A 144,179-nucleotide genomic window follows, 5' to 3' on the forward strand; every position below is an offset into this window, starting at 1 on the left:
TTTATCTGGTTGTTTACTGCTACTCACGCCTTAACTTTATGACACATCACAAATTTCAGGGTGATGTTATAGCACTGAGAATAGCCTGCGAGTGTGAGCGCAATGCCCAATGTATGGATAGTAAAAAACATTTAGAACCCACATTTCCCATTACTTCATTTGAACTTCTTTGACATTTTCGCTAAAAATAAAAAACAAAATAAAGGGACAGGAATTCCTCTGGCTGCGATCTGTGTGCGTGTGTCACTCACTCCCAACCTGATTATCACGTCTGATGGAATTATCATATTTACAATGAGACCTTTCTATTATAGCGCCCGGCCATTGTGCGTCAGATAGCTCCAGCGGCTGATGAAATACAGGAACACGGGCAGTAAATGTCAGAGCAAATTTGACGGACAGGGAGGTAAAAGCTGAGATAGATTCCTGACAAAATCAAATCAAAGTAGAGGGATTGGGATCGGAAGCATCCCTTTGTGTTCTCCCATTAAACTTCAGTGGTTCAGAAGAGTCGGTTCTTTTCCTCTCTTTTTAAAACAACACTTTAAAATCAGTTCTTCAAATCTAATTACACGTGTTAATGAGACTGATGCGTTCAGTAGGAAATGGAAGTTTAAAGTGTGGCCCAGCACTTTCTCAGTTGTCTCTTCACCAGGAAGACTCGGGGAGTATTTAGCAGGCGGCGCTCTGGTTTGGACCTTTTCTTGGCTCCGTGCCTCATGAGTGTAATTTGGATGAGTGCAGCTCGCTTGCCTTTGGGCTCATTAACAACAATATAAACAGTAATTACTGTGATCGCCTAATTAATTCATTTAAAAATGCTGCACGGCATAAAAGGCACGAGCAAATCACTTCTGGAGATAACGATTTTACGGAATCATTGTTGACACAATTAGCAATTTCATGTTCCAAAATATAGCTGAAATAATTAAAAAGTGTGTTTTTTTTTTTGTCCTATTCCACACGTTTGTGCATCTATTATCCAGATAGTTTCTGTGTTTCTTTCCCTTTCACTGCTCTTCTCTGATCCTGCCTCTGTGCAGCTCCGGCAGCTCTGCAGTCCTGATAAATGTAATCCTCCCCTCTGGACACGTTCTTTTGTTTTTAGGCCATTTCTACGCCCCCCTCTGATCACCAAGCTTTCCCTCATAATAGAATTCTCTGCCTCCATTCGGTGGCTTTTTGTTAGACTAAAGAATCATCTTCGAGCCCCTCAATTGTCCCTCGACTCGGCCTGCATTATTGTCCGGTTAATTGTGATTAACAGTAATTAAGATTGAGCCGGACAGAAAGTGGATTTCGCTGGGGCTCCGGGACAAAAGGAGCAGCGGATGATGAAATCCCTACTTTCCTATTCGTCCTCGCCACGCCCTCATTCGACGAAGATTGACTTCCAGAACATCATTTCAGTGAACGCCAACAATGGGCAGCAGATACGTTTTATGATAACTCGTTGTTATTGTTTCTACATGATGAAGAAAATGAGCTCATTAATGATGGGGGGGAAATTTGAGGCGTACAGATTTCTTCTGTTTTTAAATTCTTGCTATTCTTAAATGTTTTAGACATTCAGCTTGGAAACATTAAATTTAAGATCAAACAGAGACGACCTGAGCAAATACAAAATGTAGTTTCCAAGTCATGAATAATTTATTCAGAGGAAAAAAAAGAAAAAAAAACGATACAAAACAGCATGGCTTTGTGTGAAAATATAATTGCCCCCTTGTTAAACCATGTTTTTTGTTCCGTTTCCCTTGCCACACCAGAGCCAGATTTCTTGTTGTCCATTAAAATCAAGAGACACCTTAAATACAACCTGTCTGACAACATGAAGTAGGCTCAAGTATTTCACGAAGAAGCAACCCATGCCTCGATCTAAAGAAATCAGATGAATGGAAGAGAAATAAAGTCAGCGACATCTATCAGTCTGGGAAAGGTTACAAAGCTGTTCAGAAGGTTTTCAAGAGAACCATGCTGTGAGTCCTCATCAACCAATGGAGAAAACAAGAAACAAGGGGAAGTGTGCGGCCAACCAAATGAGCTCATTTACGACTCAACCAGGAGGCCAGAAAAAACATCTAAAGCACTGCAGACCTCTCTTGCCTCAGTGTCGACATAAAAGTGAAGACAGAATAAATATTAAAATATTTACTTGATATTTTTCTATTACCCGTCAATGTCTGCAAACATTTTTCTTACACTTCTGTAGTTCTAAACTAAATTCTACCATTTGAGCATCCATGCACACAGTGAGCAGAAGGTGTGAATGCTTTATGTTCAGGGTATAGTCCTCTGACCCTTTAACACCCCCATTAGTAATCCTGTGAAATTTATCACCACGTGTGGCATCCCTTCCTGTTGATTACCTCTCTGCTCATTAAAGCGAGAGCAGATCTATGGACCAATCTGGATGATGTACATAGAAATGAGGGAGACACATCACTGTGCCTATACATCTGTACACTCATAAAACTATCTGCTAGAACTTCACAAAAAGATTTTATTTAACAATTCCCACGTATTTTGACTTGAGTAAAATTTTAATAAGTAGAAAACCTGGAGTTAAAAAAACACTGATAGTAAAGAAACGAGTTAGGTATAGTTTTAAATGTACCTTACTAAACAAATTTAATTTGTGTTGTAATTAACATTAAATCAGGATCATACTGAGACTGTAGTGGCAATTTTTGTTGCATTCGCTGGATTTAATGTGAAAATTTGATTCTTGTTTTTTATTGAGAGTTAACATTTTAAAAATCCCCACATGTAATGTAAAAGGAAATGCAACCAAAAAGTCACTTATTATATGTTTATTTACTTCCTGTTAGCAACATACTTGCTGGGGCACCATGTCATACCTCTGGTCTGACAACAAAACCATGTTTGATTAATCTCAAGGTAAGCAATTTTTTTTTTCTTTATCAAACTGTTGTCTCTGAGTACATTTTTACAACCGTCTATATGGGGATATTATCTAATTTGATAAATGAACTTGTTTGCTGTGTTTTCACCAAATTAACACATTTATTTCTCACACATCTACAAACTATTAGGGTAGCAAATTAAGAAAAAAAATCTTATTAGCATTATTATTTTTTTAATTTTAACTAGATGGTTCATTTTGAGAATTTCTTCAAGCAGACAGCCATTGGGTTTTTAACAGCAACACCATAATATTTTGTGATAAGGAACATGACCTTGTTGGCTGACTAAAGAACTGTTAGAAGTCAGTTAAAGAAATTTTTTAATAAAACCAGTGGAAATGCTAAAAAAAAAAAAAAGTGTTCACAATTTCATGCCAATATCTAGAAAAAAATAATAAAGTTGTGCAAATTTTGTAATCACTATTCCATTTTGAATCACAACCTTTTACATGTTTTAATATAAATAAGGGACATAAATTGCTGAAAATATTGCAACAATCCTAATATTTAACCTACACAATGTCCACCAATGCCCTTTCAATGCAACCATTTATTTTGGCATTCAACTGATTTGACAGTTTTACCCAATAAAACCATCCCTGAAATAATTACTGTCTTTTTAAATCTATTCTAACAAGATAATATTGTAAATTGTGTAAATATTATCCTTAAGAACCACAGTTTAGATGTAGCATTCATTAGCATTCACTACCCGAGGGTTAAGAAGCTCATCTGGATAGTAAGTTTGACTCCAGCACAAACGCTGTCACCAAACTATAAATCTGGACATGAGCTTTCGTTTTTGCTCCAACGCAGAAAATGTCTCAATGATAAATCTTACAAAAGTTCTTAACAATAAAGCTGATCTACCGATGTTCCACGTCAACCTCGCTGTTTTCAGCTAGACATCAAACGCGATGAATGAGAAGAACAGTTGGTCAAGCTGTCATCTTCAAGGTTGATTAATTAGTTAAAAGTAGTTCATTAATCAGCATTACATTTACAAACCAACATGTTTGATCAAAACTCTAATTGGTCCTTTTTTTAGTGAGTTTCCCTTGTGTTAAAAGTGAATGATTATTGACAGTTATATTTTTAACACCTTACAGATAAACTTTACTCTGTTTTAATATTGTTGCTTTTAGTTTTAGTTTTAGTTTTTGGATGGATTTTCTTTTGTTGTTTCTGCTTTAGGCTAACTCCTTTTTTTATTCAGTGTTCTATTCATTAAATTGTAAAATTGATACAGTTTGATGTATTAGGCATGTTTCGACTAATTGCTCTGAACCTAAGTATTCGGATCAGCCTTTGAATTGGATCAAACGTGCTTTATGTTTATCGGACAGATTGCAACTGAAATTAATTGTCAATGTTTTGAGATTTGAATCTCGCCATTTTGGGTTTTCTATCAAAGGGGCCATGTTTATTAATTTATTTTTGCCTTGGTGCTATGTAAATAGACTCAATTTAATTGCATTACTTTTAGGTCCAGTTGGTCATACACCTGTTATGCACATTGTTTTCCTTTGGTTCATTTATTACAAACATGTAGGAAATAAAGGCTTGATGACAATTTAAAGGCCTAGAAAAAAACATCTAATCTATTCATTTCATTTATAATTGGATTCATATAAAGAGCATATTAACATGTGCCAAACAATCTTTATCCAGAACAATTTTAGTCAGTATATAAATAAACATCATAAATGAAAAAATATATGCCTGAATAACTAAATAAAAACATCGGGAAGGAATTAATTATAATAACCTGAAATGTGTTAATATTTCTGTTCAGTATGCAAATCCACTGCTTTTTATATGCCCACATATGATATTCATATTTAATTTTTACCATAAAAACTCTCCCTGATACTAGAAGCCTAAACTGTCCAAACTATATTTTTCAGCTCTTCTCGTGAAATGTCAATGAGATTTATTCTTAAAAAATAAAGTGCAGATCCTCACTGTGTGGTTGATTCATCTCTGTCAAACAGATCACAGAGGAAATTAAACAGTAAGAAGAGAAATGTGTCTGGAAGCAAATTATTTCAACTTTAAGGACAACAGAGTATGTTGTTAGTCTAACCTTTAAACTTCCGCTATATTATTATGATGATGATCATTTTTATTATTTAAATTTTGGGGTGTTATTAATGAGAAGAATTCACATAAAAGTCTTTAAAATGAATTGTTATATATATTTTAAAAAGGCCCATTAGAAAGCTCATACCTCCTTTCTCCTGTTCCTGAAAGCAACATCAGTGGCAACTTTGTTGTTTAAAGCTTAAGATTTATCCATTTAAAGAAAAAGGAACGGATTATTTTGCCTAATATTGAAACTATTGCATACCTGTTCATCGTCTTCCTCTTACTGTAAAGTTGCTCAAAATGCTAGGAAGAGGAAATCAGGTTCTGCAAAGAAAAAAAAATGCAAATAGCGAGGAGTTCTTATTTTTGTGATTAAATTTAAGAGCGAGAAATTAAAATTTTACATGATACTCCATCGCCACCTGGTGGGGCTGCAAAGGCAGACACCAAAGGTGTGTTCCCATATAAACACATCATGAGCACTGATAAAACTGAGAAAAAAAACATGTTATGAAGACAGATCCATAATAGGAAACCAAAACATGTCCATGAAGGTCTGTGCTTGTTTTGTGGAATTTTGCGGCTCAATAACTAAAAAAGCCAGTTGTTTAGAAAACATTTCACTTTGGTTTCTGTCAGGAGCAAAATCACATCTAATGTTGTATCACTATTTGGTGTTTTGGTGTAATGTGAGACCAACATTGTCTCCAAATAAGAACACACAAGGTGTCTTCTGAAAACTTCAATAAATGCTTTATATTTTCATCTGAGGGGCAGAGCTTCGGCATTCTATATATGTACAGCCTCGGGTGTTCTAAACTCAATAGAGCTGCATTTTATTGTGACCAGGACTGAACTGGACTCATTTCACTATATTTGAATCTACCTTTATGACTGGATTACACTGGATTGAATTGATTACACATTCACTGGCCACTTATTAGGTACATCTTGTTTAAACCATGTTGAATCCCTGTTTGCTTTCAGAGTTACTCTGATTCATCATGGCATAGCAACAACTGGGTGCTGGAAACATTCCTCAGAGACTGTGGTCCATATTTAAATAAAGAATGATGCTGTAGCTGCAGATTTGTTACTGTTTCATCCCATACCAAAAGTGCATTATTGAACTGGCATCTAGTGACTCTGGAGTCACGCTACAGTGAACTCATTGGCACGTTCAAGAAACCTGAGGATTTGAGGAATGGCCAATCCTGCTTGATTTAGTCATCACTAAACTGCTGCACTGTGGACGTAACTTCTTCATATTTCCCTCCCCTCAGGTCAAGAGTCTGGGTGTCATCCTCGACAGCACCCTCTCCTTCGCCTCCCATGTCAGTAATATCACACAGTCAGCCTACTTCCATCTGCGAAATATTGATCATCTACGTCCTTCTCTTACTCCTCACACCACTGCTGTTCTGGTCTACGGTTTGGTCATCTCTCATTTAGATTACTGTAATTCTCTTCTATTTGGCCTTCCACAGAAAACCCTTCATTAATTACAACTGGTTCAAAACTCAGCTGCCCGTATCACCACACGGACCCCCTCAATCCATCATATCACACCTGTTCTACAGCAGCTTCCATGGCTTCCCATCCCATATCGCATCAACTACAAAGTACTTCTTACCTTCAAAGTTGTCCACAGCCTCTCCTCTCCATATCTTTTGGACCTCCTCCCCATTGCTACTCCTGGCCATACCCTCAGATCATCTTCTTCTATTCATTTCACTGTCCCACCTGCCTGTCTTGTTACTATGGGGAGCAGAGCATCCAGCCGCTTTGCTCCCCAGCTCTGGAACTCACTCCCACCTGATCTCCGTAACACAGATTCATTACCATATTTCAAATCCAAACTCAAAACTCATCTGTTTAAAGATAATAATATTTATTATCTTTATCTGTCACTTTATACATTTTGTATTAAATAATGCTGTATATTCTTCAGTGATGGTATTAAGGCGTTGGTAGTTTGTACCTGTAATACCATATCGGTTGGTTTTGCTGTTCCTTTTATATCTCTCTTTGCAGGTGAAGAAGCAGACTCAGAGAATGTTATCTTGCTCTCTCACTTTCCTCTCCTCTTTCTTTCACCTTTTCTCCCTTTTAGTATTTTGTCTCATCTGTTTCTCTCCTTTTTTCCTCTTCTGCCTTCCCATTTCAGTATCCATTGAACATGATATAGCTCCAGCATAAATTCTAATAAAGCTTCATGCATATATAATACAAGCGGAGAACTGTGGCGAAAGCAGTAAGGCTCCACTTGTGAAAGTAAAATCTGTTGGGCTCTTTTTCGCATTCAGACAACAATTCTTAATGCCGCATTGACAGACAAGACACACACACACACACCATAAAAAATAATCTGTTTAAAGTAGCCTACACACTGTGATTGCAACTTAACTGTTTTATTTTGTACGTATTTTTACTGTGTATTTTAATATTGTGTCTGTTTTTATGGTAAACTATTTAAGGTGACCTTGAGTGTCAAGAAAAGCCCCTGCAAATAAAATATATTATTATTATTATTATTATTATTATTATTATTATTATTATTATTATTATTATTATTATTATTATTATTATTATTAAGACATGGTCAGCAACAACAATCAGGAAGGCTTTATACAATGCTCAGTCTGTACAAAGATCCCAAGGTGTGCCGATAAAATCTTTCCGTGTAAATTGTTGTTTCCTGTTCTTAGCTGATAGAGATGTTCCTATGCACAACATTGTTCAAAAGAGTGGTTATTTAAGCACCTCTTCAATAAACACAACTGTTACTCACTGGATCTTGTTCAGAACATTATCTATAAAAGTTCAAAGTCACTGAAATCCTCTTGCTCCCTTACTGTGATGCTGGTTTGTAAGTGGTGTTTGCCACACGTAGAGGCCAAAATGTTGATGCAGTGTGATTGGATGATTCATTTTCATGTAAGATGTTTAATCAATGTAGTGCATCATTAATTTGGCAAATTTTACCTTTTTACAATTGTTTCCCTATGGGGAACTAAAAATATTATCTCAATATTTTAGGCTGAATGCTGATATATGATATTCATCTCAATGTGTTTCCTTTTCATAAAGTAATTGTAAAAAGGGATCTCTGAATGAAAGTTTTATCCCAAAGGTCTCACAGGCACATTTTCATATTTGAAAATGCATATTTTAAAAATAGGAATAACCCACTGCAATACATAAAAGCATGATTCTAACACTACATAGACCATCTCGACATAAACGATATAGTCACATCTTATAACTGTTTTTAAAAAATCTCGATATTTCAAAATTCTCTATATATTGTCCAGCCCTAACACCGTACACAAATTAACTCTCTCTATTCTGCATTGTTAATCATTACTGTTCTTAAGGGAGGTTTTATTTTCTTAAAACCCTTTTTGTCATAAAATAAAATACAAGACAATAAAATAAAAAATACAATAAAGTTAACATAATTTTTTGAGATGATGTTTCTTAAACGTCCACTAGGTGGCAACCGAGTATTACTCTAGAAACAACACGGATAACAAGAGCAAAGCCCGTAGAGGTCTCACTCTGTTGTTTTTCTGAATACCAGAAATTACATGAGGACCTGAGTTTTAAATATATAAAAAAGGGATGGAATTTAAATGTAAAAAATCGAGCTGTAAATAAATAAATAAAAAACTGTGGAGATTTTACACCCTGCAATATCGCCAATGCTTCAAACAAACACAGCCGATCGGACCGGAAGAAGAACCAGTTTTTCCTCACTAGCAGAACATCTTCTCTACGGTGCGGTGGCTGGATCACTAACTTCCAAAACACTGACACTTGTGGACACATGTGGTCACATCGGTCTGCAGAGAGACACAGAGCCGCCGGTGGAAGAAGATTTGTTCTCCTGGGGGTAAGTCACCAGCAGGAAGCTGCTTTGATCCACGGTCCAGACGGGATTCTGTTCTCTCTAATGACTTTGCAAAACGAAGTAAACGAGTTCTTACTCAGCTCGCTGTAGATAAGACCTCTCCTAACATTTTCGTAGCTGGTTCTGCAGGATCTTGTTTTTGTGCAGCATTTACGGTCTATAAAAGCAAATAACATTCATTATGAGCGACGTTGGTCCTAAAACCGGCAGCACCTTAGCTTGCTAGGCTAATTGGAGCTTTCTGGTTACAAACGCACCTTTAGCCTCCGACTGGAGGATGAGTTGCTGGTCCTCTGGACGCTGTTCCACTGTTATTACACTAGCCATGCTGCAACAGGTGCTTTTACTGTGGGGTTCCTGCTGCCCCAAGCCCAGGCACACAGCATGGACTTTTAACCCTGTTGAAAGTTCAGAAGATCTTTGGCTGAGAGTCTACTCCAGCTCACAAGGCTGGAAAGATGCACTTCCACCACGATGGTGATCCATCCAGCAACACAAACACGTCTGCTTATGAGGTGGTTACAGGGATAATGCTAATCCCCACTTTATGTTTCATTTCTGAAAGAGCTAATCTGCTTGGATAAAACCTTTTTGTTCATCTCTAGGAGAAACAGTGAACGTCACCCCATCTTTAATCAGCATTGTCCAAAACGTTCCCTAAAGTTGATTGATTGACTGACTGACTGACTGACTGACTGACTGACTGACTGACTGACTGACTGACTGACTGGATTGATTCAATACCCTGCAGAACCTCCTTTAGCAGCAATAACTTATTAGATACTCGGTAGTGTTTTTTTTTCCATATTGTGGGGTTCCGATTGTACCAAAAATAAGCAGATGTAATATGTCTAGATGTTGTGTTGTTGTTGCATATGTGTTGTCTGCATATGTAGAAGTTGCACATGTATTTGTTGTATATGTCTATGTTGCACATGTCTATGTTGCACTTGTCTATGTTGCACATGTAGATGTTGCATATGTCTATGTTGCACATGTAGATGTTGCATATGTCTATGTTGCACATGTCTATGTTATATATATCTATGTTGCACATGTAGCCGTTGCATATGTCTATGTTGCACATGTAGATGTTGCATATGTCTAGGTTGCACATGTCTATCTGCTATTGTGTTGTTAAGTCACTGTGATCTTGCCAGTTCGTGTGCAGTAAACTAACCTACACCTTGCAGTTGTTTTATGATGTTGTTGCCACCTGTTGTTGGTTCATGTAATTGTCTGCACGTCTGTAGATTGCGTCATTGGTTAATGTCATTGCTCTCAGGGAGCAGGGAGACCCCAGAGCCTCTGATTAAAAAAGGGTGGCATTTTGACCATTTTAAACATCAAAATACAATATTATTGTGGCCTATTATTTAAGTGCACCCTTTTTATAAATTATGGGTTGCATTTTGTTAGAGTCCTCCAAGGATAATTATGTATTGTCAATTGATAATATAAATAACTTTCATGAAACTGCACTGTTAGCGTCCATTGGCTTATTACGCCCCCTAGTGTCTGAAAAAAGTTTTGGTTGAGCTACGATTAAAACAACCCGGCGATCCAGACAGTAGATACCATGTAAAGCACTTTGAATCCTGCCAGTGCGAGCACACATTTATTCACGGGCCATTGGCGGACCCCTTTGGTTTTATTTTAAAGTTATAAGCCTATAAATGTACCCCCCCCCCCCCCCCCCCCATTATTATCCCGAAGCGATTTGCGCCAGGCCCCCTCCTTCCTCCTTTGCTGTCCTAATTAATGCCTGAAGTAAATACCACGAGATTCGTGGAAATCTAAGCATTTTGGAGCTATTGATAATGAAAAAACAACATTTTTGTATCTTTTTTTAAACAAACACTTAGACAAAAGAAAATGTACTTCCACTGTTTGTGATGGCGAGGGGAACAGGCAACAAGGACCTACGACATGAACCAACGACAAGGACCAACAGCATATACCAACAGCTGAGAGCAATGACCTTAACCAAGTTACAGACGTGCAGACAATTACATGAACCAACAACAGGGGGCAACAGCATCATAAAACAACTGCAAGGTGTAGGTTAGTTTACTGCACATGAACTGGCAAGATCACAGTGACTTAACAACACAATAGCAGATAGACATGTGCAACATCTACATGTGCAACATAGACATATGCAACATAGACATATGCAACATAGACATGTGCAACATACACATGTGCAACATAGACATTTACAACATAGACATGTGCAACATAGACATTTACAACATAGACAAGTGCAACATAGACAAATGCTACATCTACATATACAACAAATACATGTGCAACTTCTACTTATGCAGACAACACATATGCAACAACAACACAACATCTAGACATATTACATCTGCTTATTTTTGGTACAATCGGAACCCCATACTATATGACTATATCATTCTCTCACTTCATTGCAGTTTAATTTGGACAACTTCACGAGGTACACCTTGCTAGTAGATCCCATTTTTTTCTTCAGAACGCCCCTAAATCCTCAGACTCAACAAGATGCTGGAACCAGTTCTCTTAAGATTTTGGTCCATTTCTCTCAGTAGCTGCAGATTTCTTGGCTGCACATTCATGTTACAAATATCCCGTTCCACCGTATCCCTAAAGTGCTCCATTAGATTGAGATATGGTGTCTGTGTAGGCCATATGGAGTCCCATGAGACCCCCCTGGCGTGATCCAGATCCCAGATTAAAACGATTGAAGCTATTTTACAAGCATGTTTCACAGCTTGTATTTAATTGCACTTTGAATTGAACTCCTACACAAAATGCTTGAAATAAAAGGAAGTTTTTAAAATAACATCTTTCTTTTTTTTTGTGAAATGAAAAGGTGGAAAAAAATCAATTAATTGGATTTGGTATAATAAAATCTGAGATTTTATTTTTAAGTCATATTGCCCAGCCCTAGCCTGTCTTCATGTGGACAGGGCCCCAGCCCCAATGACTGCAAGGTGCCCAGGTCTTGTGATCGGAAAGCAAGGCCAAATTTTTACCTCTCCAAAATCATGTTGAACACTTGTTCTGGGGAGCTTCTGCTGACATGTAGCCTCTTTTTTCTACACATGGCGATTTGCATTACAGCCAATAATCTCTACTTTGGTCCCATCTGTTCAAAGGAAATTCAGCAGAAGTCTTGTGAATCATTTAGGTGCAGCATTACAACCCTACGTTGTGCTGCCATATTCTTTTTATGAGAGAACAGACTTTTTCCTGGCAACTCTTGGAAACAAGCCACACTTGTTCTGTACGGTCTTGTCATGAAGTTGAACATTTACAACAGTAATCTGAGATTGATCTCAAATTTTTTTTTTAAGATTCTTTGAGCTTTTGACTTTCTAAAATGAAGATGAATCTGTTGCGACGTCCACCAAAGGAAATATTGGCAGCTATCTTAAATTGTTCCCACATAACTTTGTTTATGATGAATTTCAAACTATGTTGCCATATATACTCTTCCCAGATTGACAGACAACAAACCAGTGCATATCTAAAGTCAGTGCTGCTGATGTATTTCAAACTTTGCATTTTGTAAACACACTACTGTCAGGTTTAGACCAGCAAACTGCCAATGCACATGTTCCTATTGAGAAGGTCACATTTGGTGATGATCAGCTAACTGGGTGCAATTGATTAGCGGCGCCTACATACTCTCCTACTGAAACCCCATGGAAGCTGCGGGGCTGCACTTAGTTTTCCTCTTTATATGCACAGAAGAAAAGAGCAGAAAACAGAGCGGTAGGAGAGGATGTTTGATAAAATTAGAAACCGCATCATCATATTAGTTTGTCCACCAGAGAGCACTGACATGGCAGCTTTATAAGAGTGCAACGTCCCTCTCACTATGTAGCTTTAGCACATTGCAGCTAAGAAAATATAACAAATATTGTCTAATCAGTTTATTTATTAATTACTGCAATATTTGGTCCCATAGATACAAGTTCTTCATGTCAATATTATATCTGACCTGTTGGATGGACTTAAAAGAAAAAAGTTTGTTCTTTAGTCATCTTATACTGTATGTATTTATATATCTCTTTTAATTTCTTTCTCTGTTGTTTTTGTCTGTCACCATCTTTCTCTCTCTATCTTTTTTAATCTTTTTTCTGTCTCACTCCACCTTTCAATCTTTAGCTGTTGGTGTGTGTCAGGGACAGGGCAAGAACCCCTTTGGCTGTTTTGTATACTTGTTATTGATCATCACGAAATTCGGTGGATTAAAAAAACCAAGATATTCTTGCCTTTTGTCAATTTTGCTGCTTCAAAGGTTGCGACATATTTCTCTGCGTGCTCTCTGTCTGCTGGCTGGAGTGTGTTTTCACCTGCATGCCAGCACATGTGACTCGCCGTGTGTCTGCATTGGCGACACCGAAGGTTGAAAATAGCGGAGCAGCACAGCAATTGCTCATAATTTGATCTGCTGTTATCTATATATGGTAAAATGGTAAATGGTCCAATGACTCCAAAGCGCTTCACGCTACAGTCAACCATTCACACCGACATTCACACCTTGACGGTGGTGAGCTTGGTTAGTAGCCACAGCTGCTCTGGGGCAGACTGACAGGAGCAAGGCTCCTGTCAGTCTGAGATAAATAGCTGATACATTTAATTACACTAACTGTGAACATGTACAATTACAGTATAACATGCCCGTGATCTTCTTGGGAGAGCAGGCAGCGTCGTTGGTGTGGTGGGGTGCCCCCCTTGAATAATGGTAGGAGAAACGTTGATTTGTTTAAAGCTTATAAAAAATTATTAGGGACATTTTGATGAAAAAAAGAGTGTTAAAGGCAGGTTATCATCATACAATATCCTGCAATAGTATCGCAACTAATTTTTTTCCTGATATGGCGTAACCCTAGAATGCAGTTGTGCCATACTCTTGGTATACTGTTTTAAATGCCCCTAAAACCTTCTCCCTGACCTGTCCGCTGTCTTCCTTGGTCTTCAAGGTGCCGTTTGTTCACTGAATGTTCTTTAACAAATCTCTGAATTCTTCACAGAACAGCTTGGTTTATACTGAGATTACATCCAACACAGTGTCTTCAGAAGGGAATAGGACATTTCTTAACTGACACCAAATTGCTACATGTAGAACAGCCCTATGCGCATGCGCCGCAGTCATATTAGTCGTACAAACAAAGAGCGTTGAAACTTGAATAGTTTACTTTTCAGTCAAATAATGAACAGATCTGTCCTGAATATTGCCTCAACAGACATTTTATGGCAACTACAAAAAGCTGATGCGTTGGTATCTGCCGCAGTGACTTGCGATATAATGATCGTGACCATATGAAGGGAGTTTTCCAAAACCCTGAAGGATTGGTGAGAAATGTCAGTGTTGGATATAAGCTTGTAACTGAGAGGACTTTACTATGGAATCTGACCAAAGACACCAATGTACCCTTGGTGGTAAAGAGCCAGCACTTGAATGTCCAACCTGATACCAGAGACTGCAATGTCTGTCTGTGCAGGTAGGCTGTGTTTATCTGCTGTTTTCTCAGGGGAATGAAAACATTATACAATCTAATAAATAAAACTTCATAGTATACTTGTATTTTTTTTATTTGTAAAAACATTTGAAAGGCCTGTATTCCTCTCATGCCACTCCACAGTTGCTTGCTACTTTGTTTTAGTCTGTCTGTCAAATAACGTCCAAATAAACTACATAGAAGTTTGTGGTTGGAACATGCCAAAATGTAAAGAACTGTAATGCACTTTAATATGACATAAAATAATCCATTTAAATTACAAGCTTATGCCTTTTATATTTTTGATTTTTAATATTGTCATTACAATTACAGTGATAGAAAAGGATAGTATAACATACAAGTTTTACTTCTAAAAACTTGTGCTGATGTGATGGCATAAATGTTTGGTTTATAAGCAGGAAATCTTTGCCTATTGTAATGTTCTAAGTATTTTAAACATGTATTATTATTTTAAACATTTCTGAAACATGTATCTTTTTCTGTAGATTCTTTCTCATGTTTACACAGGTTTTATGAGTGCTTTTAATACTGGCAGCACTACAACGGCACACAGGAACATAATGATATGGTAAACAATAAATTCCTCCCTGCAGTTTTACACTATATTGTATCCTGGTAGACCAGTTTCACATGTCCTCACTAGGCCTTGAAACCAGCTGAATACTACCACAGATGAGCAACACTGTGTAAGATTTACTTCCATAATGGTGCGCTAGATTAATTACAAATGACTAGAGAAGCAGATTCAGGAAGAGCAGTGTGGTTTTCGTCCTGGCCGTGGAACACTGGACCAGCTCTACACCCTCAGCAGGATCCTGGAGGGGGCATGGGAGTTTGCCCAACCAGTCTACATGTGTTTTGTGGATCTGGAGAAGGCATTCGACCGTGTCCCTCGGAGGGTCCTGTTGGGGGTCCTCCGGGAGTATGGAGTACCAGGTCCTTTAATAAGGGCTGTCATATCAGGTCTCTGTATGACCGGTGTCAGAGTCTGGTCCGCATTGCCGGCAGTAAGTCGGACTCGTTTCCGGTGAGAGTTGGACTCCGCCAAGGTTGCCCTTTGTCACCGATTCTGTTCATAACTTTTATGGACAGAATTTCTAGGCGCAGCCAAGGTGTTGAGGGGATCCGTTTTGGTGGCCTTAGGATTGCGTCTCTGCTATTCGCGGATGACGTGGTTCTATTGGCTTCCTCAGGGCGTGATCTACAGCTCTCACTGGAGTTTGAAGGGGTTGGTATGAGGATCAGTGCCTCCAAATCCGAGACCATGATCTTGAGCCGGAAAGGGTAGAGTGCCTTCTCCGGGTTGTACAGCCTATAGTGGAGGAGTTTAAGTATCTTGGGGTCTTGTTCACGAATGAGGGGAAGATGGAGCGGGAGATCGACAGGTGGATTGGTGCGGCGTCTGCTGTGAAGCGGGCGCTGTACCGATCCGTTGTGGTGAAGAGAGAGCTGAGCCAAAAGGTGAAGCTCTTGATTTACCGGTCGATCTATGTTCCTACCCTCATCTATGGTCACGAGCTTTGGGTTGTGACCGAAAGAATGAGATCCCGGATACAATGAATGAAGGTCTGTACTGCTTGCTAAGTTATTTTAACCTGCTGGACTCTGAATGCAACCCGAAAAATTCTTCTATCTCCTAGGTACCAGCACAGGCAAACCTGCGTGATATTTATACCCATCTCAGAGTCTTACTCACTCCATAAAGATGTTTTTAATCAGAGAGGTAAAAGGTTATTTTATAATTGTTTCACAACAGTTACATCCAGCAGGTAAACACGCCCATACCAACACACCTCGGCTCTCTGCAGCCCAATCTCTAGTTTTCCTGTTTCTGTCTGAATATGTGCTAAAAACACATCTGTAAAATGAACTGCACCCAAAAACAACCTAACTTAAAGAAACAGTAAGAGTGCAACTTAGCAATAAAGTCTAATACGGATCATTACAATACATTTTGTTTATTAATTAAATTGACAGTTTTGGATTTTAATCTTTACAAAGGAAATGTTTATTTACACGTCTTTATGGTGTGGGGGAAAAACACCGTCAGACCACCATTACAGTTTTCAGCTCGCGCACCCCCTAGTGGCAGCTCGCGCACCCCCAGGGTGCACGCACCACACTTTGGGAATCCCAGCTCTATGTGATAGAGTATTGTGCTATAAAATCTACATATTAATTTCAGTTTGGTTGTAGGGTAACTAGCTGCATGCCTGATATGCTAAAATATAACCGTCTTAACATTTTCTTCATATACAAAATTAAATATTTGAAATAAACAGCCATACATTAAGCCTTATGAAAATGAAGGTCACTTATTCTGAATTCCACATTTATGTAGTATTGTCACAAAAATGTGACATGTCTTCAATAAATGCTGCATCGTCTTAGTACCTATGTACAAGACACCCAGCTCAGTGCTGTACATATGTGTTGCCACTGAAACCCATGATTAAGTCTTTAGCGTTCCTTACCACTTCTTTGATGCCTTAGAGAGGTACCAGTACCACTCAGACTTGCCAAGTTAGGTATAAAAAAAATTTAATTAGAGAAGTAAAGCTGCACTGTGCTATTACACTGCACAGAGTTGGTTAGAAAAACCCAGAAAAGCAGACACTTTCAGCCTTAAGCAGAATTGGACCACCAAATGTTTCCTGCAATAAGTAATTACTAAACTGCAGGATTAACAATATAGCATCACTTACAAGTTGGCTCGGTGTGTTTTTTCTAAAGCTCATTTTCCTTATCTCACATCGCCTCAGTGTGGGAAACACTTTCAACATTTGTCCTCCAGTTTTCCCAGGATAGATAGCCGGGATTGTTTGCATTCTTCATTGAAACCAAGGATGCAGCTATGCTGCAGCTCTCGGCTCCCACAAGAATATTTGTGAGTCTAATTACTGGCATTTTTTATTAATATTATTTAGCATGTCAGCATTTGTTGGCATGCTCCTTTTAATGTTAACATTACTGTTTGGAAGAATTTGGGCAACAAATTTGTAAGATATCCCAAATAAAAACCAAAGCACTGACACTTGTGGACACGTGGTTACATCGGTTCACAGAGAGACACAGAGCCGCCGGTGGAAGAAGAGGGACACATTTATTCTCCTGGGAGTAAGTCACAAGCAGGGAGCTGCTTTGATCCAGGGTGCAGACGGGATTCTGTTCTCTCTAATGACTTTGCAAAACGAAGTAAACGAGTTCTTACTCATCTCGCTGTAGATAAGACCTCCCCTAACATTTTCATAGCTGGTTCTGCAGGATCTTGTTTTTGTGCAGCATTTACGGTCTATAAAAGCAAATAACATTAATTATGAGTGACGTTGGTCCTAAAACCGGCAGCACCTTAGCTTGCTAGGCTAATTGGAGCTTTCTGGTTAGAAACGCACCTTTAGCTTCCGACTTGAGGATGAGTTGCTGGTCCCCTGGACACTGTTCCACTGTTATTACACTAGCCATGCTGTAACAGGTGCTTTTACTGTGGGGTTCCTGCTGCTTCAAGCCCAGACACACAGCATGGACTTTTAACCCTATTGAAAGTTCAGAAGATCTTTGGCTGAGTGTGAGATACACCTTGCTAGTAGATCCAATTTTTCCTTCAGAACATCCCTAAATCCTCAGATTCAGTTGCTTGGATAGTTGCATGTCCAGCTCCTTGCCTCTGTCCTGGTTCATGGTGGCTCTCTGTGCTGGTTCTGTCTGGAGAGCATGGGTCTGCATGGTTCGGGCAGGCTGGCTGACTATGTTGTTTTTTTGTTGTTACTTTTTCTTTCCCCAGGGGGTGTGGGGCTGGGGTTTTGGTTTCGTTTTTGCGGTTGGCTCACAGGCCAACCATATAACAGGGGGATGGCCAATGGGGGTGGGGGGGGTGGGGGATTTTGTAGGACTCACCCCTGGTGGCTTCCTCTGCCCCAATTCGCATTTAGACATTAAGGGTTCTGGGTGGTGCATGGTGGGGTGTGCTTACGCTAGCTGCCTTCCGGAAGCGGGGGGATGCACTGGGCACTCCCCTTTGGGTCTCCCAGTTTTAAATGCACTTGGGAACAACATACAGCGACATTTCAGCAGGCGGAGGCAGGCTCGGGTCTTTCTCACGCCCCTGTTCTCTGATTGCCATTTGGAGTTTAGGGCCTGAGGGAGGAGCGGGCAACCTAGTTGGGGGCTGGGCTGAGGATGGGCGTTGGGTCCTGGAGGTCGACTGGGGCTGGCCCTTCTACCCTCCCTTGGAATATGGGGGTAGGGTTTATGTATGTAGGGGTAGGGTGTGGTGGAGGCAGCGCCTCAGGGTTTGTGGGGTGGGGCTCTGGTTAGCTGGCATGTTCAGTTTATGTTGGCCTCATCTCCGGGTGGATTGGCTCAGCCATCTAGGCTGAGATAAGGGTGGGGGGTAAGGGCCAGAGTATGGACTGGGTAGGCCGCATTGTGGTCACTGTTGGGTTGGATGGAGGCCCCCCATCATGATGATAAGGTTCACCTCATCATCAGGATGGTTGAACCCCATCCTGGTGTGGATGGGGTTGATACCCCTCTGGTGTGCTTGTACCTGGACCTGGGAGTATAGGATGTGTGTGATGAGTGCGAGTGTGTGTACTGCATCTCTTTTCTTGTGGGTAAGAGTGTATGCATGTGGGAGCACTAGGGTGGGAATGTGTGAATGTGTCTTTGGTTCCTCACAACCACTACTGAGCATTTTGCTTTTGAATAAACCTTACATACACAAGTGCACTATCCCAAACACCTACAGGTGCTTCCAGATTCACTTCTATACAGAAAATCTCTATCAATTAGCTTTAGCTGTCACTTTATACATCTCGTATTAAATAATACAAGATGCTGTTCTTTTTATATCTCTCTTTGCAGATGTAGAAGCAGACTCTGAAGGTGTTCTTGTTCTCTCCTTTTCCTCTCTTCTATTTTAGTCACCTTTTCTCCCTTTTAGCATGTTGTCTCATCTTTTTCTCTTCTTTTTTCTCTTCTACTTTCCCGTTTATGTGTCCACTGAACATGAAATAGTCCCAGAAGAAAATCTAATAAAGCTTTTTACATATATACATCAAGCGGAGCACTATGGCAAAAGCAGTAATGCTCCACTTCTGAAACTAAAATCTGTTGGGCTTTCATTGGCATTAAGACGTCAATTCTTAATGCTACATATCCAGACAGGACAAAAAGGAATTAAAAAACACACAGAACAACATATAATAGAAATTCAAAGACAACTCTGTTCACAGAACTTCTGTTCTGAACAAAGTTACTCCTTACACTAACATGCCCACTTAAGTCTATATCTAAATTCAATTGAGAGGCTGTGGCATTATGTTGTATCTTCAGCATCCTTCAGCTTGGTCTACAAAATCGCTTCAAAACAGAAGAAAAGGATGAGGAGCCAGATTATTTTCCCAAACTATGTATCTAATCCCCATTTTTCATTTTTACCTTTTAAAATCCTCACCTCAGATCTTGTTTAGTTTCATTTTACTTTATCTTTTTTTAAGTTACTTTTATTCCCTCCATTGGCAATGCGACTCATTTGTTAGTACACTTAATCAAAAACTTTGAGTTTTGCAGTTGCTTGTCTGCTTAAGTCCTTCCACCAGTCCCCACATATCAAAGGTGTTAAACCGTTGTTAAAAAACTTTTAAACAATGACAAAAAAAAATTAGAAGAAATTAAAAATTTAGGGTTATTTTGTTTAAAAGCAGATGGAAGAAAGTGGCAGAAAGACCCCAACCAATTAGCACCATATTAAATGCTAATCTACAGACAGATACAGGACAAACCCTGAAAGTCTGTGACCTTAAGATCAGTCTTACACTACTTGGGTTAAGCAGCAGAACAATGTTCCAAAGCACACCAGCATGTCCTTAACTAGTTGTCAGTGATTGTATTCACTATTATTTTAGTTTACATAGTTATAGCATGCACTATCTGGTAAGCAATGAGAATACTCATAATGTTGAATTTAATACCACAATAGCTGCATGTAATCAAAACAAGAATCCTTAAACAGTTTATATCTTCCATTTTACTATTTTGTGTTAATCGGCCTTAGGCGCAAAGGAGTCAGATATTTAAGACCTACTGAAATCCCCAGTATTCTGTATTGTAACAGAAAACAAGATGTAAAGTGTAAAACAGATTAGCATTAGTTGGAGTTTTTGTCAGTGGGAGCAACAGGTGCAGCCTCTGAACAATCATATCAGTGTCAGATGCAACTCTTCAGAAAGAGTAAAGGAGTTGTTCCCAGACTCCATTTTTAGAAAGCAATAAAAACAAAACTTTATAAAAAAAATTTTTTTACTGAGAATCTTTAAGAAAGGTAGCATGAAAGGAATGGAGGGCCTATGTGGCATAATGTGTGTGACAATAAGCTTTCAGATTGCAGATGACTGCTTGCTGACTCCTGGTCTTATGATTGGTCTGATACTGTTTATGACCTGTGAATAGTCATGTTAATGCACTGCCAGTCTGTCATATGTTAGATCATAGATGGCCTCTAACATGAGGACAGATTTGTGTACAAAGGCTGTATTGTGTTGTAGGATTCTCGGATTTTCAACACAGTCCTTTCTGTTTATGATTAAAGTGGTCAGACTCAGAGTATTTTTCTCCACTCTAGTTTTTCATTCATTGTATTCAAAATGTTTTCATAAGGTAGTACAGAACTATCTCAAGCAATAATCAACCTAAACAGATTTTTTTGTTTAAAAGTTGAAGTTTTAAACTGGAGAGAGAGGTTAAAGCCATTGTTTGAGAACATGTGTTCGTCTTTATGGTGCTGCACTTTACATTGTGATGGTGTTGGCACCCACAAGCTCCACAACTTTCTTTGGAGCGTAGACTTATCGTTTGCTAATCACTGTGCCGTGTGTGGGCTGTACAAATGTGGCTCTTCTTTGGATCCATATGGTTCAGGTCTGACGCTCTGAAGTAGTTTCATCGCGTTTACTTTGAGAATTTCTCTTTGATTTACCACTTCATCCTTTACTGCACCCATCTGTTGAATGCTTGAAAGCAACATTGCTCAGTGACTCTTCCAAATGTCAGCTGTACTCACCAGCTGGCTATAATAACCAAAGTCAGTGTGTATATTTGTTTTTCTCTGTCAGTCCTAACATGCTTCGTTAACATTTGATTACAATTCTGAATACGACCGTTAATGTCTAACAATATGATAGGATAAGCTCCACAGGCAGGTTCCCTTCAGTGTTTTATTCAGTAAAATCTGCAATACATTTTAGTTTTAATTGATACATAGTAAAAAGATTTTAATGTACTATTACTCTGATAAATCCCCCCAAAATACTTGCTTTTTTTGGATTTGTGACTCTTGGAGATACAGTAGTTTTCACCATGTATTCATGCAAATTATGTTTTTCAGCCTGATGTTTCTACTAGGTATTGTGAATCCTGGTTCACTGCAGATCTATGTTAGAGAACCAACGTTCATGTTAAAGGATAATTTAGAACAACCTTCACTAATTTAGAACAACCTTTGGTCTGCGTTAAACCCACTCAAAATGGAAACAAAACATTATTTGAGGAAATAAAATTTGCTAAAAAAAAGTCAATAACCTTTAGGACACTTGATTTAATTAATATTATTATTTCTCCAGGAAATAATTAGGCCCGACTTGATAACCTAGGAGGCTAGGGGGTGCTGTAGCAGACGACCGGTCATCGCTTAATGAGCTAATCCTAAAGTTACACATAACACCATTAAATCGACATTAATGTTCCCTATTAATCCTGCAATAACGCTTGTAGCACTACCGAACAATGGCAGAGCTAAACGAGACAAACATTATGTTTAAAAACAAACAGTAGTTAAGTTTAACTAGGGTATTAGCAGTAAGTGGTCCTGGAGGCTAATAGCGCTATGCTAGCAGACATTTGGCGCTAATTTAAAAAGAGTTTTAAGCTCTATTTGGTCCTCTGCCTCCGTGCAATCAAGCCAACTCGCTGCACCTGTGCTCCCCTGCCATAGTGTAATCAACGTCAATCTACTCACCTGTTTCCTTGCCTTCTTATACTGGGCTTTCATCATCAGCTGGTGCAATCCTTTGAAAGACTAGCGTGAGTGGATGCCCAGCGTTCCTTGCCTGAGTCATAATCAAGCTCTAGTTCCTGGATTCCCTTGTCTCACATTGCCCTCGTTCAAACACCTCATCAGCATCTGTTTTTCTATTAAGCACATCGGATCAGTCTGCCTCTCTGCTATCAAGCCTGCTTTACTTGCAAATAATTATGTGTAACTCTCTGCGTCGCTGTCACACCTGAATTTCTAGTTAATTAGGCAATATTCTCAGCACCAATTTTAAAACAAGCGAATTATTAATTTCAAAATAAACTCCGGCACTCAAGTCACACATTAAAGTTAAATAAACCTATCCTGTCATGTAGCTTCACTTTAATGTCAACCATTAATCTCAGTCATAAATGAACACTGAAATAAACCTAATAATAATAACTGTCAGATATCATTCGATGTAAGTCATCGAATGGGGTGTGAAACAGGATAGAGGCAACCTTTTCATTAAACTTTGTGTTTGAGGTGGAGATGATGAATATTTTTGTTTTTCAGTAGATGGATAGACTACTCATTATCTTGGGTAAATGTTTGTCATGATAAATGTAATATTTGTTTGTAATGCAAAGCTACTTTCACAATGTGAAGCATAATCAACAACTTGTTATTTAATTGAAAAGTATTCCAGTTATAATGTGATACCGTAGATTTATTTATTTATTGCAATAATAGTCTTTATTCACAGTAACCATACAAGAAATACTAAGGAGATAGTGAAGATCAGAAGACTGAGGCAACCCTTGGTCAGAAGACAAACCCTGATCGACTGTGTAAAGGAATAATAGCCTCTGTGTATAGGGTGCCTGCGCTACTACATTGTCATGTACCGCTTTAAAATCTGTGGGGTTTTTTTTAATTAGGACAAGATGGGGAAGGGCTTGTCTAGGTAGTGGTCTTTTTCAAACCATTCCAAACTAGAACTGGGTCATGAGCTGAGAAGCTGTTCAAACCACAGGCTTAGAGGTTTTTAATTTGTGCCGATAGTTTGAAATGAGATGAAGCGGATAGTGATCAGAAAGTCCCAAAGGGGCCCTTGTGACAGCAGGATATGCATCTCTTAAAGGGGAAGTCCGGTCAACAAGGAAAAATCAGTGGCTCATTAGCTATAACTACAACAAATATGTTTGTGGTCATTTAATGAATTTTAATCAATAAGAAAATAAAAGCATACATTGTCGTCTGGATCACTGTGTATGGGGGTGGCCATTACTGCCCAAATATGGGCAGTAATGGCCGCCTAACATCACATCCTGTGACGTCTTTGTGCTGTGAGGCACTGCGCTTTACCAGCTAAATCAATAGGAGCTGTTGTACACAGAGAGAGCTGAGCCAAAAGGCGAAGCTCTCGATTTACCGGTCGATCTACGTTCCTACCCTCATCTATGGTCACAAGCTTTGGGTCGTGACCGAAAGAACGAGATCCCTGATACAAGCGGCTGAAATGAGTTTTCTCCGTAGTGTGTCTGCGCTCTCCCTTAGAGATAGGGTGAGGAGCTCAGTCATCCGGGAAGGACTCAGAGTAGAGCCGCTGCTCCTCCACGTCGAGAGGAGCCAGTTGAGGTGGCTCGGGCATCTGGTCAGGATGCCTCCTGGACGCCTCCCTGGTGAGGTGTTCCGGGCACGTCCCACCGGGAGGAGACCCAGGGGAAGACCCAGGACACGCTGGAGGGACTATGTCTCCCGGCTGGCCTGGGAACGCCTTGGGATTCCCCGGAGGAGCTGGCCCAAGTGACTGGGGAGAGGGACGTCTGGGCCTCCCTACTGAAGCTGCTACCCCCGCGACCCGACCCCGGATAAGCGGAAGACGATGGATGGATGGATGGATGGATGGATGGATGGATGGATGGATGGATGTATGGATGGATGGCTTGTAAATTTCCTGAGTTGTGGGTTGGAGTTTTTTTTGGGCTTGTTTCTGAAAGTGAAGTCGATTGTTTAGGGTCTAAATTAAGTGACGCCGAAATATCCCTCCGCCTCATAACGCACTGCGGCTCCTCCTGACAGCAGCAGAGAGAAAACTCAGAAAGAGCCACTCTGCCCGTATTTTCTGCAGTTCACGGTTGCAATAACTGATGATAACTGCTGAAAGTAGATTAGGCGGTGCAGATCACCATTTTGAGCAGAGATTGGTTCTAAAGATGAGTTTTATACTCATCTTCTAACATTGCAGAACCCAACCCATAAACCGTACTTTAATGCTTATTTGTTGTCTTTTTATGTCCCTAAAATGTAAAATTAGTATTAATTTAAATTTAAACGCTTAATACCATGGGTTAAAAAATTTAAATGCTTAATACCAGGGGTTAAAAAAATATTTTGGCATGAAAACGGGTATTTATTTACAAGGGGACAGATAGGGCATTGGGACTTGCTCTACAGCCGATACCGCACAGTGACATCACAAACTGGGAGGAGGCAGTACTGTTCTTCACCAAGAAGGGGGCCCCCATAAAAGGACCTTCAAATGAAAATTACTCTTAATTAAAAAAGCTTATCATTTATTGAACAGTATGTAATAATTTTATATTTAAAGTACTTTCAGCAGTTTGAATTCTGCTTTTGACCGGACTTCTCCTTTAAAGCTGTGGTGACAGCAGTAGTGTGTGTTTATCCCTGGTGGGAAACTCCATATTCTGACTGTATTTTGGAAGTTCATTGTAGAGGTATGCACTAATAAAATCCCCCAAAACAATGATGAGTTGTTTTTTCTCTACATCCGCCATCAGCTCAGTAAGTTGTTTTTCAGGCTCCACTTGAGGACTACTTCAATTCAATTCAATTCAATTTTATTTATATAGCGCCAAATCATGAAACATGTCATCTCAAGGCACTTTACAAAGTCAAGTTCAATCATATTATACAGATTGGGTCAGATTATACAGATTGGTCAAAAATGTCCTATATAAGGAAACCAGTTGATTGCACCAAAGTCCCGACAAGCAGCATTCACTCCTGGGGAACCGTAGAGCCACAGGAAGAGTCATCTGCATTGTACATGGCTTTGCTGCAATCCCTCATACTGAGCAAGCATGAAGCGACAGTGGGAAGAAAAACCACCCATTAACGGGAAGGAAAAACCTCCGGCAGAACCGGGCTCAGTATGAACGGTCATCTGCCTCGACCGACTGGGGTTACAGAAGACAGAACAGAGACACAACAAGAGAAACAAAAAAGCACAGAAGCACACATTGATCTAGTAATCTGTTCTACATTAGATGGTAGTAGCGGGTGAGCCGTCTTCTCTGGATGATGTCACAGTTAACAGAACGCCAGACCAGGTGTACCTACTATGAAGAGAAAAGAGAGAGAACAGAAAGTTAAAGCAGAAATGACAACACATAATGCATAATTGAAGAACAGTAGAACTCAATAGAGTGAGAAAATTAGATCCTGATATACTCCAGTAGCCTAAGCCTATAGCAGTAAAACTATAAAGGTAGCTGAGAGTAACATGAGCCACTAGTTATAATTTTTGTCAAAAAGAAAAGTTTTAAGCCTAGTCTTAAAAGTAGACAGGGTGTCTGCCTCACGGACCAAAACTGGGAGTTGGTTCCACAGGAGTGGAGCCTGATAGCTAAAGGATCTGCCTCCCATTCTACTTTTAGAGACTCTAGGAACCACCAGCAGACCTGCAGTCTGAGAGCGAAGTGCTCTGTTAGGAACATACGGGGTAATCAGAGCTCTGATATATGATGGAGTTTGATTATTAAGGGCTTTATACGTTAGAAGAAGAATTTTAAATTCTATTCTTGATTTAACAGGAAGCCAATGAAGGGAAGCTAAAATTGGAGAAATATGATCCCTCTTGTTGATTTTCATCAGAACTCTTGCTGCAGCATTTTGGATCAGCTGAAGGCTTTGAACTGCATTTTGTGGACTTCCTGATAGTAAAGAATTACAATAGTCCAGCCTTGAAGTAACAAATGCATGGACCAGTTTTTCAGCATCACTCCTAGACAGAATGTTTCTAATTTTGGCGATATTCCGGAGGTGAAAAAAGGAAACTCTGGAAACCTGTTTAATATGGGATTTAAATGACATGTCTTGGTCAAAAATAACACCAAGATTTTTTACTTTATTACCAGAGGCCAGGTTAATGCCACCCAGATTAAGTGATTGGTTAACAAGTTTATTTTTTGAGGACTCTGGCCCAAAGATTAAAACTTCGGTCTTGTCAGAATTTAGATGCAGGAAATTTAAAGTCATCCAGCTTTTGATGTCATCAAGACATGACTGCAGTCGAAGTAATTGATTGGATTCATCAGGATTTATTTACTTGTCTTGTGTAACAGTATAACATCATTACACCAACCTTAATTTAAAGCAGATCCCAGCTGCTCTCTACTTCCACGTGTCCCATCACTTTGTTTTTGTATCATGTAAAATCCAACAAAAACACATAAAATTCAAGGATTGTAATTTGAAAAAAAAAAAAATAGTATGAATACATTTCCAAAACAATGACATTTTCCAAAACTTAATTTACTAAAACCCCTGGTCTTATGGAAGTGAACAAAGAGAATCCTCCATTTGACCGATTCATTATTATTATTTATTTTTTAATCTGTTGTTCCAGTCCATCCAGTATGCAAAAAAGGAGAAGTAAGATGAGACATTCTCGAAATGACAGGTTTGTAAGGGGGACTATAATGAGTGGGATCCAAAAGACAACAGCCGTAAGTAAGGGATGAGGATAGATTGGGGGGGTGGGTAGGGGTGTTAACCATAGCGAATATGGAAGCCAACACGTTGCAGCCGCAGCCCAGTTTTCTTGAGCAGATGAGCGAATGAGCAGGCAAGCGTGTCTCGTCCAGACACCCACACCGCCCGGGCATGTGTCCAAAGAGATTATAAAGACATTGTTACGTATTTCTCTGTTCGCCTCTCAGTGCATTATGTTGTTTCTAACACCATTTTCAGATACATCCAAGGAGGAGGCTTTACATGAGCTTTGAAAAAGACTCCTTCCCACTCACCATTACTATATAGCTACCACATTTACGTCATCCCGTTAAAAGCGCAGTGACAGATTATTTTAATGTGTCCGCCAGGGTCAGCTGATGTTGAGTTTGATATTTATTGAAGTAGGCAGGTTACTTAACTGATAATGGCAGAGCTCACATTGTACCAGTCAGTTTGTTCAAAACATCATTAGGGAATGTTTCAGAGATTGAGTGTGTGAGTTAGCTACTCTGACAACAGCATGAAGCATGTATGTAAAATAATGGAATCTTTTGCGTGACAGCTGCCCAGGCTGGCAGAAGGAATTTGCTTTGTGGTCAGCAATTTGTTTTTCATTTTCATCAAATGCACAACTCATGTCTAATTTACATGTCTGGTGTCATTTTTCCGCATAGCAATCTTAAATGTTTAGTGATGTTAGAGCATTGCAGACCATATAATTTTTTTTACAAGGAAGGAATAGAAAGCGAGCATTTTCAAGAGACGTTACTCAGAGAAGAGGAGCAAAACTCCATGACAGTGACATTCAGTCAAGCTGGTACGTGCTCAATGAGTTTAATCCCTGGAATTACATAATCGTTTGCTAAACTGAGGTTCTATGCTGTTTGGTTTTTCTTTTAGTTATCTTGCTAATTCAATAGTTTTAGAGGCCAATTTAATCAATGTACATACCCAGATTCTGTGCTCATGCAACGTAGCTAAAGGTCCCTCATATAATGAATTAACATGCATTGCAATTTTTTTTATTTTTGTGAATTATCGTGTTGCAGCTTTCACACCTGATTCTGCAGCTCTCGTTTACCTCCACCATGCACAGAACATGTTGCCATGGTGCCAGCGAACGGCTGTGGTTTCCCTGGTGTGACATTTTGTTCAAAGACAACATGGGCTCTCCAAACTCTGTGTTTGTCAGTGTCTGAGTGCACTTATTTCCTTTATGTCTTGCTCTCTCTGCTGTGCTCAGACTGAAGCCATGTGTCTCCCCAGGCAATCACACCTCTTCTTTGGAGGCTTATAAAAACTGAAAAACAACTTAGTGTGATTTTTACAATAACTGAAATGGATCAAATTAGAAAGTAGGGAAAGGGCCACTGTAGATAGCTGGTTTTGGCTTTGTTAAATAGCTTTGAGATGATGTAATGGCAATAAGTCCAAAACAAAGCTGGCTTTCATCATGGATTTTTAGGTCTAATTTTAGTTGCTGTGTAGCACTTTTTTTTTCTCTGTGTAATTTTGTTGTTGAGCCAAAAGTTGTGTTCCATGTATGGTCATGAGATGAGCCAAGTCCTACAGCAATAATGTTTGTTTTAGTCACAAATGGTGTGTGAAATTTGGTCAAGCCTAGGACAGCCTGGTGTCTATATTTGTACATTCAGTTTTCATTTGAAATAGTTCTGTTTTGACTCATGGGACTATAAAAACTTAGTTCACCTAAACTAGCTCTTACAAAACCAGAGGAACAGTATTTAATGCATCAGTGCATTAAAGCAATCATTGTTGTAATGTGTTTTGTTCTGCGCATTTGGTGTTTTTCTCTAGCTGCATACTGCCAGGTGCTGTGTAACCTTCAGAAGAAAGGATTGACAAGGATTGGAATGCATCTTCTCTGAAATTTATCAATATAAGCTCTCATTACAAAATCAACTTGGGCAATATAAATATTATTGGCTATAATTAATGGCAAGGTGTTGTATTCCCATAGTAATAGTAATGGCAACCTATTATATTTCCGAGTGCCATTCATTCACTTTCTCACCACAGTATATTTGGTCAATCAAACAGACCTTAATGTTCCTGCTCCTGGTGTGTGTTGAAGGTTTTTATGTGTTATTTTGTGAGCACATTAATGAGAAAATTGAGAGGAGGGAAATTGGGATAATGGTCATGTTTATTACAATCAACACTGACAAAGCAATGGTTCACATTCATGTTGCATATTTACCAAACCTGCAGTGTTTTGTTTAATAGTTTAACACAAACCAGAGCCAGTGGTTGTCTCATTATCATAAGTTTTGATTTACAGACTGAAAAATACCCCCTTTGTATTCTTTGAAACCTACAAATGGTATTTTGATCTACATGCAGAACAGTGTTCTCCTGGACTAAATAAGTTCATCTAAAAGTAATGCCATCTGCCAGTAATCGGACCACCCAGGAGAGATGGTCGTGCTAGATGTAAATGGGGTATAATGCCCCTTTTCCACCTTTTGGCCTGGCGCTACTTAGTTTCACTCGCTTTGCAAGCATAGTCTTTTTTCGACGGGGATGGCTTTCTTCGTCCCTGCTCAGTAGGACCGTGTAGAACAGAGTAGTGGCAAAATGTGACATGAACACACTGCTGTCGCTGATTGGCCAAGGGCGAGGGAAAACAAGAAGTTTTTCTCAGAGGAAGTCAAGGGAAAAGTTAAAATTCAAAACATATATTTTAAGTGCAGCCCTGGCCATTTTGTGCTGTTGCTTAGTAACCTATTTTTAGATACAGAACACCCAAAAACTAAAATCAACTCAACACTCTATTCAACCAACTTTTTACCAAAACTGGACATTTCTAAAAAAAAATATATAAAATAGAACCTGTGCTCTCTGAACTCTTTGAAGGGGGCGGAGCTTGGTGACAGAGCGCTCATGGGTCTGCGTTTGTGATTGGTTGGGAGGATGTAATATTAACCTACATGGCTAGAATGCATGAGAAATGAAAACTGTTATTCTATTGAACTTTTTACCGACCCTTATTTTGCTGTCATCGATATACGTATATCAATCAATATCTATTGTTATTGAATTATTGTCCAGTCCTAAGTTAAACTGAAGAGTGATGACATTAATATAAAGGGCCACCATTAGTGGGTCAAACTGAAATATAACTTTACTATTTACAAACAATGAACCATGCCTGAAGGAAACAAAAGAGAAGAAAAGGGACAGTCAACTTTCTAAACGCTGTATTTAATAACCTAAATCTGATCCGTGATTCAGCAAAGCGTTATCTCATTTTACACACACTGAACCAAACACAAAACTTAATAGCTTTCAAAGTTGCTTGTGGCCCTTAATTGAAGCACTGTGTGCAGGAAGAGGGAGAAGGCCGGGAGCAGTTGACCACCGCTGCAGCAGCTGCAGACAGCAGCTCCTCTCTGGATCTAACCTAAAGAACACTCTGCCAAATTAGCGTAGCACAAATATCCCATATTCAACCAATGAAAATAATTTCACTGCAGTCAAAATTCTGCGGCTTTGCGCTTTAATGTCCTTATTGTCGGTCCCACTATGGCCGAGGCAAAAACTTCCTCATAAAGCCCCACATTTTAACTTTGAAATGCAAGCTTTGGAGCAGATCAGACAGTCTTGTCTCCGCTCTCGGCTTCTGTCATCCCCCCATACCACTGTGGTCCCATACAGGGCAGGCAGAAAGAAGCTGGGCCTTATTTATTAGTTCAGGCTGATCTGTGAGTCAGAGATTTATCCAGGTGGATTATTTTATCCATAAAAAGTATTCAATACATTTTTACCTAGACAACAATACAAACGTTATTTGTCTGTTCTTGTTTTATTTATATTTTTATTTAGAATGATTTATGTATGTTTAATTCTTTGGCATTTCTCGCAGATTTCTTTAATGTGTTAATGTAACACAGTAATGCTTAACAGCGGCACAAAACTTACTCCCAGCAGTGGGGCTAAAGACACCCCCAGGAGGCGTTCGCAGGCTTCTGGCTTTACCGGGTCTGTGGAAAGCCGACACGAGTTGAGTAGAGCGCAGCAAAGCGGAGTAGAGAGGGCGGAGTAGGTTAGGGCCAGTGGAAAAGGGGCTTAGGACGCAGGGTCAGTAAGAGGGTGTCAGCACTGATTTACCATTATAAAGTAGTGACACAATTCAGTCTCTTTAGTTGAAGCTAACTTTTCATTAAAATCAAAAGCTGGCACATTGAGCTCGACCAAAGGACACATAGACTCTGCTTTTAAGTGTATCTTTCTACTAATTCATATTCTGACTGGAATATTCTGACTGAGGGGGCAACACTAAATCCTGGGTATAACACTGTCCAACACTAACACATAATCCTCTGTCTCACCCTGATCACATTTACAGGTCAAGCATTCTTTTTTCTGTTGTGTCATTTCATTCAAGAGTAGAAATGTAACAGAAAAACAGTTAAAGCGGCTGACAAATGTAAAGTTTCCTATTTTGTAAAAAGGTATGTGGTGGCTCCTTCCTATGTTGGATGGTCTACAGTGTTACTGTCCTGTTGTCTTTGGTCATTGTTGTTTCCCATGATACTGCATTGAGCCAGAGGAAACCCAGTGTGATTTCCACTCAGTTCCCAGGCTCCCAGATCTCTCCAAACATACGTTGTTACACACACACACACACACACACACACACACACACACACACACACACACACACACACACACACACACACACACACACACACACTCGTAAATCAGAAACAAATATGTCTCTGTGTATGTGTCTGTTTATGTTACTAACATTAAAAGAGACAAATGGCTTGATCATCCTTTGCTCTTTGATACCCATATGTTCTCTCTTAGCCATTACTCCACACAGAGGCATGCTAGTCACTTAGAGGAGCTCTCAGGTGCTGCTTGTCCACTACATGAGACAAGGGCACACTGACACTCCCACGTGAAGTCACTTGGATCAGCGGCCCCCAACCTTTTTTGTGCTGCAGACTTTTTATATCAGACAATATTTTCACAGACCGGACTTTAAGGTGTGGACACATACAACAAAATAAAATGGTACGACCAGAAAAAAGACGGGTATTTTCTAAGTATAATAACAAGCATGACTCCACTGTGCACTCATTTGCAACTTCATTAGCAGTGTCTTTGTTACGTCGCGCCAGCAGCTTAACTTGAGCAACATCCTCTCTGTTCCCTAACGCTCTCTGGTTTCTATGGTAATGTTCAAACGCGCCTTCAAAACAAGATACTCTAAAAAAATAAATAATACAGTGGCAGGTGCATGAAAAATACAACTCAGTATAAAGCTGAATCAGTGGGATCTCAGAGTTGTTATCTCGAACATACTTTTAGGGCCGCCGTCATTTGTGATCTTCTTACGTAGACATGCTGGATTCCCGAGATTTGTTACCAAATGGGTCTCGGATCGATTCTTTGCCTCGTGAGTGGGAGTCACCTATTGCGACAAATCCATATTTTAAGTAGGAGTACTCGTGTTGTCTGTTAAATTAAGCCTTCTTTTTCTTTGAAGTATGAAGGCTCCCACATACTTGTACAGACATCCGTGCTCAGTCCGCCATGAGTATGTGCAAATGCCGGGGGACGCGCAGAGCTCAATTTTTTTCAACAGAGTCACACTAAACTCCTCGGCGGGAAGAAGTCTTCTCATTGAACTGTTTAATATGTGACACCGAGCGGATACACTGAACTGCTCCAAGCAGGCAACCACAAGGACCGCAGTGTCGCAGCCCTTCTCTGTGCCGCAATGACAGGTGTGCAGTGTAATCCGTCACAGGCAATGTAGGTAACAGGTACGCTCGACTATGAAGGGTAAAATGTCTGCACGGCCGGCTCACAGTATGCACACAGTGTGGCCGAGTATATGGGAGCCTTTAGGCTCTTCTCCTTGCTCCTCACTGGACCTTTTACCTTTTGCAAAGAAACTCTCCAAAGATGTTTGTATTTTACATCTTTTGCTAGCTTGTGCATTTAGTTTTTGCTGTAAGATGCCATGTGACCAACACATGATACGTTATCATACGAGAATCCTGCCATTTTTCAAAATAAAACTGTCAGGGTTTTGTTTACCGATGAACTCAGGACGCACACACGGGACTAAAAGTTTGAGTTTTTATTGAAGGAAGTATGCTGGGTGGTGAGTGATGAAGACCGGAGGTTCAGGACTTCAGAAGGTCAGGGATGAATGTGATGGCAGGAGCTGACGACTATCCAGGCAGCCGGGAATGCTCAGAACTGCTCGGCTAGCAGCCCCAGTAGCCACAGCAGGTTAGCAGTTCGTTTGCAGACACCAGGACACAGAGCTGAGCTTCTCGAGGGCGGCTAGTCAGGTTAGCAGAACTTGAGAGACACCAGGACACAGAGCTGAGCTTCTCCAAGGCGGCTAGTCAGGTTAGCAGAACTTGAGAGACACCAGGGCACAGAGCTGAGCTTCTCCAGGGTGGCTAGTCAGGTTAGCAGAACTTAGGAGACACCAGGGCACAGAGCTGAGCTTCTCCAGGGCGGCTAGTCAGGTTAGCAGAACGTAGGAGACACACCAGAGCACAGGGCAGAGCCTTTCCAGGATGGCTAGTCCAGTTATCAGTTCTCTGGAGACACCAGGACACAGAGCAGAACTTCTCCAGGGACAAACAGCAAAGTAAGAGTCTAAAGAAAACTGGCAGGACTAACCTTAAACAAGAAAAACAAATCTTCCAAAGAACTATAAGGGGGTTTCTAACAACCCCTGGTAAACCAAACAAAGGGCGTCTAACAGATGTTGGTAAACCAAACAAAGGGCATCTAACAGATGTTGGCAGGCGAACATCGCCACAAGGCAAAAACGGGCATGACAGACGAACATTGTCACAAGGCAAAAACGGGCATGACAGGCGAACATCGCCACAAGGCAAAAACGGGCAGAACAGGCGAACATCGCCACAAGGCAAAAACGGGCAGAACAGGCGAACATCGCCACAAGGCAGAACAGGCGCACAACAGCGCCAGAGGCAAGAAACGGGCGCACGACAGCGCCAGAGGCAAGAAACGGGCGCACGACAGCGCCAGAGGCAAGAAACGGGCGCACGACAGCGCCAGAGGGAAGGAACGGGCGCACGACAGCGCCAGAGGGAAGGAACGGGCGCACGACAGCGCCAGAGGGAAGGAACGGGCGCACGACAGCGCCAAAGGGAAGGAACGGGCGCACGACAGCGCCACAGGGAAGGAACGGGCGTACTTAACGCCAAAGGGAAGGAACAAGCGTACTTAACGCCAAAGGGAAGGAACAAGCGTACTTAACGCCAAAGGGAAGGAACAAGCGTACTTAACGCCAAAGGGAAACCCGCCGGGGCGTGAGGGGAAACGCCGGGGCTTGGGGAAGAGAACGTCGAGACGTGAAGGAAGCAGGAACATCTAAAACGCCTAGGAACAAGAACGGAGGGCGTACTTACATGCCGGGGAACCAAGAACAAAAAGGGCGCCCTAACACGCCGGGGAACCAAGAACAAAAAGGGCGTCCTAATACGCCGGGGAACCAAGAACAAAGGGCGTCCAAACACGCCGGGGAACCGAGAACAAAGGGCGTCCTAACACGCCGGGGAACCGAGAGGTCTAAATTCAAGAAAACCGAAGAACCAGAAGGCCAAAAACTTAAGGAAGCTCTAACTAGCCAAAGCTAAGGAGCGTGAAACAGCTCATAATCAGGGGTCAGAAGTCTAAGCAAGCGCTAGGAACTAAGGAGTGCTGGAACCTAAGGAGCGCTGGGACCAAAATAAAGAATCAAAGCCAAGAACCAGAAAATAAAGGCAAGACAAGAAAACTAGGTCGTGAACAGGCACACTAATGTGAAAAGCTGAGAACTAAAGCTATAATGAGAAAGCAAAGCAAAGCTAGAAAACTAAGGCAAAATCTAGAACCCTAAAACAGAGCAGGAAAAAAGCCAAAACAGAGACTAAGAACTCTAAGAAAACAAAAAAAAACCTAAATAATTCCAAACTGAGAAATTCTAAATCACTCAAAACTAAGCCGAGCTTAACAAAATAAAACAGAAAGCACTGGCCTTAAGGGCGCAGGCAAAAACGGCTGCTAAGCAAAAAAGAAAAAGTCTTCGTGGAGGTCGTCCTGGACGAGGCAGGCGGCGGAGCAGCATCGCCCGACTAAACCCTCGAGGAGGGCGGCCCCGACGAGGCAAAGTCAAGCGGCCCGGAGACCGCGGTCGGCGGCTCCGGCCGAACAGAAAAGTCAGAGACGGGCGCCGTGGTGGACGGCCCCGACGAGGCAGAGTCGAGCGGCTCGAAGTCCGTAGTCTGCGGCTCCGGCCAAACAGAAAAGTCAGAGGCGGGCTCCGTGGTGAACGGCCCCGACGAGGCAGAGTCGAGGGGCTCGAAGTCCGCAGTCTGCGGCTCCGGCCGAACAGAAAAGTCAGAGGCGGTGCCAAGCAACAGGTCTCGGCGGAAACCGAGGCCAGAGGCGGGTCCTCCTGGACCTCCTCACGAGGCTTGGGCGGAGGCAGGTCCTCCTGGACCTCCTCACGTGGCTTGGGCGGAGGCAGGTCCTCCCGGACCTCCTCACGAGGCTTGGGCGGAGGCAGGTCCTCCTGGACCTCCTCACGGGACTTGGGCGGAGGCAGGTCCTCCCGGACCTCCTCACGAGGCTTGGGCGGAGGCAGGTCCTCCTGGACCTCCTCACGGGACTTGGACAGAGGCAAAGCGGCTTCCTCGGAGACCTCGGGCTCATCCTCGTCGGCCGGCGGATCTATTTTCTTGGCGGCCGGCAGAGCGGAGCCTTCAGTGGTCGGCAGAGCAGATCCTTCAGCGGCTCGCAGAGCGGAGTTTTCTGGTGAAGGCGGAACCATCTCCTCGGCTACTTCAGGCAGTGACGGGCAACAGGCTTCGGAGGGCGGCGGCGCCGGGCTACAGGCTTCAGAGAGCGGCGCCGGGCTACAGGCTTCGGAGGGCGGCGCCGGGCTACAGGCTTCGGAGGGCGGCGCCGGGCTACAGGCTTCGGAGGGCGGCAGGGTTGGAGGCAGAAGCGCGTCCTTGACGGACCTTCCGTGCCGGTGGTTCTGCCGTCCTTGCCGGAAAGAGCCAGATGAGGAATCCGGGGCAGTCTTGGAGGTAGCCGCTGGCCAGATGGGCAGAAGGTCGTCTCGGTCACCGTAGAAGAAATCCCACAGCTGGCTCTCCTTGATGCGTGGAGCTCCGCTAGGTGGAACGATGAGCCTCACTCGAGGGGCCAGCTGCGAGTCATGGAGGTGACCGAGACGACGAGAGGCTGAGTGGCTTCTCTTCCTGGGTTCTGGGGTAGCCGTAACAACGCCCACGTAAACCACCTGGGGAGTGGAGTCGGTCTGGACGGGTGGCGCAGGGTCCCGGGCGGAAGCCATCTTGGCATACCTCTCCCTCATCTGGCGTTCGCACATCTCCACATATGCGAGGATGTCCGGGTCGTCAACTCCTGCAGGTAAGTCCCGCATGGCGCCTGAGTTCACCTTTTGACTGGGCCGTACTGTCAGGGTTTTGTTTACCGATGAACTCAGGACGCACACACGGGACTAAAAGTTTGAGTTTTTATTGAAGGAAGTATGCTGGGTGGTGAGTGATGAAGACCGGAGGTTCAGGACTTCAGAAGGTCAGGGATGAATGTGATGGCAGGAGCTGACGACTATCCAGGCAGCCGGGAATGCTCAGAACTGCTCGGCTAGCAGCCCCAGGAGCAACAGCAGGTTAGCAGTTCGTTTGCAGACACCAGGACACAGAGCTGAGCTTCTCGAGGGCGGCTAGTCAGGTTAGCAGAACTTGAGAGACACCAGGACACAGAGCTGAGCTTCTCCAGGGTGGCTAGTCAGGTTAGCAGAACTTGAGAGACACCAGGGCACAGAGCTGAGCTTCTCCAGGGCGGCTAGTCAGGTTAGCAGAACTTAGGAGACACCAGGGCACAGAGCTGAGCTTCTCCAGGGCAGCTAGTCAGGTTAGCAGAACGTAGGAGACACACCAGAGCACAGAGCAGAGCCTTTCCAGGATGGCTAGTCCAGTTATCAGTTCTCTGGAGACACCAGGACACAGAGCAGAACTTCTCCAGGGACAAACAGCAAAGTAAGAGTCTAAAGAAAACTGGCAGGACTAACCTTAAACAAGAAAAACAAATCTTCCAAGGCAAAAACAGGGACTGGCATGGAAAGGTGTGGAATGATGACGGCCCAGTGCTGAACTGAAGGCAGAGGGAGGTTTAAATAGAGCACTTCACAGGTGGAACAAGGGTCTGGCTAATTGACTGGTAAATTGTTAACAGGTGTGACTGACTGCTGAGGGGGTGAAGTGAAAATGACATAAAATAACTGATGACAATGAAAACTAACAATAAATAAAGTCAAACCTAACCCACATGAGATGAAAAATGAAAATAACAGAAAAATGAAGTCAAACCAGAACTCAACCATGACACTACCCCCCCCCCCCCCCCCCCCCCCCCTCAAGGCCGGTCTCCGGACGGCCTAAAAAGAAAAGAAAAAGAAAAAAAAAAAAAAACTAAACAGTGACCGAGCCAGGGTGGGCGGAGGGAAGGCAGGATGGAGGGCTAGGGTCAAAACCAAAATGATCTAACCTGGGTGGGTGGAGGGAAGGTAGGATGGTGGGCTAAAATCAAACCAAAACTACCCACTAGGGTGAACTATAAGGGGGTTTCTAACAACCCCTGGTAAACCAAACAAAGGGCGTCTAACAGATGTTGGTAAACCAAACAAAGGGCATCTAACAGACCACCACGGCGGCCGAGAAAACCTTTGTTCGACCTGAAATGACTCATTTAATCATCCAAAATGGTATGGAACACATTAACTAACTGAAAAATGTTGCATAGTATGCCTTTAAGATTAGTCTTAAAAGTAGACAGGGTGTCTGCCTCACGGACCAAAACTGGGAGTTGGTTCCACAGGAGAGGAGCCTGATAGCTAAAGGATCTGCCTCCCATTCTTGTCAGGGGCAGTCCTGATTAGATGTGTTTCTTGTATTACTTGTTTTACCTATTCTTTTCACTTCCTGTTTTATTTTGTATTTATTTCCTGAACTTGTTTTAGGCAGCTTCACTTCCTCCCTGCAATCAGGATCTGCCACAGCCTAATGTCAATCACCTGGTGTTTGTGCTCCTCTTTTGTTTGTTAGACTATTTAATACTTACTGATGCAGCTTCCCTTTGCCAGTTCGTCTTTGTTCTTTGAGCCTAGCGTTCCAGCCTTTTGTCTACTTAGCTTTCTAGTGTTTTTTGACCTCAGCCTGAATTTGGACCTGTCTTTGCCTCTGTTTTGGATTACTCTGCTTCTGCTGGATTTTTTGGTGTTTGACCCTGGACTGAATTAAAGGAACTTTGAGTTTGAACCCACTGTGTCAGGTCTTGCATTTGAGTCCTCTGTTCCTGAGCCATACGACAATTCTACTTTTCGAGACTCTAGGAACCACCAGTAAACCTGCAGACTAGCAGAGGAGATCAGAAAAACCTGTCCCATAAAACTCTCCCAACAAAACTAAAAAAATTATTTTGTGGTGTTTATAACTTTCTGGGAAATTAATAGATTGTTCAAATTGCTGAAAGTTTAAAAGGGATGTTGCATACCAAGTAAATCCAGAGAAGTTTACCCTCTTTAAGCAAAAAGCAAACTCGTTGTTTGGGGTTATTATTTCAATTATTCCAATACAAAAAAGTTGATTTTCTTTGGAAAAAGAAAATGGCTTTTAATGTGGCTTAAGTATAAGAAATAACAAGGATTTTTCTTTGTTTCAGAATTAAGTTTAAAATGTTAGCATTGTTCTGTTGTTAGTACAGAATGATAAAGTCATAAGATACGATTGGCGAAATGAAAACTGAAAACTTTAGTGGGCTAATTCTGGATCCTGAGACAGAGGACCTGGCTCTGAATCCCAGTTTCATCAGGAAGAGCCTCCATTGTGCGAAGTCTGTGTGGAAGTTGTAATGACTTGCTGTTGCAACCCCAGAGTAAGGGAGCAGTTGAAAAGACTTGCAGAGGCAAAAATAATGTTGAAATAATTGCAGATCACCTTGTGTCAAATCAGAATACTGCATGCTGGAAAAGCATTGTATTGAACCCACATGCCATGCAATAAGTCAATGCACATGATCAGGATGAATTGAGCTGCGCTGGACTGATGAGGTCTTAAAAATTCTTTTTGTTTAGGCATACTTTGATGCAGTTCTCTTCACCCTACAGCAGCCATTATACAGGGAGTTCATTGGTCATTAAATGGATCACCAGATATGTTAGCTTCAGGTGTATTTGAATGTTGAGTTGATTGCAGTTTCAAAGACAAACACAGGGAACGTTGATGTGACAGCTGAAATGATCTCAGTCTCAAACTTTCATCAGTACAACTCTGTTGATCTTTTCTGTAACATATTAAAGTTTTACGTTGGGGTTTCCTCTGTTCTGTACTAAAGCAGTGTCTGCTCACACTATTCAAAACTTTCTCAAGCACTTGTTTTTAGTCGCTACATTGAAGTGTTAGAATAGCTGGGACCCACATTGTGGATTTAATGCACCACTAGCAGAACACGTCAGTAAATGTATTTCATAGTGTAGTATCATGCATATTGAGCTCTTGCTATAAAATCAATCTAAACACCTGAATTTAATGAGGCATTGAGAAGGGGCACAAAACTGCTTTCTGAGTCACAGCTCACTGAGTGAGCAAAGCTAATTCAGGTGAGAAGCAGGTGTTACACACTGAGAACTGAGAGTCTGCAGAGATTTTTAGCTTCATTAAAAAAAGATTATTTGCAGATCTGGTTAGTATGACGATGCAGGCACATTGTTTCTTAAGACTGTCCACATGCTTTATTTTCCAGTGTAAGATTGGCCAAATTTCTAATTATATCTTTACCAATTTTCATATTCTACACTGGAACGTTTTTCCAAATCAAAAAGGGTCATTCTGACTTACCAGAAAGCTCTAAGAAAATAGAAGTAGCTGCCATGATCTGCTTCAGCTACATCTGTCCAACCTGACTACCCCTGGATATAGTTCCAAACATGCGGGGACAATGGCTCTATTTCTGTATGGTCATTATCGATGCAGGTGTAGGAGTGTGTTTGCGTGTGTTTGCCAGCTCTATATTTATTTGGCTAACACAGAGCAGGGGACCACAGAGTGACTCATAGGCCAGGCGATGATGCATCTCTTCTTGCTCCTGATTCTCAACCTGCTGCTCTCTGATAAGACAGTCACTGAGACTGTGGGCTCTGGTTAATCCTCTTGCTGCATCCAGCCAGCCATCTGTCAAATGAAAAAATAAACGAAAATGGGAAGAGACAGACTGGTCATCAATCCCGTCTTTTGCCTTCTGTTTCTGGTTACTGAATCTCTGGGGAAAGAGTGGGCTGTAATGTTGTTGAATAACTCTTTAAGACAGTTTGCGGTTATAGCAAAGTATTGATTATTATCCCAATTTCTTCTTTCTTCACAGCCTATCTTGTTAACTATTAATATGATACATCAAAATGTTATGTAAATAATATTCTTCACCCAACTGTGGATTCACATTAAAGGCTAAATCATCCACATTTGATATAGTTGCTGAATTTAGCTGTCAGCAGACTAGTTACACTGTTTAGTTTGTCCTAAGCAGAAACCCCATTAATGAAATCCAACGTTGGCTTTAGTCTATGTAACAAGATCTCAAGACACGTGCTGCCTCATAATTAAAATGGCACACTACTTTTTCTCATCAAAGTAAAGTCTGTCTGGCGAAGCCCTATCTGGTGGTACGATCTTATCCCAAACTCCAGGTGTGAAGGTTGTATCCACGTTTGAACCTCTTATTTTGAATCAAGACAGGAAGTTGTTCTTGAGTGTTAAGAGGAAAATAAAAAAGCAAAAAAATGCTTTTGTAACATTTGTTGCGTAGGTTTTGACAACCTTTACAAACTGTTAGCAACTAGCAATGCTAAGGTTAACATCTGTTTGGTAATTTCGTGTCTATTGTAAGGCTACGTTCACACTGCAGGTTTTGATGCTCAATTCCGATTTTTTGCCGAAATGAGACTTATTTTTTGAGGTTACCGTTCGTACTACTATTGAACCCGACTTTCAAGACTGCAAAGCAGCCCGCATTCGCAGATAACAGAAGGAGACGTCACAGAGCAGCGCACTGTTTACGGAAGTTATGGTGAATGTAATTGTTTCAAGAAGTGTTCAATAAAGTTTAGTACACAAAAAAAAAAAAACTAGAAAAGAACGTGGATACAGGCCGGCATCTCTTGTTGTTAATATTAGAAAGCTGTTGTGCTTTTGGGGGCCGACAATATTAAGACCACATCATAGCTAGACGAAGTAAGGTAGGAAGAAAGCAGCACAGCTATTAACAACGGTCGTTTATAAAGCACTGACTGCTACTGCTGTGTGTGGATGTGTAGTGAGAGCCAGGAGAGTGATGTAAAAGACAGATAAAATGCAACTTGACCATTCAGACTGTGGACGGCTTGAAAAATATCCGTTACGTCTCCCAAGCAGTACCACATATGGAAGTGGCACAAATCAGATTTTTTGGGGGGTGAAAAGATTGAATTGGGACGTTGAAACGTTCACGTTCCCTGCAGTGTGAACTTAGCCTAAGATACTTCACAGTTTTTTATGAGGCCTTTGTTTAATCCTCACTGGTTCAAAATCCAAAATAGTTCAACTAAATTTACTTGGAGTGGATAATTCTACACTAATTGGAAATCCTTTAAAATGCAGTTTGGGATTTGTGAAACCTTTGTTGTGTTTGTAAAAACACAGAAAGTCAGCGTGTTCAATGTTTTCTTTTTTAGCTTTAGTGCCAACTTGAAATAAGACAAGCTGCAATATATAAACTAGACAAAGCTGCATTATTCTACACTTATTACATATTCTTTAAAAATGTTTTATAGATTTGTTAAACCATTATTCTATTTGTAAATACAAGGAAATGTGATTCTAAAAAAAAACATTTTATTAATTCAGCAAAGGGCAACTTATAGAGGAACAACATTAACCTAAAGCAGGAATAACAATAAAGGTCCAGTACAATGAGAAACAGTGATGCTTATTATTTTAAAGAACATGTTACTGGGTATACAAAAAAGGGTATACAAAAAAGTCATTAAAGTCATTAAAGTACACAGGTTGTAATAACATTGGGTAGTTAATGTTGAAGGGGCCATTTTAAACAATATACCAGAGAGGACTTGAAGCACCAGACACCTGTTTTTTTGCGTCATGTTTCTGTCCTGTTGCTACACATCAGCACAGAAACGATGGCACAGATCCTGCCAAGAGGGGAAGCGTTCTGACATTTCTGCTGGTTGTCAACGTCCCCAAACTTGTTACATTTAACACGTGGTAAGATTTAGGAGTGACCAGATGAAGCTCAGAATTGACTCGTTTTTGCATGTTTATATTAGACGTGTTTTGTCAAAGAGGCTGCTGTTGATCTGCTTTTTTCATCCTTCCTAATGCAGTTTATTCCTGATTATCTTAAAAGGAGTCTCAGATACTGTTCTTCCGCTGAACTTCAGCAGAACGCATTTCTTTTCTTTCAGTGTGCTGTTTTTATTTAGAAATCTGTGTTATTAAAGCTCGCTATAATATTACACAATGCTGTAGCGCTCCAGGATGCTGTCGTCACTTGTGTTGGCACCCAGAGCGGTGTGTTGGATTAGCCAGTTCAGCGAGGTGCATCAGCTCGCCCACCCCTCGTACTGCTGTTACATAACACACCAGGAGGAGATTTGTCTACTCATCCCAGAGATTTGTGAATTTAACCTCTTCCACTGATGAAAGCTTCAACTTCAGCCGAGTTCAACCTGCTGCTTGTGACGCTGACCCCAGCTGCTGCAGGATAACGGACACGCAGAGCTTGGTTTTGGCATTAAGTTGGGATATATTTGCAGCCATATGGCATGTGGGAGCTGAATGAAGTTCCCAGGCTATCTGCCAAGTTTCGGCTGATTTCTGGGTTTATAACTGGCATCTACACAAAAGTGCCACACTTTTGTTTTTGTCGTGCAACACCACTCTCTTGTTTGCTTTTCCCACTGTAACTTCATACCAGCTTGCGACAGAAATACTGGAGGTGCTCCACTAGTTCCTCTTGGTGATGGGAAACCTTTCCAAATTTTGCATTTCAGCAGAAACTGTAATGTAATGAGAGACGTTGGCCTCGGGCCGTTTTTCTTTTGTTTAAGAAACCTGTTGAAGAAACGTTGTTGGTTAGACATTGAATTTTGGTTGAGTGAAGCTGCTGTCACACTGTTTTCCATCTTGCATCAATGCTGGAATAGTGAAATTCATGTGTTATTTGGGTCTAAATGCAAGAAAATGGAGCAGATGTTGTGGAACGTCAAGTCCAGTCCCAACTTGGAAGGAGTTTTGATGAGCTCTCTTTCTGAATAACGTGTCGGTATTGGGATCAAGGTTCTCACTTTCACAGCGTCCTGCTGCATCAGGAATATGTACTTTTTACCTTTGTCATCTCATCACTGTCTGGGTTTGCCATTTTCTGTCATATTTAAGGATCAGTTGGCCATCTCGGAATGAAAATTCAATGCTTTGTGAGTGCCCCCTAGAGGTCAGATGATTGTTTGGCAAGTTAATCATAAAGTTTGTCATGTTTCACTTTCAATTTCAAGTATCCAGTATGTTGAGGTGAGTGATCTGTTTGCATAGCATAGCCTGAGATTAAGTCATGTAACGGATCATCGCCGCAATATCCGAGACACAATTGGATCAATGCTTTAGCAGTGGCCCGCATGTGCGCCGTGTAAGAGCTGTGGCGCTCATGCAATGGAAATTTTCAATATATTCAAAAGATCTTTGACAGCCTGGCTTACGCGGCGATCAAGTTGTATCAGCTTTTTCCTTTGCCAACAAGCTTGTAGAAAACTAAAAGTACTTTATAACCTACCAGCCTAATTGAAATTGTAAGGCATAAGATGGAGCCAGTTGGGAGAAAAGCAAAACATGCCCTGGCTTCTTTACAGCTAGTGGTCCTAAACCAGCAGTGTCCAACACAAAACTGCTAAACCAGTATACATGCTTACATGTGAAGTAAGTGACCAAGATTGGTCCAGTGAGTTTATTTTGGTAAGTGTTTACTTAGAATTTCAGCTTGCCCAGACTTAATCAGAAAAGCTGTTTACATGGCAGTCGCTTATTTGGATTAAGGTCTAATTGAGTTTATATCAGGATACTGATGTGCATAACAAGTGCAAACTTGAAGGTTTACCTTCCATGGAGAGGAGGCAGGTTTGCCGACGGTGAACAGAGAACGGGATTTGGTTAAGGTGGATGCCGGCAGATGCTATGGATCTCTGGTGGTTGCAGAGTTTCATCAAAAATAACTTCAGAACAAAAAGAAAAACCCTGTTTTTGCTAACTTGAGTGCTTACACAAAAGTGTGTGTGTGTGTCTGTCTCTCAGTTGATTATTTTGCCGCTCAGATCTTGTTGCCCAGTTGTTGCCTTTCCATCCCCGATGGCTGATTATCCAGTTTATGATTTGTTGCATTCTAATCCTTGAAATCCAGATGTAGAGAATATAATCCCGGATTTCTACTACAAATGTTACTTTTTTATTTCAATCTGAGTGCCTTACATTAATCTAGTGTGACAGAAAAAAAAAGTCTTGCAACACACCAAGCACAGTTTTCATTCCTGATTTGGCTGTATTGGCTATTTTTAATACATCCTTTGTTTCAGTCTTTTTTTTTTTTTTTATTCCTTCATCTGATTTTAGTAACATGACAAACAAAAGTTATTTAGGTTTCCACACTCAGCCATTGTGTATCTGATGTTTTTCTTAGTATCCAAAGGAAGAAATTCCTATGGGTTTTACCTTGGAAGGAGAAGCTGTTTTCACTTCCGCCCTTGCTGTTGCTTCCTGAGCGTTTTGAGGAAGGAATTCCTTCTTGTGCCTGTTACCCACCCTACATCCTAAACACATACAAACACTAAAACACATGCACACTCATAAGACTCCATAGAAATTCTTTCCAAGTATTCTAGCTTGACCATTTATATGTGTTTATTTTTCTCCAGTTTAGGAAAATAATTCTCCATCACGCTCTCACCAATAAGAAAATACACAAAATAAATTAAAAAAAAGGAATGAATGACATTGTCTCATGTCACCCTCAAATTAGGATTGTCGAAAATAATCTATCTTGATATAATTGATACAAAAAAGTGGATTATTCACAAATTGGCATCTACGTTGTTATAAACTGACCCTTTCACATTAGCACAAGTTGTCGCACTTCTTCTCACCGCAGTGCTGCACAACATAGACACTCGGTCAGCTGTACAGGCCTGCAGCCGCTCATCTCAGTGATGTTCTGCTGCTGGAAGTTTAAACTCTAACATGTCGAGAACAGCCAGAAGAATACATACCAGCATCTTTATCAATGAGACAAACACGAAAGCCTTGTTCAGAATAACTTCTCCAGACGGACCAGAGAAAAATAACAAATGCCAAACAATGTGGATGCTACATGCTAAGCTAATGCTAGGGGACTGATGTCTGATAGCAACATAAAAATATCAGTAAAACTCCTGGATCTGCAGCAGCAAAGTGGCAAACCTCCCAGACGACATAAACCAATGCTCTCTCAAATGGAAAAACAGCTTTTCCCCGACAGCTGTGAAACTATTAAATGAACTGTTATACTGCACACACACACACCTTGCTATGTATAGTTGTGAGAACCTTCCATTGATTTTTCGACTGCTTTCTATGCCCAAACCTTGAACCTGAACCTAACCCTAAACCTAAGGTCACAGGTACATACCTTAACCCCACCCTAAACTCAATTCCCACCTTAGCCATGACCCTGAGCATTAGCCCTATTAGCATTGTGTGGACCATGGAAAATGTCCTCACAATGCTAATTTTTCTACACAACTAGAACTTATTTATACTTTATTATTATTAGTATTATTTTGTCATTTTCAGTTTGTTTATTGGTTCAGGAAACAGTGCCGTTTTCTTGTACTGATGACAACAGTGTGCAATGACTAGTGAACTTCATATCTGTTTAGATTTTAGCTTCACGGACACAGAAAGTCCAATGACCGGGTTCTGTCGGTCTCAGCTCCCTCGTCAAGACACGCTTCTGTGCTGTTCTGCTGCAGTACGAAATAATGCAGGGAAATGTTCAGTTGGCTAATAAATAGTGACGAGACAGGTAGGAACTTTTAGCAACCTGCCCTGCTGCTGTACTTGACCACTAAAGGAAATATTATGCAAAATGAACAGAAAGACAGAAATTGTACCGGGCTGCTGCTGACTACATTTGCATGGTCCAGATCCTTATTTATACTGTAAAAATATGCTTTGTATGAACTAGACCCATGTGTTTGTTTTGAAACACAATTTATTTCAGTATAACATTATCCTTTATTTGTACCTCAGTAGTAAAATTTACTTGTATCAACATCAAATTAACAGGCAAATGGATGCACTCAGTTGCACACTGAAGATTAGCAATTCTTATAAAATAAAATAATTGCAAGACTGAATCAAAGGTACGTACCTCCAAAAATTATATTAACAAGTATAATATTAGCGTTTTTTGTCTACTGCTTTGCCAAACAAGGAAGTGCCACCGAAATTATATATTTCTCTAATCGAGGGCTCAATTGGCCCCAACTTCTTGGTTGTGCCCTAATAAACTAAAGTTAAATTTGTCTTATTGTTATTGGTCATATTTTTGCTCTTACGTGTAAATAACCCTCTGCCCTCAAAAAATCTTGACATGCAAATGGTATTGAGTATTTTTCTTAGTATCGGTATTGTGTTTAAGATTTTAGTATCGTGACAACCCTATCTCAAACACAACCTATATATTTAGTTGTCAGTGTTTTACCAGGAGATTCCCCAGTTTATGTTACATAAAGCTCTGTTTCTGTAGAGCTTTCACCTGTCATTGCTTATTTGATCCAATTCCAATGTATCTTTTAAAAACCATTAACAGTGTTCTATGTATTTATTGTTAGCCTTTATGCTGTGAGCGTTTATCAGTTGTTTTTTATGAAGATCAAAGCCAACATTCTACCTTGCATGAGAGAGAGCAATTGCTGTAAAACAGGGATTTGCTTGTTTAAAACAGGGACAAAATCCTTATGCTGTTAGCAATATAAATGTTAGCAGGCTTACACTATACATTACAGCTTTATCGTAATCACATTATCTCTATATACATCATCAGAATTGCAAAGATGAGCTTGGATTGCATTAGCTAGTCGTTTAGGTACCATGTGTACCAGGCTCTTTTTTTACAGTTTTTTTTGTCAGTGTTGTTTTCTAAAAGCAGCATGCTTTGTGAACTTTGTGCAGTCCTGCATACACCCCAGTAATCCCAGAACTTGAAATTTGGTCTAAATAGTAATTCATTTCTCCAGCAGATCACCTACCAGAGCATCATTTCGCTTTCTTTCATCATCGCACTTTCTGCTTTGCGCCCGTTTGTTCCAACCGCTCTCCTTTTTTATGTGGCGGATTTGCTCCTCAGCAGGATCTTTGTAATCATATTTACTGCAGCTGCCGGCGTTTTTAAATTACTTTTTCTTTCTCTGTCAATTTCCACCACTACTGGGTCTCCTTTCGCTGAACCGCCCACTCAAGCAGACATGCCGTTACTCACCCCAGTCCACTGGGGGGTTGTTTTCTCTTGGCTGGTCTAGACCCCCCCACCGCCCACACTGGGCCCCACTTTGTCCCATTCAACAGGCCGGCAGATGCTGTTGAAATGAATGGAAGCAGACGAAAGCTGTTCAAGCTCGCTGCTTGGGTGGGTGGAGGATGGTGTAAGGAGGCTCTTTGGTCATGTTTTCCCCCCACTGTGCATACCTCAGGCTCACAAAGAGACCAGGCCCCAGACGGATTATAAACAATGCAAAGCGCCAGGTTAGCTCAGGTCACAGAAAAAGTCTAAATCCATCCCTGAACGCAGACACATTTTTACAGGGAAAAAAGAGCCATCTGACTGCAGTCAATAAACGCTATTAAACTAAGCAGATTCCGGGTTTTGATCTTTTAAGCTTGTGCTTGAGCTTAACAAACGGTGGGAAGCTTAAACCACGTCTCCTCTTTCATTCCGTCCATCTTCCCCGCTGTGGGTCGCAACGTCTTACAGCAGTTGTTCTGTCTCTGAGAATCTTTGCTTGTATGTCGGAGGACCTGTTGAAATCATTGATGTGCAGTGTGCCTGTTGCCACAGCAACACGGGCTTCTCCTTTTCTGTCTTTCCCCCTCTCTCTCCTCTCTACTTTTTAAAACACCCTCCCAACACACATCCACACATTCACATACTAGAGCGAGGTCATGTGACCGCGCTGACGTCAGACCGGGGAGGCAGGCTGAGAAACGGGTTAGTTTGTGGGCTTTGAATAAACCTCCAGCTCAGACTGGGAGTCCGTCAGTTACCGTTAGCTCTGCTTCGGCCGCCGATTCGCTCCTTTTCCTTCTCCCCACGGGTGCGCTGGCCCCCTCCCTCCTCCTCTTATCGCTGTCCTCTGTTCTCGCCTGTTGCTTTTCCTCCTGCTGCTGCAAACTTAGTCTAGAGTGAGATTCCTGTGTGATGGACTGCTGAACAGCTTTTGATCCGCTACAAAGTGAGGTAAGACGCCTTGTTTTGTCTTTGCATGTGGATTAACTGTGCTTTGGGAGCCTAAGCAGCGAGCCAAAGCTGGATAAAGAAGGCGTTCGTTTACTTGTGGAGAAGGGAAGTAGTGAATTGTGAAACTGCTTTTTTTTTTTTTTTTTTTGGCCACTTTCCACATATTTAGCTGCGCCTGACATTTGTGTGGTAGCAAAAATGTTGCGTGGTGTGTGTGTGTGTGTGGGGTGGGGGGGCTTTCAGGGGGACCCTTGGTAAGAGACGCTCTCTCGCGGACTCTCTGTCGCATTCTTTCACAACAAACATAGCTGCATCTGTTTTCAAACCCCCTACAGGAAGTGAGTGCATCACAGAGGAGAGGAGGAAGGAGAAAGAGTGAGCATTACAGGGACTGTGCGGGTGTCGTGATGTGTAGCGCCACATGGCTTTTCCTCCCCGAGCGTTGCTAATGTTAGAGGCAGCAGTGTGGGCTGGGAGCCGCTGCCTCCGACTGCCAGAGAGTCGGAGGCAGCGAGGGGGGGGGGCAGAGCAGCTGCCACCTGCCCCCCTGCGATGAGGTGGGAAAGTCTCAACAAACATGCAAGGCAGTAGGAATCCTTACTGTCTCACGCTTAGTTTTGATTTTTTTCTTCTTTCAACAAAATGTTTGTTTACTTGGTATTTGAAGATAATTTTGTTGCTTAATAAGGTATCTACATCCAGCTACGCACGATGTGCCAGTATCAAGGTATGCCGAGGTCTCAAAGCTGGTTCCTACGGTTTGATGTCCTCTTTTTGATGAGATGCCGGAGAAAGCGCTGGAGTTTACCAGCCCCCCCGATTTGTTGCTGCACACGTCAGTCAGCTGGCTGAAAAGAAACTCCAACCCTTTTGCCTTGCTTACAAAGAAGACAAATTCAGCCGTTTGGAAACATTTCCCATCACAACAAATATGAACGGTGTGTGTGAAAGCTGAAGTAGAACCCTTCCCAATCAACCTTACTTGGGGGGAGGCTGTCTTCAAGCTACAGACGAGGAGCTGCGTGCACCATGTCTTTGGAAGATAGTCCAACCGATTAGCCAGATAATGTGGGCAGTGGCGGTTCTAGACCAAATTTACCAGGGGGGCCGAGGTGGGGCCAGTGTTTTTTCATAGGGGCACAGAACAAAAAAGTGAAACAATAAAATAGCAATATTTAACTGTGTAATACTATTAAGTGAGACACTTGTGGTTTTGGAACTGCAGGTTTCAGACACCTGATCTAGCAGTTGAAAATTTTGCCCCCAGCTCAATAAGGCTAAAGCTAAACGTGAAACATCTTAATTTCTCAATCCTTCTTAGAGTAAAACTGTATAGGTAAAAAATAAAATTGGTCAAAGTGACCAATCAGTTATGGTTTCTTTGCCATTGCAAATAATAATTAGAAGTTTATTTAATGTTAAGTCTTTAGTACAGGGGCCATAACAGTGGCCAGTACCATTTCTACAGGGGCATGGGCCCCTGTTGGCCCCTGTCTAGAACCGCCCCTGAATGTGGGCTTTCCATATTCTGCGCAATAGTGTTACATTATCTTACCTGCAGCTGGGAAAAATCCAAGCACATCATTTTATACGTTTAGATCTTGAATGTGCACACCTGGATACCGTGAAGCCATGTTATTTTTGCTTTAAGATATCATAGCATGAGAGTCCTCTCCCTCTGGCGGTCTGTCAGCTGAAGTAAAATTGAATTACTTGGTTTATATTCAGCTTGACAGGGGAGGACAATCTGAAGAATAAATAATTTTTACATCTTTTCCATTTTTTACCGCTCCTCTTCAGCTCCTCTGCTCAGCCGTGCCTCCCTCCTCTTACTTAATGATGTGGAGACCTGCCAGTGGCATGTAACAGCTCTCTGTGACAGAATCTAAAGTCTTAAAGCCGCAGATATCTGCCAGCCCATCTAATTAAATGTCCACTGCTGTTCAGGAGATAAAGACACAAATTAGCATTTGTTGATTACATTAGGATTTATGGCTTGGATTTGAGAGAAATGTCACGGTGACATAATACCCTACATGGTCCATTTGTTAGTGAAACGCGCCAGATTAGATAACAATCAGGCAAAAACGTAGGAGCAGCTTTAGGGAAATGGTTTCATCCTTAGAGTTTGGCAAAGAAATACAAGTAACTGAAAGCAAGGATTTTACTGAGCACTGATTGGTTCAGACTTAATCCTGTAATATATTACCAAGGCTCTGTAGATGAGAAAGTATAGTGCTGTGGAAATTTCTTCTCCTCTTGCTAATAAAAAGAAGAGGAGAAAATGTTTAAAATAATATAAATAGAATAAATAATTCTGATTGTTACGCACATTTTGATTTGAGTCAAAGAAAGTCTGAGTGAAAACAAAAAGCCATTTTTAAATGTCATTTTTTTATGGTGGGGGGAGGGGGGTGGTGAAGCCATGTAAAAGCAACATGCCAAAAGGTTTAATAAACCTAATAATAACTGGTTGTTCCAGCCGATGGCAACAACAGCTGCCATCAAGAAGTGACGATAACAGGCAATGGGTCTCCCTCTGGGAGACCTTCGCAGAATTGGTTTAATTCAGCCACATTTTAGGCTCACACCACAGCACCTTGACTTGATTCAGGTCCATGCTTGGACTAGGACGTTCCAAAACCTATGCAGAATTACCCATAATTAACCTCCTGCATCACCCAAGCGTGTGTGTGTGTGTGTGTGTGTGTGTGTGTGTGTGTGTGTGTGTGTGTGTGTGTGTGTGAGCTTCAGGTCACAATCTTATGGCTGGCTGCCCTTCTTTGGGATTTCTGGTTGTGAGTACCTAAAGCAGCCCCTGTCCGTCTGTTTGAGTGTGTATATTCTATTTCTTTTTATGAAATTGTGCATTAGTTATACGATAGATGAAGGGAGACACACATCTTGTGTGTGTGTGTGTGTGTGGGGGGGGGGGTTCATAAGATGCGATGGGCCTTTTTGTTGTTTTTTTGTCAGCATTGATTTTTTTTTTCCCCTTGGACCTCCTCCATGACTGCAGTTTTTGTTCAGTCTATTTCTTATTGTTGAATCATGAACTCTGACCTTAACTGAAGCAAGTGAGGCCCTCAGGGTTTTATTTTTTTGTTTTTGGGTTTTTGTTTACGGCCTTCTAGATGAGTCGTTGATGTTCTAGTACAGGAGTCTGCAACCTTTGCAATCCAAAGAGCCATTTTTGCCCTCAGCCCAACTAAGTAGGACTTGCAAAGAGCCGCAGATGTTGCACGACCTTTAGAAAAAGGTAACTTGTAATTTTTGTAATTAAAATACATTTCTTGTCATTTTAAGTAACCACCATATTATTTTTATTTTTAGGTATTAAATTAAAACAAAACATACAACTTTTGTTAAATGAAGATGGATAGATTTTCTTTTACTATTTGTGGAATAGTAAAAGTAGTTAAAAAATAACAGATATTTTTCAACCTGATGATGACAAAAATAGCTATAAAAAAACATTACTAGTACAATATGTGTTATTCCTGGTTCACTGCCATTCTGTGTTTTCTCTGTTCCTGGAAGTTGTTGCTTAATGAAGTCCAAAAACCTTAGAAATGCCTTTGCGACCCTTTCCAGACTGACCAATTCCAGTGTTTCTGTTTCTCATTTATTGGCTCTCTACAGATTGGGAAGAAGACATTGAAGGATTTTTTTTTATTATTTTGAATTCCATCACCAAATGCTCGTAATTCAGTGCTGGATGAGTAGCTGAAACAGCGCAACTTACCTACTGTGGGACTTTTCCTCTGCTACCATTCCCAATGTGCAGTGGTAATAATTTATTTTAAACAGTAGTTGCCTAAACTGTGCAAAACATCATTCCTGATATTATAATCTGCTTCCTCAGGGATTTAGATTAAGACCCTGGTGGCATTTTCTGATTTTATTACAATAGAGTGTTTCAAAAGGTTTTAGTCACATTTGGTCATTGTCAAAATAAAAGTACGGTTAGTTAAAGATGTTATTCAGGTTGTGCTGAATAAGACCATGGTAACATTTAATTATAAAATTTTTGACTTATTTCAGTATAAATAATCTAGTGTATGATTTTACTCGATTGCACAATAAAGTTACAAAGGCTGTGCAGTTGAATCCCACTGAAGCAGCGTAAAAAGCGCGGGTGGTGAGAAACTAAATTTTCACGGATAACTCGGCTCTACACCAGACATGGATTGGGAACTAATAGTTCAACCCATTCTAAATAAGTTCCGCGGTCCCCTACCTGTCGTTCAGAACTGACGGTTATACTTTTGGCAAAGTCACAGCTGTGCAGGGTTATCCACTTCTGATTTATGAATGGCCAGAGGAAGCTCAGAGGCTATTCACTTTGCGGCGATCGCTCCTCCTGAGTAAGCATATGGAAACAAAGGAAACAAATAAGCTTCTGTTAAAGGGAAGACAATTTCAGCAAAACCAGCACTAATGACAAACCACTTGCTGCAACCAACAGGGGTTTAGAGAACAGAGCAGACACACGAAACACAGAACCAGTTTTCCCTCTAATTGTCTAGTTATTGTGGCACTTTGCTCTGTCATACTATTGCACTGAAGCATAACAATATCAATAGCAATACTATAACAAGTTGTTATAATTTATCTTATAATAATAAAATCATGTTTTCCTTCTATTGGTTTAATCTGCCTTAAAGATTGTATTCTCTTGCAAATTGCCACTATGTAGCCGTGTTTCCATCAACGTCTTCTATGCGTATTTTGAAGTACCACATTAGAAAAGGTTGATGGATACGGAATTTCCTTATTTTCCCAAAAAGGTTTTTGCACTCGCTTGTGCACTTTGCATTGTCTTTGTACTGAAATGTGCTATACAAATAAATTTGCCTTGCCTTGCCTTGTGGTTGTTTTTGGGAAAAAGACTTTATGCACAAAACAGCAGATTGAAAAACATTTGCGGAATAAGTTCTGACGTAGTGAGGATTTACCTCACATGACTGATCAGCTGTTTCTGCTGCGGACGTCTTTCCGGATATGCAGATAACGTGCATAAAACTGCGTTTCTTTCTCTTCGTCTCCAGACTGCATGTAACATCACCAGTAATGGCTGACATGACAAAACAATTACAACTTGCCCGATAGCAAACACTCCTGAAAAAATTTTTTTTAGACGTATGGTCCATGCTAGTTTGCAACCTCTGCTTCCTGTTTATTACAGCCACGTGTAACATCAAATTCAGACAAAATTACACAGACCCTTGTTAATTAGCTCTAAACCAGTAGATGGAAACGCGTAATTCGCATTTTCTTTTTTGCAACATTTCAACAGTTTGCTCAAAATTCACATGACAGTTGGATGGAAACACTATTTAGTAAGTTTAAATGAACTTAATAACATTTGACTGTTTGTTTTCAACAGATTCTATGTTATTTTGTATGATGGCTTAAACAGGTGAAGTCTTGTCTCAGTGGGACTTGCCTGTGTAAATGGAGGTTATTAATGAATGAATGAATGAATCTAAAAGGTTATATCAGAATAAACAAGACACCCCTAAGATGCCCTGAACTGCATGCTTCAATAATACATCACAAGCCTTTCTGAGCAGACCTGATTACCCTGGTATATGTTGAGGAAGGGCATAACATTTAATGTTTCTGCACAAACTTTGTTTCTGTTTGTTTGTTTGATTTTTTTTTTCTGTTTCTTATCTCTAAAATTAAGTATTTGTTTCAATAATCTCTTGACCACTAATATCAGATTTCTTTTTCTGGAGGCAACGGGTACGTCTGCATGTATGCTGATAGAAAATATTGCAGTATCTTTAGCACTTGAGAACCTAAATTTGTTCTATAAGACTGAAAAACACATTTGTAAATGGGAATTTGCTCTTTAACTCCTTAGGAATGCTGAATCCTATATATTTTTAATTTACTGTTGCAACATGGTTGTAAACAATATATATGATATACAAAAAAGGATAATACACAGCAAAAATCTTAAAATTTCAAAAAAGGAATTAATTTATCAAGAAGAAGTGCCTTAGAAGCGCAACTTTTGCTTTGTTCCAACACAGGGGACTGAACATAGATCAAATGCTTTAGCAGACAAGTTAAGGGTCATGTTACAACACTTTGTTTTGCTATTTTCAAAACTGCCGGCATTTTTAATCTGCTCTAAAGTTAATAGGACCTGCACACACACACAGCACTCTGTGTGTGTGTGTTCCGCATTGGTTCTCAATTGATTTAGGATTGTTATGTCATGGAAAAAGTCAGGACCTATGCCTCTTAGTGTTCTAGAAGAAAAGCCCACCCACTCACGGTGTTATCTGAGCGATGCATTTATACCAACAGTGGTTTAAAAACCCTGGCCAAACAGTCTAATCCTGCAACAGACAAGCTGAGCTGACCCATATGAACCAGGCTTCGGAAACATCCTGTTTTGTGCTAAAGGGAGTCTCTTGTGGAGCTGGTGGAAAGTTAACTTGAAGGCAGTTTATGTAACTGTTGATTAATGACCACAGACAGAAAGAAACAGAAAGGAGTTGAAGTGGGAAATATACTCAGAAGTATATGAGAAGAGGCAGGCACCTGGGGAGACAGTTAGGCATTTTTCCCAGCTCCTTTCTTCCGACTCGGTTATCTGGTGTTGGTAACTGAAGCTGAAAGCTGGAGCGTTTTTCAGAAGATCTTGGCCTCTAGTCAAGTGTTTAGTGAAAGTAAAGGGTTTCTGTAGATGAAAGCTTAAATCAATTTGTGGAGAAACAGATCCTAAATGTCATTTCTTCTCATGTAGAACTTGTAACATAAAACAAAATCATAAATAATCTTGGAAACACTTTGCAGATGTGATGGTGGCTTTCCTTTTCGTGAAAACCTTTGGAAGCGTTCACACCATTTCCTGTCTCGTTCTGTATTAAGTAGCTCTGAAAATGAGTAAATGATGCACATATTGTGGAAAATCACATCCTGTCACATGTTTGGAGTAAGCTTTTGCTGTGGCCCCGTTTTGTATAGTGTGCATGTATTGGGATGAATGGTGTGAAGATTTTCCCTCATTTAAGAATAAACCGACTGTCGGGAGATAAAAGTTCAATGTTTTACGGCTCCTCCAAATGATATTTAGAAAATAAAATAAAAAGTTTAATAAATTAAATAATTTTATTATATCCTGAAGTGTGCAAAACCAATTACAAATGTGACATTTTGGGGTTTTTGTCACATGTTGCTTGAACCTAATATGGAAGCACCATGGGTCCACTAACATCTACATGCCTTCGCTGCTCCTGGTGTCAAAAGCAACATGAATATCGACAGGATGAAACACTAATGGCTTTTTTGTTTTTTCCCCCCCTGTAAAACTGTTCAATATTTACGAAGAAGAAGGAAAAAAAAAACACACGCTCTAAAGAACAGGTGAGACCGAAGACTGAAAAGCCTCTCTCCTTAATCACGCGGATGTGACATTTTCCGGTACTTCGTCTGTACTCAGCTTTAAAGGTCGAAACAAAAAGGACCAAAACACTTAAGAGACAATTATACTTTTCTGCCGAGGTGTGGTGTTTTGATTCCGCGGTTCACCCGGGTGAAGTGTGCTTACTCACTGACTGTCAAAGCACGACCCCGCTTGGATGGCTGTGTCACACATTTGGCTGAAGAGGAGATATTTCACAGACTTTTTGTTAAAAGCTTCCAAATGAAAACAACAGACATTAGAGAATGTGTGTTACTTCAGCTTTAGTATTAATGATTGGTGGTTCTAGTAAGATGCGTCAGTGTTATGACTGCCTCTCTGGCTTACGCTGCTCCCAGTGTTATCTAGTGGCTGTTAGAAGAGAAAAGCAAATGAAGGGTTGTATTGTTCATAGTTTTACAACAACTATTTAGCAACTTGAGCACAGGATTAAGAAAAAAAAGTAACATGGTTTAATATGAGGAATGTGAATAACAGATGAAACGTTTTTGGAAACTTTTTGATTTCTTTCATTATTATTTTATATGAGTATTGCATTCAAAGGTTACAAAGGACGACTGCTCACCCTTTTTTTTTCTTTGTCAATATCCTAGGGGCTTTTTCATTAAAGGTTGTAGGCCTTCACCCGTCTTTATCCCCACGGAGGTGTTCTGAAGGTTTGCCCCTTGCTAAAAGGTTAAACGTAATGTGGCTAAAAACTAGCGGCTTACATAGAAGCCTCCGTGCATTGGCTGGGGAACGCTATGGGAAACAGATGTTCTATTTTTAGTCACAGGGTGGTGTTAGGTCATACTTTTCTGTGAGCTTCTTAGAGAACTAGATGCTACTTGTTGCCTTTACCAACGTTTTCCTGCATTTACAGATGTCAGTACCAATCCTCAGACTCCGACCCACTTGGGAATGGAGGCTAAAGAGCACTCAAGGTGAAGAATCTGGTTGTTTTGAGGGGTTCTTTTGTTTGCAGTTAAAGATAAAGAGCATCTTTCAGTCAGCAAACAGATCATGAAACTATTGATTGTGTTGCATACGTGTGGACTAGATATACAGGCGTGATTAAGATTATGACACAGAACCTCACTCTGCACATGCTCGGTCTCGCTTTTTGTGCACCACAACAGCTGTTTTTATGCGTTCTTTTCACATTCGTCTCACTTCGTTCTGATTCTGTTTCAATGACCTTCGGATCCAGGCGCAAGAACATAATGACAGACAGGAAAAGGTAAAACTGTCAAAGCTACACTTCTTTGGTCATGCTATGGATCTTCTTCTCCACACTTTGATGCTGTTAATATGAACGTTATCGCCACCGACTGTTACAGCATATGTATTACAGCCAGTTTTAACACAGAGGATAATCCATATTCTAGAATGGTCATGACTGTTGCGAACAGGAGATTTAAAACTGTTTAGTGTTTCATCCTGCCATTGAAATGGCGATAGGTATCACTCCTTTGGTTTCTAAAACTGTCTGTTTTCTGTGACCGGATGTGGGATTTTATTTTTTCTAACACAAGGGAATTTCAAAGAAATTCCCTTCCTATCGGCCTTAATCATTCAATGCCTCCAGCAACAAATGCGGGAGGGCGACGCTTTAGTATACTTTAGAAAACTCTGGACTGTCGTCGTCTTCTCGTCAATGCAAGTTTAAATTGCTAGAACCGTGCAAGACAAAATTTCAGTAGTTTTGAGATACTTAATAGCTGTGGTCTACCTGGAAACCAAACATCATTTCATATCTGCAGTTAAACTTTTTTTTAATGAAATATTAAAAATATTAAATATTGTCTGTGCCGCTGAACCAAACTATAAATGGTTCTCAGATTTTTTTTGTTAAATGGCTCCCTTAAGGTAACGTGCTCTCACCATCACTCAGTGTCAGTGTGCCACTAAGGAGATGATGGAGGTTAGATAGAACCACTTAGAATTCCTCGGTGCTTGCGGAGATCTTTGGCAAGCAGGATGCATGCCTTAGGAGGCTTTTTATGCCAAAGGAGTGATGTCACTAAACTATACTTAAACAGCTTCTACTGATCGTAAGGTTACAAGTCCTCCCTCCATGGCGTGAACTAATAATAATGAGAAGATTTGTTTTCTGTTTTGAAGACAGCATGTCATGCTGGCAGCTGTTTAAAATACAGATAGAGATCCTATAAGCCCACACAGGGTTTGGATATCTTTTCCGTATGGCTTGACTAATGCTGTGTTAGGATTTTCCTCCTTGTTTATACGGCCTGTATGATTTGCATGTAGCTATCTGCGCAGTTACTTCCTTTCATGTCTTCAGTCATTCTCTATGAGCAGAAGCTCTTGAATAGCTTGACTTTAGGACAGGTCATCGAGTTTCCTTTAGCTTCTGATCGCTTTTGTCTTACGTCGGCGCACAACCGACAAGTCAACAGAAAAATAATCAGCTCATTACTAATTACCAGTCCCGCTGACTTGCCAAACTATACCAGAGATACTTTTTATACGACCGATAATAAACAGCAGGTGCCACAGTGCTGCTTTTGATGCTACTGTTGCCTTGAAGTAAGAAGGTCCTCTCGTAAATGCCCTTACACTGCAAAAATGGATCTAAAAATGAGTAAAATCTTCTTAAAATTAGTGTATTTATCCTTGATTTGAGCAGGTAAATAAGATTATCTGCCAATGGAATGAGTCTTTTGACCCCTAAAATAAGATAATTAGATATACTGCACCTGAAATAAGATGATTGAGATGAATTGTTCCTATTTTAAGTGCAAAATTCTTATTCCATTGGCAAATCATCTTATTTACCTGCTCAAATCAAGGACAAATACACAGATTTTAAGAACATTTTACTTATTTCTAGTTCCGTTTTTGCAGTGTAGGTGTGAGGGGCTGCTCCTTTTTCTACGGTGTCCTGGCATTTTTCTGACACACTGGTGTTATATTTTAGTTTAAAGGCATTTTAAAGTCCATTTACTTACGCCAGCTGCAGCAATGCATTTTTCTTTATGTAATTATTTGCACCTTAATTGGTTTAAAAGTCATCTTTTTGTTGAGGTGAAAATATGTTTCAAATGAATTTTACAAAGTTTCAACAAAGCAAAAACCCAGTCCTTTTTGTTTTCTCTCCCACTGCTGCAGTTTGCAACTGTTGCTGTATAAAAGTCCACTTATCAGGTTAGGAGCCTAGATTGACAGGCGCACCCTCTAAATCTGATTCCAGCTTGTATCAGGGGAACTAAACTATTTTTAATGGGATATTTTCATTTTCTACTTTGTGGATTGTTATTGTAGTATTAAATATTGTTACATTAGAGACAAGACTAAAATATTTCTAGATTAAATTGTGTTCAGGCTTTTCTACCTGTCTGATAAAGAAATCTAGGCTATTTGGCTGCTTTAGTTTGTCTTCTATTTAAAATAAGTTATCTTAATTCACTTCTTTAAACAATAAGGACATAAAATACCTTGCAGTCCTTATTGTTTAAAGAAATGAATATATTATCACATTATGACAGAAGTCCTACAGGATTATTGTTTCAACAGAGCCTTCCTCGTTATGAATCAGCTCATCAGCGAAATCCTTCAATGTGTTCTTTCTCAAGATGCTGTCAGGTTTGAGTTTCTGTTTAATGTCAGCAGGTTGTGCAAAGTCTCAGCTGCAGGAAGCCTTAAGAGAGATGAGAGAAACATCCTGAGCAGAAAGATGGAGTAAGGAGCTCCTTTATCAGGTTCTAATCATGGTTTCATCAGTTCTGAGCTGTGTCACCAAAGTCTTTTTCCACCACGCCCTGCTTTTCAGTTCACCTTTTTTCTGTAAAGTGTGACAAAAGGACTTGTATGTTGAATAAACACCAGTGGCCACTGAGCAAGATGCATTAGGAACAATAAACTAAGTGCAGGAGCTTAGTCATTGTTACTAATCTTTTTTTTTTTTCAATAAATAAATAAAAGCTAAGTCAATGTCATTATTATTACTTTGTAAAAGTTAAACTTTCCAGTTTAGCAGATGTTCAGTTCATGCGGACAGACTTGTAAACTGTTCTAGGGCATTTTCAACCAGGCTTTGGGTTTTCAGAAACCTCACTTTGGCTGTAGCATAATGTAAAGGTTGGTAGACCTACAAAATATATTTTAATCAGTTCTCTGCATTATTTTCCAATTTTTTTATGATTTTAATTTAAAATCCCATAAACATATTTTTTACAACACATTTCAAGCATAAATATTATTTGAGAGCTAAACTTAAAGGGTAACTCACCCCAAATACACCCAAATAGAGTTGAAATAGTGAGTGTTGTGATGCTTCTATCAAATTTAGGTTAGCAGTTTATTAGCTTGGCATTCAGTTTATTTAGCATTTATTTACCTTGTTGTAGTAGCCCACACAACACGCAACCCCTACCACCAGCAGGTTCACTGGATTGTGGAATAAGAGGAATAATGACTTATATTGTAAACTTTGTAGAGAGCCAACGTATTGATGCTAGAAGAGGAATAATGTGATCTCCCTTGGTTAGACCTGTCGACTCTCAGGCTGCATGATTCTTGATGAGCTGTAACATTTTAAAGGAATCCCTTTTAAAGGACACACGGTTAAATTGATGTCGCTGCAAGCAAGGATCAGTTTAGTTGAGTTACTTTGAGAAATATGCTTCCTGGTTTGCAGATTCTAAAACAAGTTACCTTCTAAGATGGCTACTGATTGCATAATGTTTCCCAGCATCTAACATGAATAAACCCATAACCCATTTAGGCTGTAGACTGATGATTGAGTATGTCTGCTGTTCTTTGTGACCTTTCAGGTCAGACCCTTGTGACTTGTGATGGTGCTATAAAGCCCATTTTCAAGCTTCAAATATCTTGAGAAATTCCCTTTGTCAAGTAGCCTGCAGCAGAACCTGATTATTATGTTGCTGATTATAAAAACTATTTTTAACCAACAGAAATTGTCATAATTTTGACGCATGAGGACAGTAAATTCAGGTTAGATGTCCTTTTGTTTTATACATTTAAACCGCTAATAATGCTGCTGATTGTCCCAGACCACCTTTGTATGTAACTTTTGTTACGTAAACATTCAGCGCTGTCCCTCTGCAGTCTAAGCCCATGATTTAGGCCCCAGATCAGAAACCAAACCTGGTTTTTCCCCCTATGCAGGTCCAGAGTTCTGATAAACTTCTGTCAACAACAATTTCAGGAGTCTAGGTCTGAAGTTTACCTAAAGCAACATTTCTTGGTGATCTTTCATAGCATAGCCTCATTTTCCTGTAGCAAAAATAGCTTTTCCTGATTGCAGCAGGCTTTTAATGGTTTGAATATTTATAACTGAATTAATATACAGGAGATGTTACATTGTTGTTGTTGTTTTTACTTGTGGGGTTAATTTAGTTGTCTTTTTTTTTCCTTTTGTTCAGTTTCCTTACAGCTTTACATATTCATCCTCAAGACCGTTGGATTCACAGTTGACAAACAAAATGAATCCAAATTGTCTTTAGCTTAGCATGATGTCTTTGTGTTAAATCCAGGAGTGATGGATAGGATTCATGTGAATCTAGACCTTCTATCAGCTGGTATGACTGTAAACCTTGCTTCTGGTGTTGTACATAATGCATTATGTTCGGTTGTTATTATCCTAAGAATGAAAGGCTACGGTTTTAATAGTTTTCATAATAACATTTCTGACTGTTTATATTACTGTTTAAACTCTGAATACCATTGAAATCATACAAGATAATCTGTAACTAAATAGAGACCATCTGAGACAGTCAGCTGGAGACACAAGAAGAAGGCAGTTCAATTCAATTCAAAAATACTTTATTGATCCCAAAAGGAAATGAAAGCTCAGCGAGGGTTTTTCACCTATCAATGACCACAAAGTGATAGATATCTCTCTGCCTTGACCATAATAACTGCACAAAAAGAGCAAAGATGTATTTCCCCACAGCATTTAAAAGGAATCGACCCGGTTTCTCTTCTTTTAGCTGCCCAGTGGCTGATGCTGAACAAAGTAACTTTTAGCTGGAGTCTTAAGAGAGTCTTTTTAACTTGTTACCATTTTGTCAGATTTGTTCAGGACCACCTAAATAAGAAGCCAACACTGTATAGCTGAAGCAGTTCAATAAGCAGCTTTATTTTCACCAGGGCTGCCTGGACTGCACTAAATGTCAGGTAATTATTTAAGTACTATGCATTTGGGTTCTTTTGCCTGTAATATATTCGGTGACACCTGCGGTCCACTAAGCAGACATCGCCCATAAGCAGCTTTTTATATAAAACCTTAGCGTTGAGATGGAAATAATGAATTTATTTATTTATAGTAGCTTGATTGACTCCTCACTATCTAGGGTCTTATGTTTGCTCTTAACCCAAAGCAGGAAGGAAGTAACACTTTTTAATTGTGTTTATTTAGCACAGGTCATGTCGTCATGGCAATTTTGGCCTGCGTGATTGCATATCACATGTTTTCCAGATACCATGCAGGCCTAATTTCTACCACAGCGTCAATCAATGCAGCAGACAAACCAAGACACAACCTTCACATTAAGAGCCTGTAGTCTATATGCAGTGCTCTGGATTTTTATTAACATAGAGTAAAGCTGATAACTAAAAACACTAAAAACCCAGCTGGCTGCAGACTGTTTTTGTCTGTCTCATCCTTTAATAAATCATTTAGAAAATTTGTTTCCTCTGTTGATCGCTGCCAGTCAGACGTTACGCAGTGACATATTTGTTCAGTGTTCAGCACTTCTTGGGCGCCTTGTAAATATCTTCATCTTTTGTTCAAATCTCTCTAGTTGTTTTCACCGGATTAATATTGCGGTCTTGAAACATGTAATCCTTATTGCAAATCTAGGAATTGGTCATAGTTATGATTCTATGTTCATTCATATCAACATAGCTTATTGTTGATTTATTTATTATATGAATTTATTCTATTAGATTTAGCTTCATTTACACAGGTAAAGCCTGCTGAGACATTCAGATTTCATGTAATAAACCTTGTTTGATGAGAGCAATGATACTTTTAGCTTCATTGTAGCACATTTTAATAATGTGATAGTTCTGATTGGTGATACTAAGTTTTCATATTGTTACATATCTGTGTTGGCATTAGAGAGACGTTTCCTTTCAGATCAGCCTGGTTTACTGTGGCAACTATTATGAACGGCTGTGTGAAAAAAACAGCAGTCCTTGTCCGCTATAATCATCTTTACTGGTGTGTTCAAAACAGCTGGTGAAAGTGAACAGAAACATCCACGTTTCACATTGTTTCCATCTCCACCGGGTATTTAGCGTTATCTGTCAGACATAGAGGAGAGCCTGCGGCTGCAAAACCTAATCCCAGACATTTTTTTCCCTCTACCTGCTGATTCGTCTAAAGCCTTCCTCAAGTGCTGCCTAGGCCCGCCAAATGAGAGTAGAAATATAACATTTGCATCACAGAATTGCTGTTTTTTGATTTGATGACACCATCTCTGCCAAATCTCTGCACTTCCAATGGTATTTGATCATAACGACAAGCTTTTAGGACAATTACCACCTTGTTACGCAGTATATAACGGACATGCCTCCACAGCGGGCCAGACTGGCTTTTGCTGTCACAACGCGGTACTCAGTGCTTAGTGCCTCCACAGCATTTCCTGGCCTCTCAGGCGGGACACACCGAGTTCCTGTCCGAAAAGAACGACTCTGCTCAGATTGGCTTTTCTCCGTCCAGAAACATCACTCTTACAGGAGCACTTGATGTGAGCAGCAAAGGCCATTCCTATTCTATCTTTAGAGATAATTATATTTACATGAAACAGTGGCAGGATGTTATCTGACTTAGCACAACACAGGAAATGACTCCTAACGCTTTACTGGTCGGCGTAACTATCTGAGCAGTTTTTCTGGGTTCATCCTGACCGCTGACCCTCACTGTGATGTCACTGGGATGTTCTTTTAGTTATTTTCCATGATGTTGTTTCCTGTTTCTATATTTTTCCCTTGACCACAGGAAGCACAAGCTTGATGCTAACCCCAGGGGCGTTTATCAATCAGAAATATCTCCAAGCTGCTGGGCCTCATTTTCTCTTTCCGTTCCTCCCTCTTTCTTACCGCTCGTCTCTTGTTATGTTACACACTGCTAGATATGATACTCCTCGCCATTATTCCTTCGACAAGCAGATCATTTCCAGCTGCTCCCTATAGTTGCTCTGCAAATATTTTATCAGGTTTTATTTAGCTTCGCAGGATTTTACAACCATCCCAACTATTTATTATTTTTTATTTTAGGGTGAGTTTGAGTTCAGGATGTTTTCTGCTAAGTGGGAGTGCTTTCTCATGAACATAAGTCATCATTGGTATCTCACTGAGCAGCTCAGATATAAAGATTTGAAATTATGGAAAATGTTTTCACTTCTTTTTTCTGTTTCTTTCCTTGTTCATCAAGGGGGAAGAATGATTTGTTTCACTAAGTTGCAACTTTCTGCTGCTTGCAACCATGTGCTACAATCTATTTAGGTGCCGTTGGAAGGCAGTGAGGCCTGGTAGTTGGCACTGGCAGCTAGGAGGTCCCAGGATGCAGTTGCATTTTTTAGATTGATGCCTCAGAACTGGCAAAGCAGTACACATGCAGTGGATGGAGTTTCATCTACAAGACAGCAAACCATCGAATCCCTTAAACATAATCGCTACAATTTCTTCGAGGCCTTTGTCTTTCCTATGTTTTTTGTCGGGAGGGAGGAACTTCTCATCCAACCAATTAGGCTGGTCTAGTGTTCAAATACCAGGCAGACAGAGCTCCCCACCAGGGGAACACAGACAGGGAGCATAACAAAACGGACACCATCTCAGTAGCATCCAAGGGTCACATTCTGCCAGACAAAGAGGAGCAGAAGAAAATGTCCAGTGAAGGCATGTAGTTAGGACTCATTACAGAAAAATGGCACAGAACTAGAATCTGTGCTATAGTCCTGAACTCCAGCTTTTGCATAAAAGCGCACAGGTGTATTATTGGAGGTACATTCAAAAAAAAAAAAATGTCATTGTATTTAGTATTCATCCATATTTAAGTATGGACAAACATTTATGCCAAAACATACTCAGAGACATTTGGGCAATGATCCTGTTAGCCAATGCAGGGCAACGTGGTCTCACAAACCTTTGTATTTTCTCAAAAACATTGACACAGCGGTGTCTTGAGCTTTGGGACTTTGGTTTTGTGTTTTGCTTTACTTTTAGATTACATGTGTTTATATTCTGCTCCCTTGCTTCCTGTCTGTTACGGTGCGTTCACACCAAACGCGATTTCAGCGACAAAGCTGCCACTTTTGCGCGCTGTCGCTCGGCTGACATATCGCCAGCAGTTCCCACAGAAATACAGCAGTACAATGGAGCTATCTAGTGACGCTTTCACTTCCCTGTCACTCCAGTTTCCTCACTCACTCTTCTCCAGGCTCCGTCCATTCTGGACTTGACTTGATAGTAATAATTGGTTGAGTTATACAACTCAGACCAACTGCAGACCACCACTATCAGCTTGTCTTGCTTGTTGAATGAAAGCTGCTTCGTCTCCGCTGCAGTCCTTCACTCCACATCACAGACACATCCAGCTCCTGATTGGTTGTCGCGGTGTGACAGGACATAAAAGTTCCGATTTTTCTACTCCAGCGACCTTCGCTTCACATTTATGGCAGGCGTGGCTTCATTGTAATCTGCAAAATGGCACTTATTGCATCTCTAGAAATGCGTCTGTTGACTCCCTTTGCGTCGCATCACATCGCTCCTATGTTGCACCTGTACATAGGGATATCATGTAGATATGTCGCTCAGGCCGCCACATTCGCATTCGATGTAAAGTAGGGCTGGACGATAAAGAAAAAAAAAGCATATTGATAAAGTAGAAATCGTATTGATCGATATCGATAATTATAAACAAATTAAAAACATATATTTTAAGTGTAGCCCTGGGCATTTTATGCTGTTGTTTCACAGCCTATTTTTAGACAAAGAACACACAAACACTGAATTCAAACTCCACCCTTTATTCAACCAACTTTTTACCAAAACTTAACGTTTTTAAAAAAGAAAAAGTAACACGTGCTCTCTGAACTCTTTGAAGTAGGCGGAGCTTGGTTCCTGGGTCTGTGTTGTGATTGGTTGGGAGGATGTAATATTAACCTACATGGCTAGAATGCAAAAGGAAGGAAAACAGTTTTTCTATTGAACTTTTTAATTACCCTTTTTTCTATCATCGATATATGTCTATCGATCGATATATATTGTTATTGAATTATCACCCACCCCTGATGTAAACGCACCTTTAGGGTGTACTTGTTGCTGCTAAGGGTAGGTTCACGAGGCAATCACTTTTTCTCTTAAGGCCATGTAGGTTTGTTTTATTTCCTTTTTATGATAAAAAATTCTTAATTCAAAACTTGGACTATGTGTTTACTTGTGTTGTCTTTGACAACATTAAACATATTTAAATTTGTTGTTGTTCTGAAACACTCAAGTGTGACAAACATGCAATAAATAAGTATTAAGGAAAGGGACAAACACTTCTTCACACCACTGTAGCTGTGCCTCTATTTCCATTACCGCTGACCTGCAAGGGAAACGGTACGACAAATAAAGATGTAATGTGGAGGCGGTAAATGAAGCGTGATAAATTTTGGGACTCCTAACTATGGCGGTGCATGAAAACTAAAAAAAGTCACGAGCATCAGTGCACCCAGTCCAAAAAGTTAGCACGGAGGCCTTTGTGGTACTACATCAGCCTTGTTTCACCAAATACTTTCCCAAAATGCTTCACTGAATAACATATTTCCATGCTCATCATTGTTTAATGCATCTTACATGTTTAATAGGGGATAAATATAGACTGCGAGCCGGCTTGTCAGGCACATATGCTCTCTGTCTGTGAGGCCCAGCTCAGATGAGCTTGTGCTTGAACTTGGCAGAGTTTCTGCACACAGTTGATGTATGGCTTCCTCCTGGTGTAATAGAGTTTCATGTTACATGTGCAGATGTAGCAGTAGGCTGTTTGCTGTAACCATCGTTTTCCCCAGCACTCCTTTGACTGTGGGGCTACATTGATGAAAATGGCATGACAAGCCTTTCTTGCGTAGTGTATGATGATTCTGAACGTTTGTCATGATTTCATGTGCTGTGCCGTCTGCAGACACCCCGGATTTTTCTTTAGGCACTGATGATGTCCCGTTCCATTTACCTTTAGACAATTTTTGAGCTAATTGATGATTCCACAACACGTCCTTTCATGAAAAGAGAAAGCCTCGCATGAAAAATCTGCCAAAGCATTGCTTTGTGCAACTTCCAGAAACCAGTTCATTAAGAAATTTAAATGTCAAGTCTTTTGTATACTCTGGTCTTTTTAATAATGATTCCAAAGCAATTATATTTCGAGTGAAGGCTGTTTCTTGTGGATTAGAATTTTTTTCTTGACTTTCTGTAAACAAGGTTTGTCTTTGAATAAGATCGGCTCAAGCCTGAGTGGATAATCTGCTGTTGTTTAATATTTATCTGTAAACTCTAGAGATATTTCACGCTGTTGGACACAGACAGACTGCATAAGCCTTAAGTTAAGTATTAAATGGACTTGGAAAAACTTTGCCATCTAGGTGTCTCAGCAGTTCGCTCTTTTTCCCCTGAATCAATAAGCACTTCATGTGGTTGCCTTCTCTACCTCCTTCTATCAAGTCGGTTACTATAGCAACCTAATGAGGGCTAAGGAGGCCATTTAAAAGTGTTAGGGCTGAAAATACCCACTGTGGGCAGCATCAAGCTAACCAACCAGCAAGCGGTGACAATCGATGTGACAAGAGTTCAAACGCGGTCTGCGTCAGGTTCGCTGCTGATTTCAAGGAAACGAACTCGTGCGCTCACATGTGGTTTTCTTCTGCAAGAAGAGGACTGCCTGTGAGCGTAAAGAGGGAAGGAACAAAGGTTGGGATCCTGGAAAGTTTGGCTTCGGTCCAACTCATACAAACTCATCCACCCCCTTTTTCTGTCACCCTGGTTCCAGCTTCTGTCTGGATGCTCGCCAGCATCTGTCTCAGTGGTTTCCCCCGATGCCAGAGCCCCGTCAGGAAGTTGGGATGGGAGAGGTTTCTAAATTTGCGATTGTCTTTGAAGCTGAGGAATGTTGCAGAATGGGTATTGGTTGAGACTTGTCACTGAAGCTTTAAAGTGTCTTTTTTTCCATAGGTGCTTGCTCCTTTGTTGCTAATCAGCCAAAGCAAAAGGAACAGCTTGAGCGACTCATTTTCACTCAGTAGTATGATTTGTCATTCATCAACTGGGACTGGATGAGAGGGAACAGACCCTGTAGGATGCAGGTAGAGACGTAATCCTTTCACTAGTACTTTTATTATTTCCACTGTCATGTTTCCCTTTCTCTCTCCTCCCCCTCTGTTGCCCTATCTTTTAGGGTACTAAGGCTTAAGAAAAAAAACTTTGCTCATGTTTGTCCTCCATTTGCTAATCTGTAAAACTTCTTTCTCATCTACTCTCTTTCATGCACATCCAGTTGCATATCTCCGTTTTCTGACTCATGATGTGTGAAGGTTGTTTTAAGCACATTTTAGTTTATAAATAAACTACAAGCTGATCACTTTAAGAGAACGTCTGTTCTTGATCTCTGTGGATTTTCAGTTGGTCCGGCTCTACATTTTGTACATGAGCTCTCAGTATGTTGAGCTGAATGAAACCAGATGGTGTTTAATAAAATGTATTTTTATAGGTACAAGATATACTTCCATATTGAAGCACTGCTACCTAATTTAAACCTTTGATCATAGGTTCTGTATCATAGCTGCAGGACATATAAATCCTTACTGCATCTGTGTGATTTGGGCTGGATCCGTCTGTTCTGTCTGATGGGATTAAGGCACAGCTGGAATCAAGAACCTGTAGCTGGAGGCTCTTTGAATCCAACTATGAGGATCCAGGAAGTTCAGCCCAAGGTTGGATGGGTACCACAGGGTCTACAGCCAGGACAGAGGGCTTAGTTTGAATCTGCAGCCTTTCTTACAGATTAAATAATGTTATACAAATAGTTTGTAGTGTGAATGAGCATTTCATGTAAAAAATATTATTGGAATTCACAAGACAACATACCTCTTGATATAGAAAGACAAAACAAAGCAGGGATTACCACTGTTGCCTCACAGTAAAGAAGGTCGGATGGATGGATGGATGGATGGATGGATGGATGGATGGATGGATGGATGGATGGATGGATGGATGGATGGATGGATGGATGGATGGATGGCTGTCTTACATTGAATCAAGTAATTATGAGGTGATGGTGACAACTAAAGGTTTAAGACACAGTAAAGAAAATGCCGACATAAACAAGAATAAATCACGATTATCTTAATAAGGGATCATTTGAGCAGTTAATGGTTTTAGAGGTGGAGCGAATCTCCAACAGTCAAAACAGGTTGAAATGAAGATTCAAAAACAGAGGTTACCACCTCACTAAACGCATAGTGTCTGCGGCTCAGACATCTCCCGCTGGAACAGGCAGGTGCAAAACATGTTTTGGAGTCTCCAGCACCAAAAAATGAGGAAGCATGTTCATGGATTCATAATCAAACACAATTTCTTCAACTTTGTGAAAACTTCCAATATTGTTGAATTGTATCTGGTCTTGTAGAGAAAGTATTTCTGTCTGACATAAACAGTAAGTGGATGAATTTTAAATTAAATACTCTGCTCTCGAAGTGCATTCTGGGGTTAGACTTGTACACTGACACTGTTCTGACTGCTTCAGTTGCAATAAATTTGACAAAAGAGCTTTGAATGTGTTTTTTAATGACCCGTTGACACAAAGACCCAAAATCCAAAGACCGTGATCTTGTATTTGCAGCAGTGCATTAGAATCCATTGGGCCTTGAAGTTTATTTATTACCGTGATCTTGTGGTAGTAGCAGTCATTTACATCAAGTTTGTCACTATAAACTAGACTATGGGTCACCTACCTGGGGCTCTGGAACAACGTGGCTCTTGGCACATGTTTCCAGAGCGACATTGTCTATCAATAACTTAAATAATATAGAACTCAACAGTGTTTGTAAATGTAAATTAGTGGAAATGCATTACCTAATTTGTGTTTTGATGCAGTATCTTAAAATAAATATTATATAATATATAAAAAATATTCACAACGGAATGACAATAATGTACAAAGAATGATGGGCCCTTCTAATTTTAAAATGGATTTTAAAATGGATTCTGAGTCTTTTTGTAAGCATTTGCTGTACTTGTTTTAGGAGCTAAATGAATAGAAATTAGAATATTTTAACCACAATACGGTATTTTTACATTTTATGGTCTTGTAGGTTTTACAACTAAGGGAAAAAAATGTCTGATTGAAAAGTGGCTCTTTGGATTGTAAAGGTTGCTGACCCCTGAACGTGATGCTTATGTATCAAACCATCTGCATTTGATATGGTTTATTTTGGACATTGAAATGACTATTTAAAAATTCACTTTTCAGTTGTCCTACAGATCACAGTTGTGGTGGCAGCCACAGACATTTCTTAAATGTTCTATCTATAGTGGGATTGTAGGCTTATAAATACCACATACAGTATATTATTTTACCAGTCTTACCCGCTGAGATTCTTTTTCCTATTCTGTTCCTTTTGCAGCTTGAATTTCAGTCGTCTTTTGGCCTTTGCAACAGCTGCTTTACATCCATGTACTGAGTACTTTGCACCAAAGTTCGCAGCGTTCTTGTTTAGAACGAAGTACTTCCATTTGACGGTGACTCATTGACTTGGAAGAGACCGGGATCAGTCTTGAAACACATCCTGTCTGTGTGTGACATCACTGTTTTTATTTGAACTTCATAGTGAGCAATTCAGCACTGATAGCAAACAGCGTTGATTGTACGTGATTGGCTGCTTCTCATCTTTAATTTTTATACCAGTGGATCACATCTGTCTACTTGTTTCTCACCTGAAATTCCTACACCCACGTAGCTAACCACACGTATGCACGCACGCACACACATACACACACACACAAACACACACACATGCACGAACACACACACAGACTGCACAGGCAGTGATTGTGCTGCCGTATTATAAAAAAAGTTGCGTGTGTTTGTGCATATGCCCCCATTCGAATGTTCATGCAGAGCTCTCAGCCAGAAAGCTTATCAATGGCTGTGAGATTTTGCCAAATGTTGCTATGGTAACTGCACAGAGCGAGAGAGACAGAGAGAGAGAGAGAGAGAGACTGTCATGTGTAGGCAGAATTAAATCAGATGATAAAGAGTATGGAAGATGTAAGCAGGAGTGCAAGAGAGCAATGAGGCATTGATGAATGGTACAGAGAGAGGGAAAAAAAGCAAAACGATTTGTTGAGATCTAGGAGGGCATTTCCAGAGCAGGAACACGTAAAAACAAAGACATGATTAAGGAACACAAGAGGCATGTATGAGATACACATTATGTTTGACATGTATTGTCTGTAATTTTACCTCTCCCAGTCCTTATGGTTCTGTACTTTTAGTTCATCGGACTCATCTTTGTGATATTCATACAGCATTATCACAATCTCAGCCTTTCATCTTAGAGAGACCCTTGGGGTTTACGTAAAACCCAAGTGTCTCTGCGGAGGAAGTGACTGAAAAGTATCTGCTGCTAAACTGATGGGTTAGATTGTTAAGATGAAAATCTGAATCCAAGCCAGGCAGGGCTTGTGTTCCTATTTAAATCAGATAACTCTGTGATTTAAATGTTTCATTCGATTTAAGCTGGTGCTACTGCTTTAAAGAAGGACCTGGGGTAATTGTAAAATGTGTTTTGTTCCATTGTATACCGATGAAATAGATTTTTGCACAAACTTGATCTTGCTTTCAAACATTTGACCTGTTGTACAAATGTCTTTATTGTCTGACCGATGGGGTATGCTATGAAGACTATGACTTTGTTCTGAATTATACAATACAGTTCAGTTTACTTATACCATGCCAATTCTCAGTAAATGTTGTCTCAAAGCATATACAGTGAAGTGATCTATTCTGCAATTATTAAATTGCACGTTAACAAGCACTCCCTTAGCCAAAGCTAATTTAGTGTAGACTTTGCCTTTAAATCTTCATTTCTGGGTGTAATTATCTTTCACACATTACTTCGTAGTGGCTACATCTGTTAAGCTTTCGGATCTTGTTTTAGTAAATACTATTGATGGAGATGAGAAAGGTCACTCTTTCAGGAAAGACTTTAAATCGTATTTCATTATCCAACATAAATAATGACTAAAGGAGTAAAACTAAAATAATGAATAACCTTAAAAATAATGAAACAGTAACCCTGTAAAATAAATGTTGGTGTCTGGTTTTTGACTTTAAACAGAGTTGTTTCAGCTCCTGGAGTAGATCACCTCTGGTGGGGAAAAGGGATTTGATTTCTGGATTTGTAACTCTGCTCATTTACAACAAAAGAGAATGATTTCAGATGCTTATGGTAGTTTCAATTTTACATGGAGAAACAAAATATCAATGAAAAACCCGTCCTTAAAACCGTTAAAAATTGATTTGCATGTCATCTCATAGCACTATGCAAAAAGAAAGGCCCCCCCTATGATCTTAGACCCTGTTTATACAACATAGAGCCATTAAAAACAGGATTGTTGTTCCATTTCAGTCAACACATGATAATGTTTTAATTACGATCTTTGTGCACAAGACATTAGTAGAAACGTTACAAACTGTGTAATGCTGGGCAAAATGACGTCGGTTATTGTCAGAAATGTTCGGTTTATCACCCAGGCCTACCTAACATTCATACTGTTAGACTCTGGGAGGACGTACAGGCAGAGAACTCGTGCTTACACAGGGAGGACATGCAAACTCTATGCAGAAAGACCCCAGGCCCGTGTTTTGAATCCAGGACCTTCTTGCTGCATGGAAATGCACCAATGCAGGCCCAAGATAATACATACATTCCAATTTGATCCTATTTATCAGAAAGTGCAGTCAAGTTTTTATTCAGACTGGTTTAAAGTTTTTCTATCCAAGGAAACCCAGCAGATTGCATCGGGTCACCGCCTTACCGCATTCTCTCTTCCTGGATGAGCATGTAGCCACAGTAGACAGTCGTTCTACTGTGTTGTTGACTTTGCAGCAATCCCTCGTCTTGAGCATTCATGTAGCGACAGTGGACTGTCACATGGATTGTGGTATGGCCTTTGCAGCAATGCCTCATACTGAGCATGCATGTTTGAAAATATTTCCAGTTGCAAAAAAACAACAACATTTTATTGACTTTTATTGAAAGAGCTTGTAAAAGCATCATTGCAACTGCTAAGGTGAATCCAGCACTTCACAGCGTGCGTCAGCCTTAAAGGACGTAGAATCACGTCCCGCCACTCAGCATTGCATGTTCGTTTTAATGTCAGCTCCTGTCAGTCTTTTAGATACAGCACACATCTGAGAGACAAGTCCTGCTTTAAACACACACACACCCTGACATCACCACCACCAACCAGCAGCATACGTACACAGACAAAACAGGTCGTTCTAGCTTAACTACCCTATTATTTTACTAAGCTAACTGCTTAGATTGTGGTGTATTTGTGGTACGCTGACAGCTCAAACACTTAACCATCTCATGTTTTTCCAGGTTAAATATCTAACTCTGAGGTTTGAAAGTTTGACTATTGAGGACAAATGGAGCGCAACATTAGCTTGTCTCACTGAACCACGGTGCTTAAAAAAAAAAGAAACCTCAAAGCTGCAACAAGCCCCGTAGACTCCATTATTCTAGAAAACAACAGCCAGCTAACCACTCTGGACATATATTTATATCGGAACAAAATAGTGCTGCTTACATTCGTTGGCACGTAACACAAACTGGGCCAGAGTAAATTTCTGCGAGATTCATTGCGGGTTCTGACCACAATTCAGATTTTAAATAAATAAATATATATATATATATATATATATATATATATATATATATATATATATATATATATACATATATATATATATATATATATATATATAGAGAGAGAGAGAGAGAGAGAGAATATTTCAACAAATACTGAAATATTCATAAAAGAGTCTTATATTATTGTTAAGATTTTTTAAATTTTAAGAATATTAAATCTTCAAATTTCTATTTGAAGATTTAATATTCCATTTTATACAATATGACGGTAACTGTTTTTTGGAGGGGTTTTTGCTTTCATAATTAAATGTTCAAAGATTCAGATATAAATGTTTATAAACATTTTAGAAATGTATGGAGAATTATTATGTGGTAGTTTCGACTTAACGACAAAGTGCATGTTTGGAATCCTAACCTACAGCAATGCAGGCTTAGAGGTGCACCGGATCTCATGGCTTTCATGGCAAAATGTTTATTTCAATCATTGGAGTAGATCACCGCCACAGTACAATGAGACTTGACGTAGACTTGCACCTCAGTGACAAGACCTGGCTTGAACTTGGAAAAATTACTTGGTAACATCTCCATTTCTTGACAGCAAGAAATTATTATTATCATATAGACCAATTTGGACATCTTCAATATTCCGGCTAAAAGAAGAGGATTGCGATTTTATGGCGCACTACCCTGTCCAATGGCCACTTAATGCTGTGAAATGATCTTGAATACTTAACAGAAAAACAACTTCAAACATAATGTTTCCACCCCTGTCCTTGACTGGGTTCTTTGGGTCATACTTAGCATTCATGGGTCAAAACCTGCATCTCATCACAGTACTTTCTTCCAAGCCTTCTGTGAGTCATTTCAGCAGTAATTTAGGCCTGAGGACAAACAGTGCAGAATTGGAATCCTAATGGACAGCCATGAAGTGTGTAGCAGATGTTATGGATTTGATGAGAAAATGTTTATTTCAGAAATTAGAGACCTGAGATTTGACTTGGATTTAGGGCAAAATACTTCACTATTGATTTGGATTTGGAATCATTTGCTTGTACATATCTCTGCTTGTAGCACACAAAAAAGCAGATAAAAAAATACGAAAGACAGACCTACAAGTGTCTCACTGTAAAGTTTTTTTTTTTTTTTGCGTAGCCAAAGAAACAACATGGCAGAGCAGCAAGGTACAATCATATACAGTGTTGAAATGCTTCATTTCTGACGAGGTAAATGACAGTCAGACTGGGATGCAGGATTTCTGCCTCAGCCATGAAGTGAATCTGCAGAGCTGGAGACCCTTTTCTTGAAAGGATTTTGATGAAAAAGGGCATAAAACATGTTGATTATTTACACCATAATATTATTAGAAAAATTATTACAAGACTTATAAACAAGCACAAAGATTAGTCATTGATTACTTCATTTTGAGTTTAGTTAAGGTGGCTCACCTTGGTTGAACCTTGCTATGACTTGTGTGTGGCTGTTTCTATCATCACCTATGACTCTCATATTTTCTCACAAAGTCAGATTGCAGCAGCCACTGAAGCAAAGGGGTGTGAATGAGTACTTGAGCGCAGTCGTTTTCATTTCCTATGGTTTCTGGGTGCAACCTTTAATTCACTGTGCTTTTGTGGACACAAGTGACTCATTTCCTCAGACTTTGAGAAGGCCCAGGAATGGTTTCAAGCAGATTGCATACAATCTTTAACATTTAGATGTCTGCAAAATAAAGAGGTCCGTTATTAAGCGTGTCACGTTCTGACTCTCCTAATTGCAAGCATGAACGTATATTGTACAGAAAGCTACAAGCATTATGGGAGTGCAATCTCTTTAAGACCAGGCACTTCCTGTTTATGTTAGCAGAGGGGAAAAAGGACTCATGTCATCGCCAGCATGCCTCTAGTCACTATTATCGCAAAAGAACAACTTTCTGTCTGTCCGTCTCTGTTGTCTCTCGTTACATGTCAAACTCGGCTGTGGTCACCAAAAAGCAAATATGACAAAATATAGATTTAAAACGTTTTCATGGACGTGTTAACTGCTTGGAAATTTTTGGCCACGATGTAACTGTAAAGCTCACTTGATAATGAAACAGTGTACAGTTTCTAGCGGGAGAAGTTATTTTGATAGACGGTACTTAATGAGGTTTGCTCCTTGAGATGTACGGCTGTAATATTCAGCTGATCCTGTAATATCTGCTCTCTCAACCTGTAGAAACTTAATAGGGCATCCCACTAGACCCCTTAGTAATGCATTGTCGCTTCGTTCCCAGTTAAATTGTTTTTGTGGGAAAGAAACAGATGAGACAAAATTCTGAAAGGGAGAAAAGGTGAAAGAGAAAGAGGAGAGGATAGTGATAGAGCAATGCAACATACTCTGTCTGCTTCTTCACCTGCAAAGAGAGATATAAAAAGAACAGCAAAACCAACTGATAAAGTATTACAGGTACAAACACCTTGATACCATCACTGAAGAATATACAGTATTATCTAACACAAAACGTATAAAGTGAAAGCTGAAGATAATACTAGGGGTTTTCTGTATAAATATAATACAATATGTAAATATTGTATTTAGAATTTAGCAGGAACTAATGAATTGAGTATAAAAAGTTCAAATGGGGATTATGAACTTTATCCGGTTCACAAAGAGCTGCACTGCAAACACTGATACTGTGGGCAATTCCTGGATGGGTAGAAACTGTTTCTCAGGAATTTATGAATCTGAAGGTTCTTATTTAAACAACTCATCTTGTGTAACATTTGATGACACCACGTTTTCCTTCTTCTGCATGACAGCCTAGCTTTGTGTGTATTGAGAGATTTTATGGGGTTGTTAAAGGCATGCTGTGCATATGGTGCTATGTTTACGCAGAGTACACAGATCTGCTCTTCATGGAATGATCCCTGATCTTATAAAGAGAAGAGCTCTTTTTTTAGTCCTAGTGAAGGTGTTGTTGAGGTGCTTTCCTTTTGGGTTCATACCTTGTAAAGCTAATCAAGGTAAGGTAACACTTTGTTACTTATTTACATGTGATGTTGACATAAAAATTGGGGTTTTATTTGACTAAACCAAAAAGAAAACTGAAAACCCTTATACTGGATGTCCCACCTTCACACACCTCTTCTCATTCTAGTTGTCCAAAATGATTTGTGAACAGTCAAAAGCTGCAGATAAAAGCTCTTAGAATGCTGCAACAGGGAGCATTTGAAGGCCGCGAAATAATAACCGAGGTTAGGAACAAAAAAAATAAAACTCCTAATTAGTCATTAATAATCAATTTGTGCCACGTTATTTCCTTCCCGTTAATAGGGAGTTTTTCTTTCCACTGTCGCTTTATGCTTGCTCAGTATGAGGGATTGCTGCAAAGCCATGTACAATGCAGACGACTCTCCCTGTAGCTCTACGCTTCTCCAGGAGTGAATGCTGCTTGTCTAGACTTGATGCAATCAACTGGGTTCCCTTAGACAGGAAACTTTTTGACCAATCTGTATAATCTGATTGAATTTGACTTTGGAAAGTGCCTTGAGATGACATGTTTCGTGAATTGGCGCTACATAAATAAAATTGAATTGCATTGAATTGAATTATCGAACGTTTGTGTAGTAAAACACAATATCAAAGGAAAACTATTTTTAAGTTAAGTCAGTGTACTTAAGAATCGGGCCCCTCGTGGAGCATTAAAATATTCAAGATGCTCAGTTGATACTTAAGTATGATTAAAAAAAATTTTTAAATAACGTGAGATCCCAGAAACTGACAGCGCCAATCCCAAAGCAGCGAAACACTGAGAATCCCACATTCTTGATCCCAATATACAATACATGCACTGTTTAGCACAGAAGAGCATCGAAAATGACACACATACTTGTTCTACAAAATCTCCTTTTGTTTTCTCACTTTGAGACCTGCATAACACACTTGTCAAATTCAGTTTGTAATAAGAATGTAGGAAATTTGAGCTGTACCTCTGAAATAAAAACTAAGCATCTTGACGTGTATAAGTGCACAGATCAACCCCTTTTTTCCTCTGTGTCTCCCAGCAGTGAGCTGAGTGTTACTGACAGGACAGACAGACATGGGGAAGCAGAACAGCAAGCTCCGTCCTGAGGTGATGCAGGACCTACTGGAGAGCACCGACTTCACCGAGCACGAGATCCAGGAGTGGTATAAGGGCTTCCTGAGAGACTGCCCCAGTGGGAACCTGTCCATGGAGGAGTTCAAGAAGATTTACGGCAACTTCTTTCCGTATGGAGATGCTTCAAAGTTTGCGGAGCACGTCTTTCGCACATTCGATGCTAACGGGGATGGGACGATAGATTTTAGGGAGTTTATCATCGCTTTAAGTGTGACATCACGTGGCAAGCTTGAGCAGAAGCTGAAGTGGGCCTTCAGTATGTACGACCTGGACGGGAACGGGTACATCAGTAAATCTGAGATGTTGGAGATTGTACAGGTGAGTGTCTCTGTGAAAGATAATACAGCATACTTAACCAGCTGTGGACGGTACAGGAGAAGCTCCACTTTCATTTGTTTGAAGTTTAGGGTACACAGACACATGTAGTAACTACAACATTGGTTAAAACAGTGACAGCTATCCAACAGTTCTGCAAATGTAAGCATAACACAGCCTTAGTCTGAGCATGTGAGCCTCTGCAGGTATTTTAAGAACAGGAAATGCTGCTACGCCCCAGGAAAGTGAGAGGGAGATCTCAAAGACATGGTATTGGACGTGAGTCTTCCTTCCCCGTGGCTTCTGGGGCACAAGTCATGCTATACCTCACTTTTCTCTAGCATTGAAATGTCTCTGAGCTGTAATGAAACATTTTGATGATGTAGAACCTATATTTCCCTCTAAACTCTGTCTTTGCCGCTGCGCTGTTAGCCATGCAATGTTTTTATAGTTATATGTAATTATAGCTTTTAAGGTTGAGCAGTAAGGTGCAGATAGAGAAAAAGCCCTGCGTACGCTACTTTTTTGGGGGATAAAAATGAAAAGTTTTGTTGCATTTCAAGTGTTCGTCTACACCACAATAGTGAGTGTTTTCTTTGAAAAGAGAACAATTTGAAAACGGGTTCCAGAGTGTAACATTTTGAACACATCTTGGTCTACTTTGTCGTATACACAGAAAAAAAACTAATCTGCCTGTATGGGGAAGCACATGCTCAGTATGACTTAGTGGTGGGGCCTTTTTAAGGTGCGTTCACATTGAACACAAACGGCGCCAAAGTTCACCACTTTTGCATGCTGTCATCGCCTGACATTATCGCCGGCCGCTCGCATGGCGGGCAACAGCAATTGCACAGCAGGCGACAAGTCATAAATGGCAGTACAATGAGGCTATCTAGTGATACTTTCACTTAACTGCCACTCCAGCCTCCTCACTCACTTTTCTTCAAGCTTGGACGTTCTGGACTTGTCTCAGTAGTAATAATTGGTTGGGTCAAACAACTCAGGCAGACTGCAGATCGCTATTATCAGCTTTTATTCCATGTTGAATGAAAACTGCTTCGTCTCTGCTGCAGTCCTTCGAACCACGTCACAGCCACATCTGGTTCCTGATTGGCTGGCATAGCGCAACAAGACACAAAAGTTCAGATCTGTCAACTCCAACAACTGTCGCTTCGCATTCATTGCAGGTTTTGTGTCTGGCATCGCGTTAATCACCAAAGTCACGCGTTTTGCATTGCTGGAATTGCCTCTGTAGCCTCGCTTAGCGTCACATCGCTCCGGTGTTGCACCTGTGCATAGGGATATCATGTAAATCTGTCACTCGGCCGGACACATTCGTGTTTGATGTGAATGCACCTTTAAGCAGGGAGTGTTTATACACATACACATGTTGTTGAGTTTTAAAGAATACACTGCCCACTAGTGGTGTGATAGGGATGTTACACAGTTGTTAACGTTTCTCCTAGTATTGTGTGCATGGAGACCATAATTAAAACGTTGTCATGTGAGATGTGTTAACAGAAACAGAACAACAATCCTGTTTTCAATGGATAGTTGTTTTTTAAACAGGGCCTAAGATTACTTCATATATGTACAAATTCCAAAAAAATATCAATAGATGCCAAAAGTGTAGCATTAAACCGTTCAAAATAATTATTATTCGTAAAATGTCCCATGTCAATGCAGTGGTTACCTTTATTGCCTCATCGAGAAGAATAGAGTAGAATAGAATCATCTTTTGTTTGTACTTTACTGGGGAAATCACTAACTATCAGGAGCAAAGTAAAGGTAAATGAAAGCACACAGATGGGGCTTTTGAGGACGGACGGACGAATGAATGGATGCCTAGATAAAGTGTTGTGTATGTCAACATTAGGTGAAGGTGAGCAGATAAAACAGAAACTACTGTGGGAAAATAGTGTTAGATAGCTGGCAAGAGCAGGGACACAGTTCATGTCTGGTTGTTAGTGTAATCATTTATCAATATTACCTTTATTGCTTTATTCGTCTCTATGATACAGGTATGCTCAAGTTTTACAACCACGTACGTGGTGTCACTCTACAAACTTCTCAGAGGCAAAAAGTCTTTACATCAAACTGTTTTATATGTGACAGCGAGCTTGATACTCTGAGCTGCTCCAAGCAGGCGGTCACAAGGACGCGCAGCATCACAGTCCCTCTCTGTTCTCACTGACAGGTGGGAGTCTGCTGGAAAAGAAACGGCTCTAGGTGCTCAGCTAGCTAATCACACATTTTACCATTCATTCCACCTCTTCGTCCCACTGGCAGAAAGTGTGGCAATTAAAGGAATTTGCCACAAGAAATAACAATAGCAACAGTACGGTCGACTATGAAGGGGAAAACATCCGTGGAGAATCAGCGCGGAGTTTACCAAGCGCACAGTACGCCCGAGTATGTGGGAGCCTTTAGGCAACAATAAACCTAGTAAGTTAATTCTATATAAAAGTTATGTTTATTCTGGTCTTAGGTTAGAAACAGGGCAGTGTAGTCCAACTACTCTGTCCTCCTGACAGAGACAGATAGCTCTCTCTCTCTCTCAGGAGAGAGCTGTGTACGTGAAGGGGCAGAGTGATATTACACACTTGGGAAGAATATTTAGTGTGCCTTATAATCCGGTGTACTTTATGGTCCAAAATATACAGTAATCCCTGTTGGTACTTCTATAAAAGCTTTAGACCTAAGCTAGCAGCAGCTGACTTTTCAAGTCAGTTGCAGGAGGTTAAAAAAACGAGTTCTGAAAATGTAAGTGAACTTTTTCCCTTAACTTTACCCTAGCCTTAAGTTCCTTCTGCTCCTCCAGACGGCAGTGATTCATACCTCTACCTATCACTTCCCTCTGCAGCCTAATGACATCAACCTTCTGCCTACTTCCCATTACAATGTCAAAACGTTTGCAAAGACAAAAGTACTGAGCGTAATGATTCATGTCAGGCTTTTTGCTAGGCTTATCTGCTCAAATTATAGAAAATAAGAATTTATCTGTGTTTGTTTGATATTTGCTAATATATAACTGCAATTTACTGAGAAAAGTTTTCCTCCTTATTGTAGGTGTAATTCAAAAGAAGAAGCAGGAGTCTGTGTTTGCTAATTAGATAGACATCAGTATTCATCATTGCCAAAGTGCAAATTTAGTTAAAGGCCAGGACCATTAGATTTATCCTTCTCTCTCAAGAGAGCAAACTGAACTTATCTAGCCTTGTGTCTATCAATTCCCTCGTTTCACCAAGCCGGCTGGCTTTCTTCTTTCAAAGTCACCCGCCTCTGCAAAAACAAGACTCGCTTAAAAGAAATGTTTTCTCTTTGCATTAAATTTTAAAGTTGTCTGAAAAGGTTAAAATAGAGCCATATTATGCAGCTTGATCATGCACGCTGATAAAAGTTTCAGAAGGAAGGTTCGACAGCTAGATCTCATAACAATACCATATTTGAGGAGTGTAGGTTTCCAGGTTGTTATAGACATTAGGGCTGGGCATTTATCGTATCTTTTTATCATTATCGTGAAATATTTCATTTCATGATGGGAATTTGTTTTGTTTTTCTCAACAACGATTAATTCCAATTAGTAATGTCTGAAATTTCCAAAAACTGCAGGTATTGTCAGAATTGTTATTGTAGCTATTTTCTCCACTGTTGGTTTCTTCAGGGCAACAATAAATTCAAAAATATAATTAGTTCTATTGTGTGCAGTTTAGTGATGACGGTCACATTTCTTTATGCAGCTTGTGTCCTGATAAAATATATTTCAAGCTTTGTTTTAATACATGTTACATTATTAAATGTGTTTTTAAAGACCGTATTTGTATTAATGGGACTATAATTGACATGAAATCACAGCTTCAAATTTACCTAAAAAGACTACAAGAAGATGGTAATAGTATTTTATCATCACTTTTATCATTACCAGAATATAGGGTGATAAAATTGAAAGACCATATCACCCATCCCAATAGTCGTATTCAGACATTAGGAGCTGGGTGATATGGACTTAAGATTTCGTAACAATATTTTTTACATCTACTGATATTTATATATTATCGATATATTCTAATTAAGGTTTCTAAAAACTGTCTGTCATGTCATAGTCAGTGAAACGGCAGGGAAAAGCGATTAGTTTTTGAAAGACATTTGTATGACTGCTCTTGGTGGTACAGACATGCAGAGGTAGGGTATCTCACAGTCTTGGCCACAGCTAATGTTGAAACAAGCCTAAAGAATGTTAAGTAAGCACTTACTTTAAATTATCATATTGTTTTGCAAAAGGACATGATGGGTATTGTTTTAAATACTCAAATCTTCATTTTTCACAACAGGCTTTTTAGAGTTTACGTTTTGTGACGAATAATGTCAGCTTTCCGATGCTTCACCCAAAAGACCGTTTGAACCCTCCCACTGTTGTCTTTTTGTTTTGTTAGACACTCTCCTCCATTTGCCAGTGACTGAGAACTGCAGCTCTCTCTCTGACTAGTTAAAGCTCTCTCCTGCAGTGAGTGTGTAAATGCTGCTGATGCTCATAATTAGCCTTGCTGTGGGAGTAATTGAATGGGACAGATCACTGCCAGCATGGCTCTTCTTCAAACGATGGCAAAATGAACACAGCACACACAGAACACGTAAAACTACCTCATCCACCCATCTGCAGTTCATATCTACCTTTCATCTGAAAGACTTCCTTATTAAGACTATCTGGATGCCCTATGTTTGTCCTATATACACCAAAGCTATATACTTTGTAGGAAATAAGGTAAACTTGACTGAACAGAGACTTGAACCAGTCATAAAATTAAAAGTCTACCAACTTGTCTACCCGGGCTTCTATAAGTAGCTGCGCAATCGCTCAACGCTCAGGATTGTTTACCAAACCCAAACCTAAGATATGAAAATTGTAGCTGGTAAAGGCTGGGTTACACTGCTGGACAATTAGCCCAATTTTTGCCCCGATCTTCTCCTTCTGACAGGCCCTGACTATTGGGGTGACTTGTAAGATAATCTTAAGAAGAGATATCCCTGCCATGTGTGGTGTGTTAAGAGTGATCGGGTCCACTCGGTAGAACGCCGTGACCGCTCCAACCTCAAATCAGGAATATTTAACATTCAATATGCAGCCTGTTAAATGTGATGTGGACATGGAGACACCTCGTCTCCATGTCATAGTGGAGTAACCATAGGGCCCCCGTTCACACTGTTGCCACTCCATTAACCAACACCTTCTCTTTTTGTTAGGTTTTCTTCTGTTAAAATCCATCCACAAACTATCGCCATTGTTTTTCCTCGTCGTCCATGTTTTTTTACTCTGAAGTCGTGTTTAATCCTGAGAGGTTTCACAAGATTTCCCGTCTGACATCCGTGTTGTGCTCGCCGTCTGACCGGACACCATCCTGTACGACCAAACCTGTTTTATCTAGGATTTTTTTATCGTTACGCGTGGTGTCTCTCGGGCTTTGAAAATTGGCCGACTATTTTAAAATCCTGCCCTGAACCAGCCTTTAGAGACTTCAGGACAATGTGCCATTTAAACAGGTGTTGGTTACTGAAGTCTTCCTCTTAAAAACAATCAATGCCTGCAATGTCACAGGGCTGGCAGTCCTTAAGTTGTACAAATATAGCCACTCAATTTCAATTCAAATACATCAGTGTTACATGATTTAATCACAAAATAATTTGTTACAGTTGCAGAACAAAACCGATCCAGAATGTCCCTTAGGTGCTCCCCGTGCTCTTCCCAGGTTCCACTCGAAACAACAACACTGGTGAATACTGATCCCCCACAGGGTGCCTGATCCTTTAGTACCTGACTTGGATTGTTGCTGGGCCCCCATGCAGCCTAAATGGCAGGACTGTAATTTCGAACAATCCTCAGGAGATACAAAATTATGTTGACTCTTAGGACTGTTTGATGAAGTCTATACAAGACCATATTGTGGCGTCTTCTTTTGGAACCAACACATAAGGGTTGCACCACTCACTTGTTGAAGGGTGGCTGATTCCCAGAGCCAGCATGAGGTCCCTCTCCTCCTTTAGTTCCAACAGGAAGCGTTCTGGTGTCCTGTAACTCATAGGGTTGACATGCTATAATAGGCTTTGAAACAGTTTTCTACTCCACCCGACTGGTGCCACCTGGGCACTCTAGATATACGCTCAAATCAATCAGAGGTGTTACCTAAGACTGTTGCTTACTGGACAGATGATGTTCCTGAAGGCAAGTAGTCATTAACTTCCTCCTCCTCTTCTATGCTGTTAATAAGCAACACAGTTGGTTTATTGTCAGTGTGTGAAATCCACTCCTTGAGAAGGTAGAGATGGAGCTCTCTACTCCCTTGCTGGAGACCTGGTGTCAAGACTGGGAGGTCCAAGTTTCCTCTCTAGTTCAAAAGGCCCCTGGCACATAGCCAGCAACTTGCTGTCAGAAGATGGCAACATTACCAAAAACCTGGCCAGGGACAAAACATCGGTTGCAAGCTTTTTATGAGCTGCCACTATGTGACTGAACCAGTTCACTCATCTGCTGCCGTTTATCCCTCATATGGATGACATATTAACAGGTTCCTCTTTACCTTTCCAATCAGACCCTCTATGCAAACTTACAAAGCATGTTTGAGAGTTTGGTTGAAGCGCCCCGTCAGTCCATCAGTCTGGGGGTGGTATAGGGCTCGCCGTACCCTCCTGAAGAGGATTGAAGGGAAAAATCCAGTTTTATTTCGGCCATTGATAAGCATCTGCAATCTCTCAAAAGTTGCAACAAAGTGTTTAGGATGATGAATATGCACAGACTGAGCTGTCAAGCTGGAGGAAGAGCCATAACTCTCTGGTTGAGACGTTGCTTCAGTCGGATTATCATTAGGAAATTCAACAGGCTCACCAAAACCTGTAATTGGTGTTGCAAACACTTAAAGGGCTGCTCTTTCAGCTTTTTATCCCAAACTTCCTGTTTACCCCTGAGTGCCTCAAGAATTCCAGCAATATTCCTGCAGAGTTGGTTCCTTGGTATTTTCACCCTGAGTGTCTCCGGCCTTAAACTGAACCTCCTCCTTCAATCTTCAGGTGACGCAAGAACAGAGTAGTAGCATGGCTAGAACGAAATAGTACTTTGTGCGCAGGAGCAAAGAGAAGTAGCAACCTTAAATAGGAGGCTAACAGGTGGGGAGCATGAGCAACTGAGCAGGCAACAGATAAATATTATGAGCCTGATTATTGCGGAGCAGGAAGTCGTGGCAGGGTGCAGAGAGTGGAAACTAAGAGCTGAAAGATAAATCTGGAAATGCACCATGAACTTCTTACAAGAATAAGAAACTTAAACCTTAAACAGGATGAACTAAGAGTACCCCACCTGGAAAAAAAGAAAGGCCCAAAAGAAAAACAAAACCCAGACATCAGCAAGAACTGCTGGTGCAGTCTAATTATCTCCTCCATATATTTAGGTGTTCTGAGCCCTGGCCACCATCTTTTGTCTGGGAAAACGCCCTGGATTCTTAGGTAAGAAACCAGTAAAAGAAACAAGAGTTAGTCACAATCACAAACCAAAGATGGGAAATGAGTTGATAAAAATACATATGTGAACTATATGTGCATGTTTACAAATAGAACAAATGTTTTTAAACCAGTCAATATAAACTTTTATAGCAAAATAAAATGTCATTTGAAAATCAAAAATGTAGAAAACAATTAATGGAAGTGATCAAGGGTTACCCACTTTCCTGTAATGTGGTCATGGGTGTAGCACTACAAAACACTACACGCCACTCTTGATGGTAATAATTTGATTACATGTGTCAAGCAATAATCACTGTACTGAATGCCCCAGATCAAACATTAAACTGTACGTTTTTATTTAAGAGTATCATAAGAATGAAACAGTGTCAGATACGCAAACACTTTTATTTTACTTCAGTTAAAATAAACTACATCTACAAACTACTTTAGAATATTCTTTCTGGCTTATGTTGTGTAATATCTATAATTATCACAATCAAAATCACATGGGTCCTACTGTGCATGCAAAACAAAACTGATAAATTGCCAAATAAGCTTATTAGTGAACACGCTCAGCAACAAATAAAGGAGCCTGCACAGCTTTGCACTTTGTTAAAATGAAAACTCTGGTGTGTAATAAACCCCATAACGCTGTTTTCATGCTGTAATAAGTAGAAATGTAGTTTTAATGAAACCATATGTCATCTCGTTTGATCCGAAGTGCAGCATCGTTATAATCACAAAAGATTTGGTGCGTGCTGGGATGCGTGTCTGCGACTAAATAGCAGAAGTCTTTCTTGCTTAGTGCAGCACACAGCATAATAATCATTTAACACAAGTAGAACTACGCATTTTAGGTCATAGGTGACCTGTCAAACTAACAGCAATGAAAAATTTAAAGCAGCAGATCCTTTAGGTCTTTAAGTTCTATCATGCCTAAAGTATTGTGTGGAAACTTGGGGAAACACATTGAAAAGCCATTTGCTGCCACTTTGCACATCACAATAAAGAACAAGGATATTTTATAAGGTATGATAACAGGATGAAATATGGGGAACTTGTCAAAATCAAAACTGCTGTACAGATCAAGAAATAATCACATACTAGGATATATTAGAAAAATAAAGAAAGGGAAGTCACGAGTTAAGTGGAGAGCTAGATTTGAGAAAAATTAGAGCGAGAACAATGAGGACAATGTGCATAGTGATCCGTTGAGTGAATTTGTGGAACAATAAGGACTTTGAACGTTGCTAATTATATTGTAAATCAATTTAAATATATTTAAAAATCACTATCGCAAAAGTGTATGTATGTAACAAAGCTTAGAGTACTAAGTCAGGATCTTAGCCGCACAGTGTTTGGAGATAGATTAGGTGGAATGTATGATATATAATATATATCACCAATTATATGGCATTTATATAACGTTTGACAGAGTTGTCATTTTGCTTTAATATCAATAAAAACAAATCTGCATATTTTACTAGTGACTGTATAGATGAAATGTAGATGTCTAGGCTGTGTAACAAAACATTAATTACACAGATACATCTTATAGTGTAAATTGGATAATTACGACATGGCGGAAAAATATGGATATAAATATTTAGAATGTACAAATTACTGACTCCTTCCTACTCCTTTACAGACTATACGTGATGGTTTGATTATTTTTAGAACTGTTGTTATATATTAAAAATAAATATTAAATTCTTACGTTGACACAGCTTCCATTTTTATCTGAAACAATGTTGTGTTAAAAATCCATAAATGAGATTTACTTTTTGTGACATTCACTTTATAAAATGCTGTTTTGACATAATAATTAATCTAATGAGTGTTTTAAATATCTATCTAGATGTTGCTGATTAAGCTGTAAGACGTCATATTTCAATGAAGAATAAATTGTATAGATTAGAGGTGGGGTGAATGTAGGTGGAGGTGAACAATACAGAGAGGCTCCACAAGCTGACATGTAAATTCAAAGGTTTTATTGTTAAGGGCATACGGTGCAATAAAAGAAATATGTGTCACTCCCAATTTTATTTATTTGATTTTTATAATTGTTTGAAATCTTAAAAAAATTACCATCAAAGAAAACCTGTTTTCAGTTATTAAATTTAAAAAGCCATTTCAATCAACATGCTCCTAAACCTCCAGAGTGGTTGTGCCATCCTTAGAGGCAATCACTGCCATCGAGCGTTTGCAATAACTGGCAGTGAGTCTTTAACGTCGTTGTGGAGCAATTTTAGCCCACCCGGTCTTCCTTGCAGAATTGTTTTAGTTCAGCAATACTGAAAGGTGTTTGTGCAGCAACAGCCTGTCAAAGGTCACACCACAGCATGTCCATCAGGTTTAAGTAGGAACTTTGGTTAGGCTACTCTATAACTCTCATTGAGTTTTCTTTTTCTTTTTTGCCAGACAATGGTGAACTTGCTGGTTTCTTTTACATCTTTGACCTATTACAGTGTGCTTGAGCTTAGCACCACGGCTGTTAGCCAGATATTCCCCTTCAGGACATTCTGGTACAAAAAAGAAAATGATGGTTCCATCCATTGTGACAAGTCGCCCAGGTCCCGAGTCAAAAATGCCAGACCATAACCCTACCACCTTGTGTGACTGTTGGAATGAAGCTCCTTTCCAGAAATACCAAATCACTTTTAGGCCGGATGTGATGGGATGTCTCCACACCCTACGAAATATTTTCCCCAAAACATGGAGATCATTAAGATGTTTTTTGGCAAATGTGAGAAAGGTCTTTGTGCTCTTTTTGGTCCTCAGTGGGTTTTATTCTGGGACTCTCTGGGGTTTTAAGTTGGTGCTGTGATTGAAATTTCGCTGCCTTCTTCATGTTGTCAAAATGTTCTATTCAGGGCTTCCTTTGGTGGCGCAGTGGTTAGCGCGCACGACCCATATACAGAGGCCTTAGTCCTTGATCTGGCTGACCCAGGTTTGACTCCGACCTGTGGTCCTTTGCCACATGTCTCTCCCCTCTCTCATACCAACTTTCCTGTCAGCCCACTATATGAAAAATGAGCCACTGGTGCTGTAAAAACCTAAAAAAAAAAATCTATTCAAATGATGTCTAAATTCTGTTGGTCTGACAGTATTTAGGCCTGGTTGTGGACTGTGAAACTCTAGCAAAAATAGCCAATTCAACTATTTTAACATATGGCCAAGTTGGTTTTGATTTTTTTTTTAACCCATAAATGAAATTATTTGTTTGAAACTCCTTTTATTACTCTGGCTAGTTTTATTGGTTTGATGATCTGACATTCATGTGGGGGGAAAAAAGCAAAAATACAAGAAATTTGTTAGGAGGAAATCTTTTCTCACAGCACTATAGTAAAGCAATTTTTGGTATTGATCCGGTTTTGAAATTACATAAATGCAACCTTAAATTACCATCAGCACATGAAATAATTATTATATGTGAGAAAGGTGAATGTTCAAAACCTATTGTTATTGCCTTGTCTTAAAATGTATTAAAATATGCTTTAGTTGTTTATCTGTTTATCTCGTAAGGGAGAAATATACTCCCCTTACAATCAGACTTTTTTAGACATAGAATTTACAACACTGAATTTTTATCCTGTCAAGATATATTTGATTGTTTTTTCTTTTAATTTGGGAGCAAAAAATTCAGCTGTAGAAATTTGCCTGCAAACTTTCTAGATCTATAGAAACTCTATACAGCTCCCAACATGCACACGACGTCTCGGCTTCATTCCTCCACATATTCTGTACAAACAGTTATTGGCTGACACTCAGAGTCTCTGACATTTATTTATTTTAAATTTTTGTTACTTTTTTGCAAGATGGCATAAAGCCACTCCTCCTGAAATGTCTGCGGTCTAGTGTAAAAAATAACTTGACCTATCTTATCACACAATGTCAAAATATTACTAACATAACCCACAAGTCAGGGTGTAAAATAATCCAAGTCGCACAGTAAATCCGTCACATTTCCAAAAGATCAGATGTGAATCGGATTCAGGACCACGTATGGAAGTGGCTTAAATGTGACTTTAACAGACCTGAACGTCCCCACTGGTGCTAAAACCTCTTGCCTGGTCACTTTGACTCGTAAAAAATAAGATTTGGCCCACATTTGCCTGCAGTCAGAGCGGGGCCTATTTTACTCCAACATTCAACTTATTGAGGTTCTGATTGGTTGAATAGCTGCCCTCAGTGGAAATGTTAAAGCGTACCAACACATATAAAAGCTATGCTTAAAAATCAGGGATGGAAAATCACGGATTTCTCAACTTCTCCCAAGTTAAAACATTAAACCTGTTTTTTATAAGAACTGATAGAAACTTGTGGTTGTTGATTTATTTTATCGCTGTATTTTCTTATTTTAACCTTTTGACATTTTCTGCAAATAAAAGGTTGTAATAAGCTAAAAGAAAAGAATCTTATTTTCAATTTAGGAGAAACGTTATCAGTTATAAAACAAAGGTCTTCATTTTCTCAAAACAAATACCATAAATGGTCAAATTAGAAAAACTAAAAATGTTACATGTTCTTTCTTGTGTGTATTCAAAAATTACAGAATAGCCATAAAGTGAGGAAAAAAACATAACTGGATTGACTAGATTGTACGAGTGAGTGTGCCCCCCCATAGGTGAAGCCCCACTCAGCCACGATTCGCATGTCTCATCTGTTTCAGCAGCAAATGTGATATCTGGGAGTTTAATCATGAAATTGTGAGATCGCACAGATGTTATATTCACAGCATCAGAGAAATAACAACCCGCTGTTGGCAGGGATCATGTGGAGCATTTGAAGATCTCCTGCAATAGATTCCCAGTAAATTGAGTTAAGATAACATGCTATGTGCTTCTGTTATGAAGTCCTTTTCTCTTGTTATTCTAATACAGGGATTTAGAAACCTGATCCTATTTGAATGTGCTTCTCCAGATAAGGCTGACAGCTAAATCCCCGGCATGTTATTTGGGCTAAATCTACTGAGCACTCGTCAGTGTGAAGGATTTCAGATAATAACAAAGCCAGCTCTGCGCTGAAATTAAGGTCTGATATTAAGCGCCACTGTTGGTCGTCCCTCAGCTCCTCTCTGACCTGGCTGCTCAGCCGCCCTGCTTCTGTGTAACAGGCAGCGTAATCAACACCTTTATGAAGCTCTCGCGGCTCTGCAATCACCATCAGCCCTCCTCCGTTCGCATGTCACCCCCCATTCCCCTCAAACCCGCCTCCTTATTAGAGGCAGAGAGTGTGGGCTGTGATTTCGCTGTTTACTGCCGAACAGGCGCGCCATGCCACGCGGAGCCCGGGAGACCCAGCGCGGGTAGATAGATGGTCTGTCAGGGAATGCGTGCGCGCATATGTCTCTGTGGATGTCCGTCACAGAGCAGAGCAAACAGGCGGGCTCGGCACCAGGATGAAGCGTATATGAACGGCCGCGGCACAATACCAGGCTGTCCTTCGCACACGTATGAATGAGAAGGCCTGCAGAAGTTCTGAATGGCGGCGTGCGTGAGGGCTTTATGGGTTATTCATGACGCACGAGAACAGGTGGTAACCTGCAGCCGCTGCCTGGTTGTAGTTTTCTATTCGCTTTGAGGATGTGGAGGAAGGGTTCTCTGTCAGCAGAGGCTTCAACATCTTTGAGTCATAGCTCAGGGTGGTGAAAAGACAGCAGCGGCTGCATTGCAGCACAAATAGCAAATTCAGACCTCATTTTATGGAATGTGAGTGAAATACCGAAATAAAGATAAATATGGTGCAGAAGATGTATTTTTGTATTATGTTTTTGTTCCTTTCAAAAAAAATGTATATTTATCCTTGATATCTGCGTTTTGGAAAGCTTTGACCAAAGCCTCAGATTGCTGTGGGTGTAACTCAAACACTCAAGGCTCCGATCTTTATGGCCGGGGGAAGCTTATTAATTCCCATGACCTGTCTGCTAACCTGATAGTACGGACAACGATTTAATGGTTCTTGGTTTGTTGCCAACTAAGGGTTCTCTATCCACACAAGGAAATCAGTGAGTTATGGAAAGAAGGTAGAGAAGGAGTTGTTCATAACAGCACAGGCAACAGTGTGTCTGTCTTCTACATTTTAATGGCGCGCAGTGTGCCAGCCAGACGCTGCATGCGGTGTCTTGGGTTTGCTCTGTTTTACAGCCTGGCTCTCAGTTGTCTTAGACACACGTCAGCAGAGATGTTCTTCAAATATAAAACCTAATTCTGCACACATTTTCTACACATTAACTATAAATCAGGAAACAGCTGTACAAACAAAAGCCTTTTATTGATATTTTCTTTGTTCAACGCATTATTCTGGTTCTGCTCCGGTTATATTTTCTGACAAATTCTCGTGCCTGGATGGACGATGTTCAGTTTTATTTTATCAAGCCTGATTGTTACCATGTGCTCTCTTAATAGAATGATATTGATTTCTTCTTCCCTCAGTAATTATCCACGCTAAGCTAAACTGTTTAATAGGCCCGGATGTTTTTAGACCTTTTCTTTTTCATTTTCAACATTTCATGAAGACACAAAGCATCAATAAATTACCATAGAACTTGACTATTTCAGTCTTTTTGCTTCCTATATGTAAGTCCGACATACTACATACAGTTAGAGTACATACTTAGAATTCCTGTTAATAGGATGTTAAAATGAAGCTTTTTTTTTAAAACGCAGATAACTACAATGCTCAGTCGCACCTTGAATGTACAAGTGCCATATGAACAGTGTATCTGCAGTCCGATCTCACGTCAACATACTTCCTGTTCTTTAGGCGATATATAAGATGGTGTCCTCTGTGATGAAGATGCCAGAAGACGAGTCAACGCCTGAGAAGAGGACGGAGAAGATCTTCAGGCAGATGGACACCAACAGAGACGGTAATTTTTCCTCGTACAGTGTTTGTTTTCCTGGAACTTCGCACATATCTGCAGGCTCTTGGCTGAGTAGCCTGCCTCAAAACGAGCATGTTTAATAACTGTGTTAGTGCGACACAAGTTGCCTGTAAACATTTCTGTAGTTATTGCCCTTACGGTGCCAGAACGTCTTTTCATTTTTAAAGCCGTCTTAAGCCTGGGTTGTCTTTGCATTCTTGTCATTCCAGCTAAATGTCTGGGAGAAAGATTTACCGACACTAATGATGGGCCGGCGCAGGGCCCTCAGACTGAAAAGCTTACCGTATTTTCATGGTGTCACAGTTAGGGCTGGGCCAGACAGAAAAGAGCATATTGATAAAATAGAAATCATATTGAGCAATATCGATAGTTATCAAAAAATTCAAAACATATATTTTAAGTGCAGCCTCTGACCATTTTATGCTGTTGCTTAGCAACCTATTTTTAGAAACTCAACCCTTCATTCAACCACAACTGCAAGTTTTTAAAAAGGAAAAAGAACCCGTGCTCTCTGAACTCTTTGAAGGGGGCGGAGCTTGGTGACGGAGCGTTCCTGGGTCTGTGTTTGTGATTGGTTGGGAGGATGCAGTGACTGTAGTATTAACCTACATGATAGGCTGGCATGCAGAAGGAAGCAAAACTGTTATTCTATTGAACTTTTTATTGACCCTTTTTTCAATTGCATCACAAGTATATTCGTTATATATTGTTATTGAAATATCATCAAGTCACGATAATTTAGCCAAAGGTTAATTAAAAACAGGTAAAAGAGAATACAATTAATTTAATTTACAGCAGAAACGCAGCAACCATTTCTTTTGTGGCTTTCATAGTCTAATATATGTCTTGTTTCTAATAATCTATAAACATATATTTGGTATTCTGATTTTTACAACCAGACATATTTCCAAGCAGCTGAATTTCTCTGTCCTCTCAGTGAGGGAACAGTGTGCTGGTCTTGTTTCATCCAGCTGGCCGCCAGTGTGCAGCAACAGGTGGAGCAGCATGAAGCTCTCCAGCTCTTGCCTACTCATCACTGGTTCATCAACAGGAACGCCGGGTGGACTGAAAACAAGTGAAAAAGCAGCAAAGGTCCAGCGAAATTCTGAAATGTCAAAACAATGCTGTTCAACACTATTTTAAATGATTACAAGGGCTGGAAAAACCTTTAGCTGTTGAATCCTGGCCTTATAAAGGATTACACAGCTGTTTCAGTGTGATCGCTCTTTTCAAGCTTTTAACATGACGAGCCCTTTACTTTATATTCCTGCCTATTTGCAGCACAAACCCGAAGAGCCATGTTGATGAGTGTATAGCGATTGAACGGTTGGATCAGAGATGTCAAGCACTGGACAGAGAGCTTTTCACTCACACCTGCCTGGTGTTGTAATTGTTATTGTAGAAAACTGCTCAAAACAGTTCATGTCTGACTGACAATGTTTTCTAAAAAGAAATAAAAAGCAACGATAGTTCCAGAATCTTTGAAACAATAGATTACAATAGCAAAATTAAGGGAAAAAACTATTAAAAAGATTTTAAATTTGCTTTGTAAAGGTTAAGTTTCAAATAAAAGATTGAAATCTAGTAAATCTGTTTCTATTAGGGCTGCAGCTATCGATTATTTTACTAATCAATTAATCTACCGATTATTTTTTGATTAATCTAAAGAAATACTTTTCATAAATTAACCTAGCTCAACAAACAAATGTCTTGGACTAAAAAACAAACATTTATTGTACATTTTAAATGCATTGTAAATGGCAGAAACATAAAAAAACTCAATATAATGCTGACAACATAGTAATTTGATAATTGACGTATCTATCTATCTATCTATCTATCTATCTATCTATCTATCTATCTATCTATATATATATATATATATATATATATATATATATATATATATATATATATATATATATATATATATATATATATATATATATATATATATATGCATCCATCCATCCATCCTCCTTGGCACAACAGTAGTCAACATAACTAGGACTGCACCTAATATTTGCTAGTCATTTAATCTGTGGACTATTTTTTTGATTAATGGATTAATATTCAAACAGTAAAAAGTGCTTTTTTTTGTACAGAACTTCAACTAGGTGAACCTTAAACTACGCCACCCGAGTTCTGGATAGAGCATATTTAGAGACAGAGGAGGGTTTCCATCTTAAATGCAAAATTAACATATTTCTTTACCGTCCTGGCTTAATTAGTGCACTGAGTGAGTTTTTATTTCAGAAAATGACATATTTTAGAGTCTGTAGACGCCAGTTAACGATTCCATTAGATTAGTTGACAATTATTTTAGTAATAGATTCAACATGAATAATCAGATTAATTGTTTTAGCTGTAGTTTCTATGTCATGTATTCCCGCATGACACGCCATGGGCCTCCTTAATTAAATAATGTAGACAGGAATGTAAACAGGAATCCCAGGAATGTGAAATGGGATAAAAAAAATTTGCCTAAGGGAGAAATAAGGAGGAAAACCCAAGAAGGAAATGAAACAGGGACAAATCCATATAGAAATAAAATGTTTATTGATTCAAATGAATAATTGCAAATGAGAAGACATACGTACATATAATTAGATACGATCTTTTCCCGTAAATGTATTGTTACATTTATATTGGATTCCTTTATTTAACCATGTTAAAACCTCATTGAGATTAAAACCTCTTTTAAAAACCATCATATTTTATATTGAATTATCTATATGCGTTTGTGTCTTGTAGATGTTGGCAGTTTCATTCTTCCATACTCTTACTCCATAAAGCATGCGGCTCTGCAGAAGCTTCTGTTTGAAAGATGCAATAAAAAGGATCGCAACAGAGGCTGAATATTGTTCAGCCGCTGAAATCAACTGGAAAATACTTCACTCCAAGATTATAGTTAAGGACGGAGAAAAGTAAGAGCGGAACAAAGAAACACAGTGGGTCTATTTTTCAGAGGAGGATGAATGGGCAGCTTGCTGGGATGAAGCCGCAGTCTGAGGGGGATTAAAACACCCAAACACCGCCACCTGGTGGCAATGGCTGCGCATTACACATTCAGGGTTTCTAAAGTAAAGGAAGAATCTCTAAGAAAAAAACGCTTTGTCAAAGTGGCGTAAAAGCTACCTGTAAGGCTTCTCTGTAAATTTATTCACAGGCAGACGTGTAGGCCAGACCGCTCCTGTGTTGCGTTTGGTTTCCCAGCTGGACGTTTCCCTGTCCTGCTTTGAGCGCTGTGGTCCCCTTCCATAAACGGGCTGACTTTTCCAGCTTTCAGGCCTCGTCTGCAGCGCTGTGCTCTGGTCTGTCGAGCAAAGCCGCTGATTTACCGTTCCGTCTGTGTTCCGACCCTCGCCTGTAGTCATGAAATACTGAGCATGACCCAAAGGACCAGAACACAGATACAAGCCCCTGCAATCAGCTTCCTGTGGGCTCCCCCTTCGAGGCAGGTTGAGGAGCTCTGATAAGAACCAGCCAAAGGGAGACAGTTCCAACGTTCCAGTCATCTGATCTGATGCTTACTGGACACCCCCTTTCGGATTCCCCCCCACCCCCCACCCCACACACACACACACACTCATGCCTCACAAGGCGCTATATGTCCCCAACAAGCTACAGAACATTGCTGGGGAGGAAGAGGAGTGAATTCCCTCTGATCCTTGTTATACTGAGCAGGCCCGTATTAAGACAATGTGGTGTATATCTCAAAGCCCCCCCCCCCCCCCCCCCCCTCCCTTACCTGTGCTGTCCTCCGGTCAAAAACATCAGACATAATCAAGGGGATTTCTGTAATGTAATTTACTATTTACTAACTACATGTAGGCATATGAGCAGTGAGCAATATTCAAATATCTCATTTTAAAAGGTTGAAATAAAAAAAATCTTGATTTATTTATCATTTATTATTATTGTGACATCAGTGTTCACAAAACGAATAATGCATGGTCTTTCAACAATTTCAAGTAAATAATATAACAATTTATGAAAAATATATTTTTAAAGCATGTGTCATGTGGTTCCCCCCCCCCATGGTTGGTGCCCCTGGGCACTGGCCCTTATGGATAATCCGGCCCTGCCCTGAGGAGCAGATCTCAGGTCGGCTGAAGACAATGGACTGGCATTACAGCTGGTTTTAGCATTAATAAACGTGCAAAGGTTTTTCTTCTGTGACTTGGGCATAGTTATTCTCAACTTTCAACGAGACAGCAACAACATGTCCTGCTTTCTTGCTGCTGTTGTGTGTGTTCCAGGTAAGCTGTCCCTGGAAGAGTTCATCAAGGGGGCAAAGAGCGACCCCTCCATCGTCCGCCTGCTGCAGTGCGACCCCAGCAGTGCCGGCCAGTTCTAGACCTGAGGCAGCGCCACAATCGGTAAGCCTTTTCATTCGGTCATTTCTGCAACGTTATTTCTACCTTTTAGTGGCATGATTAGAGGAGAGGCGATGAAGCGCAGGAAGGCTTTATCAGTTCAGAGTCGTGCAGACCCGACAGCAGCGCTGATGTAACCGAGGAGGGCAGAGGTCCAGCCTCCCAAACAGTTATTTTCACCCACGGAGCGTTGTGCCTCCCAGGCAGAGGCAGCTCCTGCTGGAGGGAACGTGTTCAGAGGCTCTGTGGGATGGGTCATCCACAGGGTGTTGTAGGAGGAGCCGCAGGTAAACGTGCAGATCAAGATTTATTTAAGTCCTTAAATCTCATTCAGAACCGTTCATTAAATGCTGTTTTATTGGATAATAGGCTTTTAACTTTGAGCTTCTAAAAATCTGTGATGTATCCGTTAAACGGTCGTAGCCTTAAAACGACGGCAACGTTTGCTCCTGTGTAAGGTCATGGACAGGAGAGGAGAGATGAGCAAACTGGAGTCGGGCTCAGCTCTCTGGGTGTTGTCATCTTCACCTCTTTCCTCACATCACTGCTTTCATCCGTCTCAGCTCCTCAGTGGAGAAAATCTGTCTGATTCTCACCATCTTCACTCAGAAAGGCAGGTTTTAGGTTGGTCAGATTCATTTGCTGACTTGGTGGGTTGTTGTTGGTCAGACCAGGTTTACTTTATGCTGCTACATCCTTTGTATAACGCAGCCTTAAACTGTCCCTGTCGGGTGGAAGACTCTAGGCTAATCTAGGCAACCGAGGCCTTCGGAGAGTTAGAAAGACATTTTGTCATTTATCAAACGCCTTTTTCTCCTGAAAGAAAGCTGCGATTAAAAAATAAAAAGGTCTGCTTTTAACATGTTGGGTTCAATAGCACACTTTACCGTGCGTTCGGTCAGATATTATCCTCCATTCACTCAGGATAATGTGTGAGTTTGCTTTAACAGATAGAGGAAAGCGGTGTGACCTCAGTGTGAGTCAGTGGATTCCCAGCCGTGGTGTTCAGCCAGAGAGCTGAACCACGGAGCTGGTTCCCAGACCTCCGTCAGTGACGTGTGCTCAGACTGACAGAGTCACGCTGGTGCTGCAGGATGGCTGCAGCCCGTCACCGGGACGCTGACCACACCTTTGAAAACAACGCGCTAATCCTGACGCACAGTGTGTCATCCGAGTGCTGCGTTAAGAAGCAGAACGTATGGGGACTAACACATCGATTTTTTACCATAGTGTTTGAAATTCTAAATATTCACATTGCATGGACTCTTCAACATTTTGTCACATTTACAGCCACAAACTTCAGCGTTTTATGTGACAGACTGTAGTGCATACCTGAAGTAAAGAAGATAATAAGATACGGTTTTAAAGGTTTTACAAATTATGAGTTTTGCATTTATGGTTAGGCCCTTTACTGGTCCCCCCCAAATAAAACCCAGTGAAACTTATCTTACCTTTGGAAGGTAAAATAAGTTTGAATAAGGACTTTAGTGAAATAGCATCATGAAGACCAAGGAACACAGCGGACAAGTCGAGTTTAAAGCAGGGATAGATAGCAAACAATATCCCAAGTAGGGCTGAAACAATCATTATCGTGATCATTCAGTTATTGAAATAATCTTCAACTAATCTAATCAAATCGTTAACTGGAGTTTACAGACTCTAAAATATGTCATTTGCTAAAAGAACAACCCACTCAGAGCACTAATTAAGACAGGACTGTACAAAAAGATAAACATTCTGCATTTAAGATGAAAACCCTCCTTTATCTTTAATATGCTCTGGTTCCAGTTTTGTCAAAGTTTTGATTAAAAAAAAGGTACTTTCTGTTGATATTAATTATTATTAATCCATCAATCAAAAAATAGTACATAGATTGAACAATTAACATAATGATAACTGCAGTCTTATATTGTCTACTGTTTTGCCAAGCAGGGTAGATGTTTGTTTTTTAGTTCAGATGCTTGTTTATTGAATATGAGGAGTATTTCTTTTTAGATTAATCGATTAATTGAAAAAATAATAATATATTGGCCGATTACTAAAATAATCGACATATGCAGCCCTAATCCCGAGAAGAGAGCATGGGGACATGGAAGGAATATGGGAGAAATGCACCCTGACCCATACTTAAACTGACAGGCCGAGTAAGGGGAGAAATGATCTGAGAAGACACCCGTGGTAACTCGGGAGGAGCTGCGGAGATTCACAACTCCAGCAGCAGAATCTGTCAACAGGACAGCTTGAGTCAGGTTAGATCAATTAGAATCTGCGTTCCGATGAGGCTCGTTCATCAGATTACAAGTTCCTTTTGAAAATAACAAGCAGGTATTAATGATAGTTTTATTACATGTCATTACTGTATTAAAACTGTTTTTTACTGATCTGGTTTAATATTTTAATATTAAACGTCTTGTTTTCATCAGCTGTAAGTGGAAAATCCTCATAATTAACAGAAATAATGGCCTAAAAACATCAGTCTGTGTCAAAATAATCTATATAATGTGTTCCGTTTAGTGAAATAAATTACTGAAATAATCCAAAATTAAAAATGTTCTAACTCATTGGACATGACAGTATTAGTTGTGCACTCCACCGTACTGAGAATTGAATGGTGGAGTTAAAAGGAGAGAACCATAGTGGACAAATAGAGCGCTCTTTGTGGTTTGCCACCAGCCATGTAGAGCACACGTGGAGGAAGGGGTGATGGCCAGAGAGACTAAAATTCTGCTTGTTGGCCTACATGTCAAACACTATGTCTGGTGGAGAGCTAACACTGCACATCAACCTTAAAACATCAGGATCTTGGGAGGAGTTGCACATTTCATCAAAGGGAGCCACCTCAGACAGACTGCCAGACCTACAGTGAAATCCTTTAGTTCAAAGGACATTCATGCGTTACAAGGCTCAGTCAAGCTCCATACCTAAATCAAGTTGGGACTCTGAGGCATAAGTATTTTACCTAGGCTGTCCCCGAGTCTGACGGGCATACACTGTACAATATTTTCAATCGTGGTCCTCAGATACAGCTCAAACTGTACGATGAAACCGCAGGGTTTAAAAGTTCACTGCTCACGGTATCTTTTGTTACACTGTACGACCCGATGCTCTGATGCGACATGACTGCTCACACTGTACGTTAAAAAAAAAAACACACGTCGGACTTAGCCCCGTCGAGGGATGCCGCTACTCGGACTCGTCTACCCAGAAACCAAATGTAAACAGTAGAAGAAGAAAAAGACGGAAGTGTCGAAGCTCACAGTTAAATATGAGGCTCACTGGAACGAAGAGCGCTGCTTTGGACATTCTAAGAGTTGCTTCTCCATAGTTTGACTTCATGTCACATGTACGGCCGTCATGCTTTTCTTCGCTCCTATGTTTTCGTTTTAGAAGACGAAGAAGAATCTACTTGTTTGCGCGTGCGCAGTGCGCGAGGCCAGGGGAAATCGGCTTGTAGACAGTCGTAACTCCGCTTCAACAGCAGGACGCACTCACAATTGCTCACGATCACTCACGATCACTCACGAGGGCCGACTGAATTTCAAACATGTTTGATTTTCAACCGATTGTCCGATTCCTGATCGGGAGGTGGTGGTAAGAGGCTAATCGCCCCTCATTACCCCCCGTATACTACACGAGGCAGGACGCACTGAAGCTGTAACTGTTGCAAAAGATGATTCTCCATGGAAGGATATAAATTCACACCTTACTCTGCACTTATCCCATTAAGACTTTGGAAACCACATCTCTGTTTCCTTCCACTGCACAACTATGTACATATTAACTAAAAATTCCTAACAAAGTATTGAGATCGTAAAGAGTGTCAATAATTTCAAGAGGTGTGAATGCTTTTGCAAAGACATGATGTTGCACCATGTCTTATTAGCCTGCACAGATCAGTACTGATGTTTGGGCTGTTTCCTCCGCAGCGCTTCTTTGGGTGACTCTACATGCCTGTAATTCTCCACCACGGAGCAGACTGACGATGAAGGATGTGACAAGATGAAGAAGAAGCCAGGCCTTCAACACGTACTGAGGACTTTTTATAGACGGGCACAGGAGCCTAATTCTGCGTTGATATTCTCCCCTCTGCTATCCCCCGCCCTCTAAACAGCTGTGTGTGTGTGAACCCTCTGAAATCCAGCAAAAGATCGACAGCACATCCTGTTGCTGATGCTGACCCCCCCCCCCCCACACCCCCACCCCACCCCCGCTGACTGTAGTTAAACTCCTCAGTTCTCCTGTAGGCCTATTGGAGTGTAGAGAAGGTTTACCGTAGGTTGTGTATATATGTGCAGTGTAAACTGGAGTCTCTGTATCAGTGTCTTTGCTTGGCTCTCTGTTCTCTCTAAACTTCCAGTTAGAGCACTGTGTGTGTGACAGACTGAGCGTGTGCAGAAGAGAGAGAGAGAGAGAGAGAGACAGCACGCGCTGGAGGTGAGCTCATCCAATCTGCAGAGAGGACCTGTGAGCTCGGTCCTTCGCTCACAATGAGTACTGCTTTCACTTTCCTCTTTTCTACTGTAAGATGTGTCTCTGCCAACTTGATAGACTTTTCATACATCGTGCTGGAACGGACACGTGGCGTAACGTTATGCTACTATGCATATGCTCCCCGATCAGTACTTAGATTTTGTGAAGTCTCACTGACGAGCGTCCCTCCCTCCCTCCCCCCATCTGTTCCCGTGTGTTTTATTTTGGCATGTCGGAGGTAAGAGCACAGGAAGTTGTCGCTGTGCCCGAGCTTTCCACGCGACACTCACGCAGTCTTTCCAGGTAGCCGAAGACAGTGTAGATATTTCAAAGCGCACCGAAACTTATCGAGCAACCCCGTGTAGTCCAGAACTTTCGCTTCAGAACAAAAGTTGTGGTGAAACAATAATAATGAAAATAATAATAATAGAAAATGTTTATTTAAATGTTGCCGGATACCAAGCATGCCGACCAGGGTTTGTTTTAGTTTTTTTTGACTAGGTGAGGAGCGCAGAAACCCCTCTGCACGCTCTCTTTTAATGTGTTCAATGAAATGCTGCATGTAGTTGTTGGGTACAGGCGTGCAAAATAACACAACACGTTTGCATGTGACTTAGGCGCATGTGTGTTTTTACTATAAGTCTATAGATAGTCAAACTGCCAGTGGAACGGTGGGCTCTTGGTCATACATCAGTGTGTGCGTGTCGGCGTCCCACTGGATGCTAACCTGAGGACTCGCTCAGCTTTATTGGCTCTGTCTCCTCTGTCTGTTTCCCGCTTTTAATCAGCTCCAACACAAAAGGAGGAGGAGAGATTTGTAAAGAACTCTGAGCAGGACCCGCCTGAAGCCGCCCCGTGAATGTAAGCGAGCATCGAGAAGCTCTGAATGTTCAGAAAGTGCTAAAGAAGAAAAGACGCAGACCAACAGAGAATCAGAACTACTGCAACAATGCTGTCACGATGTGTTGCTTTTAATCTTTTTTTTTTTTTTTTTTATAAATGTACACGGATACATTTTTCTTATTAAAAAAACGACAAAAAAAAAGAAATGCATCAGGTGTAATATTTCAGTTAAATACCAATTAGCGAATTGTGCCAAATAAAAACAAAACAGTATTGTAAAAATTTATACTGTACAATTGTTATATGTTGAACAAAATGTTTGTAACTGTTGAATTTTGTAGGTTTTGTATGGTATCCTGTATTTTAGTGACTGCCGTTTTGAAACACAGGACTCTCTTTTGTTTTTGTTCTGTTTTGGTCAATTAAAAGGCAAGAATTAAATCGATGGTGTACTGTGTGCACGAATTCATGTCGCGTGTGGTTCATTGACTCTTTATCCGACATGTAAAAAAAATACCAGAGATGATACCTAGAAAGACACATTTTTCTTTAACATATAAAAAGGCCGTCTAGGCACATAGTGAAGACAGCTGTTCAGTGGCACTTATTTAATATCTGGACTATTTAACAGCATTCTATCTGGCTATTTGACAATGTGACCTACCTTACCTTTAAGCCCCCACTGAACAACTTGCTGCCATTCTGGACATAAAAAGTCTGAACACCTCTGTTAAAATGCCAGGCTTTTGTGAGATTATTTTTTTCAGAACATTTTCTTTGCAACATTTGGATGTTTTTCTTTGTATGAAAAGACCTCTGCATTACCACCCATATAAGACACTGGAGCCACATGGACTACACTTGACAGAACGCCCTGCAACTTCAACTTTTTTGGTTCTTGTAACGTGCCTTGAGGCAACATTTGTTCTCACCTGGCACCATATAAATAAACTGAATTGAATTATTAATGCTGGAGGTCTCTTGGCACTGTCACTGACCAATTCTGTCCAGTAATGGGTCATGTCACAGGTACGTCCATGTGATTATGATTGTCTTATGGTATACTCTACTACGGCCTTGGAAATCATGTATTATATGTATTATATAATGTAAACTGTTTTTTGCACTCACATCCCCTGTTGACAGTGAGATCTCTCAGATGCTTTGGAAGATCACAGCTTTTCACTTAGAAATTACCAAGCTAATGTCAGGAAAAGCCAACCAGAAAAGGTGAGTTGTGTCTGGGGTGAAACAGAGGCATCGTAAATGACAATAGTTGTGTCTTTGTTATTTGCAAGTCCATTTTTGTTGTTTTCCCCCTTGAAATATCTTAGTTTGTTTTCCACTCAAGTTGCAGAGGTTACTGATCACATTAAAGGAGGAAAAAAGCTGCTCTGAATGATTTATCTCTTTTTTTCTCACTAAAATCTGGCATTTTGAAAGGTTGTGTGGTATTTGTCTGATATCCATTGTAAAATGTAAAAATCCATCCACTGTCTTGAGGTTATCCAACATGAGACCTCTGGGGTAACATTCTAGAGGGGAAACCAGACTGCATGGGGTAGCCCAGGGTAATTCCAGCTCAGTAGAGATGCATTGTCCGTCCTACAAATTCTGGTTTAACCCTGGGATCCCTTCCTTCTGTAAGATCCCCAGAAATCCTCCCAAGGGACGTATGCAGGAGGATCCAAATCAGATTCACAGCCCCAGTTGACTCACTCCAATCTTATTTAAGTTCCCTTTCAAGAGTTTTTATTTATAAGACAATTATATTTATGCCTCAGTTCGACACATACTTTAAAGAAGTTGAAATTTGAGAGTTCTATTTAGACACAAGAAACTGGTTGGACTTTAGTAATGTGACCCACACGTGCCACATGGTGAGTATAAATAGCGTTTGAGGGTTTTGATGGAACCGGTTATTAATTTATGCTTGGCCAAGAAGACAGACTAATCAAGTTTTAAAAAAATGATAGAGAATGATTCAGAGAGAAATAGAACACACGATTAATGAGAGCACACAAAGTCCCAAAAATTCAATCCAGATTTCTTCAAATTGTTGTAAATAAGAAAAAGGAATCCTTCTTTTTCTTTTTTTTTTGTTGGAGTATCTCAGTCACCAGGCTTTTTTTCATGCTCAGTTATTCGGTGTGTTAATTTACTGTTTGATTGCTGATCTTCAACACAATGACTTCTTTTCACAGAACAATACATGATTGCCCTTCTCTGTAAGAAAAGATGTAGCCTAATGTATTATGATGCTATATCTGCTGTGTTAATTGTGCATAAAATTACTGAGTTGGCCATGGCTGCAGGGAAAAAGTATCAGGCTTCCCCTCATAATGTGTTGCTAATACTGTTCTGGGCAGACTGCACTCTTTTTGTGCACAAATGAAATGGTCACTTTGGGGTTTTAAAGCCGTATGACAAGAAGATTGTTTGGAGGAGTCAAGCAGAGGCTTTTAAATCAGCAGAACTGTTTCTAAGCCAGCTTGCTTGCACTCAGGTTTGTCTATGACTGGAATCAGGGCTTTGTGACGTCAGTCCACAACATGAAACCAAACTGTTGCTCACAGATGTGCACTCCTGACCTCACTCTCTTTTCTATTCTTTCCTAAAACTTCACTGCATAACTCATCAACTTTATTCCCCTGTAGTTGCTACAGCTCTGGACATCTGCCTTGTTCTTGAAAACTGTTACCAGCACACTTCAATCCTCACGCATCTTCTAGCTCTCTAAGGTCTCATTAAACAACCACATCAAACACCTCCATACCTCTCACTGGTATATCATCAGGACCAACTGCCTTTTCACTCTTCTTTCCTTTTTAATGCCTTACCTACTTCATCCTTCCTTATCTTAGTGACCTCTTGATCCACAATGATCGTTTCTTCTGCTCTTTGTTCTCCATCATTTTCCTCATTCATCAACTCTTTAAGCACTCCTTCCATCTTCCTATCATAACTGTTGCACCTCTCTCTATACTTCCATATTGATCCTTAATCTCCCTAACTTGCTGAACATCCTTTCCATCCTAGTCTCCCTGCCCTACCAAGTATAAATCCTTCTTTCTTCGGTCCAGTTTATCACACGTCACCATTCATTGTTTGGTCCTTGTCATGAACTGGAGTGGAGATGAACCCGGTATTCAATCAGACACTTAAAGTAATGCTTGACATGATTTATTTAAGAGACGATGAGGATGGATCAGGCAGGTGTACAGAAAAATAGTCCAGAGCAGAGTTCAAAGCGGTAATCCAAGCAAAAAAAACAAAAATGTAAACAGGGTGCAGGCAGACTCAAAAAACAGAATAGGATCAGGCAAAACACAGAATGCTGGATGGATCTTACCACAGGGAAACAGGAGGCATGAGCAATGATACATGTGTGAAGTTCCGGCCACCAACAGAAAACTGAGGAGGGTTTAAATAGGCAGCAGGACAGGTGAAACCAAGTGGCTCTAATTAACTAGGACAGGTGACAGTGATTAAAGAAGGGGAAGTGACTGAGAGAAACACAAGCTTTAATAAAAACTAATAGAGAAGACCAGATAACTACAACAGTAAACAAGCTAAACATGATTCCAACACAATAAAAACTAGAAACAGAACTAACCCTTAAAGCAGGAAAGCTAACTTAACCAAAATATCAGCAAGAACCAGAACAGAACATTACAGAGCCCCTCCCTCAAGGGCGGATTCCAGACGTCCTTAAATTAAAAAGGGGAAAAAAAAAAAATCCAGATTAGACCGGGTGGGTGGAGGGGGTCTTTAGGACGGAGGGACAGAGTCCAAACAAAAACAACCCACAGGGCGAAAACACAGAAACAATCAGAGAACAGAACAAAACAAGAGTCTGGTGGGCGTCCCGGAGGACGACCCCGACGAGTCAGGAGATCCGGCGGGTGTCCCGGAGGACAAACCAGGATCTCTGGCGGTCGTCCCGGAGGACGGCCCAGGCGAGACAGGACTTCAGGAGGCCGTCGGCGGACCAGGGCTTTCGGTGGCCGGCGGCGGAGCTGAGCCCCCGGAAGCCTTCGGCGGAGCAAGACCCTCGGAGGCCAACGCCTGGAGAGAAAGAAAACAGAAACAGGCGCCTGACTACAGGTGGCTAAAGGGGGCGCCTGACTACAGGCTGCTAAAGGCAGGGCCTGGCTACAGGCTGCTAAAGGCAGGGCCTGGCTACAGGCTGCTAAAGGCAGGGCCTGGCTACAGGCTGCTAAAGGCAGGGCCTGGCTACAGGCTGCTAAAGGCAGGGCCTGGCTACAGGCTGCTAAAGGCAGGGCCTGGCTACAGGCTGCTAAAGGCAGGGCCTGGCTACAGGCTGCTAAAGGCAGGACCTGGCTACAGGCTGCTAAAGGCAGGACCTGGCTACAGGCTGCTAAAGGCAGGACCTGGCTACAGGCTGCTAAAGGCAGGACCTGGCTACAGGCTGCTAAAGGCAGGACCTGGCTACAGACTGCTAAAGGCAGGACCTGGCTACAGGACAATGGAGAAAGTGCCTTAAAGCTACGGGGAGCCGGCACTGGAGCCGGTGCTTTAAAGCTACGTGGAGCCGGCACTGGAGCCTGTGCTTTAAAGCTGCGTGGAGCCGGCACTGGAGCCTGTGCTTTAAAGCTGCGTGGAGCCGGCACTGGAGGCTGTGCTTTAAAGCTGCGTGGAGCCGGCACTGGAGGCTGTGCTTTAAAGCTGCGTGGAGCCGGCACTGGAGGCTGTGCTTTAAAGCTGCGTGGAGCCGGCACTGGAGGCTGTGCTTTAAAGCTGCGTGGAGCCGGCACTGGAGGCTGTGCTTTAAAGCTGCGTGGAGCCGGCACTGGAGGCTGTGCTTTAAAGCTGCGTGGAGCCGGCACTGGAGACGGTGCTTTAAAGCTGCGTGGAGCCGGCACTGGAGGCTGTGCTTTAAAGCTGCGTGGAGCCGGCACTGGAGGCTGTGCTTTAAAGCTGCGTGGAGCCGGCACTGGAGGCTGTGCTTTAAAGCTGCGTGGAGCCGGCACTGGAGGCTGTGCTTTAAAGCTGCGTGGAGCCGGCACTGGAGACGGTGCTTTAAAGCTGCGTGGAGCCGGCACTGGAGACGGTGCTTTAAAGCTGCGTGGAGCCGGCACTGGAGACGGTGCTTTAAAGCTGCGTGGAGCCGGCACTGGAGACGGTGCTTTAAAGCTGCGTGGAGCCGGCACTGGAGGCGTTACATCCAAACAATCTCCCGAAAATTGGCTGATCACAGGCTGCAGCTGGGGCCTGTACACCATCCTCAGACGTCTTATACACGCCCCTGCTTCCTCCGCAGAGTAGAGCAACTCGGCCGCCCGTTGCTTTGCCGAGGGAGTCAGCTCAGCTGCAAAACGTTCAAGCCTTGGCTGGGGAGTGGGCCGCTGCTGGACCTGCGCAGGGCCGCGTCGACCCCCGCTGACTTGATGCGAGGCGTCGGCTTGGAAGGCTTTCTGCGAGTCTTGCTGGCGCCCACGACGGGAACCCCAGGAGCGGGCTGACATCTTGTCGGTCCGGGGTTGAGGAGCCTCATAACGGCGCGGACCGGTTCCAGGGAGGGGAATCGCCATCCTCGAGTCCTGGAACGGCATTCTCACTGCTTTAAGGCGTGCTGTCTCCTCCAGAGGGAAAAAAAAAAAGTGTCTGTGACGGGTTCATGATATTTTGGCCGGAACTTACTGTCATGAACTGGAGTGGAGATGAACCCGGTATTCAATCAGACACTTAAAGTAATGCTTGACATGATTTATTTAAGAGACGATGAGGATGGATCAGGCAGGTGTACAGAAAAATAGTCCAGAGCAGAGTTCAAAGCGGTAATCCAAGCAAAAAACCAAAAATGTAAACAGGGTGCAGGCAGACTCAAAAAACAGAATAGGATCAGGCAAAACACAGAATGCTGGATGGATCTTACCGCAGGGAAACAGGAGGCATGAGCAATGATACATGTGTGAAGTTCCGGCCACCAACAGAAAACTGAGGAGGGTTTAAATAGGCAGCAGGACAGGTGAAACCAAGTGGTTCTAATTAACTAGGACAGGTGACAGTGATTAAAGAAGGGGAAGTGACTGAGAGAAACACAAGCTTTAATAAAAACTAATAGAGAAGACCAGATAACTACAACAGTAAACAAGCTAAACATGATTCCAACACAATAAAAACTAGAAACAGAACTAACCCTTAAAGCAGGAAAGCTAACTTAACCAAAATATCAGCAAGAACCAGAACAGAACATTACAGTCCTAGCTAACTCCACCTTCATTTTAAGCTGTATCTCTCTTTCCTCCTAGTGACTCTCTTTATTCCTCGCAGTGTCCCACTTCTTCTTCGTTGATCTCTTTTTCCAAACACTCTCCTGCATTTCCTTGTTTCACCATTGAGTCTCCTTATTAACTTTCCTTCCAGAGGAAATATAAAGTACTCTCCTACCTAATTCCCTGATAGCATGTAGTTGTCCACTCATCTGGAAGCCTGCCTCAACTCCTCTCTGAAAGGCATATAGTTTTCTTCCTTTTTCATCTTCCACCACTTTGTCCTCTGCTCTGCCTTCTACCTCTTCCTCACCATCAGAGTCACTCTGCCCACCACCGTCCTGTATTGTTTGGCAACACTCTCACCAACCACCGCCTTGCAGTCACTGAGTTCCTTCAGGTCACATCATCTACAACATGTAATCCAACTGTGTGCTCCTACTTCCGCTCTAATGAGTTACCCTGTGTCCCTTCTTCTCATTTCCACCCCTTTACAAAGTCTACCTACTCTCAAATTATCCAGATTATTCTCTCAATCATTATTCTTGCAATTGGTAGACAGAATTGTTCTGTATCACTAACCGACATAAACCAGAAGAAGTTTAGTCTAATTAAATGTCAAACAGAGAGAAAAACTCAGGTTTCGTGTTATATGTTACTGTAATATCTGGTTTAAACTATATATCTTTGTTACATCAAACGTTTTGTGGCAATAGTGGCCTTTAATGAAAGTAGGCTGATAGGAAAAGGGCGAAGAGAGAGGGGAAGAATGTGGCAAAGGTCCACTGGTGGTAGTCAAACCCAGGACGGCCGCACTGAGGCCTCCGTTTATTGGTTGTGCCCTACCCCTGCGCCACATATAACATTTTTGTAATATTAATCTGTCAGGCCAAGACAAGTTCTTCCCATCCAAACTCACTCATCCAAAATCTTTACAGACTTGGCTTTTTGTACTGGTTTCCTGTCATGTTTTATCATGAAGTTCCCTTCTCCAAACTGTTCCCACAACGTTGCTGCATGAAATTGTATTTGTTGAAGCATTAAGAGTTCCCTTCACTAAATGGCCGAGCCAAACTCCTGAAGAATACTTCCACACCCTAACCCCCTCTCCACAAAACTTTACACTTGATACACAGCTGCCAAATCAAGAGAACAGGTTTCAACTGCTGTAGAGTCCTAATGTGATAAGCTTAACACCTTTGATCCTCAATCCTGGTCCTCAGAGCCCACTGTCCTTCATGTTTTAGATATGTCTCTGCTCTAACACAAATGGTCTAATTACTGTCTTAGCAAGCCATGCAGTGTTTACAGAGAAACCAGAGAAACATCTCAAACATACAGGATAGTGCACCCTTCAGACAGGACCTGGACATTTTTGGAACAGACCTGGGCATCTTGTTTGGTTTCCAAAAGTAAGGTGACACTTACTATATATATATATATATATATATATATATATATATATATATATATATATATATATATATATATATATATATATGATAGATAGATAGATATAATACACACACACCAGTATATATAAAGGGGGTGCGCTGGCGCCAGCTGCCTTGTAAAGTGGGGTGGGCTGTGCCGGGCGCCCCCCTTTTAGCCCTTCCAGTTTTAAATGCACTTGAGAACAACATAGAACAACACCACATTTGAGCGGGCGGAGGCAGGCTTAGGGTCTTTTTCACACCCTTTTTCACCAATTGCCATCCAGAGTTTGAGGCCTGGAGGAGTAGCAGTCCAGGTGTGGGTCCTGGGGGTCGACTAGGGCTGCATCTTCTGCTCTCCCCAGGAATAGGATGTGGGGTTCTGGCATAGAGGGTTGGGTTCGGTGGTGTGTGTGCTCTCAGTGGGGAGGCATCACCAGCTGGACAAGGTACCTCCTGGTTAATGGGTTGAGCGCAAGTCGGCTGGCTTGTTCAGATTGTGTTGGCACCATCTCTGGATGGATGGGCTTGTGGGTCATCAGGCCTGAGCTATGGACTGGGTATGCCCGGTTTGGGGTGATCCTCTGTCATGCCCCCCGCCCCCATATCCTGATAATGGGGATCACCTCCTGGGTCTGGATGCCCCTCTGGGGTATTGATACCTCAACCTGGGAGTATAGGATGTGTGTGGTGAGTGCGAGTGTTTGCATGTGGGGGCACTAGGATGGCAACGTATGAATGTGACTGTGTACCTGTGTTTGCCCTTTTGTGCAGTTAGGTTTTTGGCTGTGTTGTGGTTGTTACACACTCTTTTAAGTTATTTAATGTTTAATAAATAACTCTGTCTGTTGTATATCAGCCCGAGGACTGATATTGGGACAATAGTTGAAAGGAATGATTCAAGCATTGGCGTTCGTTTAACAGCAAACTCTGCACACATATAGAATAAATGAGTGACAACTTCTCTTCAAGAAATAAAATAAACATCCTGAGATGCAGTGGATCCGGGTTCACTGCAGATCCAAGTCAAAGAACCAAAGTTCATCTTAAAGAATGTGAAATAAGGTTAAATTAGCTTAACTAATTCTTCAGATCGGCCCCCGTCTCAGCTTGGCCTGATGAGGAAAGGAGACCGCTCCGCACCATCTCGAGTCAGTTTTCCTACAACAACTGAGAAAAATCACAACGCTGATTTTTGCATAGATGGATTCTTTTACTTCGGCGTCTAGTTACGCAGAACAATGACTGCAGACCTAGCTTCGATGTAGCCGGGAGTTCTCCGAACCCAGTAGAGATTGCTCCCCAATGCTGCTCCCTAGAGCAACATGAAATAAGGACGTTTGTCTGTGGGAGCTTGGTTTTATACAGTGATCCCCGGCTGTGAGAGGCAGTCCCTGGTGCCTGTAAAAGTTCCTGTTTCATTTGTTTCCAACTCAGTCTGGTTTTTCCTCATGGCTTGATGGCACAGCTGCCTCTTCTACCAGGGCATCTCAGGTCTCCACTAAGTGGAGTGCCTTGGAGTGCTTCACCCAGGCTACCCATACCAGGCATCAGTGTGCTGGTCTTCATCAAAGACATCTGCAACGTCCTGGTGTAGGTGTTGCTGCATCCTCTTCGTGTAAATGACTAAAGGATGCATACCTTTATGCGGTGAATGGATTGGACAGACTGGATTGGTGTCAAATCGTTTTCAGAAACAACTGAGCGAAAGTCCAGTTAAGGCTATTTGCTGTTACGATGACCTAGATATAACTGAGAATTTGCACCAGCATATATTTGTATGCATGTAAATATTGATCATTACAAATGCTATAGTATGAATATATAAAACAAAATTTGCAAAGCTAATGGTAATATTGAGAAACTGACAAAATTGCACACCAAGATAAAATTTCACTAATCTTACAGTGAAGAAAACTTACAAGATACTTCACCCTGGTGCTAACAGGTTCCCATACAGCTTCCTTTTTTATGTGAATCTCAATAATCACTACATGAAGTGTGATATAATATATGAAAGTTAGACACAGCTAAAATTATGTTTTCCACCAAGTGGAAAGTGGTTGCAGACTGCAGTGTGTACTCTCCTCTCATTGGTCAGTCAATGAAACCCATGCGACAGCGACAAAAGCTGAACATTTTTTATACCACGTTGTGACATGTTCCAAGCTCACATGTTCACATTTACATGTACGAGCTTGAAAATTCACATGCACAAATTTCACTTGTCGCTTGGCCAAAGGAGGGCAAGTCATCATTGCGACATTGCACAAGTTTCATTGGAAATAAATGGAGAGGGAGCAACGTTTCCTCCTGTGTGTCAAGGCCTTAACAGTTGAGGGCTTTCCAGCTGGAACTATGGCATTTCCTTCCAGGCTTGCGAAAGACATGTCCCAGTACGGTACAGTAACAGTTTGGGGCTTTTTCAATATCAACCACGTAGGAGGGATCAGGTTGCTGATGTTGCTGCAGCTGTCCCAGGAACTCCTGATCTGGGCCATGGATTATCTGTCTTGAAGATGCCCAATGACGTTGCCTTCTCAGAGTATGCGAGGAGGTTGGATATACCATGAGTAATGGATACCCTTCCATGAACCTGGTGTACACTTACAAGTGGAAGTTTTTTAGCAATAGGTGCCAGGCTAGGCATGTGGGCCTTTTGCACTGCCCTGTATTCTTAACTTCCTCAAGGAGCTACTTACCTCAAATACAGATCCTCGTCTGTACTGATCACTCGTGTGCTGCCCTTTGCAAATCCATCTCCAACTTTGCACCTGACTTTTGTGCACTTGTTCAAATTCAAACAAACATGCAAATTCAAAACATGTTAGATCTCTCTTACTGAACACTAAGAGAACTAAGGCAAACCAAACAAAAAATACTGGGTGCAGTTGTTTTTAAAGTTAATGTGATCTTGGTTTTTGAGTACCAGTAAAAACTAATTATGATGCAGTTTAATGAGTGCTTCAAAAAAGCATACATTCTAAATTGCTTTTCTAAATGGTAAATGGCTTTTACTTGTATAGCGCTTTAACTAGTCTTGACGACCTCCAAAGCGCTTTACACTACAGTTCAGTCATTCACCCATTCACACCCTGACGGTGGTGAGCTATGTTAGTAGCTACAGCTGCCCTGGGGCAGACTGACAGAGGCGAGACTGCCATGCACCGGGCCCTCTGACCACTGTCAGCAGGCAATGCGGGTGAAGTGTCTTGCCCAAGGACACAACAACAGAGACAGTCAGTGCGGGGGATTGAACCGGCAAACTGCCAATTGCAAGACGAAATCCCTAACCTCTGTGCCACGTCGTATTAAATGTTAAATACTGCGATAATTTTCTGCTCCACAGTGTATAAAGACATCAAGCAATGGGTATGTGTGTGTATATATATATATATATATATATATATATATATATATATATATATATATATATATATATATATATATATATATATATATTCCTTCTTGGTGTTTCAATAAATGCCACAAATATTAGTTCTCATGATACAAACCGTTTCAGGCTTGATATTTCTTTGGGTGGAAAAACATTTAACTTATAGGTATAAACAGCTTTTTTGTAAAAAAAAAAAAATAGCCACATTGCTTCCAGATTATTATTATTTTTTTGGTGGCAAGCATTTCTGAACTATTTACTCTGCTATGTCTCTGCTATGTCACAGAGGTCCCCTGCCAGCTGAGCTTGATGGGTGACAATGTTGGGACCCATCTGAAGGCTAATAATGTTAACAACTCTGATCCTTGACTAGAGAAGGGAAATAACCAGCTTTTCTAGTACAACAAATTTTGCAACTTTCTAGTGAGGTTCTGGTGAAGAATTTCAATGTTCACGCATTTAGGTAACATTTAAGAACAGAGAAAATAAAAACCTTTATGTCCCTCAGTGGAGAAGTTCAGGTGTACCAGCAGTAAAGTGACATACAGATGAAAGCATGTAGATTTACACAGAGCTAAAGAAATCCAGAAACAAAAATAAGACTGTAAGAGACAGTAAGGGCAAATTTACAACCTAAGAAATCAAAAGAGACCATAGTTTCATCTGTCTCCAAGATGATATCTCTCACCCTGTCCACAAAGTCCATGGTGTTCCATATGTGGAGACGGATAAAAATATTGTGTCTTTTGATGTCACATCACTCTTTACATGGGTTTCTGTTAATGAGGTGGTCTGTGCAAGATTAAAATCGGACACCGCCCTTAGCAGCCACTGTTTCCACATAGCAACTGTATCTGCAGTCAACCTATTTCACATAATACTATAGGCAGAAACAAGGGTGTGCTATGGGATCGCCAGTTTGTCCTATTGTTGCAAATCTGTACCGGTACATGGAGGAGGCAGAAAAAAAGAGCTTTAGCATCCTTTTCAGGGACACCACCAAGGCATTGATTCAGGTATTTTGATTAAACCTGGGTTAAAGTTAAATCTCAGGAAGTCCAACATTTCACTGATCACATCAGGTTGGCTTTTCTGGACTTTGACGTCTCAGTCTTGGATGGGGGTCAGTTGCAGACTTGTACCGCAAACCCATCCACACAGACCAGCTCTTGTGGTTTGACTCCCATCACCCACTGCAACACAAGTTATGGGTCATCAGGACTCTATATGACACAGCAGATGACGTCCCATGCAAACTCAGGAACAAGGAAGGAGAAATCACGCACAAGACAGGCTCTAGAGCTTATCCCAACTGGGCTTTTCTCAAAGAAGAGAAGAAACCCAAGCAGGACTCCTGCCAGCCATTGAGTGAAAAGGAGGACCCCAAACCCAGACCAAACGCTTCTTCAGTCCCCTCAGACCATCTCTTAAGCAAGTCACTGCTAGTTCTCTGTGTACAAGGGGTGTATACACAGGCTGAACATGAAGCAGGTCGTGATGAACTGCCCTTGGTGTTGGCAAACAGTAAGTCCTGGATTTACATTTCCCCATGATGATGGCCGGGATAACGGGCCTGTTCCTTCTCCTCTAGTTGCGATTTCTGATGCTGCCCGCGTCTGGCGGGGAGCTACCGAGAGCCAACAACTGATCTCTGGTGAACACAAAGGAAATGTGGCCCACACACTGCCTCTGAACACAAATGTCGGACATAAAAATTTAATAAAAGCAAAGTTGTCAACAAAACAATTAGCTCCATAATGTCCACCACCAATCTGAAAAAAACTAAAACATAAGCCTGAATTATAGATTTATAAAAGAAAAACTCAAGAGTCAGGAAGCTGACAAGATGCTAACAACAGATCTCACAAGTTTGGAGCAGCTCGAACAGGAGGTTCACTTTGCCTGTGCTAGAACTAGTAACTAGTAAGCTTAGTTTCAAAACATTTGAAGTCACTTGAGCCTCAACATTCAGATCTTGTTGCACCAAAAGGAGACAAACACATCTGCGTATAAAACTATATTTATTGACTCATGTATAAGACTGTACATCATGGTGCAAGAGACAGAATGACGCAGAACGTGCCACTCTAACATTTTAAGAATAGTAAAAAGTAAATGAAAGTCAAAGTCTCATCCTCAGAAGATTGTATAAACCTCTTGAGTTTGGAGCAAATCTCATAAATAATGTGAAAAAGTGTTTGAAAAACCCAAAACAACACCAATCTTTATTGGTACCATATCATTTTTATGATCCTAAGACAACAGCATGTATTTACAACACCTGACAGTTATTTCACACTACTCAAACCTTTGACGTGCAAAAAAAATACAGTTTGACAATCTGAATGAATTCAGAATAAAAAAGCAAAACATATAAACTACTTTTAAGACTCACATAAAAACAGCTGTAAACAGAAAAATCTGCCTTAAACATGACTAATCCTATGCTACATCACACATTATATCAGCTTCCACATCTTTTGGCAGAGTCAGGAAGCTGACAAGATGCTAACAACAGATCTCACAAGTATATATTTTCATCCTGTGGAACTAAAGCAAACCATTTTGTCACTTATTGTTGAATGTTGCCGAAATAAGCCTCATTTTAGCTCATTAAAAAACATCACCAAAAAGGAACTGCTATAAGATAACTAGCCAGGAAACATTAGCTAATTTTACTAATGTAAAAATCCTTGCCTTTCATAAATTTTAGCCCTTGGTATAAAATTGCCTCTAAATAAGGCTGCCTAAAAAAAACAAGTTGCAGCCCAGGAGGTGTATGTGCAGCAAAGCTTACTTAAGACTGCTGTGGGACATTTATGTAATGCTGTTTGGTTTAGTTCTTTACAGTTGCCTATGTTTTTGCATTTCTAACCAGGGATTGACTGCTCAGCAGTGATCTCTTCTCTCCAGATCATGCAAGGAATCCCAAATAGACCACAGAACTGTGAGATTTCTTTCTTTCTTTTTTGTTTTTTTTAACCCTCTCAGATTTCTGACAGGGTAACCCGAAAAGAGTCGGCTGAGCACTCCAAAGCGAGGATGAAGGTGTCCTCATTGGAGTAGTGCTGGATGATGTTGTCATCCATGTTCACCAGGACCCTGTGGTAGATAAGAAGAAGGAATGCTATTTAAAATTTGTGACTTTGTTGGATAGTCCAGTGATTTTGTACTGAGAGAAATATTCACATTAAAAGACTAGGGAGCCAGAATTACTTTTATCAAAATCCTTCACATGTTAGGTTAGAATAAATTTAAATATACCTAAATATATATTTAGATATATAACACAACACCAAAAAAGTTCACATCAGCCCCCATCTTCTCCTCATTTTAGGGCAAATTAGCTAAACGCAGCATGCTATCATGCATAGTCATGTATAATCTGGAGTCATTCAAGTACACTCTGAAGTCAGAATATCCAAATCCTAAATCAGACAAATAAAATCTAAACATCTCCTGAAACTCAAATTCTGATTTAAAAAGGTCCCTAACCAATGTAAAACTCAAACTCCAATTTTGTTGCCATATGAATGGTAGTGATAGTTAATGTACACTATGAAATTAGTCACACACATCTGTACTGATGAACATGTTGCTAGAGTATTTGAATGTGTAAAATTTATATTGCTAGAGTGTTTGAACATGTGAAATACTGACGTTGTCGGCTTGTGTGGCTAACTTTAGTTAAACTTGTACATCAGCACAACAATTAACACATCTTGTAGATTTAGGGGTTTGCACCTTGAAGAGTTAGGTGTTAGTATAGCTAGATGGGCAGCAGTTTAACAGGTCAACCACTTCCCCATATTGGAAGGTAGACTGGTCCTATAATTACACCTCAGAGACAAGCTTTTCAGCACAGCATGCAGGAGCTGTATTAACATTCCAGCAATTAGTGGTTCCATTTATTGTCAGAAGATTTAATGCAATGGTAAAAAAATAAATAATAGGTTTCATTTTGCTAATGAAATTGCATGGACAGACTAAAAATCAAATAAGTAACCTTTAGTTTCAGTTTGCCATTTATTCAAGTATGGTTTCTTTTTAACAAATTAAAACTGCAGAGTTTTGATTGTCACCATATGCAGATGACAAACTAGTGTTTCTAGCACTTTAAAAGGTTTCTCACATGAAACAAGACTGCTGTGGTGCTTAATAGCCACCAATCGGTTTTTCACTTTATTTTGTAAACAGAAATACATATGTTTTCTTGCCAAGCATGTCATTTAATTTAATATCCTTTACAAGTTATAACAAAAATATTAGTCTGTGGATATTTCATCAAACTTAGCATCAAACCTTTTCAACCTACACCAATTGTTCAATTTTATGCTGGTAAAACATTTCAATATAGTTCTAATTACCCTTTTTATCTTAAAACTAAAGTAACAAAACTACTTGCAATCACTGATTTGCATCTATAATAATAATAATAATAATAATAATAATAATAATAATAATAATAATGTAACTTTGTACATTCCAGTAAAATATGTCTGCGGCATTTAATCCACCCCTCAGGGAGCATTTGGGGGTTAAGGGTCTCCCTCAGGCACCAAGAATGAGAGGCTGTGGGATTCGAACCAGAAATCTTGCAGCCTCCACAGGACACAAGCACCCTGTTCTAACCACTAGGCCACCACTCCATTATTATATTATTGCTGTAATTATTCGTTCCTACAATAACAGCAAATAGATTTTTCCTTGACATTTTAATAATTATTTAGGAGATGGAAAATCAACCTTCGTAAAAACAATGCTCATTAAATGCTCATTGTATTACTCTGCATACATATGGTTAAAAAAGCAAAAGCTGAGAAAATCCAAAGCTTTACAGTTATTCATACGTCAGCCTTGTGATGTTTTGATTTCTACAAAATATTTCTCACCCTTTTTTGCTTTTCTGATAAACTTTGGTCATCTTCTCAACAGGCACTTTGTATTTCTCAGAGATCTGGGGAGGCAAAGTAAAAACAAATGTCAGAAGTATTTCAGATTCCGCCCATTTAAAGGAATTTAATCACAAATCTGCATAACTACTTAATCCAACAACCCTTTAACAATACTTACTGCCTCCATCAGTGCTTTGAGGGTTGGGGCACGCAGCATTAGGGCGTCGAATACCTCATCGCACTCCTTCCTCACATACAGCAGAACTAGCAGCAAAAGAACAAAGCAAAAACTGGAATTAATAATTAATATCAGGAGACAAAAGCAAGAACCTGAATGGGGTTACAAAAATCACCTTTCTTTTCAGACTCTCCCTTGGACTTCTTGGGCTGAGGAGGGCAGATCTCTTCCTGACATGACAGCTTCTTCATAGGAAGCGCTCTGATGAACACAGATACATGAACATAGTCTGGAATGTTAATACTTTGAAATCACGCATTTCTCTCAAACAAATGTTTTTATCTCCCAAATCTCTCCTGTAATTCCGTGTTGCAGGACAACATATGCGTTACGAGCCTTCCTGACGCACCGAGCCGCAGCAGACAGGATTTCAAATGGAACCAGTGTAATGCTCACCTGTCCATGACAACCTCATCTGTGGTGACAGCAAACACCTGCACAAAGAGCAAAAATGAAGTATGAAATACATGTCCAGATGAAGGCCGTGACAATCAGAGTGGAGGTGTTGGAACCTGAGTGATTCCTCACCTGCCCTGCTCTCTGCAGGTTCCCAAAGTGGACATCAGGGATGAAGAGGACCGGCTGGGAGTCCAGGTCCAACATGCTTTTGAACAGGGTGCTCTCAGCCTTCCTGATGGGGGAGCTCGGCCCCGGGTTGCTGTTTTTTCCTAATTAAGAAGAAGAGCGCGAGCTCAGCAAATTCCTAAAGCAAAAGTTTTTTTTCCTCTTTTAAACGTCAACTTTCATAAAACATTACATTAATTTCATTATACATATTTTTTTTCCAGTAAACACAGTTAAATTAGACATCTGAATGATTTGAAAGACCAAAACTACATGAACCACCTTTTGTCCTCCTCCTTAGCTGCTTCTTCTCCTCATCACGCAGTTTCCTCTCTGCACCCTGTAGAACGCATACATAAGGGGAGAAAAAAAAGTAAAACAGCAATTAAAAATGGATCCAGCCAGATCCAATTAATCATGCTGAGCAGACAGCTCGTGCTGCCTTTGACCCTCCCTCACCTTGTCACAGAAGACCTTGATTTGAGCAAAGGCCCTGTGGATAGGCCTGCTGCTGCAGCTGTTGTAGCTGTAGGTGTCGATCTGGATTATCAGAGGCATGCCCTTCACTCCCTTCTGAGAGGAGAAGTCTGTGCTCAGACAGTTCACAGAGATGAACACCTGGAGAAAGCCATAAAAAACAAGTCGGACCTTAACCAACACCTAGACATTCATTCTATTGCCGATAGAGAACCAATGAAGAGCCTTTTTTGCTCCTAAAAGTTCAGTAACACATTAAGCATCCATTTTTAAATACACAGGCTCAGGTGGGAGAATCCATTGACAACACATCTTTAAGTCGTTCACTCTGCAAATCTGGTTTTTATTCAATAGTGGCAAGAAGAAAGTCACAGTTTAAAGAAAGTAGCCCAGTTTGTCAAAAGCCATGCAAGATACCGTTTTTAGATAAGAAGAGTGGTTTCCAAAATTTTCTTGGGCCTTTCTGTGATTTAAAAGAAAGTTCTCGTGCCCCCCTACAGCCAATCTTTTTGACAGTTGAACAAAGAAAAAAGTGAACTGCAGTAAAACATATAGCAATAAAATAAGCAATCTTCTTTAAATAACAAAACTTTTAAAGTGTAATTGTTTTAAGTCTAACAGTCTATTTTACTGTGTATTTGAATTCAATATTGAGATAGATAGATAGATAGATAGATAGATAGATAGATAGATAGATAGATAGATAGATAGATAGATAGATAGATAGATAGATAGATAGATAGATAGATAGATAGATAGATAGATAGATAGATAGATAGATAGATAGATAGATAGATAGATAGATAGATAGATAGATAGATAGATAGATAGATAGATAGATAGATAGATAGATAGATAGATAGATAGATAGATAGATAGATTTTTTTTTATTTTTTATTTATATATATAACCTCACAAAATTGGTAATTTTTCCAGTCTATTTCTACCATAACCCCCTCCGCCCATCCCCAGCAATTAAACAGGGGGGGGGGGGGGGGGGGCTTAGTGTAATTGGGTGTGTGCCCCCACTTGGGGAACCTTTGGATAAGTCCAAGACAGAACCTTAGACAGAAAGGTGAGTTTGATTAAAGATCCTTTGCACACTTCCACAGCCTAACAACACTTCCACTGTACAGTGTGGGGATGTTTTTCTTCATGAGGGGCAGGGGTGCTGTTACTGAAGGGAACATAGATGGAGTTAAATACAGGGATATACTGGAATAAATAAACATATTACAGGCCACAATAGAGCGTGAATGGAGGTCAGCTTCAAGCACCAGACAAGACTTGTGAAAATTTCCCATTTCCTCATTCCTCTTTTTCTCACTTGTGACCTTAAGCATGTTAACCCTGTTTACTGCAGTGAGATTTCACGCACCAGGCTTAAAATTTCATAGGCAGGCACCAAATTAGTTAAAGACTGTTGGTATATAAAAAATACTGGATTCCAAACAGCAGTATAGGAAGTTAATGTTGTGCACACAGATACTGTGATGATCATGATATGGCTCCAATGTTGCCCAAATCAGAACTGTGTGTTTATTCAAACTAGATCATCTGCAAAGATGATCTTCACATTTCCTAAAGTTTATGATGGAAATAGCTGATTATTGTCAACAACTGTGGTTCCTATGAACATTTAAATCATTATCACAATCCCCACTTTGATTCTTCTAAGATAACCCAGTACATCCACAACTGTCATTTTAAAGTTGGTTGCATTTATTAAAAAGGATAAATAGATACATGTGAAGCCGCAGTTATAGCACTCTCACTCTTTCTAGTGAGAGTGCTAGAAAGAATCACTTGCACTAAGGAAAAGCACATAATACAATGGTTGGAAATAAGTTTGATATGCTTTTATTTTGAACAATAACCTCTCTTTAAGGCCAACTTCCTTACAGTAATATTCATGAAGTGCACACCTAAGGACTTCACATGGTGGGAGTCCCCTAATCACCCTCCTCATCAGTGCACAGCATTGGACTAAAGTTAAAGATCAGGTGGACTGAAGCTTTTTTTTTTTTTTCCCTGACTGAAGCTTTTAAGTGACCCGCATATTATTTAATCCCTGTTAGTTAGTAGCCGACCAGATACCTGTTGTGTAAATAACTGGTAGCAAATTGTAAAGGATTTTACAATTTACAACCAGTTATTTACACAACACATATCTGGAATATCTGGTAAAATTGTAAAGGATTTTACAATTTACTGAAACACTTAATTTAGAAATTATCTCAAAAATAAGGAATAAGACCAGGACGGCTGGTATAAGTGAGCTAGTAGGGCTAAGCCCTCCCTTGTATTTACAATAAAAACGCCTAACAAACAGAAATAAAAAATATAGGCCATCACATTTTGTCAATTTTACAACAAAACCGGTGCCAACCAGACTTGGGAAAATCCCAGGCTCTTTCCATAGGGCTCATTTTTCACAGCCCGCTCATGTAATGTGTTTCTTGGTTCAGAATGATTGACAGGCGTCTTGCCACGCCCCCTCACTTTGCAGCTCATCTTGTTGAGCCCAGGGTCAGCCCAAGGCCACAATTTAGCCAACGAAGGCGGACATATAATAACGTGCTTCGAGCCTGAGTCTATGTGGGTGTGGTTTGATGTAGACCGAGTAGGTACGATGGCGAGCAAGATTAACATAATCGAGGTGGATAATTTATCTTCCCACACATTTTCCTTAATGTTTTCTGAGGAAAAACTGAAGTCAAGAGGTTAGGGGTGGGGGGCACCAAACGATATTCAAATCCAGCAAAAGGAAAAGCAGCAAAGCCAGAGTTTTACTGTGACATGGTTTCAGCGAAAGCAGTGGCTAATGGCAAGTATCGCTAAGAAATCTCTTTCCGTGTTTGCCGTTTGGAGGAAACACAGCTTGGACTCAACAAGGAATTGTCGATCTAAAACATTTAGCGTTGAAATCCCTAATACAGGCGAATTAGGTTGGCCAGCTGAGCTAAGCTTGGTTTTTGGTATGTTTTAGTGGCTTTTTAGCAGTTGTCTTTGAGCTGAAAAAGGACATGTTCACTTCTAGCAGATTTTATTTATTTCAAGTTGCATGCTTCTGTTGTTGGAATCTGCAGCATTTTATTACGTATAAATAATTATCTGTTAGCCCACCCTACAATTATCACCACCAGCCACCACTGAATAAGACAGAAGTAAAATTGCAGTATAAATAAGGAAACGTTGATATTTTTCTTAAGAAAAAGTTTAATCATTGAAAAAAAAATAATTAGGCTTGATATCAGGCACCCTGGGGAACCTGTTGGAATTGGACACAATTGGGTGACCATGCAGAGCTCTTCTGCGTCCAGGCTTTTCCAGGCTGGCACGATGCGTGTCGTTGTCCATGGGACCAAAATGTGGCTTTCATTAAACTTCAATAATTGCAGCTAAATCGCCTGCGAGACGTCATCTGCTGATATTCTCCAACCTTTCTGACCGATGCGTGGGAAACTGCCTGTAACAAGCTCTTCGATCGTGAGCCTACCAGTCATGCCCTCTGGTGCTCATTTGGGAAGATTTATTTAACATGGTAGGATGACTGAGAAATAATTCTCAACTACGTCAACCGTCAATGATGAGTCTCTGGCTTAGTGATGGAAAAGAAGCCCTACCTGAACCGATATGCTCAGCACTTCTTGATCATGTCTCACTTCACCTACTATAATTGTCCTCTGGAACACTTTCCTTGGTGATTTCACCACAGCTAAATGAACTACCATATACCTTTAGAACCAGGGTCCCTCCCTACCTTCAAGAATGTTCTGAAGACTCATCGCTTCCAGGAATACCTCATCTGACCAACCTTAACACATCTGACTCACACTTGCAATTCCTTACATGTTGACCTTAAACCCTGCCTAAATTTGCCATTAAAGACTTAGTCTGATTTCTTTTAATCACCATAGCACCGGGTTAATAGTTAAAGGTAAATGTTAAACCTTTTGGCATGACACCTCAAGCTTTCTCTGTAAACAACCTTCTGTTTATAGTTGGTATGCAGGTAAAAAAAAAAGGAAAGTGGGAAATCTACAGTCCTGCTTCTTGTCAGGACATGCTGTAAAGCCAGCAGGATGAGTGGGATGTGAGAGGAGTTTCTTTCTTCCTCCCAAAGAAAAGCGCTCATCTGTTCTACTTCTGTAGGCACGGTCTACTCCGTCATAATGAAGTTATTCTGCCAAGTAGAGACAAGGGAAAATCAGGTTTCAAAAACTGTTAGAGCAGTCATGGGAAAACAGACTAACTCTGTTTCTGTTTAAACAAGCAGGCAGCCAGGTACTGTTAAAGAACTGCTAAAACTCTTTTATAGTTGTGATCCATGCATTTGATAATCTAGGCTGGAGCATACAGATGCCGTTAACACTACCTAACTAATAAAGACTTCAGCAACTACCTCAGAGAAGCCGGGGGTTGTTGCTACCCATGACGAAGCTAGATATTGTTAAACGGCTATTTTCCAAAACAACAGTGACTAAACACTGGAGAAACATTTGAGGAAGCTGACAATCTTCCAAGGTGTGCCCATCCCAGTACATTAACCTGTGCAATGCTCGGAAAAACTGCAAAAAAAAAAAACACAAGCTCCGTAATCATCCATGAAGCAATATCAGTATTGCTGAGGTCACCAAAACCACAGAGGAGCCGATTTGATGGGAAACCTAACCTATATAAATGTAGCAAGGATTCTTCAGTGTCATGAATTCAATGAAGCTGTCCCATGATCTGTTGAAGAAAAATTATCTGAAGAATACATTCTTCTATCTTGTTCTGCAATACATCAGTACATGTTGTGCATTTATCCAAAATGGATTTGTTAACTATCACATTAATTACACAACCTATTACCTGTTCAAATACATGGGAGGAGGGCGAGGTGAGGCAGTGGGGAGCTGGCCACAGCGCCGATGGCGCTGTGCTGCACACACTGACTGAGGCAGGCGGTTGGCGCATGCCCATTGCTGTCTGGTTACACATGTACAACACGGTCTGTCTAGCATATAAAATCAATGTGTGACATATTGAGTCTTTGTAATCGGCCATACATTTGTGATTCAAATTATGTGATTAAAATTCGCTCAGTAGGTTAAAAAGTAAAATGCCCCAGTGTTGAGCCCCATAGGACCAACGTGCTCTTCTTCTACCAAAGGAAGTCGCTACCACTTTACAATAAGGCGCCCTTTATAAGGCTTATAAATGGTTTGTAGATATGTTATTAATAAAGCTATAAACACTTTATAAATCATTAAGAACTGTTTATTATGCATTAATAAGAGTTCGAAAGAGACAGAAAAGAGATAAAACTGACCGGTTTCTTACCGAATAGTGAGGCAAATCTATATTTGTCTGAAACTTTTCAAATTCTTTATATTTCATCTAAAGTTTGGGGCAATGGTGGCGCAGACGTTAGGGAGTTCGTCCTGTAATTGGTGGGTTGCCGGTTTGATCCCCCGCTTTGAAAGTCTCCATCGTTGTGTCCTTGGGCAAGACACTTCACCTGCATTGCCTGCTGACGGTGGTCAGAGGGCCCGGTGGCGCCGGTGCATGGCAGCCTCGCCTGTCAGTCTGCCCCAGGGCAGCTGTAGCTACCAACATAGCTCACCACCGTCACGGTGTGAATGTGTGTGTGAATGGGTGAATGACTGACTGTAGTGTGAAGGGCTTTGGAGGGTGTCAAGACTAGTTAAAGCGCTATACAAGTACAAGCCATTTGCCATTTAAAGGTGCTATACTAAATATTTCAGTCTAAAGTACAACCTTGTAAGCTCAATAACCATTTGTAGACATAATTCTGTACTATGTAATATTCTACTTTGTGTCATGGTGTACGCTTTACAGTAAGACTCCCTCCAGGCATTGATAAATGTTTAATACTCATTAATAAAGGGTGTCATGACATACCTTTTACAATAAGCTTCCCTTTGATAGTTGTAGATGTTTATAATGTAGTGGTAAAGTATAATATAACATGGTGCAGAATTATGTTTACAAATGCTTATTGAGCTTACAAGGTTGTACTTTAGACTGAAATATTTAGTATAGCAACTCTGGATGAAATATATAGAATTTGGAACGTTTTAGCCAAATATAGATTTAGCCCATTATTTGGCAAGAAAACAGACCGTTTTGTCTCTTTCACGCCTCTTATTAATGCATAACAAACACTTAATGATTTAGAAAGTGTTTACAGATTAAAATGTTATATGTCTACAAACCATTTAGAAGCATCTATAAAGGCAGCCTTATTGTAAAGTGGTACCGGAAAGTCTAAGGAGACACTCATTAATAGTTTTACGCACTGACAGGGTTGACCAGTAGGAAAAATATACGGTTTAAGGGCCGACCCGTTAACTCTGCATGCCCCAGTATTCTCTGGTCTAATGAGAGGATATCGGTCTAACCGGTAGTCTAACACAAAATTGGCTCATCAAGAGGATAATGATCCTCACCACACTAGGTAATCTACAACAAAAGGCTAGAAACCAAAAGAATCAAGGTCTTATAAAGGTCTAGTCAAAGTCAAGATCTCAAACTGATTCAATTGTAACTGAATTTTAAAACAGCTGTGAAGAACCAAATATCTGAAATCCCTCTGCAACATTGTTATAATGACTAAAGAAAGTAACTACTGTTAAAATCAAACAGACGACGAACAATTAGGTCTGCAGAGATCAGCTGATCTTATATTCCATCCAGGACACATTTCCATAAAAATGTATAGAAAATTTAGTTCTTCCTTTTGTATATATTTATACCTAAAATGTCTTAATTGAGAACAAAGTAGAACCAAAGTCAAACTCCTTGTTTGTGTCACAAATTTGGCAATAACGTTCGATTCTTATTAGGTTCTGCAAGCTATTGAATAATTAGATTTATTTTCATGATGACTACTGGCAAAAGCACAGTTTGTTAGATAACCGACCGAATCAGTTGACTCTCTTAATGATGGTAAAAGGTCACAGTGGCATAGAGTCAACAGGAACAGTTCACTTACAACACTCAGCAATCTCCCATTTCTCATAAATGTTTTTTTTTTTTTGTGTGGGGTGGGGGGGGGGGGGGGGGGGGGGGTGGATGAATTTTAAAGACTTCAAATAAAACGGACGTGTTGGTTCAACTTCTAAAACCCGAACCACACCCAAATCACAGAACGGCCTCTTCAAGTTCAGTGTAAACCCTCCTAAATGTGGTTATCTGTCAAATTTAGCTATAGTGGAACATATTCTCATGACTGATGCCAAATCACATAAACCAGCACAAACACCTGTAGGATTTTCCAGTTAAACGGGACCGACAGCTTGAGCAACAGGTCGGCAGAGACGGATAACGGTAGAGAATTCTCACCGCGGCTCAGCGATAACTTTCCCACTGCGCTGCATCAACAGCATCGTGCCTGAACCTGCAGAGGTGAGGGCTGATTGCTGTGAAAGCCTAAAGCGCAAATAGGCCTCCTACACAGCTCCACAAATTCCCACCTCCACAGACTCGAGCCATTTACAGTTTCTCCACCAGCAAGCGCCACATGCATTGCCGCTAGCATTGGTGGACGTGTGTGTATGAGTGGGAGGCTTGTTGTGTTTTTGCTTACAGCGTGACAGGGCGCTCAAATGCCTTCCTGAAAAGCGGAAAAGTTCATGAGGACGCCGTGAAGTGGCTGCTCAGTGCCATCCGCTCCAGCGGCCACAAACAAACACGGATCGAAAACGTGCCGCTGGAAGATTTGGCTCACGATGAGGATGGCGCAGCTTGTTGCCTGGCAACAAACTGTGGCACGTAAAAACAAAATGATGTGCGGCAAATAATGAACCCAGCATCTGCATCAGAATGGTGTTACGCTCGCAAACAGAAATGTGAAGATGAAGTTAACGTGCAAAGGTGCGAGGAAATGAGTGGAGACTGCAGCACTGACAGATTTACACTGACATCTCTGCCTAAAGCTGGGCGTGGCAGCGCTGATGGTCGGCATATGGATCGTGGAAAAACACGAGGACAAATGTGTTACCTAAAGCATTTTCAACAACAGCTAAGTCTTGAGGGGAATGGTGGGAAAAAAATATGCACACAGGACTAGAAACAAGAGTCCTAGGATGTGGAAATTGACTGATATTATTATTTACTGAAATAAATGTATTTTAAACTGAGAGACCTGTTGAATTAGTAGAAATGTCGGTAAAATACATGGTTTGGATGGAGTCAAGTTACACCTAACGATTTACATTTATTTCAACTTACTCTACTTTTACAGTAGATTTTTTGATTCAATACAAAAGGATTTTTTTTTTTATCTTTTATTAAAATACATTCTTAAATCACCTAAAAGTGGTGTAGATTTTACTCACGCCAGGAAGCTTTTGTATTTTGGTGTCAAAGTTCACCCATTGGACCTAAATTGGATGTACTAGTTTAAAAAAAAGCAATACGAGAAGAAGGCAATGACAGGAAAAAGAAAATCCTATTTCACATACAAGCTGGTAACTAATACTATTGTCACACTATTGCATACCTGTCATAGGTTTCAGTTGCATACAGAGACATCCCTCTAGCTAGATAACGTTCCAGCAGCAACTTGTATAAGTTAGTCCACAGCTAAGCCAGGACGCTATGGATTTGCTGGACGTGAAAAAAATATGTATGAAATGGCATAAACACTGCACTTCAAACCGCCAGATAGGGCCCACTGCTGTGGAATGTCCTGTGCTACTTAGTCACAGCAATGACCACAAACTAATGCTACTTTATCTCATGCTACACTATGCAGCCTCTCTGTCTGCACTGGCAAAGATTCACTCATGCAACTGAACACTTGAAGTGCTCCCATCGGCAGGCCAAGCCAACCTGTTCTGTTATCTATTCTGACTGTTTGAGAATATTTAGACCCAGTATATATAGCGTTAAACCTTCAGCCCAAAATGTTCAGGTTATCACAACCTGGGGGGAAGAAATGAAACAAGACTGGGATGTCACAGAACACCAACCTTCATCACAATACATACATATTACGGAAAACTAGGACATATGAAAAAGTGACATGATTGGACTTGACGCTCCGTAAAATGTTGGTCGTTACTTCCGATTTGGACACATGTGAAATGCATTTTTAGATTAACCAAAAAATACATGGCAATGCGTTGTCCATTTTACAAATACATAAAATGAAAAATAATTTAAAAAAGGCTGCACAGTGTCACAGTGGGTAGCGCTGGTGCCTTGCAGCAAGAAGGTTCTGGGTTCAAGTCCAACCCAGGGTCTTTCTGTATGGAGTTTGCATGTTCTCACTGTGCATGCGTGGGTTGTCTCCGGGCACTCTGGCTTCCTCCCACAGTCCAAAAAACATGACTGTTAGGTTAATTGGCATCTCTAAAATTCTCCTTTGGTGTGAGTGTGTGTGTGAATGGTTGTTTGTCCTGTTTGTCTCCGTGTTGCTCTGTGACAGACTGGCGACCTGTCCAGGGTGTACCCCGCCTCTCGCCCGGTGAACACTGGAGATAGGGACCAGCAACCCCCGAGACCCCATGAGGGATTAAGTGGGTCAGAAAATGGAAGGATGGATGGATGGATAAAAAAAGAGAAGAAAAAAAGGGACAGTAGCTTCTGGACTGACCAATGAGCAGCAGATAATCTGTCCCTTTAAGAGGTTTAGGTGTCAGTCACAAGAGACATAGGCAAGACTGTCCATAGCTGTAAGAGCCTCTTAACTCTAAAGAGTTAAAAGATCTAAACAAACATAAATCTACCTTCGACACTTGCACAACACTTGGCCTGAGTACAGTTACAGTTTCCTCACTGCAGCGCTCTCAGGGTAACAGGACAGTTGCTGGCCAGCTCATTTCTGGGTTATGTTACAGTTTTCCCCTTTTCACTGAGGCCTGTTTATATGAATGTGCTTTATCAGGTTTATCAAAGTTTATACAAGTTGAATCATGAAGACATTTTTTTTACTTATCTATGTTTTGATGTAGCATATGAAACCCTGAACAGGCTGTATGAACCTGTCATTACTCATTTCTCTAGAAAGCAGACCGTAATCCTGACCAGGGCTCTCCTTTCTTCCCCTCCTCCTCAGAGTGAAGCTTGAACTAGTTGAAAATCTACTCTGCCGGCCCATTTTCACACAATTTGGCCAAATTGTGTGAAAATTGGGCCCATTAAGCCAAAATTGCTGTGAAACTATCTCAGATTAATGCTGTTTTAGACTGATTTTGCTGATTTTAATCACATTTTCGACCTAGTGGGTTTGCTGACCGGAGAGCTTTCTCCCCCAGACCACAGCACCTCTCCAGCTGGACAAGGGGCCGCTCAGCATCAGGAAACATAATCTACATAAAGGGCTCAGGTTTCAGAGCCCACAGTAGAAATGCACACAAAAAGACATCCTACGCAGATTAAAGGCTCCAGAAAAAATACATTAAGAAATAAAACTCAAAAGGCTCCTATAAACTGAGGGGCCAGAGAGAATGTGCATTTATGTGTTCTGACAAGTCCTTCACAATCACTTTAGATGCGTTTCTTGTTTAAATCAGCTATAAAATGAATAAAATAATACTGATGATAAAATGATCCCGTCTTGGGGACAACCATTTGTTTCATCTCTAAATTACGTTGGCTAAAACCGTAGTAAATAAGGGTAGCGTCAGCACGCCAGGGGAACACTGCAGCGTAAGCCTGGTGAAAACAAATGCAGTGCAGCGAAGGCGTGTGGCAAACAGTAAATATTTACAGTCAAACCTGCAAAGCTGCAATTACCTGTCTGTGTTTTTCTGCAGCTGTTTAAAGAGGTTTTATGGACTGAATGTGAGCTGCAGGGCCCGAAGCACCCTGCGGATGGGCTCGCTTAGTGGGTGCAGCGTGTTTACATGTCGGTTGAGTTTATCAAACTGACCAAGAACAAGAACAAGCGTGCCAGATGGGACACAGAGCAGGATTTCTCTCCTCCGAGCATGGAAGGTGAGGAGTTGTAGAAAGGATGGACAGGACTGCAGCTGATCGCCCGCCCACTGGTAATGAGCTTCGTTCACACACAGTTCTCAAGACAAAAACCTTTGGCTTCACAAAGCAACGTTCCCAACACAGCTATAACAATAAGAGTCAAGAAATTCCTGTATGCATCTGCTGCTTGATGCTCGTTTGCGTACCTTGGCTTCTTCGCTCATGTCCCAGGTAAAAGACACAGCGTTGTAGGCTATTTCCTCCACGTTCCCAATGGTGCTGAAGCTCTCCTTGTAGTCAGCTGAACGGACAGATAGAAAACACAAGGGAAGCGTTTCAGATGGGTGTCGGGGGGGTAGACGTTAATCTGCCATTATTTTTAACATTTCAATGCATTCTGACAATGAAGGTAATACTTAATACAGGAATAAAAAAAAAAATAATCACCGACCACTAAACAATTGTTCCAAATTAAAAACAAATTTTTGTATGTTGGGTCAGAAAATGTCACGTATGGCAGATTCTACTATGGATGTACTCTAAATCAGCATTAACATCGGCTGATGCCAATGATGGTCAGTGTTTATCATATCGTATCAGTCTGATAAGTAAAACTGGGCTGACTTTAACGACCCATGTTTATGTTCCATCGTGTTGTGGTTTGTGTCGCTGTTTTGGGAAGGGATGCGGTTAGCCATTTGGTGTTTGAAGCAGGGAAGCAGTGTCAGTGGTGTGACTGTTCTTTTAACAGCATTAAAAGTGTAGAGGGACGTCTATTATATAAACAATATTGGTAAATATCAGTTAAAGCCCAAATTTTCATACTAGTACATCAACGATCACCATATCTAACAAACAATATAGCATTTTGGACCTAAAGTACCTAAAAACCAGCAAGTTTGTTAAATAAAAGTATGGGAACTTACTAATATAATATAATGGATAATATTTAACTGGACAAAGCAGAGAATAGGTTTGTGCTACAGGTTTTCTGGATGAATGGGATTAAAATCCAACTTCGGTTAAATATACAGTTCTATAACAATAAGCAAGAAAACACTAGTTCTTCATTCCTTTAATGAAATATGGTGGTGGTGGTGGTGGTATATTGGCATAGATCTCTTTTTGCTGTATTTTACCCAAGATTGCGTTTTAAACCTTTGATGGAACAACTCGATGTCTCGCTCAACACAACAATATCCGGCTTCAGATAATACTTTCAGTCTGCCATCTACAGGTGCTCCAAACGCCAATCAGCTGATTAAATAAATGATTAACAGGTTGATTGATGTGTTTACTCAGTGGTTAAAGTTGACGCACTTCTGTGATGTTTCTGATATGGCAAAAAAGCTAAGACGCCATCTATTTGTCTTCAATGAGATGCATAAACCTAGGACTCTAATAGATGTATCTCATTTCTCTTCTAATTTTAGGATTTCCCCAATCCTGTTTTCTTTTATCATAATTCCATGTGTTACAAGGTAAGCGCATCAGTGTTTCCCCCTACCATGCTCTAAAAGCTCCCACAGAGTCGGAAGTACAAAGCATCCGTTGGGGGGAGCATACGGTGGTCATTAAAGCAACGCTTAAATCATCGGGAGCGGATTTGCCTAAAACAAATACGGTCTGTTCAAACTTGATTCAAAACATTAAATCTCAATTTAGCACTTTCTCAACAAGTAAATGGCTCTAAAGTCATTTTCAGATGTCCTATAAAAATACCATTTGCTTTGATTGTCGCACATCGTCTTTCTGTTAGAAAAGTCCAACTTCCTGAGTCCTTCACTGAAAACAGATGGCTGCTTTATTCTTGTTGCTAGATAGACCCCATGAAGGGATCAGGAACACATACCAAATGTAATAAAAGTAAAACTGAATAATGTTACGCTCAAAATTATCCTAAACTCTAATTTCAAAGAGATTTTCATTCAATCAAGAAGTAGGGAAGAAGACAGGCAGGTAGCCTTCAAAACATAACCATGATTAAAGATAAACGACAGAGACAGAAACATAAGGAGAGACAGAAAGGTGGATAAATAGGAGAAAGATGGAGAGAGACAGAAGCTGGCATCTTATACAAGGTTGTATTCTGAGATATTGATGAAAAGTTAAGTGGAAGAAAAAAGAAAAAACAAAGCTTGTGTGTCCCCCTCTCCCCCAGAGCCGTCTGTCTAACCAATCTGTAGAGTTTATCAGTTCAACAGCTTTTTTCTGGCTCCTCTTGTCCTTTTATCTTACAGGCAGTATCTCTGAGTAAATCAAGCAGACATTTTCACGTCATAATCCCACCTCCAGCTTGGCAAAACAACCCCAATACACCTCGGTCACGTCTTAATTTTCATTCTCTTACCCACTCTAGAGCAAGTCCATGCCAGTAGTATTAATGGCATGAGCTTGCCACACACAAAACCAGTGGTGTATGACAGAGCTGGTTCATTCCTTTGAGTTTTAGGCCACAGGTTGAGGCCTGTCTCTTAATGATCATTCAGGATATGGCCGCAATCCAGGTTTACACTTATTTCTCCATAACGTCTATGCAAATGTAGCCCCACTGGCTGTCTGTTCACAGGAGTCCTGTGGGAATCCAGCATTGACTGTTATTTAAATCTAATCCGGTTTTACTGCCGAACAGGTGAAGGGATTCTCTTTCAGGTTTGCCGCCTTTCTCACTCATCCTCTGCCTTGCTAATCTTGTAAAGTGGAAGTGAATTTATCCGTTTGTGAGAGTAATAGAAAGTGCTAAACTGTGGGGACCCACTGATCATTTGGGTAACTTTAGAAAAGAAAGTAAAAACATGCTCTTACCAATGTCCAAAACCCTTTGTTTTGCGGTGTGTTGCCTGGAGTGCCAATATTTCCAATTCTTTAGCTGATCATCCCTGGACTTGTCTTCCCCAAACACCACCATTATGACACTCTACAGACGAAACACAAGTATGCAGGGTTATTAGGTCGCAGCGTTTCAAACTTCTAGAGTTTATGTGACCAAACCCCACACTCCCTTCACCTGTACAACAGTGTCCCGCTGCAGTTCAGAAGCCCGCTGCTCACTACTGGGTGGCTTCCCGTCAGACCTCCCCCAAGCTTTGGCCCTGGGCTGACAGTGGGGTGACCTGTAGCCATTTTCAGACAACGTCAAAGCATAGAACTGGCCCCGGTTCAGGTAAGCCATAGGTCCTTCTCCTTGCCGCGGCCGCAGCGACATGTTGGCCTCCAGGCTGTACTTGAAGCTGTCACTGCAAGACAAATAGTCATTTCCTTAACCTTTTCTGTGGCGTCACACCCACAAATGTTCATGCATCTTCTTGCAATTTTATGCCAAAGGCCAACAACATGCTTGTGCACAATTGTGAAGCAAAAATAATTAAAAAAAAGGGTTTTCATACAACATAATTTAATCTGCTGTAGATTTGTTTTCTATCATCTCTGCTTTAATACCCTAAAATATAAACCCAGTGGTTCTGTGAAGGCCTCAAAGTTTTATTAGAGAACGCTAATGAAAACAACGGCGACATGAAGGGTCAGTGATACAGCTGTGGAGGAGTTTAAAGCTGGACTGGATCATAAAATGATATCCCAAGCTTTGAACATCTTAGAGAGCTCTGCTTATGTATAATCAGAAAATGAAGAGCATTGCACAACTGCAGATCCACCAAGACATGACTGTCCACTTAAACTGACGAGTGAGACCTAATCAGAGAAGCAGCAAGGTGACTCTGATGGTAACTCTGGAGGAGCTGCAGAGAATCACAGCTCAGATGGGAGAATCTGTCTACAGAGAGCCATTAGTCGTCCACTCCACAAATCTGGCCTTTATGGAAGAGTGGCAACAGAAAGCCATTGCAGAAAGACAACAAGAAGAAGTCCTATTTGTAGTTTGCCACAAGTTTTGCAGAGAACACAGCAAATATGTGGCAGACGGTGCTCATGTTAGATGGCAAGCAAAGCGCTAAGGAGGTCCTACTAGCATGACTCAACCCTGAACACAGCATCCCCACAGTGGCACACGGTGGTGGCAGCATCATGCTGTAGGGATGCTGCTCTTCTAGAGCAGGGACAAGGAAGCTAGTCAGAACTGAGGGGAAGATTATTGGAGTTAAATACAGGACAACCCTGGAAGAAAACCTGCTAGACGCTCCAAAAGACTTGAGACTGGGATAGATATCCGTCATCCAGCAGGACAAAGACCCTAAACACTCAGCGCCAATAGAAATGTGTCTTTGCAGATCCAGTAAGGAAACATGCCATGATTCTCTTTAAGCCTCTGTTATTTGACCAATATTTGAGATACACCAGTAAATTAACTTTTTCGAACTTTTCTTTAAACAGACACTTCTGAAACAACTTGAACAAGTCTTGGATCAAAAGCCTGATTTTTGATCCCTAAAAGTAACGTAAAACAAAAAAAACAAAACAGTGAGAGGATACAAAACAAAACATTTATCATAATGTGGGTCGGGGGTGACACATTCCAGCCATCAAGAGCTACAGTCCTGCAACTTTTAGATGCATCCCTGCTCCACTCCAACACACCTGAATCGAATGGCTGGACTCCCTCCTCAGCATTCATTCATTCAGCCCCACAGAGGCCTGGTAACAACACATTTCATTTGGTTCAGGGGGGCAGGAGACGTGATGAACCTAAATGCTGCAGGGTGGCAGCTCTCCAGGACTAGACTTGGGCCCCCCTGATGCTACCTTCCAGTTCCACAGAGCCAGCACTTCCCCTGCTGCTACAGCCTCTACAGTATTCACTGTTTGCAAACTTACAAAGTCCGGCCTGTTTAGGATGTTAAAGGTCTCATTGATGTGGAGCAAAGACAACCTTGGAAGGTTGTCCCGCATACTTAAACTAATTTGTTGGTGAGCAAATTGCAAAGGTTATTGACAGAATTTCTAACTGAACCCGTTTGCACCAGAAGATTGTCTGTGAACAGAATAGTCAGTCTTACACTGGTAGTTTATGGAGGGATGCATCGACTCGGGAAGGAGGACTCCTATGGTAAATCTGTAACAAAAAAAGACATGTTTTGAAATAGCATGTACAGGAATAACCTAAACACCAAGTAGAGCTGAAGAAAAAAAAAAGCATAAATTGCAAATTTCTGCATTAAAAGGATCCACCACATACGTCAGATCTGACTTCGTCCACGGCGTCCTCATACGTGCTGTCAGGAGTGCTGCCCTGTTCATCTTTCCGGTAACCAGAAAGAGATAAATCATAGCAGTTCTGCTCATAAAGCATCCTTAACTGCTCTCTGGGTTCTTCTAGGTGGGAGCCACCAGAACATAGGGCCGGCATGGACGCCGGGCCTTCTGTTTTCACCAGAGCCAGAGGCGCACCGCCCCTTCCTGCACCGTCTCCTCCTCTGCTGTCTGAGGCGACGCTCGCAGCGCCGCGCTTGGAGCCAGGATGTTCTGTGGTGGAGCTGTTCACCGAGAGGTTCACCGGCATGGACCTCGGGACATGACACCGATGATCCAGCGCGTCCTGGCCCCCATAGGGGTTTGGCACCGCAGCAGAGGGGTCTGATGATGCCACACCACTGGACGAGCGTTTTCTCTCTCTAGGAACCTAGTGGGATACAAACCAACCAAAAGAACATGAACTCAAACCTGAAATCATTACTGGGGCCCCACATGGACACTGAGGGAAAGACCAATGACGTAAGGCGGATATCCAAATTCTCACACTCTCATTAAAATGGTTTTAGTGATTTTTTTTTTTAAAATGAGGCCGAGATTAATAATTTGGAAACTTTTCCACTTCTAATGTGACCTTAAACCTTTACAATCCAACTGAAAAACTGAATGAAACCTTTTGGGGGCTAAAAATATACCGGTAACTGGGGATGTGGTTGTTTTTAGAATTACTCACCACGTTTAAACTCGAGTTAAATGGGAGTGCACCCGTCTATATTTGGAATACCTCCGATGTCGCCCAAATAATGTTTGGCTGTTGTAGTTGGCTTTTACTGACATTTTCTCTTCAAATAATGGGGATTTTACAGTCTTAGACTAATTTAGTCAGGAGAAGTGCGCAAAATATAGCACAATGAAGACAATCTTCATCACGTGGAGGAAATATGCCTAACAACGACGTTACAAAAAACTGGAGATCGGCCCAAGATTGATGAGAAAACAGCTGCTCATGTAGGCTGACAAGAAACCTATATTAAATAAGATGCAGGAATCTTTGTCAAGTACTGACTGTGTAGTGCAGCATGTTGCAACAATGTCCTGTATTCTTCATATCTCTGGGCTATGGGATAGGTTGGGAAGATGGAAGCATTTTGTTTTAAAGAAATGCATCCTAGAAATGCTAAATCTAGCTCAGTTCATATCTTGGGGTCTCCAAGCAGCTCGTGGGAAAAGGTTTTGTGGTGTGACGAAAAGTGAGGGTGATGTTTTTGGTCACAGTTGCAAAGGAATGTTTCGCGCAAAACAAGTGTACACATTACGGTGGTGGTAGGTTTTGGTAGCTTCATGCTTTGCAGCTTTGTCATTTATCTTGTTGTACATTATTTTTTGGGGGGAATTTTTTGTAACACTAGTGGCCCTTTTTTATTGAAAGTAGGCTGACAGGAGAGAGGGGGAAGACATGCGGCAAAAGAGCGCAGGCATTGAGGACTGAGGCCTGTGTACATGGGCCGCGCACGCTACCCCAGCACCACCAACCCGTCCTCACTTTGGCATTTCTCCACTGGGACTGAGAGCTCTGGTGCCCACGGGCCATATCTGATCTGACGCCTGAAGAAATTGGACAGGAGTTTGATCAGCGTGCTACCACGGCTTTACGCCTACCCAAAAAGACCAAGGGCTGTAAAAATAACATTAATAATCTAAAAGTTGAAAAAGTAAGAGCTTACGGGTGTGCACACTTACACGTCTATAATATTTCAGCATTTTATTTTTCTCCTAAAAGATTTCAGATTGTTTTTCAGGTGACACTCACAGTTCAAATTAAAAGGGGACAAAAGTATCTGAATAAATTATTTCTGTCAAACATGTAGGGCATGTTAAAAAAAAAACTGGCGTTTTAACAGGATGGTGTAGATTTCTTTCTATGTAATGTCATTTTGCATGTGCGTCCAGCTGCAGACAAAGTTCACCAAAAACGTGAAATGTAATCTCCATCAGCCATAGTTTGTGGACCTGTTATGGTTTGTTTCAGCAGTTTCTATCATTTGAAAAAAAAAAAAGCAACTGTCAAACGAGATGAAACGCACACAAATGTAAAAAAAACAATTGCTCGGATCCTAATCTGTAACTGTTGTCCATTATTCTACACATGGATAGCGCTTATGATTACTTTAATCAGGGATTTTTATAATTAGAGTTCAACAAGTAGAAAATGATGCAAAAAGTCTGAAAGACGCAGACACATATAACTCTCCACCAGTGTGTGACTCACATGTGGACATACAACTTTCCTCTATGCCAGACTCTTAGAATTGCTGCGCATGTGTAAAACAGCAGCAAGCTGATGCACATTAAATAAATGATGAATAACGTTCCTGTTTGTATTCTTGTGCTCATTTCATGTATTAGGACAGCTGGTAAGCTGCTCAAATGTCAAATACTGAGGATCGCTAAAACAAACAAAGAAATTGGAGAACTACCCAAACTTATATTAGGAGTGATTCTAGGGTCCCAGTAGTGGGGGTGGACGCTCTCACCAAAGTAACTTGGGGTCTGCCAAAAATTTGTGGTGCAACTAGATCTTGCATAACGTTTGCGTTGTCTGTCATGAGGAACTTGGGATTGTGCAAAGATACTTTTTTCCCCCTCCCTTAATGTCCCTTGTGGAGTCCAGTAAATGATAAAACCACTATTTCACTTCAGAAAGCATCCTTCCAGACCTTGTAGTAATCGTACAGCAGCCCCAGAGCCGCCACGCCGTCCTCGTCTCCGTTGATGCTCATCATGGCCTTGGTGGCAGCAGTCAGTGGATTCTCCAGGTAGCTCTTCCAGGCCTCATCCTCACTGCTGAACACTCTGCGGGACGCCAGCGACACTTCGTTCGGCACCACCACCACCAGTCGTTTACTGTTGAGTCAATGGGAATACGGGAAGAGACGGAAAAGCGTTAGGTGTCAGAGCAAAACCAATCTGTCAACACAAGGCAACAGTCTGGCAGCCAACAGGCACGCCTCAGGCTCTTTCTCACCGCGCTTCTGTCTGATTGGGTGCCCTGCACTACAACATTCTCTTCACATGGCCGTGTCAAAACTGGCTAAACACAAACAGACTGGAAATCCTCCTTTTTCTCTGAGACCATACCACAAAGATAACCAGCAAGCATCTTAATTTGGGATATATACAATATAGTTATTTATCAAAAACTATAGCAATATACACATCAGTTCACAAACGAGTTTTACTGTGAATCATTTGACGATTCCGCAAACACCACTTTACAATCAAATTTGAAAATCTATAATTTAGTCATTGTTATGCTGCATTTAACCAACAGGGTTAGACAGGTTTGTAAAATGGGGCCACAACTGAGTTTCAGGTTGTTGTTGTTTTTAACTCATCTAAAAGTTAAAGGGGTTTTGTTAACAGGTAACAGTAAACCAGCATGCGTGCATAGAACAAAGAGTAAAATTAATGACTTTGTCTTACCTGTCCAGGTCCATGTTGCACTCAGGACTCTGCTGGTTTCTTGGACTGGGGCAAGAACCGTCCGTTCAAATTAGGTCAGGTTGTTTGGGCCACTTCAAGCTACGGCAGCATAGGCCCCTGGGGCTGGCTCCAAGTAGACTCGATGAAAACAGCCAACAGAAGTAATCTTACTAACTACAATATGATCCAATGTCCACCCTACTGTCAGGTAAAAAAAAAAAAAGAAAACAACAACAGGCTAAATTCATTAAAAAGACACTGTTGTGTATCTGGGCAGTTGTTTTATTTAGCAGTAAAAGTTGCGGGGGTTAGAAATGTGCGATGCAGCACCTGGAGAGGTAAGACAAATAAGGAAATGTGAGCTGCTTTGCTGATTGGTCAGAAGACTCTGAGTAGGCGGTGCATTCAGGTTCCCATTGGCGGACTCGTAGATGGGAGGCTTGACTAAAAAACACCGAGGTGACGTGGGCTACACGTTTGTTTAAATGTTTATGTTAAACGTGATTTAGGGAACTTACCCAAATGCCAGTTTGGAATTTGTTTTAAATCTGGGTCCTGCATGACCTTGGGTGTTAATTGCAAATAACAGAATGTTTGGCCAGGCAACATATCCAGATTGTGAATTTTATTTATTTATTTATTGTAATTCACGCGCCTTATAAACTAAATATAGCAGCCTTTGCGTTTTTGCGATGCGTGGAGGCATCTCTCTCTCTCTCTCTCTCTCTCTCTCTCTCTCTCTTCTCTCTCTCTCTATATATATATATATATATATATATATATATATAATATATATATATATATATATATATATATAATATATATAATATATATATATATATATATATATATGTATGTGTGTGTGTGGTGTGTGTGTGTGTGTGTGTGTGTGTGTGTGTGCATATGTATGTATGTATGTATGTATGTATGTACGTATGTATGTACGTAGATAGATAGATAGATAGATAGATAGATAGATAGATAGATAGATAGATAGATAGATAGATAGATAGATAGATAGATAGATAGATAGATAGATAGATACAGATTGTATTTACTGTGTATTTAACAGTAATATACTCTGGCTCGTTTTGTTGTAACCTACTGCTGCTGTTTCACATACAATGAAATGACAAGATGACTTGAATTTGCAACCCATGTTTTTTAACGAAAAACTCCAAGCATTACTAGTATTATCTGTTTTTTTTGGGTTTTTTTTGTTTGTTTGTTTGTTTGTTTGTTTGTTTTATTTTTTCAAATCAATTCATCAAATAACATTCATGCTGTAAAGTCCTAAACCTCCGTTTTAAGCTACATCCTGCCATCTAGTGGCATCCATTTAATCTTGCACCATCAGGCCGGACGTGAACTATATAAATTCGATATTATTTTGCAAACTGTAATATTTGTTTAATTTTTATACAAAAGTCTCCAATTCTCTTTGACATTTCTATTTACACTAATGACGCCGCGTTTACGTGTTGACAGTAAGGATCAATTTTATCCATGTTGGAACATGTCTGTAAAAAACGCAAATCTGATTTTTCTCCGGAGCGCTTAACTGAAGTCCCTGAAGGCACCACGGTGTACGGCTTGGGCAAGCGCATGCGCATCGGAGCGTTGTGTCCAAAGCGTTCGAAATCGACGGATGCTCCAGAGGAAGCTGGCGTGTGTTTCATTTTATTTTGGTGATCGTTTTGAATAATACGTTGGTTTTGATTGGTAAGCCATTTACAGATGATCTTTTTTACGTAAGTTGAATGCCGACATTTACGTACATTCATCTTAACACTGTGCATGTCTACGTCTTACTCCTGCTAGTCGCTAATCTAGCTGGATGATATGGCCACCGGCTGATAAAATGTGTGTTTGAAATATATGGAAATGACATCGGGGATTCGTTTCCGTGCATTTTATGTTTATTTAGCAGAATGTGGTTTGTATTTTTCACCCTCTTGCCGTTTTAAACAGCTGTTAACCCGACGCTTGTAGTGAGCTCCCATGTTAGCCGTACCTCTGTCCATTGCACGTCCTAAATGCAGGCTTCTATATAGGCTGAGCGGTGGTTCGGACTGCTGATAGGCACATTATGTCCAATTAGTGGTTCCCCTGTTGCTGTCGATTCAATCATGGTTCACACAACCACTAAAACTGTCCCAGTTCTGATAGATTTATATAAGTCTGCTGTATAATTTTCTTTGGGGAAATTTTCAAGTTAATTGCCTTTATCTTTGCGACCTAAAAAGAGACAATTAACCCAGTTCTGCTAGGTATTGCATGCCTACTGTTGCTTTGCAAATTTGAAACCCATCTGTGTCGTTGGAGGGCTTTTTTATATATGACATTCCTGCTTCCATGGTTTGCTCTTCCTTTCCAACCACTGTCTACAGACCTGCAGCTTGCTATTCTCTCACGGCGGCTCGCTGATCAAACCCCTGCTTGCTTTCTTCAGGTGCAGCATCAGATATGGCCCGTGGGCACCAGAAGTTTCAGTCCCAGCAGAAAAATGCCAAGAAGCAGGCGGAAATCAAGAAGAGCAAGGGGCATGACCAGAAGGCAGCTGCCAAGGCTGCCTTGGTATATACATGCACTGTATGCCGGGTATGTAAATCAGTAGAAAACACGATGTTTGATATCCAGCTGGACAGATTCAAGTCTTTGATGTTAAGTCGTCTTTATGTCCTCCAGCAGCTTCTGCCTGTTGCAGGAAAGCTACAGATAGGATCATCTAAGTTACTCTAACAATAAGTTTTAAGTCTGGTCTTAAAAGTAGACGGGGTGTCTGCCTCACGGACCAAAATTGGGAGGTGGTTCCCCAGGAGGCCTGATAACGGAAAGATCTGCCTCCCATTCTACTTTTAGCGTCTTCAGGAACCTCCAGCAACCCTGCAGGCAGAACATATGGAACAGTCAGACCTCTGATGTATGATGAATCTTGATTATTAAAGGTTTGATATGTATGAAGAAGAATTTTAAATGCTTGTCTCCAGCAGGAGCTGAGAAGCTGGTCAGAGTTGATGGGAGGATGAATATGGCTTGATACAGGGCACACATGGAGGAAAACTTGTTCTAGGCTCCAGAAGACTTCAGACTGGGGCAGATGTTCACCTTCCAACAAGAAGGCGACCCTAAACATACAGTCAGAGCTACAATGGTAGGGTTTAGATATTTATGTGTTAGAAAGGACCAGGTGGATCTGTTTGTGAATCTGTGGCGAGAGTTGAAAACTGCTGTTGGCAGCTACTTCCTACCCAATATGATCGAGCTAAAGAGATTCATACAAAATCTCTCTCCAGATGTGCAAAGCTTGTAGAGACCCCGCTGAGGCGGACTTACTATAGAGGCAAAGTAGTCAGCCACCAGAGACCTCCTACTACCCTAAAAAGAACATAAACCAAGTAAAACTATTGTAAACCTTTTTGTTTGATTTACACCAAAGTGTACTTGGCTGAGACAAAATGCCATTCCATGAATATTTTGTTCTGTATAAAAGCATTAAAGGTATAGTCCGTATCTGTTGTTAAACGAGGAGAGATGGACGGATAATTTAACCGCTTTAGCTCCCCTGTCCTCCTTGAAGGAGCAGAGAGCCACGCCTCCGCTGCAGGGCAGCAGCGTTGCTGACTGAGGTGCATCAAGCATTTTAGATTTTACACGCCGGTGCACATGATCGTTGACTGCCGGCTCCCTTCAGACTTCTTGTTGAAAGCTGAAGGCTCCCGTCTCTGAGTCTTTAGCTGTAGAGGCCAGGGGAGGGACTGCAGGCGAATGCTGCGCTACTGTCTGCTTCCCAGTACTGCAGCATGAAGCCCTACAGCAACCTTCACACTCGGGGCGGACTTGGAGGAGGGCCAAAATGACTAAGTCCGCCTCGACACACCCCAAAAGACTTCCTGCTTTAATTGATGTGACAGTAGTGAGCTGCATATAACTCCAGTGTTCTTAGTTTATCGAGCCTATTCGTCCACATTTCAGTGAATTTAACAAGCAGGCAAATCCCTGCTGAGCGGCTCTAAGGAATACTGGCTTACTGCTTTTATATTGGCTAAGAATTAGGCTCTGGGCATCCTCAAGGCAATAATTAAACCCACAGCTCTCTGAAAGGTTTTTGTAGCTTTAGCTAGCTCGTACAAGGGCTGTTGGATAGTTCACAAAACATTTTAAGTAGATTTTAGTATATATTGCAATATGTGAGGAAATTCTTCGCACAGTCAGATCTAGCTATAAATATTTGTAAAGAAGAATTGTAGTTCCTGCTGAATTGCTTCTAAAAACTAAATAAGGACTTTTTAGTCAGAAGCTTCAAATGGCGAGCAATATTTAAAGGATTTTGTGGTTTAACAACTAAGCTGTGTAAATGCTAACTGTCTACTGTTTAGTGTGCAGTAGAAAGTGGGTACAGAATGATAGCGGTCTACTCTCTGTAGCAACATGAAAGCATCGCTCCAACCTGAGCTGATGATGCTGGTTCATGGTAACATTTCATTGGCTGACTTTCCACCTGTTAGTTCTGCTAATTATTATATTATTGGGAATGGTTTGATATTAGGTTTTTCTTTTTCTTGCTGACTGTGTGCGTATGGCACAGCCATCTTGTTTGTAGGGAACATCATCGGTTCTGTACCTGCTGCTGTTACTACTTCGTTGTGTTCTGATTTGTCTTTATTCTTTTGTTTTTTATTATCAGA

At 40.8% G+C, this 144,179-nt stretch overlaps 3 protein-coding genes across 7 annotated transcripts in view; 2 read left to right on the plus strand and 1 right to left on the minus strand.

Annotated features, from left to right (window-relative positions):
• Positions 1-8,790: 8,790 nt before the first annotated feature.
• On the plus strand, positions 8,791-103,157 carry LOC110369139 (neurocalcin-delta A). 4 transcript variants are annotated; one of them, XM_036129077.1, is made up of 5 exons: positions 8,791-8,907; positions 78,213-78,625; positions 92,876-92,981; positions 97,259-97,378; positions 101,302-103,157. In XM_036129077.1, exons 2-4 carry the CDS (start codon positions 78,248-78,250, stop codon positions 97,354-97,356), a joined length of 582 nt encoding a protein of 193 aa, XP_035984970.1. In that variant the 5' UTR covers positions 8,791-8,907; positions 78,213-78,247; the 3' UTR covers positions 97,357-97,378; positions 101,302-103,157. The 4 variants fall into 4 exon arrangements, with proteins under 4 accessions (XP_035984970.1, XP_035984973.1, XP_035984965.1 ...); XM_036129080.1 differs by having other exon boundaries at positions 8,815-8,907; positions 78,216-78,625; XM_036129072.1 differs by lacking the exon at positions 8,791-8,907 and adding an exon at positions 48,582-48,843.
• Positions 103,158-115,758: 12,601 nt separating this feature from the next.
• LOC105933138 (grainyhead-like protein 2 homolog) lies at positions 115,759-139,839 on the minus strand. Its single transcript, XM_012872538.3, has 15 exons — positions 139,492-139,839; positions 138,726-138,912; positions 135,995-136,438; positions 135,816-135,871; positions 133,871-134,099; positions 133,669-133,780; positions 131,070-131,164; positions 119,911-120,069; positions 119,734-119,791; positions 119,416-119,555; positions 119,284-119,321; positions 119,003-119,088; positions 118,828-118,913; positions 118,647-118,711; positions 115,759-116,856 (listed from the first exon to the last, which is right to left on the minus strand). Exons 1-15 carry the CDS (start codon positions 139,503-139,505, stop codon positions 116,742-116,744), a joined length of 1,884 nt encoding a protein of 627 aa, XP_012727992.2. The 5' UTR covers positions 139,506-139,839; the 3' UTR covers positions 115,759-116,741.
• Positions 139,840-141,075: 1,236 nt separating this feature from the next.
• The window catches only part of LOC105933146 (zinc finger protein 706), a 4,991-nt gene continuing 1,887 nt past the window's right edge, over positions 141,076-144,179 (plus strand). Inside the window, exons 1-3 of one of the 2 annotated variants that reach the window (XM_021321489.2) lie at positions 141,076-141,213; positions 141,944-142,092; position 144,179. The exon at position 144,179 is cut by the window's right edge and continues 1,887 nt beyond it. In XM_021321489.2, coding sequence (XP_021177164.1) covers positions 141,958-142,092; position 144,179 — 136 coding nt within the window. In that variant the 5' untranslated portion in view covers positions 141,076-141,213; positions 141,944-141,957. Of the gene's footprint in view, positions 141,243-141,943; positions 142,093-144,178 lie in introns of both variants that reach the window. The other variant, XM_012872552.3, reaches the window with a different exon arrangement.

This window comes from Fundulus heteroclitus, chromosome 3 (genome assembly GCF_011125445.2).
Source record: "Fundulus heteroclitus isolate FHET01 chromosome 3, MU-UCD_Fhet_4.1, whole genome shotgun sequence".
In the NCBI taxonomy this organism is placed as follows: Eukaryota; Metazoa; Chordata; class Actinopteri; order Cyprinodontiformes; family Fundulidae; genus Fundulus; species Fundulus heteroclitus.

Coding starts and splice junctions, on each gene's coding strand:
- LOC110369139 (XM_036129077.1), top strand. CDS start 78,248: ATGGGGAAGCAGAACAGCAAGCTCCGTCCTGAGGTGATGCAGGACCTA. Junction 78,626..92,875: donor AGATGTTGGAGATTGTACAG/GTGAGTGTCTCT, acceptor CCTGTTCTTTAG/GCGATATATAAGATGGTGTC. Junction 92,982..97,258: donor GATGGACACCAACAGAGACG/GTAATTTTTCCT, acceptor TGTGTGTTCCAG/GTAAGCTGTCCCTGGAAGAG.
- LOC105933138 (XM_012872538.3), bottom strand. Junction 119,089..119,283: donor GATGAGGTTGTCATGGACAG/GTGAGCATTACA, acceptor TGTGTTCATCAG/AGCGCTTCCTATGAAGAAGC. Junction 118,914..119,002: donor GGGAGAGTCTGAAAAGAAAG/GTGATTTTTGTA, acceptor TTTTGCTGCTAG/TTCTGCTGTATGTGAGGAAG.